Below are 144,179 nucleotides of genomic sequence, written 5' to 3' on the forward strand. Positions count from 1 at the left end.
ATAAGCAAGTACCTAGATGGCATAAATGACTCTGACTGTGATGCACTCACCTTTTGGTCAAAAAGCAAAGAGCGTTTCCCCAGTCTACACAGTGTTGCCTTGAAGGTCCTCTCTGTCCCTGCCTCTTCTGCCCCAGTTGAGAGGGTTTTTAGTAGAGGAGGCATTCTAATGAGACCCCACCGTGCACGGCTAGGCTATAAGATGTTGCAATCTTTAGTTTTCTTGAAGTGCAATCAATCACTGTTTTAAAATGTGAACTGTTTTCTCTCACTCCTCTCTGAAAATATGCTGTTTGTTCATTATATATTTGTTCATAAGATATTTGTTATTTGTTCATAATGTCTGTGTTCTATTGTTCCTGCCCTACTGAACAACAGGCTTGATTTCATTGGCAGTGTGTTGTAATCTCATGCCACTGAAGACATCAAGATGCCAGAATCTTTTAAGCACTTGTTCTTATTCTTATTAATGCACAATTTGTATTGGTATGTAATATTTGTAAGTTTGCATCTCATTCATGTGAGGTGTGCACATGTCTTTATATTGTTTGATTACAGAATTTTACTTAAAATGGTGTTGTTTGACTAAATAAATGTGACCATTGACTTTTAAATAACATCTGCATATCACTTTGTGTTGACAGGCCTTATCCATTTTAGGGAAGTTGGTATCATACAGTGTAATTTGGCTAGTACTACTACAATAGGACATGATGCAATTTCAAGTTTATAATCTTCAGTTTGATGTTAAAATATTATCTATATATAAAGTATAACTGAAACCAGTTACATATTTCATATTTTAGTTGTTGGAGGTGATCGCTGTTTTGTCAGATGACTTTGGGGCCAGTCAGTACCATCATGTCAGCCCTCAAAAGCACACAAAAGTTAGTCTTTTTTTGTCCCGGTCTTGGTCTCGGTCTTGGTCTCGTCTCGACTTGGTCTTGGTCTCGGTCTTGGTCTCGATACCCTCTGGTCTTGGTCTCGGTCTTAGTCTCGATACCCTCTGGTCTTGGTCTTGTCTTGGTCTCGATACCCTCTGTTCTTGGTCTTGTCTTGGTCTCGATACCCTCTGGTCTTGGTCTTGTCTTGGTCTCGGATTAGGCAATCTTGACTACAAGTCTAGCGTGACGTGAAAAAAGGCACATACTTTTGACGTTGCGTGATGAACTATGTATTCCTCGTCCACACAAAAACGCAAAAAAGGAGTTTTAAAAAAAATCTCTGTTTTCGGTGAATCGAAACGCCGTTTACGTGTGGACGAAACAGCTGCGTTTTCAAAAATACCCGTGTAGGTGTGGACATAGCGTAAAAGAGTTAGTAGTTTATTTTATTACTACCTGTAATTTATTGCAGATTACTTGTATTTGCTTAATTGTTTACTAAATGTTTGAGGTGTGAAATAAACTGCAATGGAGCAAAATATGGCTGTGTGGTTGGAGGATGTGTTTGTGCGTGTGCACCCGCGCGAACATTTTTCTTGTAAAACAAGGGGGGCCCAGCAAAAAAAGTTTGGGAACCACTGAGCTAATCCATGCAGGTGAATGAAGTTACCCTGACTAAAGAAATCAAGCGAAACGCCCCGGGTTGCTCAGTCACTAATTACCGTTACTGTACTTTTATTACCACTATTGTACTTTAAATGCAACAGGATGCACTCTGCTTCAGCTCCTGTGCAGAACTGATTATTAAATATCTTCAAAGAGCAGCATGTTTTCAGTCTCTTGCCAAATCTTTAAAGACAGTAACACCATTTTTTTAACCCTCTGGGGTCCAGAGTATAATTGGCCGTTTTTGACTACTTTTGATTTTACCTCTATATTTCCCCTTTAAAATATGTTTTTCTTGCCTTGTTTGGTATCATTATTTTCAGCACAACCTCAAATATCTGAAATTTGAGTTCTTTTTGAATTTTGGTATACTATATTAGCACAGTTGATCTAAATTCAGAAAAAAAAAATCAAAATCTGAGTAGAAAAAAGTAATATTTTTTACTGTAAAACCCACAAACATGTTTAATGAATCATTTCCATAACTTGAAATGCAAATAGAAATTGTACATTTCTAAAAATTATGCACAAGTTTTGCAAACAACAATGTTATATGGTACTATTTACCTAAAAATGCAGCCATAACCATTTTACAGTGGGGCAAAAAAGTGTTTAGTCAGCCACCGATTGTGCAAGTTCCCCCACCTAAAATGATGACAGAGGTCAGTAATTTCCATCAGAGGTACACTTCAACTGTGAGAGACAGAATGTGAAAAAAAAAATCCATGAATCCACATGGTAGGATTTGTAAAGAATTTATTCGTAAATCAGGGTGGAAAATAAGTATTTGGTCAATAACAAAAATACAACTCAATACTTTGTAACATAACCTTTGTTGGCAATAACAGAGGTCAAACGTTTACTATAGGTCTTTACCAGGTTTGCACACACAGTAGCTGGTATTTTGGCCCTTTCCTCCATGCAGATCTTCTCGAGAGCAGTGATGTTTTGGGGCTGTCGCCGAGCAACACGGACTTTCAACTCCCGCCACAGATTTTCTATGGGGTTGAGGTCTGGAGACTGGCTAGGCCACTCCAGGACTTTCAAATGCTTCTTACGGAGCCACTCCTTTGTTGCCCGGGCGGTGTGTTTTGGATCATTGTCATGTTGGAAGACCCAGCCTCGTTTCATCTTCAAAGTTCTCACTGATGGAAGGAGGTTTTGGCTCAAAATCTCACGATACATGGCCCCATTCATTCTGTCCTTAACACGGATCAGTCGTCCTGTCCCCTTGGCAGAAAAACAGCCCCATAGCATGATGTTTCCACCCCCATGCTTCACAGTAGGTATGGTGTTCTTGGGATGCAACTCAGTATTCTTCTTCCTCCAAACACGACGAGTTGAGTTTATACCAAAAAGTTCTACTTTGGTTTCATCTGACCACATGACATTCTCCCAATCCTCTGCTGTATCATCCATGTGCTCTCTGGCAAACTTCAGACGGGCCTGGACATGCACTGGCTTCAGCAGCGGAACACGTCTGGCACTGCGGGATTTGATTCCCTGCCGTTGTAGTGTGTTACTGATGGTGACCTTTGTTACTTTGGTCCCAGCTCTCTGCAGGTCATTCACCAGGTCCCCCCGTGTGGTTCTGGGATCTTTGCTCACCGTTCTCATGATCATTTTGACCCCACGGGATGAGATCTTGCGTGGAGCCCCAGATCGAGGGAGATTATCAGTGGTCTTGTATGTCTTCCATTTTCTGATGATTGCTCCCACAGTTGATTTTTTCACACCAAGCTGCTTGCCTATTGTAGATTCACTCTTCCCAGTCTGGTGCAGGTCTACAATACTTTTCCTGGTGTCCTTCGAAAGCTCTTTGGTCTTGGCCATGGCGGAGTTTGGAGTCTGACTGTTTGAGGCTGTGGACAGTGTCTTTGCCGCTGTGTCTTTCATACAGATGATGAGTTCAAACAGGTGCCATTCATACAGGTAACGAGTGGGGGACAGAAAAGCTTCTTACAGAAGACGTTACAGGTCTGTGAGAGCCAGAGATTTTCCTTGTTTGAGGTGACCAAATACTTATTTTCCACCCTGATTTACGAATAAATTCTTTACAAATCCTACCATGTGAATTCATGGATTTTTTTTTTCACATTCTGTCTCTCACAGTTGAAGTGTACCTCTGGTGCAAATTACTGACCTCTGTCATCATTTTAAGTGGGGGAACTTGCACAATCGGTGGCTGACTAAATACTTTTTTGCCCCACTGTATATAACCATTTAAATCTATTTACAGAACAATCAGGTGTGCTGCATCAAATAAAAAGGCACACAAATTATTTGTGCCAGTCCAAAAAATGTAGTTTGTGTTCAGTATATGACAGAGGAGAACAGCACAGGCTTAAACCCTGCAGGTCTGACAGCAGCAAAAACTTTGCTAAATTACTAATGGAAAACATTGACCAGGCAGCTGTGATTGAGAAGCAATGTCCATCCAGCTCTTTTCATGGTTGTTGTAGTCGTGATAATTTTGTGAGGCCACATTGAAAAGCCTTGGATATGGAAGCGTAGAGCTGCCACCCAGGCAAAAGAAAAATAGAAAAGTATGTTGTTCTAACAATATACCTTTCACGTTTGAACAATATAATATCACGTTATTACAATACACAGAATTATCACGTTCGTACAATATAAATCCATCACCGTCTTTCTTGTCTTTTCCCAGAGTAACAGCGAAACAGCAGGATTTATTGGCTAGCACTGCTTAGCCTTGCATGCGTTCTTATTTTAAACTTAATCTGGAATTCATTGCAAACTGTTTGTGCGGGATATGAATGACAAGATTTTGTTTTTCTACAAGAGTTAGTAAAAAAACATCTCCAGTGTGATCACATCTTCTTGCCAAACATCCGCAGCTTTGCAGTGTATACAGCACTATAATGACCAGACCTAATTCTTTTGAAAACCACACATCTTTCCACAGGTCTCAACTTCATCAGACATCACATAGAGACAGAGCTGGATGATGCCAGCGCAAACAGCAGCCTAACCGACTAAGATGCTGGATCCATGGGGTCAGGAAAGCCAGAAGCAGGGCTGGAGAGGTACCTTTCATGGCCATTCACTGGAGGTGTGGATCTATTGCATGACATTCCTCACATCAAGAAGCTGTTGATCAAAATCAATACAGCTCTTCCTGCATCTGGAGCTTGTGAAGGACTTCTTAGTCATGTAGGACTCCTGTTCACTGCTAAACAGTCACAGCTTCACAGAAAGAACCTTGAGAGCAAACTGCTGCTGAAGCTTAACCATCACCTCACTGAGTGAAGAAATAGCACATTTTTGCTAAATATGCAAAAATAGATGCACACCCATACAACTTATGGTAAACTGAGCTCATATGTATGTACATACATATGTATGTATGTACATATGATGAAGATGCCTCGTTTTGTTTTCTCTGAGGCTGCTATTTAGTTTTGTTTGTCTGATAGCAATTATTTATAAAATAAATTGGACATTTCAAACAGTTCGTTGCTACTTGAGTAGTCTTTTCACCAAGTACTTTTTTACTCTTTCTCGAGTAACTTTTTTGACGACTACTTTTCACTTTTACTTGAGTAATAATATTCAGTGTTGGGGAGTAACGGAATACATGTACCACTGTTACGTATTTAAAATACAAAATATGAGTAACTGTATTCTGTTACAGTACCGTTTAAAAAGGTGGTATTTAGAATACAGTTACGTTGTTGAAATAAATGGATTACACGGCGGTATTTTCCTGTTTCATATTGTCACGAGTCAGGACTGTTTGCGTTTTGTTTGACAGCTACGTTCTGTTGTTCCAGGCGGTAGCGCTCTCTCTGCCACAGTGTGTTTCCTGGGTGAGAGAGTGCCTTGTTGTTGTTGTTGTTACGCTAAGCTAATAGGCAGATCGTTACAGGCATAGCCCTAAAGAATGTAGCCTCATGGGCAGTGTAATCAGTACTGCAGGGAGAATGGACTGCCGTTATGTCTCTGTGAGCGCGAGGAGGGCGTAAAAGGAAATGTACGAGCTGTCATCGAGCAGAAACGGGAGCTGGAAGCATGTAAATATAATAATAACCACTTCAGCCAAGAAGAGTGCCTGACGAGCCCAGCTGTTAGTAAGCTATTAAGACTCGACTGTACGCTGTGTTCCTGTTTTCCTCTGAAACAATAAGTTCGGTTGGAGCAGCCTTTCAACGCCTCTCTCTGTCTCTCGCTGGCAAAGTTGACCCAGACAACAAAGTAAAGCTAGTTTTAGGCTACGAGCCCAACACGGAATCCGACATAATAGCCAGAGGTCCCTTTACTATGGTTCGGAGCCGTAGACCTTCAGTAATAGTAATAAATCACATGTATGTAGTTGTAAACAGTACGATGATATATTAAGTAATCCAAAGTATTCAGAATACGTTACTCTCATTGAGTAACGTAACGGAATACGTTACAAAATACATTTTGGGGCATGTATTCTGTAATCTGTAGTAGAATACATTTTAAAAGTAACCTTCCCAACACTGATAATATTTTAAAGTAATGCTACTCTTACTTGAGTACAATTTTTGGATACTCGACCCACCTCTGCTAATTACTGATTACTTCCCCCCAAAAGTAATCCCATTACTTTACTGATTACTTATTTCCAAAAGTAATTAATTACTTAGTTACTTTTTAAAAACATGATTTACAACCTGAATAGGTAATGTGGGAATTATATAATTTTTATATTATGTTTATTCTTTTATATCCTTTTTATTAAGCTTTGAGCAGTGGCAGTTGATGAAAACATTTATTCAATTAATTAAACATATAATCATGTTATTACACATTGCACATGTGCTCATGATAGAGTTAAGCACTCAGTCCTGTTAAGGTCGGAAGCTTCGTTCAGCGTGATGGTCTGAATTGATATATTGAAGAAATGACTTGGAGTGCTGTGAATGAATGCACAACATGCTTACATACACACAGACATTAAGTACAATTTCTAGGGTAAAGGTGAAAAAAGTCTTGCTTTGTCTCTACTTAGCAACTAGTGATGCGGGAGGGGCTATAGATAAGCATGCCATGAATAAGTCTACAGGAATCATCCGGAGAAGCCAGACAACCATATAGGACAAAATGCTGTTGAACACGGAAACTTGTTTAACTGTCACTAATTATAATCTATGCATGTGATATTCTTTCCGACGCGAGAAGGGGCGTGAACCCTGACATAATAAAACTATTCTGAAAGTATGTTTTGACGGGAGATCCGTGTTGAGCTGTGCATCTTCCCACACATGTGTTTAATAAAATCATTGTTTTGACGCCCTTGGACCAGTCGTTTGTCTCACACCTCAATCACGAATTGGGACAGTAATAAAGAAGTAGATCATTCAGCCCAATTCAACTTTTTTTGCATAATCTATCATACAAAATATAATCAATTGGAAAAGTCTCTTTTTAATACTTGTTTTATTAGTTTTAATCTTTTAACTTTATGCATCAAGCAAAAATTTAATTATATGCAACATTCTCTGACTGGAAGAAATTTGTTTAACATTTAAACCTATTTTCTGCACATTCCAGCACATAAAATTATTTTTTTTGTGTGTTTACACTCAGTCTTTCAAATTGATGCAAGTAAAACACAGCAGAAAATAAATAAAATCAAAGACTCAGCGGTCCTGTTGCTCTGTTTCACCTGTAAAGTAGGAGTGGGGTAGGCGGAGGTTTGCCCTGGTGCAGGTGTGCCGCAGCAGTCAGTGGAAGAATCCACGAGTTTCTCTGTAAATTTCCCATTAAGTGGTAGCGCACTCAGTGCTTGCTCGGAAGTTTGGGGTTTTTTTCGCTGTAAAAAGAAGCTTTCTTCCCACGAACAACGGACGCTAATGTTTTTGTCACTTTTTATGGAATCAAACACAAAGTAAGGTCAGTACTTCCATGCTTTAAATGCTGCACGCTCATACTCTCTCCCGCACTCGATATATTATCCATTGTTGATCTGCACACAGCTGTTGTCATGAATGTTGCACTCGCTTACGTCATTTTCATGAGACGTTCTCGCACAAAAAATCATGGTTTTAGTAACGCAGTAACGTAGATGCTTACGGGAAAGTAACAGTAATCTAATTACCTTTTTTTGGCAATAGTAATCCCTTATTTTGCTCGTTCCTTGAAAGAAGTAATCAGATTACAGTAACGCATTACTGCCCAACTCTGGTGAAAGAAGGATCAGCTTTATTTCAGATTTGAATTTCAGTTTGTGATAATTCTGTTCTGTTTGTGATTACAGGAGCTGCCCTCAGATTCTGACCTCAGCACCACCCAGTGATAGCAGACAGATCATCCATCATGTTCACATGTTAACAGCAAAATTAACTGATGAAAACAGTACAAAGGTTAAAGTACCACATGTGCTGTCAGTGAAAGCTGCAGCTGTTTTATTGATAAAGTTAAAGACAAAGAATTCATCATCCATGTCACTTTGTCACTATATATCAGCATTAACAGGATCTCAGTTTGGTTTTTCACAAAGCTGCTGATCTCAGACCTGCACAGCTTCTGTTTTAAACACTTGATGTACTCAGCTGCATGAAGAGCACAAGCTGATTTTCTCTGACACAGTTAAATAAAATCTGATGAAGGTCAAAGGTCGTCATTTGTATGTCGAACTACAAACTTGTGATCTGGAATTCTTTCACAGTTTTTGCAGATAGTCTGTTATTTACCATAAAGTGATTAAGAGGTATTTGTATCAGAGTAACCAGAGAGGATCATATATTTTTAAATATATAACTTTCTACAGGACTGAATATAATATCTGTATGTAAAAGTCCGGAGCCTCTGGGGAGTATCTAAGTATTTATAGCATTACACAGACCAAAGGTATCATCACAGTGTTCATGAAATGCTGGGTTTATCCATCTCCTGGGAGTGCTGAAGATTTCCCTGTGAGGGAGCTGCTGGTGAAGATCATGAGTCCTGCTTGATCCATGCGATGAGCTTCAGTCTTCCTGGTGTTTCTTAAATAAAGCCTCTCTCAGTGGGTCAACAGAACATCTGGCACAGGACAGCTGTGATGAAAGAAAGGGAAGAAGTTTCTCCGAACCTCTGGACCCAGGAAACCCAGCTTAGTCCTCATGGTCTCCCTCACTAGTTTCTCCCCAGCGTGAATGTAGCTATTGATATAATATGGACTCTATTATTAAATGAAAAGAACAAATTAGACTACACCACTGAAACCTGCTGCTGTTTTTAAAGTTTCCATGTTACCAGGACGTAGAGGGCTCTGAAGATTTAAACAGCTTTAGATCCTTTACACTCACAGTCTTAAATGTTAAAATCTCAAAGGACAGCATTACATCGCTACACATCTGCATCTTGCATCGCTAACTAGCTAGCAACAAGGCTCCAACCCATTGCGTATGCTAGTGGCTAATCTAGCAAACAAATTAATAACAGAGTGATTTTAGATGTTTTAGAACTATGAGATGATAAGTTGCGTGCCTTTTTCATAACAGTTACATGGTTGTATTTACCTTAATTGAACGAGTCGTCAGTCGCGGTAAACCCATCAGCAAATAAACTGGAGCAGCCGGGCTACGTAAAAAGTGTAGGGGGGGGGGCGTATGTGCGGTCACGTCAAGACACTACTGCGCAGACTCTGGCTCCAAAAATGCAAGATGGCAGCCTCCACAAGCAGGATATTTTGGCTTCATTTTTGCACAATGGGAGGAGGTGTTGTTAATGTTTGCTACAGTCATAGGGACAGACCAGAGGCGGCCGCCGGTCCGCTTCTTACTGAACTTCAGGTAAGAAGTTATGACCTGCAGTCGATCTGGGTCAGATATAAACCAAGTTTAGGTGTAGTTTATTTTTGTTGTGCTGACTTTTTATAGTTACAATAACGTGTCCTGTGTACTAGCTAGCATGACGGAGTTTGTATACGGATGGGCGGGTTCTATGATGTTACTGATAGTGAACTTTATTTTATTCATAAGGCTAGTTAGTAAAGTTGCCAACTGTCCCGTAAAAAACGTAATTGTCTCGTATTCAGAGAAAATATTACGTGTTTTGTATTGAGGCGAAAAGGAACAGTTTGTCCCGGACTTCAGTTAGAATGGAAAAAGACACAAAGCTGGAGTTATTCTGCATCTTTATGCCGTCAGCTGCCTCTTCTTCTCTCATTCTCTCCCCTCGGCTTTTCTCTCTTATTCATTTATCGTCCACTTTGCGCTAGAAAGAGGACACCAGCAGATGTCGCGCTAAACAACAGCAGCACGTTTAAGCAGCTTGATCAGCTGATGTTTGCTGGAGCCACAGCTGTAAAAGCTGCTGTTGATGATATTGGTTTGATATGTGGTGAGAAGGAAACGTGAAGATGGAACCAGGAGATGTCCTTATTGAATCATCAGAGCTGAACAGGTTTCTGAGAGACAAATAACACCAGGATCCTTTTCTACGTAGCTGACAGCTGGTAACTGTGCAGGGGCGGATCTAGCAAAGTTTTGCCAGGGGGCCAGGTAGGGCATTAACAGGGAAAGGGGGCACAAAGAAATACTTTTCTTTCTTGTTCTCTTTTAAAATGTGTAACTTTTAATAAATAATTATCTGAACCAAAGTTTTATCTGATGTAAAATGTATAGAAATCATACATATACCAAGAAGACAGTGTAAATCACTGTCACAGCTGTGTTTGTTTTCATTCAAAGGCTTTATGGCTTTAATACCTGGTGGGCCGATATCCAGTCAAAATGCCCAGGGTAATTTTTTGTCACAGTCCAGACCTGACTGCAGTGATTGTTTTTGGTACTGTGATGGCTGCACTTACAGCCACACAGTGGTAATACCCACCATGTTAGTGTAGAGGCTTATAAGTAACATTGCATTCACATTTCTTTCTTTAAATATAGGAATTAATTTACAGGACAATAAATAACTGGTTTTGGTTTAGTTAATTCATATATCCACATAACGCTGCATTCTAAAATAAGTGCGCACATTTTAGTTTACACTGTTATGTATGATTAATCTTTTGTTTTCTGAGTTACCTTAGCTGCAGCTGTTCCAGTCCCTTGATTAAGGAGCCAAGAGGTGGAAAAGGGGCGGAGCGAGCTTTAAAGGAAGGCTACAAATTGGTTCACGCCATAACTCAGGACCATGGGGGGGGGAGGGGGGGGGAATTGGAGTTCATTATGTTTGGTTTAGTTAGGTTTTGTGTGTTTTACCCCTTTTCCTGTTTTTGTGGGCTGATCAGCCACTATTTAAGTTTCCCCTTTGTCTCGTTAAGTGAGGTCAGTTTGTTTGAGTTATCAGTTGTGTTGTCAACTTTGAGTAGAGTTTTGTTAGTTTGACCTCTTTTATGGGCCCAAGATTTTGATTCTTTTTGCATGAGCTAACCAATTATGTTTTTTGGGTTAAATAAAAAATCATTTTTTGGACTTTAACCTGTGCCTAAGTTTCCTTCACTGCTCGGTCCATCACAAGTGGTGTCAGGAGTGGGATCAGCAGTTGAAGGCACAGGATTTTTTTTTCTCTTTTTTCCCCTCTTCACTCATCAAGCCATGCACAGAATGGGAAGGAGTGGCAGAGGAGCAAAAGGAGATTGTCAAAACCAGCCAGTTGGAGTGGTAGAGCAAGTAGAAGGAGGAGAGGAAAATGGAGCCTCTGGAGGGGTGGATAGTACTGAGAGCCAAGGTAAGGAGCCGACAATGTCAGAACTGGTTTCCATGCGTCATTCTCATATGGGTCAGCAGGAGGCCCAGGAAGCAAGAAGAAGGGAGGAGTTTACCCGCCAGGAACAGCACTTTAGAGCACTGCAACATCAGTTTCAGCTGTTGCAGGTAGAAGTGCAAGCTCGTACCTCCCCGGTCCCTGAGCCTCAAATGGAGGTCTCTGAGCCTCAAATGGAGGAACCTGAACAACCAGAGTCAGAGTCCTTTGAAGAGGAGGATCCTCCCTGTGCTGGCTCCAGTAATGAGCAAATACATCCTCAATCAGGTCAGTCTCGCTTTTATGAACCCAGGCTGGAAAAATTGACAGAGGAGGATGATATTGAACATTTTTTAACAACATTTGAACGCATGGCTGTAGTTTGCCGGTGGCAAAAAAATGGAATGGGTTTTTCATCTGATTCCTTTACTCACTGGCAAAGCAAGAGGTGCGTATGTTCATATGGATATGGATGACTCTCTAGACTATGACAAAGTTAAAGCAGCTATTCTTCAAAAATATGACATTAATCCTGAGACATATAGACTGAGATTCCGTTCACTGGAGGTAAAACCTGATGAGAATCCAAAAGAACTATATGCAAGATTGAAAGAGTTACATGAGAAGTGGGTGAAGCCAAAGGGAAAAACGGTGTATGAGGTTAGTGAAATATTAATTTTAGAACAATACTTGAGAATGCTGTCTCCTGAGTTACAGATATGGATTAAAGAACGCAATCTAAACTCTGCAGCGGCGGCTGCAGAGCTGGCTGATGTGTTTGTGGCAGCACAGAAAAAAGGACAGTCATGGAGCCTAAAGTGGAGTTTGAGAATGGTTTCAAAATGACCTTAGTTGAGGTTGATGGGAAACCATTAAAGGCCCTTGTTGACTCAGAAAGTACTCAGACTCTTGTGCACCGAGACTTTGTACCCGCAAATAAAGTTAATGTGGAGACAATTCCTGTTCGCTGCATTCATGGAGATGAGAGGTCATATCCAACAGCAGATCTGTACATCAAGGTACAAGGACAAACGTATATTCTAAATATTGGTGTTGCAGAGAATCTGCCATTCCCAGTAGTGCTGGGTCGAGATCTGCCTGTGTTGTTTGACTTGCTGAATCCTAGTCATACATGCAATGTTGCAGTAACAAGAGCTCAAGCTAAGAAGAAAGAGGAGTCCCTACACCCACTCCGTGCCTTGCCCTTCTATGATGCGGATATAGAGACTGCACCCGGGAAGTCTCGTAAGTCACGTGGACAGAGAAGGCAAGAGAAGTTTCTACATACTGCTGTTCGAGAAGCTCCTAGCACAGAGCCTGAGTTACCTTTGGGTTTCAAAATCCCTGTTAATATTATTGAAATGCAACATGACGATCCATCTCTAACATCTCTGTTCCAGAAAGCTGCAGAGAGGAGCCAAGGGACTGAGCAAGAATTGAACAGCAAGGGGGAGTTTCTGCTGGAAGATGGCATTCTGTATCGTCAGCAGGGTTCAGCATTGCAGTTGGTGGTTCCTAGAGCAGTCCAGAAGGTGGTGCTCTCCTTAGGACACTCCATTCCATGGGCTGGCCACTTGGGAAAGCACAAAACCATGGCCCGCATTAGAAAATATTTTTATTGGCCTGGTGTGCGCTCGGATGTAACACTGTTCTGTAAAAGCTGCCCTCAGTGCCAGAAGTCTTCTCTTAAAATCCCCTCCAGAGCTCCTCTCCAGTCTCTACCAATTATCAGCACTCCATTTGAACGGCTAGGAATGGACATTGTTGGTCCTCTAGAAAGGAGCAAGGCAGGCAACCGTTACATGCTGGTTGTGACAGATCACGCTACAAAGTATCCAGAGGTCTTTCCTTTGAGATCAATAAAAGCCAAAGCAGTCGCCCTCTGTCTCATACAGTTCTTCTCAAGGGTTGGTTTTCCTCGTGAGATTCTTACTGACCGTGGCACTAACTTTATGTCCACTTTGTTGAAGCAGGTGTACCAGCTCCTTGGGATTAAGAGCCTGAGGACAACGCCATACCACCCTCAGACAGATGGCCTAACAGAGCGCTTCAATCAGATTCTGAAACAAATGTTACGCAAATTTGTCAATGAAACTGGTACAGACTGGGATCAGTGGCTCCCCTACCTCCTCTTTGCATATAGAGAAGTACCCCAGGCTTCTACAGGTTTTTCACCTTTCGAACTATTGTATGGCCATGAGGTACGAGGCCCCTTGTCTCTTCTAAGGGAGACTTGGGAGGGTGACCAAGAAAGATCACAGGCTGTCAATGTTGTCTCTTATGTTGTCCAGATGCGGGAACGGTTGGAGAAGATGACGGAGCTGGCCCAAGCCCACAAAGCGGAAGCACAGCAGCACCAGAAGGCCTGGTACGACCAGTCAGCTCGGCAAAGTCCTGGTGAGAAGGTGCTGGTGCTTCTTCCAAGTGATGACAGTAAGCTGTTAGCAAAGTGGCAAGGGCCATATGAGGTCCAAAAGAAACTTGGACAAACAACCTATAAGGTCGCTATTCCAGATCAGCCCCGCTCCAGCAGAGTACTGCACATTAACCTGCTTAAGGAATGGGTGGAGAGACCAAAAGCAGATGTCTTTCTGATCCGGGAGGTTTCAGAGGAGGAGGAAGTGGATGATCAGTATCTGCCAAAACCCACTCCTCAGGACCTGGATCTAAACCATCTTCCTGAGGAAAGACAGGCTCAGGTGAGAAACCTGTGTAAATTAGATGTGTTCAGTGAAAATCCTGGTAGAACGGACATTGTGGAACATGACATTGTGTTGAAAGATGGAGCTTCTGTGAGGAGAATGAGTTACAGGATACCTGAGCGTCTATTGATCCCGTTGAAAGAGGAGATCGACCTGATGTTGTCACTAGGAATCATTGAAGCCTCGAAGAGCGAGTGGTGCCACCCGGTGGTCCTGGTGCCAAAGAAGGATGGCAGTATCCGTTTCTGCATAGACTTCAGGTACCTGAATGCAATATCACAATTTGATTCATATCCAACTCCCCGCATTGATGACATGGTTGAGCGCCTTGGGAAGGCCAGATACCTGACAACAATAGACCTCTGCAAGGATTATTGGCAGGTACCACTGACTAAGCGCTCAAAAGAGCTGACCGCTTTCTGGACCCCGTGGGGCTTGTTCCAGTTTAAAGTCATGCCCTTTGGACTGCATGGTATTGGGGCGTCTTCAGTCTGCAGGGTTGACTGTTAATCCAGCTAAGTGTGCCATTGCTAAGGCTGAAACCGAGTACCTTGGGTTTGTGATTGGACATGGAGTAATAAAACCTCAAGTCAATAAGGTCACTGCCATAGAATCCTGTCCCTTGCCAGAGACCAGAAAAAAGCTGAGATCATTTTTAGGTATGGCAGGATTCTATCATCGGTTTATCCCTCATTTCTCCGCCAGGGCAGCTCTTCTGATGGATCTGACTGGTGCCCGAAGTCCCAATAAGATCACCTGGACAGAGGAGGCTAAGATGGCTTTTCAGGACCTACGACAATCTCTGAGTAAGAGCCCAGTCTTGCACAGCCCTGATTTTGAGAGAAATTTCATTCTTCAGACTGATGCCTCAGAGAGAGGATTGGGAGCTGTTCTGTTACAGGGACCGCCTGGAGAGCGTCATCCAGTGGCCTTCATCAGCCGCAAGCTGTTTCCGAGGGAAGTGCGGTACTCAACCATCGAGAAGGAGGGACTTGCCATCAAATGGGCCCTGGACTCCTTTAGGTATTATTTTCTCGGACGGGAGTTCATATTGGAAACAGACCACAAAGCTCTTCAATGGATAGAGAGAATGAAGGACACAAATGGAAGGATCACGCGATGGTACCTTGCAATCCAGCCATTCCGGTTCACCATCAACCACATCCCTGGCAAAGATAACTGCACTGCAGACTGTCTCTCTCGCTGTCCCAGGGAGAGATCTGAAGAGGGGGAGTGTGTGATGGCTGCACTTACAGCCACACAGTGGTAATACCCACCATGTTAGTGTAGAGGCTTATAAGTAACATTGCATTCACATTTCTTTCTTTAAATATAGGAATTAATTTACAGGACAATAAATAACTGGTTTTGGTTTAGTTAATTCATATATCCACATAACGCTGCATTCTAAAATAAGTGCGCACATTTTAGTTTACACTGTTATGTATGATTAATCTTTTGTTTTCTGAGTTACCTTAGTTGCAGCTGTTCCAGTCCCTTGATTAAGGAGCCAAGAGGTGGAAAAGGGGCGGAGCGAGCTTTAAAGGAAGGCTACAAATTGGTTCACGCCATAACTCAGGACCATGGGGGGGAATTGGAGTTCATTATGTTTGGTTTAGTTAGGTTTTGTGTGTTTTACCCCTTTTCCTGTTTTTGTGGGCTGATCAGCCACTATTTAAGTTTCCCCTTTGTCTCGTTAAGTGAGGTCAGTTTGTTTGAGTTATAAGTTGTGTTGTCAACTTTGACTAGAGTTTTGTTAGTTTGACCTCTTTTATGGGCCCAAGATTTTGATTCTTTTTGCATGAGCTAACCAATTATGTTTTTTGGGTTAAATAAAAAATCATTTTTTGGACTTTAACCTGTGCCTAAGTTTCCTTCACTGCTCAGTCCATCACAGGTACCCCAAAATGTGTATTTAGATACCAGGTGATCACCTGTTTGGGAGTCTACCCAGGACTGAGTGTAAACGTAGAGGAGATAGTGCTTTTGCTGTAGCAGCTCCAAAACTGTGGAACAATCTGCCTTTAGAGATAAGACAGGCCACTTCTGTTTTTTTTTTTTCTTTGTTTTGTTTTTATTTAATTATTCTGTACTGTTTTATCTTGTTTTAAATATAAGGCTATTTTCATTTTTATGTATTATGTGCTTTTTTTTTTACTGTTTTCTTTTATTCTATTGTTCTTAACTCATTTATTGTACAGCACTTTGGTCCTGTGCTGGGTATTTTAAAGTCCTTTATAAATAAAGATGGTTTGGATTGGATGAAATTAAATACATCTTGTTTTCTTAGAATTCACTGTTGTGATCCATTGGAACTCTTTTCCTCCTCCCTTGTTGTTCAAACCAAGTATTGATTTGATTTAGATGCATCTTTTGTTCATTCACTGCATTTTGTTGATTGATGAAAATATTGTGATTTTCAGCTAGCAGGGCTCAAATTAGAACAGAGGTCAGTCGTATTTGTAGGTTATTGCCAATAACCTTTAACTATTTAAATACATTTTGTTAAAGTGACTTTAATGTCTCCTGTTTTAGAACAAAATAAGAGAAAACAGATAACTGCTGTTGTGATACCCTTTATCTCTCGCCTGGGTTTGTTGGTTTTGTCAGGTCAAGTAATACAAAGAAGGACTGGCTTTGTTGAGCTTCCTCAGTAAAAACACTCACACAGGTAAACACTTATATTTTCTGTAGTAAATTTACATTCTGGAAACTTAAGCTCACCATCTGCAAACTTAACATGTGAAGTTCAAGGTTACAGAAAACAAACTGAAGCAGAATTAAGAGCTAAAAGTATATATTTGGTTTTGGGTTTTTTTATCAGTACCCGTGAGAACACTGTTTATACTGTGTTGTTGTCTCTGCAAAGGTTTCTATCAATACATCTCAGAAAGACACAGCAAACATTGATGGGAATAACGGTGTTACAAGTAACGGCGTTACTAACGGCAGGCAGCAGCCTACGGCTCATCAGAAGAGGCCGAGGTGATGACTAAGTTTAACAACGATATTGCCAAAGAGTGCCAAAGCACTTTAACCACAAGCATTTGTGAACTAACTTATCTTTCTTGTAGAATTGTGCTCCAAATACACAACTTTGTGCTGACAAAATCGTTAGTTATTCATTTACAAATCAATATTGTCTGTAAGGAGGGCAATCCCCCTGTCTACAGCCCTGCATGTGTGAGTCCTGTGGAGCAACAGTTTGACAACCCTCGGAGTATGTGGCAGGGACTAAACACGATCGCAGACTTTAGAGGGAAAACCAGCACACCGCAGACCACGGCCTCTCTGTGTGAGGATCTAAACGTATTCTACGCTAGATTCGACACAGCGAACACCATGAGACCGGACAGTGTGCGCACCGCGGATGACGTCAGTGCGCACACTGTGTCTGAGGAGGATGTGCGGAAGTGCTTCAGGAAGGTGAACGCGCGCAAAGCCCTGACACTACACACTGCCCTGTCACACCTGGAGAAGAGAGACACGTATGTGAGAATGCTGTTTGTAGATTACAGCTCAGCATTCAATACCATCGTTCCCTTGAAGCTGGACAGGAAACTGCAGGATCTAGGACTGAGTAGCTCCCTCTTTTTTTTTTTCTTTTTTTTTTTTTGCCTGTCCCGTTTGGCTCTTTTGCCATCAGAATTGTTGTCTAAAGGCAAAGAAAGATGCCCAACGGATTTACTTTACCAAATTGACCATCCCAGCCTTGCCGTAATGGTCCATTTGATTCACCTTTTATTGTTTATTTTATTTTCACTTACTGAATACGGGACAGACTTGACTGGGGGAAAGAAGGGGAGAAAGAAAGAGGGAAAGAGAAACAGCTGAGAAGAGGGACAGGGGAGAAGGGCAAAAGACAAAAACCAACAGAATGAGCAGAAAAAAAAAGAAAAAATGCATATATCAATCACCTGGATCACCTGCTGAGAAAGAAAAAAGAAAACAAGCAGAAGAGAACAAGAGTAATAAAATAAACAACATCACAATGATATATGGAAATATGACAGAAAATACTAAATATTAAACATTATTGTGCAGCACATAAGATCAACAGAACACAGTGTGCTTTGAGGTAGGAGCCAAAAAGGGTGTAGTTTGTGGGTGTGATCACCCGTGTGTACACCTGTGAGCATGGACGCGCTTGTTTTTTTGTTTTTTTTTAAAAGGTTCCTTCATGTAATGATCTGCTAGAGGGTGTGGGGGGGCCACAGCCCCGTCCTCCAGGGCATGAAGCAGGTATGGAGGAGATCAAAACTCCAGACATCCAGAGGCCCCCAGAACACAAGAGACCAAGGAAGACCAACAGAGGGGCAGCCGCGCCACTGTCCCAGTAAGAACTGAGGAGAGTCCCAGATGAGGGTTCACTCAGCAGCCGCGGAGCAGAAGCCAGGGGGAGTTGCAGTGACGCGCCCGTGAGCTCCACCGGCAGCCAGCCGTGCCTGAGTGACCGAGCCCCAGGCCGAGAGGCCGGGGGCACCCCACCTCCGAAGTGGCCCGAGCGAGCCCCAGGCTCCAGGCCCCGATAAGCGGCCGCCAAGGAGTGAGCCGGTGTGTACCTGGACGCCCATCCCCGGACACAAAGAACCACCAACGCACCGATGTCTGAGGGAGTCCGCCACTGGCAGGGGAAGTGGTGGTAGGGGGTGATAGGCCTCCAAACTTTGGAGGGCCTGAGATGTCCCCAGAGAGGTGGCGCCTGACACCCAACCTGACATATAGACACAGACATACAGGCACACACATATACAAACATCCATTCCCACCCTCATACTCTCATATGCACTTACTCCACACTCAACCAACGTGGAGACAGACATAAAGAGACGCTGTACACACGATCACACTCCCCAAGCGTACTCTACAAACCGGGTCTAGGTACCCTTGCCCCTGGAGGGGGGAACTGCACCCAGACCCCAGGTGGTGTTACCCTTTTCCCTGCGGTGGGGGGAGGCAGACCGCCCCGACTCCGCAGCAGCAGGGAGGCCCCACACTCCAGACCGCAGTCGGACGGCCAACTCCTCCTCCTAGCCCCCCCCCCCCCCCCCCCCCGCTCCAGCAGGTCGCAGAGAATGGGGGTGAGAGAAGACTCCGAACCTCCCTCCACCCGCTCATTGTAGTGTTGATGCATGTGTGTTCTAAGGTGCATTTAAAACCCAGGAGGGCATGGAGCTACCTGCCAGAGAGCAGCAGGTAAGCGCATGGTCCCTCCTGCTGGCCCTCAATGTCTACGTGTATTTAACATTGAGAGGTGGGCAACGACGCCAGGGGTGGGGTGTACACCCTGATGGTACTTTGGATTCCGTGTATCGTGCCCACCCCCAAGATCCTATATGTATGTGTAATGAGAGTGTGAGTAATGTGAATGTCTAAGTTGTGGGATAAAATTGAGGCAGAGGCAGCCAGAAGGGGACGGGGGGGGGGGGGGGGGGGTAGCCTCCTGCACCCTGGTGACATACCCCTACTCCAAGGTCCTGCATGTGTGGGTGGTTGTGGTGGAGCGGGAAGAGGGAGGCAGCTGGAGATGGGGAGGGAAGGAAGGGAGGGGCACGTGACCCCTCCCTGGGGCCAGCTCCCCCGCTGACCCCAGTAGGCACCCCCATACTCCGCGACCCGCCAGGGAAAGGGGGCCCAGGCCCATCCAGACCGGGGCCCAGCGCAGCAGCGCCTCCCGGCCCCACAGAGCCCGGGACAGTCCACCCAACCCCACCACAGGGAAAACTGCACCCACCCCACCATCCACTCATCTTCCAGACTACATAAGACAATAAACACCCAGGCTGAGATCTTCCTCCACCTCTCCTGTATCTCCCCCTCCTGCAGAGAGAGCCCCTGAGGAGAGGAAAGCTCCTGCAAGATGTGACAATCTTCCCCACCAGTTGAAGAGCTTTATATTGTGCATCAAATAAAAGAACATTTCACAACTCTGAGTCAACAGAAACAGGTAACAGAAATGTCTCTAATGTAGACATGTACAGTGTAGTGTAAGCATTAAAAGATCATAAAGGAAACACTAACATTTATGTGAAACTAATTGTAATAAAAAAAATGAGCAGGTGCTTTATAGATTTAAAAGAAAGAATCTGAAAACAACACTTTTTTGGTCTAAGTGATCAAAGTAGAAAACAGAACTGATGTTCAAGAACAAACCGTAGCTGCACTAATATTACACATCTCTATTGTTGTGGTGAACAGACATGTTGCTTTTAAAACCACATGCAGTGTGTGACCGTGACTGTTCACTGAGACCATGAACGCCACTTCGCTGGAGCCTTCTTCTTCTTCTAAATTGGAAGCAGAAGGAGCACGAGCTGCTTTGATCTACTGAAAGGAAAAAGAAGAACATCTGAGCTGAAACCAGTCAGCTGAAATCATTAAGACAGGAACAAATTCAATGCAGTGTCTCAGGTGGCTTAGCCTGTTACAACTGTTGATACAAGCTAAATACGGTTAACACACAGTGTCAGGGAGCTCCAGTGTGGGAACTAGTGGCTTTAGGTTTGTAGTCATTTAACTTTCATCCATTCATTCATTTAATTCAGGAGGAAGAAATGTCAGGTTGGTGCAGGCTGGTTACATGCATTTAGTCCCATGCTGTCTTTAACTAAATGACTTGGTTCACTTTATGGCTGGGCTGTATGTGGGGTTATATCATGTTATTTGGGCAGGAGTTCCTGTCCTCTGTTAGACTTAGAAAGTTTCTCCATAAGTAGAGTTTCTAACTCTTATAGCACATCTGTGGCTGACAGCTTTTTGGTGGCTCTTTTTACCCCACACTGGTTGTGAGTGTGTAAATAGCCCCACTAGTTCTTTTGGGTTGCAGTTAACTTGGGAGGAAAAGGTAGGTCTGCCATGACTAGATGAATAACAATTATCTGGGATACATACATTTCATAATGCATGCATATATCTCTATAAACCTGCCTGAGGGCTGCCATTTTTTACATTCAGTTATTTCTTTGTTGAATCTAAATAATGAATGTGTTACAGTTAAACTGACACTGGTCAGTGTAAATGGCTCATTGGGACACAGAAACCTTTAAATTAAACCCTATCACCTGATTTCGAGTGTCAAACAATATCAAAGCTGTAAAAGCTGTTTACAGTCAGAATTTATAAAACTATGCTTGTAAATAAATTCAAACAAGTGAGCTTTTCTCTTTGTGCTGAACATCAACACTGTGATTTCTTAGACTGTAAGCTTTACTTTAGCACAACCAGTTGTAGAAGCTGCCACTCCAAATGTCTTTTGATAACAAGAAAAAAATACCTTTTCAGTACACGGCCTGAAGTTCTTCTCTGACATCTTCTGCAATCGGCTTTATCTGCTGGTTTGAAGACAATAAACCACAAAAAAGATGATTTAGTCACTTTGTCTGCGTCATGCAGCTCGAATGTGTCGTGTAACGATGTTGAATAGCCGTCGTTATCCCTCTGCTGCGTCAGTAGGGTTGTACTGTACAGCATCTCATTGATATGTGAGGAATGCTAATGTAACACGATAACAGACTTACATCATTAAAACATAAAGGGCAGGAGATATTTAGATATTTTTATATTTATATTACATTTTATAGCTGACGGATATTACTAAATAGATAGAATTTACTAAATAGCTGGGTGAACATGAAAAATATGTCTATAATAACAAATGACCATGAGAGCCAGTAGAATTAATTCAACTGGACACTCGAAAGACGTCCTTAAATGCTCTTTAAGTGGCAGAACAAATGAACAAACAGTTAATCGCTTACTTGAGATGAAATCTGCTCAGCTACTTTGAAAACAGCTTCTAACTGGTTCCTCCTTTAACAGGATGACTGCTCAGGGGTAAGGCCATCATGCAGTCCAGCAACCTTTATGGTTCTGCTTTGATTCACCAGGAACTATTAGGGAAACCTTCCAGCGCCTCCTGTGAAAGACACAGGGATAAACACACAAACATTTATTAACATGTTCCACAGTCTTCCAATTTGATTTTCTCATCCTGTGGACAACAACGTACATGGATGCAGGTTTATTGTTAACTTTTGTAAGGTTTATTTAGTGAACATATCCAGCTGCAGCTCCACTGTGATCCTGAACTGGATAAGCACTTAAGAAAATGTGTCAATGAATGGACAAACATCAACTTACTATATTTATCCAAACAGATCCAAACCACAGATTTATCCAAACAATAATGCTTCACTGAGTCAGAGACTTTAATGTCTCTTCTATGTAAGAATGCAGGTATATCAGCACGAGACAAACTTGACAACAAAGGTTTTTCAGACTGCATGTAGCTGTCCTCTATGTCAGCTCACACATTTACATTTATGTCACACTTATTTCTGCTTTCCCATTTTATAATTATTACTTACCTTTTGATTAGATACCTTGAGTTTGTAAATGATCAGATTACATAATTGGAATACAATGTATCCAATTCAGGGTTGCGGGAGGATGAAGCCTATCCCAGTTGATACAGGACAAAGACAGGCTGCCAGTTTATTGCAGGGCTAACACGATATGTGTAACAGAAAATCCACTTAAATGTTTGATATTTCTTATAATAATCATAATTATGACTATTATTTAAAGGTTTCTTTATAAATACATTTTGATTTTTTATAACCTCTAAAATATAAACCTGAGCTGTTTCAGATTCTGACCTCTGACCTCACTGCAGCTCCCTCTTGGAAGTACGTCTGCTTCTTGTCCCCAGTGTTGACCGCCTGCCCTTGATATCACGTACTGTACCTGAGGAACAAAAAAGGACAAACACTTGCCTTCATTTAAGAAGTACATTCATACAGAGGTAATCTATGGAAACACACTAGTCCACCCTTTGGGAGAAATCAGTTCCTGTGAAACATTTCTGTAAATGAACATCATGTGGAGAATGAATGAAATGAGTTCTTCAGGTGACTCAGCAGTCCCACACTGACAAATGAAATCTAGTTAAACTATTAAGCATCTTTGCTCTTCTGAAATCTGTGTTAAACAACAACAAACATAAATTAGTAACAAAAATACAGCTGAGTAGAGGCTTTACAAACCACCAGCAGCCATAATGCTAAATTTTAATCTTCAAATGTTTCTGAGCCGTCTTCAACCTGCTTTTAACACATTAAAGTCCCACAGTCAATGCAGCCTGACTCAATCCTAGATGTTCAGCACACAGAGACACAGAGGTACCGTTTAAAGTTTAGTGTTAACCTGAGTCACTGATCATTTGCAGTATTACAGAGTCTGGCAGTCTTTGCATGATGTCCACGTCACTGTAAGTTTCTAGCTGACTCTCAGGTGTGACAGGTGTGCCAGCAGGAAAGAGTAATAATAACCTGCATCCTGAGGTTTGTCATGCAGGATTAAAGGAGCCAGGCTTTGTTCACACAGGTATGTGTGTTTTTAAAGGGATGTCAAATGCTGTCATTTTTCTGTAAAGCAAATTTACCTTGCCTTTAGGTATAAATAAAGTTACCTTACCTTACCTTACCTTACCTTACAGCTAGGATTGTATTTTACACTGACCCTGGGTCAGTATAAGTATCATACAGTTTAAATGAAGCACTGAATCTTGCACATATTTATTATAGATGCACTGAAGCTAATCGAGATATTTGCTGTCAACCTGTGGCTGCGATTAATCACTTTACTGAAAACTTTATTAACTAGTAACGTCATCAGTCATGACAGAAGCTAATATTTCTGTGCTAACATCGTTTAAACAGTAACAGCTTTACTCCAATATAATCCAATCCAATCCAATTTTATTTATAAAGCACTTTAAAATACCCAGCACAGGAACAAAGTGCTGTACAGAAAATAAGTTAAAACAATAGAATAACAAAAAACAGCAAATTAAATAAATAAAACACATAAGACATAAAATTAAAACAGCCCTATGTTAAAGCAAAAACAAGATAAAACAGCATCGAATCACCTAAAAACAACTAAAATAAAAATAAAAAACCAACATCTCACGTGGTGTCAAAGGCCAAGGTAAAGAGGTGGGTTTTCAAGAGTGACTTAAAAACAGATAAAGAAGTGGCCTGTCTAATCTCTAAAGGAAGCTCGTTCCACCGTTTGGGAGCTGCTACAGCAAAAGCACGATCTCCTCTAAGTTTACGCCCAGTCCTGGGTATCTTCAGGAGCAGCTGATCAGCTGACCTGAGAGAGCGGGTGGGTGTATAAGGCTGTAGCAGCTCAGAGAGATAAGATGGAGCTAGGCCATGGAGAGCTTTAAAAAGTAAATAAAAGAATTTTAAAATGAATCCTAAAAGAAATGGGCAGCCAGTGAAGTGAAGCTAAAACAGGGGAAATGTGCTCAAACTTTCGAGTGCCAGTTAAAAGACGAGCTGCGGCATTTTGCACCCTCTGTAGATGACTAATATATAATGCACTGACCCCTATATAAAGTGCATTACAGTAATCCAGCCGAGTGCTAACAAAGGCGTGGATCACTGTCTCAAAGTGCTGCCGTGAAAGAATTGGCTTTATTTTTGCCAGCTGCCTGAGGTGAAAGAAGCTAGATTTTACCACGGCCTTAATTTGATTATCAAACTTTAGATCACAGTCCACTTTGACCCCCAGGTTTGTGACAGTTGGCTTAACATACTGTGCCAGGGAATCTACATACACATTGGGGGTCTCAGTGGGGCTACCAAAAACCATCACCTCTGTCTTTTTATCATTGAATTTTAAAAAGTTAACAGACATCCAAGCCTTAATGTCATCGAGACACTGAAGTAATGGCTGTGTAAGGTATCTGCCTTTTTTCTTTAGAGGGACATAGATCTGACAGTCATCAGCATAAAAGTGGAAAGCAATGCCGTGCTTTCTCAGTACAGAACCAAGAGGAAGCAGATATAAAGAGAAGAGGAGGGGGCCTAGAACTGAGCCCTGTGGGACACCACACAAGAGGGGAGCGGAGGACGACGCATAGTCACCAAGGCTGACACAAAAAGTTCGCCCCGTCAAGTAGGACCTGAACCACTCCAGTGCTGTGCCCCTAATGCCCACCCAGTGCTCCAAACGAGAGAATAAAATGGCATGATCCACGGTATCAAACGCAGCTGTCAAATCTAAAAGCACAAGAACAACACAGTCCCCAGCATCAGTCGCTAAAAATATGTCATTAAAAACTTTTAAAAGGGCTGATTCAGTGCTATGAAAGGGTTTAAAACCAGATTGGAAAACCTCTAAAACATTTTGCTTTTCCAGGAAGGTCATTATTTTGTTGTAAACTACCTTTTCAAGAATTTTGGAAAGAAAAGGTAGTTTGGAGATAGGCCTGTAATTTGCAAGAACCATAGGATCAAGAGCAGGTTTTTTAATCAGGGGTTTGACTACTGCATGTTTAAAATCTTTAGGGACAACACCTGACATCAGACTATGGTTTACCAGCTCAAGCACCAAAGGACCAACTGTAGGTAACACCTCTTTTAAAAGTCGAGGAGGGACAGCATCATTTGGAGACCCTGCAGGCTTAAGATGACCAACAGTCTCCTTTAAAAAGGATAGAGTCACAGGCTCAAACCTGTCAAAGACAGCAGAGCAGGAAACAGAGACTGAGAGGTCGTGAGCATGAGGAGAGATTTGAGCCCTTGTGGAGGAGACCTTCTCGATAAAAAAGTGTAAAAAATTTTCACAGGCTTCTGATGAGGGCTCAATACAGTCAGTATATGGTGCATTAAGAACAGAGTTAATAGTATTAAATAAAACACGTGGGTTGTGGCAGTTTGACAAAATAATGTCAGATAAGTGTTTTCTTTTGGCATCTTTTACAGTTCTTTGATATCGACGCCAACAGTCCTTCAGCATCTGGAATGACACTTGTAGTTTGTCCTTTTTCCACTTGCGCTCAGCTCGACGGCAGTCGCGTCTGACAGCTCGGGTCAAGTCGTTCAGCCAGGGCTCAGATTTAGTTTTAGGCAGTCTGGATTTTAATGGAGCCACAGTGTCCAAAGCAGTCCGACAGGTAGAATAAAACCATGAGCTCAGTTCCTCAGTGTGGCTGCATAAAAAATCCGGGATCTTACAGATCTGGTCAAAGACTGTTGAAAAGTGTTCAGCAGTGGAGGAGTTAAAAACACGACAGCGCTGAGCAGCAGCGCGAGTTTTAACTGAGGCACAGGCAAGAGGAACTTCAAACAACACAGGACTGTGGTCAGAAAACACAGCATCACAAATCTCTATGTTAAAAACAGAAAAACCATGAGATAAAATATAAGGTAACGTTTACACCGTAACTTTAAGCTAGCACCATAAAGACGGTAAAACACGTAATAATATCTACAAATGCATCTTAAAGCTGTTATATTAGCACTCGGTGTATTACTAACATAACCACATTAACATTACTGACACTCGCTGACTTTTAATAGTCATTCTATAAATGCTGTCCGTTTAAACGGTCTTACCTGTACACACTGCATATCCACCGGATTGCAGCCAGAGTGGATTCTGGAGTCTTCCACGCTCCTGTTAGTGATCCTCCATCTGGATGGATGAGAACAACCTTCTGAACAATCTAGCAGGAGATGGCCCATATCTATGGGACTGATTTGTGCTAATAACTGTCACGGCTGGGGCGGCAGTCGTGTGGAGGGTGAGAAAGGAGGATCCAATAGCAGACAATGGCGGAGGTGCAAGTGGGTTTATTTACAGTGCACAAAACCAAGGTGTGAGCAGAACCGAACATAAACCTAAACTGGGAAAACTAATGCAAAAGGGAGGACATGAAACGAGGAGCAGAGAGACACTAAGAAACATGGAATAATGCAGACTACATGGAATTAAACAGACGACGCGACAGAGAGCACAGGAAAACACAGGGCTTAAATACACGGGGAGTAATCAGGGAATGGGCCACAGGAGGGAGACACAGCTGGGAGCAATCAGGCTAACGAGACAGGGGAGAGGTAAAACTGAACACACTGACATGAGACAAGAACTTTCAGAATAAAACAGGAAACTAACAGACACAGAGAACCAGACAGGACACTGAACTTGACAGGCAGACTCATGAGCAGACACAATAACACCATGGACAGACAGAGGGAACACAGAGAAGTGGGAGCAGGAAGGCAAAGAACAGAAACCTAACAAATGGCAAAATCACAACAGAATACACACTCAAAATGAACAAAAGCATAAGGAAACAAAACACTGAGTCCTCAGACTCAGGACCATGACAGCACCCCCCCCCCCTCAAGGGCTGGCTCCAGACAGCCCAACAGAAACACAAAAACTGCCCAAACCGCCCCCCCAAAACCAAAAAACAGAAAACGACCTGACCAGGGCGGGCGGTGGGGATCCAGGAGGGAGGGACATAGTCCAAAAAGGCCCAGACAGACAGGTCAGGGGGCAGACCCGGAGGCCGACAGCGCCGGAGGCCAAAACAGTTCAGTTCCGGGGGCCGACCGTGTGAAAGGCAGCGGCAGTGGGGCAGGTCCGGAGGCCGACCGTGCGGACGGCAACAGCGGCGTGAAAGCAGTCCTGGGGGCCGACCGTGCTCACGACAGCGGTGGCGACAATCCAAGTCCACAGGCCGGCCACGGTGGCGACGATGCCCAACATGCGGCCTGGCAGATGACCGACGATGTTGAGGCGGCAGCTCGGGACCAGAAGGCTGCGTGGCCCCTGCAGCATCAGGTGACGCGGAGGCTGGGCCAGGCGAGGCTGAAGACGCAGAGGCTGGACCAGGCGAAGCAGACGAGGCTGAAGACGCGGAGGCTGGACCAGGCGAAGCAGACGAGGCTGAAGACGCGGAGGCTGGACCAGACGAGGCGGAAGCTGAGGCTGGACCAGGCGAAGCTGATGAGGAGGCGGAAGCTGAGGCTGGACCAGGCGATGAGGATGCTGAAGCGGATGCTGGACCAGGCGATGAGGATGCTGAAGCAGACGCTGGACCAGGCGATGAGTATGCTGAAGCAGACGCTGGACCAGGCGATGAGGATGCTGAAGCAGAGGCTGGACCAGACGAAGCTGATAAGGATGCGGAGGCTGGACCAGGCGACGTTGAAGCGGATGCGGAGGCCAGACCAGGCGGAGGCGACGCTGAAGCCGGACCAGGCGACGGCGTGGGTGAAGCTGAAGCCAGACCAGGCGACGGCGTGGGTGAAGCTGAAGCCGGACCAGGCGACGGCGTGGGTGGAGCTGAAGCCGGACCAGGCGAAGCTAAGGCAGAGGCTGATGAGGAGGCTGCTGCGAGCGAGGATGATGAGACTGCAGCTGGCGAGGATGATGAGTCTTGGGGCTGGACGGGCTCCTCGGGCCCTCCAGCTGACGAGGCAGCAAGCTGGCTAGGTTCTCCTGAACCTCCAGCTGACGAGTCTTGAGGCTGGACGGGCTCCTCGGGCCCTCCAGCTGACGAGGCAGGAAGCTGGACGGGCTCCTCGGGCCCCCCAGGGAAGACAGTCTCAGAACCAGTGGGCACCGGAGCCCCTGGCACACACAGGACAGAACCAGCAGGTGCGGAGACCTCTGGCAGAGACAGAACAGAACCAGCAGGCACACGGGCCTCTGGCAGGGACGGAACAGACTGCAGCTGCACGGAGCACCGACCCTGCTCAGGCAGCGACAGCCGGGTGCAGTTCTCAGCTGGGTTCTTAGCCTCCAGGGGTCCAGAGTCAGCTGAGGGCTGTAACTTAACCTCTGGTGAGGCCCTGGAGCAAGTAGCAGTCTCTAAACTAGCCAGCTGTTGAGGAACGATTGCATTTTTAACGTGTTTGTCTCTCTGCAAATAATACGTACTAGAAAAAGACTCAAAAATGGGAGGCACAGGTGCAGCCTCCCATTCACAGGGAGTCGGTGAAGACAGAGACGGCATAGATGACTGGGCTAGCGGGGATACCGGAGACCGAGTTGAATGCTGCTGTGCAGCTAAACGAGGTAAAGACAGCTGAGCAGGAGAATGAACGGGCAACAAACAGTTCTCCTTGTCATCTGCTGCACCAAACAAAGCCCCTGAATAAACTGTCCCACAGTCCAAAACAGAAAAAGAGTCCTTCTCACTCACCACAGTCGGCAGTTCTGAAGTCCTAATATCCGGCTGCGGGGTGACGCACCGACGGCGCGATCGTCGCTTCCTCTCTGCTGACGGATCCAACGGGCCGGGCAAAATCACATCCGGCGGGCCGGGCAAAATCACCTCCGGCGGGCCGGGCAAAATCACCGCCAGGAGAAGCTCACATGACTGCTCTGGGGTGGCCGTAGTCCGCTGCTGCTGGACAAAGTCTGTGGTTTCCCGAGCTTGCACTACCCCCCGGGCTTTATGCAGGGTGCAAAGGAAGGCGGAAACTCCCTTAAGCTGGCAGAGGTAGGGATTTCCCTCCAGGATTGCCTCGATGGCATTTAACCCCACCACTTTTGCCCTTGTGTTGGTGGTGTGAGTTACCCAGTCCATCAGGCGTTGGATGCGTGTGAGGTCGCTCTCTACGGACAAAGCTGCTGGATCCATCTCGTGGTCGCGTCGTACTGTCACGGCTGGGGCGGCAGTCGTGTGGAGGGTGAGAAAGGAGGATCCAATAGCAGACAATGGCGGAGGTGCAAGTGGGTTTATTTACAGTGCACAAAACCAAGGTGTGAGCAGAACCGAACATAAACCTAAACTGGGAAAACTAATGCAAAAGGGAGGACATGAAACGAGGAGCAGAGAGACACTAAGAAACATGGAATAATGCAGACTACATGGAATTAAACAGACGACGCGACAGAGAGCACAGGAAAACACAGGGCTTAAATACACAGGGAGTAATCAGGGAATGGGCCACAGGAGGGAGACACAGCTGGGAGCAATTAGGCTAACGAGGCAGGGGAGAGGTAAAACTGAACACACTGACATGAGACAAGAACTTTCAGAATAAAACAGGAAACTAACAGACACAGAGAACCAGACAGGACACTGAACTTGACAGGCAGACTCATGAGCAGACACAATAACACCATGGACAGACAGAGGGAACACAGAGAAGTGGGAGCAGGAAGGCAAAGAACAGAAACCTAACAAATGGCAAAATCACAACAGAATACACACTCAAAATGAACAAAAGCATAAGGAAACAAAACACTGAGTCCTCAGACTCAGGACCATGACAATAACGCCCATTGTATGGACTGATAACAGCCGAAGCGGGTGAATAAAGTCACCCAGTAGCTAGCTGTGCCATTACCCAGCATACATCACTCCCTCCGTAAATGCAATAAACCATACAAAAGTATCGTTCTACCTGTTTTTTTCAGGTAGTTGTTTACATTATATAATTTATTGTGTACTTTGACAAAAGTGCAGCTGGGATAACCACATTTACTCAGGGCCTTTTTGATGTGCCGTTCTTCTGCCTCCCTGGCCCCTGTGTCAGTGGGGATGGTGTTCGCTGTGTGTTGTAGCGTCGTAATGACACCCAGTTTGTGCTCCAGTGGATGATGAGAGTCAAACCTTAAATATTGATCCGTATAGGTAGGTTTATGTTACTGTTACGGATTCAAATATTGGGGATGGATACAAGAGGAAAAACCAAAATAACAACACTGGTCCGGCCGGGTTGAGTCAAACAATGATTTTAATGATCACACGCGTGGGAGATGGACACCGTACGCAGACAGCCTCAGATCTCAAAATGGTGGAGCATTGATCAAACTCTTATAGCCTCTAGTGGCCCCCACCTAATCATAAAAGCCTAAACATTCACATGCTTTTCTCTCACACAGCGCCTAAGCTACACAGCAAAATCTCCAGTGTTAAATTAACACTCTGAGTGTTAAATACAACACTGTTGAGTGTTAAATTAACACTTTTTACAGTGTTATATGTTTAAAAGTAACCTAGTCAGTTTTGAAGATTAACAATGGCTAACACTGAGCAGTGCTGATTTTCTAACACTGGAAAATAACTCAAAATGTTAGAAATATTCCAGTGTTAGAAAATCAGCACTGCTCAGTGTTTTGTTTGGTTTTTTGTTTTTTTCTTTCTTCCCCCCCTTCTCACCGTCTCTTCTCCCCTTTGGTTTTCTTTCTCTCCCTCTCTTTCTTTCATTCTTTCTCCCTGTCCTATCCCCCAGTCATGTCTGTCCCGTTTGTAGCAACTGAAAATAAAATAAATTCATAATTATAATAAAGGTCAATCAAATGGACCAATATGGCAAGGCCATGATGATCCACTTGGTAAAATAAATCCGCTTGGCATCTTTCTTGGCCTTAAGACAACAATTCTGATGGCTAAAGATCCAAACGGGACACAAAAAAAAGGAAAAAAAAAAAGAAACAAAACCTGTAATAATATGAACTTCACTTCAATATGGATCTGTTGACTCTTGACACAGCAAAGGAACATGCTCTCCTTCTCAAGGACAGGCACTGACTCCCACTTATCTCCTGGAGCCAACTGTCCCTTATGGAGACACAACATTGCCGCTACAAGGTTTTGCAGATTGTTAAGTTGATATGTGTGTAATGCTCTGAATCAGGTATGTAATATTAAATGAATGTTGTTTAATCAACTGCCACTACTTAAAACTTAGCAAAAGATATAACTGAATAAAAGATCACAAAGAAAAACATGATATCAGTGTTATGTAAGTACGTGCGGCCTTCTATGCTCGAAGACACTCCAGTCCATAGATCAGCCAAACATCTGACCTCAGTTACTCCTCCTGTCTCTGGCACGCCCTTTTTGCTGCCCGATCATCCGTATTGGTCCGTCACTGTCCTGCACAGTTTTAATGCAGAGTTGTTAAGGTCAGCACTCTTTTGCTCTGCCTCACTTTTCATCTGGGCTTAATGGGCGTCTCGTCACAGCTCTGTCAGCTGAAGCTGTCTGGAAATCTCCCCCGTGTAGTGAAACGGGCCTTGGATTTAACGCTCTCCGCCTCCACTGCATGAGATCATTTTCCTGCAACAGTGTTGACATTTTCAGGTTGTTGTTGTGGGTCCAGCTGCTGTAGCATTTGGTCAGGGTCACATCAAAGATGGTAGAGGAGAGAGCAAAGATGGTAGAGGGGAGAGCAGGAGTCCAGGTCAGCCTCGGCTTTCCTTTAATTAAGGGTCTAACATGGCATAAAATAATATTATAATCCCACAGTACACATCAGCTTTTAGATGTCCCCCACTACTGATGGAAATCTCAGTCTAAGAAGGCTAACCTGCCACTTTTCATATCCTCCCTGGTGAATTTGATGTGTTGGTCCACTGAGTTAATGGGATCTGTGAATTGTGGTACGTCCTGGTTTCATCTGCCTCTGTAATGACATCTCTCACCTTCTCAACAAAATCCAGGGTGTTCTGGATGTGGTGTTCAGAGCTGCCCACCAGTGGGTTGAGGATCAAAGCCAGAAATTTGGAGACAGAGTTGATCGTGCAGACAATCGGTCTTAAAGGTGCACCCTGTTTATGTATTTTCGGTAAACCACACAGACTTGGTGTAGACTCCCCTGGGTATAGCCTTTGGTATGAGGTCCAGTCAATAGCCTTGTCTTGTTCTAACTGTTTCAGACAGTCTATCACCTTCTTCCTGTAGACACTTCCTGGGTCTCGTTTCAGGGGCTCATAAGTATTTTCATCACTGAGTAGTGACAAAATTTTCTCATGATAGTCTTTCTGGTTTAGCAATACTGTGCACCTACCATTGTGTGCCAGAAGGATGATAATGTTATTGTCATCACTAAGTGATGTGAGTCCCTTCCTCTCTTCCATGGTGATGTTGGATGCTGGGGGCCTTGCATTGCTGAGACAGGCCGAAACCTTCGTCCGTAGTTGCTCTGCTTCCACTTTGTCTTGGTGTGACAGCAAAACCCTTTAGCAACTACGTTTTTCTCTGTTTGGGTGAGCTGTCTGTCAGACAAATTACTCACCCACTTTTCCACAACCTCAGTGTCGCGTCCTTCTCTCTTCTGGCTGCTGAGGACACTCTCCACATTTTACGGTAGTTTCCGATGTACAACAAGTTCTCAGTAAAGTCAAACACCTTTTTAAGAGTATTCTCATCTTAAAGCATTGTCAGTCTCCGTCGGATCCGCTCCTCTTGAGATTTTAGCACGTCGATAGTAAAAAATTTTTGCCTCACTCGTTCATTAACCCTTTAATGCCGGTCGGAGCGGGCATGCTCAGTTTTGCGTAACTATTTTTAAATCCCGGTAGAACTGCAACCACGTAAGCTAGCGCAATCATTTTGTTTGCATATGAAACTGGAGGAGTTGTACTTACATCTTATGCCATCAGCTTGTCCAAGGTCACAGTTTCCTTCCACATATAGCTTTGCAAAAAAATTGCATAAAACCACTTGCAGCAACAAAAACAAAATATTCCAGAAACACGCTTTGCCGATCCGATCAGCTGTTCGTAACACTTCCTACGTTGGAATAGATCATCAGCGCAAACTATCACATGCCCACCATTACCTGCCCGAAACCAGAAGTGGCGTCATTTTGAAACTGTAGTTTTTTACCTTCAGGGCCTCATCAACCTAATCTGATGTTTTTAAAAGTTATGTTTGACTTTATGACTTTCTGAATAGTTTCTGGGATGGTTAGAACTCAAATTGCAATGCTGGAAAAGGCTTATTTTAGTTCACATTATATTGCACATTTTGCAAATTTGCATTATAATATTTATTTTCGTTTTTCCTGCAGTATATAAAAATTGGTGTATTTCAAAAATAAAACTATGAAGACACTCAAAATAAATTTCCTGTGGTGGGAAACTATTTTATGCAACTTTTTTGTATTTACAGTTTTGAGGGATAAACCTCTTAAATTTCTTTTTTGAAATTTCTGAAATTACTATGCACTTAATGCATATATATTACTAAAATGTGGGCTATAATGGTTGTATTGATGTATAGCAACTTGGAATGCTCCCAAAATTGGCACTACAGCATGTAAAGATGTAATATAAGATCTGGCGGACTTGGTTCTGTGGTAAGTCTTAAAGGGTAACTGATGTTGTGCCTTCTGGAGGACTTCTGTTGCTCGTAAGCCTTTAACTGAAGAGCTCATTTGCAGACTTTTAAGAGTAATCCTGTTTTGTTGGCATCTGAGGCTGAATCTCAGGTGGTTCCTGTAGTCCGCCATCTTATGTGCTGTTTGCTCATACTGGCATACAAGTTTTAGGCATTCGTTGCCAAAGTGGGTTAAAACGTCTTGATGCATTCTCAATCATCCAGGAAAGTAAATCTCCAAAAGTTCATTCTGTCATTCATCTGGACGTAGCGTTTTGTGGGAGAAACGTTTTGTCACTCATCCAAGTGACTTTTTCAGTCTCAGCTGACTGCAGGTTTCCCCAATCTTATAAACAGTACACTGCATAATGACTGAAACGAGCCCACTGAAGGAACAATGGGCTGGGAGGTCAGTTCCTTAATCTTAATTATGCAAATTGTCATTACCATCTACTTTGTAGAATGGGATAGGATCCTCTCAAGATTTATATGGGCGGGTAAAAAGCCAAGAGTTAAGTTCAAAACACTTCAGCTTCCCAAGGATAAAGGAGGATTAGGCCTCCCTTGCCTACAGGACTACTACAGGGCAACACAAATAAGAAATCTGGTGGGCTGGTGTAAACCTGGATACTGTTCAAGATGGAAGGAAGTGGAATTGTCCTTGGGAGGTAATTTCCCTGTCAGGGCACTGATAGGAGATCCTTCAGAGTTACAACTCCTGGGATACCCGGGCAACCCTTAGATAGTAAGTTCAATAAAGATATGGGAAAGAGTACTTAAAAAGTATCAATTAATCCAGAGGGCTGGATTCCTTAAATGGTTTGCATATGACCCAGAATTTTTGCCTAGTAAGTTCGACTCGACATTCAAAACATGGGCAAATAAAGGTCTCACCACATACAGTAACTTGTTGAAAAATGGAAAAGTGATGAGTTTCCAGGACCTTAAGAAAAAGTTTGGGTTGCAAAATCAAGATTTTTTTAGATACTTGCAATGGAGTATTTTCCTGAATAAAAAGCTAAAAAATCCTCAGTTATCGACTGGGAATGAAGATATTATATACAGGGAGTGCAGAATTATTAGGTAAGTTGTATTTTTGAGGAATAATGTTATTATTGAACAACAACCATGTTCTCAATGAACCCAAAAAACTCATTAATATCAAAGCTGAATGTTTTTGGAAGTAGTTTTTAGTTTGTTTTTAGTTTTAGCTATTTTAGGGGGGTATCTGTGTGTGCAGGTGACTATTACTGTGCACAATTATTAGGCAACTTAACAAAAAACAAATATATACTCATTTCAATTATTTATTTTTACCAGTGAAACCAATATAACATCTCCACATTCACAAATATACATTTCTGACATTCAAAAACAAAACAAAAACAAATCAGCGACCAATATAGCCACCTTTCTTTGCAAGGACACTCAAAAGCCTGCCATCCATGGATTCTGTCAGTGTTTTGATCTGTTCACCATCAACATTGCGTGCAGCAGCAACCACAGCCTCCCAGACACTGTTCAGAGAGGTGTACTGTTTTCCCTCCTTGTAAATCTCACATTTGATGATGGACCACAGGTTCTCAATGGGGTTCAGATCAGGTGAACAAGGTGGCCATGTCATTAGTTTTTCTTCTTTTATACCCTTTCTTGCCAGCCACGCTGTGGAGTACTTGGACGCGTGTGATGGAGCATTGTCCTGCATGAAAATCATGTTTTTCTTGAAGGATGCAGACTTCTTCCTGTACCACTGCTTGAAGAAGGTGTCTTCCAGAAACTGGCAGTAGGACTGGGAGTTGAGCTTGACTCCATCCTCAACCCGAAAAGGCCCCACAAGCTCATCTTTGATGATACCAGCCCAAACCAGTACTCCACCTCCACCTTGCTGGCGTCTGAGTCGGACTGGAGCTCTCTGCCCTTTACCAATCCAGCCACGGGCCCATCCATCTGGCCCATCAAGACTCACTCTCATTTCATCAGTCCATAAAACCTTAGAAAAATCAGTCTTGAGATATTTCTTGGCCCAGTCTTGACGTTTCAGCTTGTGTGTCTTGTTCAGTGGTGGTCGTCTTTCAGCCTTTCTTACCTTGGCCATGTCTCTGAGTATTGCACACCTTGTGCTTTTGGGCACTCCAGTGATGTTGCAGCTCTGAAATATGGCCAAACTGGTGGCAAGTGGCATCTTGGCAGCTGCACACTTGACTTTTCTCAGTTCATGGGCAGTTATTTTGCGCCTTGGTTTTTCTACACGCTTCTTGCGACCCTGTTGACTATTTTGAATGAAACGCTTGATTGTTTGATGATCACGCTTCAGAAGCTTTGCAATTTTGAGACTGCTGCATCCCTCTGCAAGATATCTCACTATTTTTGACTTTTCTGAGCATGTCAAGTCCTTCTTTTGAACCATTTTGCCAACTGAAAGGAAGTTGCCTAATAATTATGCACACCTGATATAGGGTGTTGATGTCATTAGACCACACCCCTTCTCATTACAGAGATGCACATCACCTAATATGCTTAATTGGTAGTAGGCTTTCGAGCCTATACAGCTTGGAGTAAGACAACATGCATGAAGAGGATGATGTGGACAAAATACTCATTTGCCTAATAATTCTGCACTCCCTGTATATATATTCGAGAATGCATATAGAGATGGACCCTATCAAAGAATTATTTCCAAATTATATTGTTCACTGATCAATCTACGAGGTCATGATACAAGATATGTTAAAGTAAGATGGGAAACAGAGAGCAATCTATCCCTAACAGGAGAGGAATGGGATGGGATCTGTAGGCAGCAGTGGTCAGTAACAAGCTCCCCCTCGTGGAGGGAATTCATTTGGAAGAATGTAATTAGTTATTTTATTACCCCAGCTCAAAAATCCAATTATCCTCAGAATACAACATGCTGGAGGAGTTGTGGACATGCAACAGCAAATCATTTCCACATTTTTTGGGAATGTCCCCGTGTGGTTCCATTTTTGAAGGAAATACACAAGGTCATGGGAACAATCTTCCAAAAGAAAATACAATTTCGTTTTGCATTATTGTACCTAGGCAACCTAAAGACTCTTGATCTATGCAAACCGGATAAATATTTGTTCAGTGTGCTGTCGGTAGCTTCCAAAAAGGCCATAACTCGCCTTTGTCTTAAAGAGGATACTCCTACTATAGATGAATGGATTGATGTGATATATACTATTTTTGGAAAAATAACCTTTAGGCTAAAGTGGCAGGCGGACTCATTTGAAGAATATTGGTTGAAATGGTTGAAATATGTACAAAATGGGAGGCCCGATTTTGTATAATGTCATTGTATTTCTTGGTTTATTTGTTTTTGTGTTTTGTTTGGTTTGGTCTGTTTGTCTCTTTTGATGTTGATTTGCTTTTCTTTGCTTTCCCCCCCACGGTGAATAGTTTGAATTTGTTGTACATGTTGTATAAATAAGAAAACTAATAAAACATAAATTAAAAAAAAAAAAAGGAAACGGGAGGAAGTTTTAGGAGTGAGGGCTGTGTTTTGAGATGTGAGAGATTTGCGACATTTAGCGCAAATCTTGTGTAGTTAGTGTGTAGTGTAGTCAATAGTTTTGTTGTGTGTGTCAGAACAACGAGGCAACTGCTGAATGTTACAGGAGTAATACATCCCCTGTTGTCAGTGCTCCAGGTATCAGGCTTTTGATGTCCTCCTTTATCTCATAGTGGACAGAAATGATTTCTTTTGGAGTGGCACAAATAATTTGTGTGGCATCAGATTTGATGCAGAACACCTGATTGTTCTCTAAATAGTTTGTTTAAAAAAATGTATTGGCTGCATTTTTAGGTAAACAGCTGCAAAAACATTGTTCTTTGCAAAACTCAGTAACTTTATATAACTATATAATTAATTGCCCAGCATTGGTCTTTGCATACTGTATTTTGCAGACAGAGTTACAGGACTCTCTCCCAGACCACAGAGTTATTATACAGGTCAGAGCTTTATTAAAAAAAAAAAAAAAAAAAAAAAAAAGCTGTCCTTTTAAAATTGGAGTTAAAGTTATTTTTACTTCCAATAGCATTAACATATTACACAAGTCATGAATAAGATTATTTTTTCATTTTCATTGTAAGTGGGCTAAAGCAGATAATTAAAAGTAGTCTAACATAATTGTAAATGCTGTAATATGATTATTTTAATAAACCATGTAACTTGGATGGATTCGAAACTGGTGTGAACATGTCTGCTGTTGCTCACAGTGGTCCAAGGGATTCCTCAGGGAGTTTGTGCGTTCGCTCAACACATGAAAAATTACAGGGAACATTGATCATCACAGTACTGTATAAAACCATGCGCTCACTTCTTAATTACCTGGAAGCACCTTAAGGACAACCAGCCCCTCTCAACAGCTGGGACCAATCAGCTGGCAAATAGATAGGCATAGGAGACCAAACACTGAGGAACAAATCCTCATTTCCTCCTAAGGCAACAGCATTTTCTCCATTTCAGCCAATTACTTTTGCACAATTTACCTCTTGTGCTCAGGCAACATGTAGGGCCATAAACATACTTTCACGCCAGGCCGCGTTTCAAAGTGGTGCTCCATGAGAGTCCTGCAGACAGGGAGGAGGGAGAATACATCTGCAAACCACTGTTGCAATGCAGGAACATCTGATTTATTGGAATGTGTGAGATGTTAACCACAATAACTCTTAAACACACTGTCTGAAAACTTCATGCCCACAGCATGTTTTTGAGAAAAATCAAAAAAAAAAAAAAAAAATCAAAAGCCCAGTCTCCTCCTGTGATAAACCTCCACATGTAAAGCACTGATAGTTAATTTAACTGAAAACAGTTAAATTACTTTGAATCTGAAATCATGGGTCACACTACTTGTTGTGAGACCATTTCTTCATTTTTCACAACAAACTGTTTAATAAGATAAACTTTACACAGAGTTCATCAAATATAACTAACGCTTTAACATTATCAGGATTTCATAATACAAACTTCAAATCAACAAGAAAACAGCTGCAAAACAAGATGTGGACTTCAAGGACACAGTAAATACTCAAAAGTTAAAGGAGGAGCCAAAAATAGAGGTTTAATAGAATTTGAATGAACTAAAAGTAGTCACCTGTGATCTTTAAAATGGTCCAGATTGTGCTGCTGTTTTGTTTCAACATTTCTGTGCTGCCACTGTGAATAAGAATGTGTTCTTTGCCTAATTAAAGAAAGGTTACACTGACTCACACCTCCATCTTCTGGTACAAACTGGTATTACATGGAAGTACAGGCCAAAACCAGTTTAGCTTACGTCTCTTGTTTCTGAACATAAAGTCATAGCAGGGGTTGTTTCAAAGCAGGTTGACAGATTTAGTTCATTTTGGAAGTTTTGAGAGAGACTGCTGTGAAATTATTTGCAGTTTTGGGAGAAAAGGATTTAAGAGAAGGGATTATCACAGCAACAACTTAAATATGAATGAAGGATTTAAATTTAACCGAGGTTAAATGAATGAAGAAAAAATTTGGAAAGACTAAGAAAGTTAAAAAAAAAAAGAAATTGATATCCATATCCATATCTGTAATTTTGATACAATATTAGTTTTGTATAAAAAAAGAAAGAAGAAGACATTCCTATAACTTTAATAATACAGTAACAAGTACAACTACGAAACACTACTGTGTCCTATGGAAACAAAGATTAAAATGTAACAGGGATAACATTTTAGAGAATTAAACCCCCTCAAAGGACAAAGCATAAACTTGATATACAGGGTGGGCCATTTATATGGATACACCATAATAACATGGGAATGGTTGGTGATATTAAAGTCCTGTTTGTGGCACATTAGTATATGTGAGGGGGCAAACTCCTCAAGATGGGTGGTGACCATGGTGGCCATTTAGAAGTTGGCCATCTTGGATACAACTTTTGTTTTTTCAATAGGAAGAGGGCCAGGTGACACATCAAACTTATTGGTAATGTCACAAGTCTCTTTCGACTCCCTTGTCCATGTGAGTCGGAAGAGACTCTGCAGGGATGCTTTGAGTCAACTGACTGGGATGTTCTTTGTGATTCCAATCAGGACAATATTGACAATCTGACAGGCTGTGTAACAGATTATATCAACTTCTGTGTGGACACTGTGGTCCCCAAAAAAACCATTCTGTGCTTCCCCAACAATAAACCCTGGGTTACCAAAAACATCAAAGCAACCTTAAACAAGAAAAAAAGAGCTTTCAGAAATGGTGACAGAGATCAGCTGAAACTGGTGCAGAAGGAGCTGAAAGCCAAGATTGCAGAGGGTAAAGAGTCCTACAGACGGAGGCTGGAAAACAAACTGCAGGAAAACAACACCAGGGAGGTGTGGAATGGAATGCGGACTATCACGGACCTGAGACAAAAGAGAGGTGTTGGGATGGATGGGGACGTCAAAAGTGCTAACAACCTTAATCTGCACTTCAATAGGTTTGACTGCCCTGCGTCTCCTGTCTCCACACCCAGCTATTCCCATCTTGTCCTTTCGCCTCCCCCCTCTCCTGCCCCCTCAGACTGTCTCACCCTGTCCCTCTCAGCAGATGACATCAAAAGAGAATTGGGCAGACTCCACTCCAGCAAAGCTGCTGGCCCTGATGGTGTCAGTCCCAGGGCCCTCAGGTGCTGTGCTTCCCAGCTGTCTGGAGTTCTACAACGGATCTTCAACATGAGTCTGGAAATGCACATAGTCCCATCACTCTGGAAGACATCCTGCCTGGTTCCTGTCCCTAAAAAGATGAACCCGTCCACCCTCGGTGACTACAGGCCAGTGGCTCTGACCTCACATGTCATGAAGACGCTGGAGAGACTCATCCTGAAACATCTGCGTCTGCTGGTGGAGCCTTGGCCGGACCCCCTGCAGTTTGCTTATCAACCTCGTATGGCTTGGAGGATGCCATCATCTACCTGCTGGACCAGGCTTATTCTCACCTGGACATTGTTGGGAGCACTGTGAGGGTCATGTTCTTTGAATTCTCCAGTGCTTTTAACACAATCAGACCATCACTGCTGGGGAATAAGCTCACAGAAATGCAGGTGGATGCCCCAGTGGTTGGTTGGATTACGGACTATTTAACAAGTCGACCACAGCATGTCCGACTGAAGAGCTCCCGCTAAGATAACATCTTGAGCAGCACGGGGGCGCCGCAGGGGACAGTCCTATCCCCCTTCCTCTTCACTCTCTACACATCTGACTTCAGGTACAAGTCTCAGTCATGTCATCTGCAGAAATTCTCAGATGACTCTACCACTGTGGGCTCTGGGATGGACACGAGGAGGAGTACAGGAGTGTGGTCGACAGCTTTGTCGAGTGGTGTGAGCTAAACCACCTACAACTTAACATCACAAAGACAAAGGCACTGATTATGGATTTTAGGAAGCAGGCTCCTCCTCCTAACCCTGTCACCATCAGTGGGGCTGATGTGGAGATAGTTGAGGACTACTGGTACTGGGTACTGGTACTGGTACACTTGGTACACTTGGACTGTAAACTGGACTGGACCAAGAACACCAATGCTATCTTCAAAAAAGGGCAGAGTCTGCTTTTCCTACTGAGGCGACTTAGATCCTTCAATGTTGGTAGGAATATGCTGACCATGTTCTATCACTCGGTGTTGGAGAGCGTCGTGTTCTTTGCAGCTGTGTGCTGGGGAAGTGGGGTGAAGACAGCTGATGCCAAAAGGCTGAACAAACTGATTAGAAAGGCTAGTTCTGTCCTGGGTGTCAGACTTGAGAACCTGGAGGTGGTGTCTGAAAGGAGAATGCTAAAAAAGCTTGTTTCTATCATGGACAACCCCTCCCACCCCATGCATGCCCCCATGATGGACCATCAGAGCAAACACAGCAAAAGACTCATTGCCCCGAAATGCAGAGATCGCCACAGTAAATCCTTTGTGCCGGTGGCAATAAGACTGTATAACTCTTCCTCACTCTGTAGATAATTTTCCTGAGACGATTACCAATGTTATTCTGTTCCCTTTCAGACCGTGTAATATTACCCAACAGTACCTTATTGAATATTTGTTTCATCCCCCCATCATACGCTGCTACTCCCTTTATTCTATTGCACAATACTTTGTCACTTTCTAGAATCGCCTGCACTGATAGTTAAGTTATTTATTCACCAGGATAGTTATATATATTACTTCGTTAGTTATCTGATACTATGTCTTGCACTATCCTACGGTATATTACTGTACACTACTATTCTTATTGTATATATTGTATATCTTATATCTTATTCATCTGTTCCTCTGTCTCTCCTGCTGCTTTGAGCATGTACATGACAAAAGAATTTCCCTCGGGATAAATAAAGTTCTTCTTATTCTTATCTATACATGCAGCTTCCTAAATGTAACATTCAGGATTATTCACTGCAGGTCCAGAAATCAGAGCTACCTCATCAGATCCAAGAGTGACATCAGCTGACACTCTTTACAGGAGATTCCATCTGAACTCTGTGGAGCCTGATCAAGGTTTTTAAGTCCAACCCTGAAACCAGAAGAGGATCTTTCTCTCTCTTCAGATTCATTGTGATCCAGTGATTTCAGTCCTGCATGATCAGGCTGATGTTTGCACAGAGCAGATAATGAAGTGAATGCACATTGGTAACAGTGAAACAGTTAATGTACAGCTTGGGGTCACAGCTGAAGTTCACTTCCATGTGTGTACATTCATGTTTGTTACGATGACCTGATTGTGAGAAGCTTTTGTCACAGTGTCTGCAGTTGTATGGTGTCTCTTCTTTGTGGATTCACTTATTGCTTTTTCTTTAAGCTCACGTGCAGTGGTGAAGGATAACCCTCACCGGTCACAGATGTACTTTTTGACCCCGCTGTGGAAGAGTTCATGCATTTTTAATGTACTTGGTGTGTGGAAGCCTCTCCCACATTCTTTGCAGTAGTTCATTTTGTCTCCAGTGTGTCTACGTTGATGTGGTTTAAAGTCCCGTTGATGATTGGAGGTTTTTCCACAAAAGCCACAGAGAAACTCTTTCCCACCACCACAGTGACGACAGGGCTGAGAACTGGATCCATCTTTATCACTCTGCTTCTATGCAAAGACAGTATAAGTCAACTCTGCCAATATCCAATTACATTTCACTGTTTACATTATAACACTCAGCTTACTGGGTGAAAATGCCTCTTCATTTTTCCAAACAGTTAATTCAGTATAATTCCATAAGTTTACTGATCAGACTTGTTCCAAACACTCGGGTTACAATTACAAGATAAAAATAAATACATATCTCACAGTAACTGCACTTGTAGAGTTAATTTCTGGTGTGGATCTGTTGGTGTTTTTTCAGGTGATGTGGAGCTTTAAAAGTCTTCTCACACAGGTCACATTTGTAAGGTCTCTCCTCAGTGTGGCTAAACATGTGTTGTTGTAACTGTGCATCTGTTGTAAATGGTTTCCCACACTGATCACAGCAGCAAACATCATTTCCAGTGTGAATCCGTAGGTGAATATTTCGGTACTTTTTTTCACTGAACCTTTTTCCACAAAAGTCGCAGCTGTAGGCCTTAATTCCAGAGTGGGTAACTAGATGCCTCTGTAAGTCGCTATTTTGAGCAAAAGTCTTACCACACAACTCACAGCTGTGTGCTTTAACTCCACTGTGGATGATATGGTGTGATTTTAGGCCTTGACGATGGGTAAAAGACTTTCCACACAAGTTGCAGCTGAATGCTTTAACTCCACTGTGGATGAGTTGGTGTGTTTTTAAGCTATCAGCCAGGGCAAAAGACTTTCCACACAAGTCACACCTGTGAGGTTTAACTCCACTGTGGATGAGTTGGTGTGTTTTTAAGTTTTGGGCTTGATTAAAAGACTTTCCACACAAGTGACAGTAGTGTGCTTTAACTCCACTGTGGATGAGTTGGTGTGTTTTTAAGTTTTGAGCCAGAGTAAAAGACTTTCCACACAAGTCACAAATGTACGGTCTAACTCCACTGTGGATGAGTCTGTGTGTTTTTAAGCATCTAGCCCGGGTAAAAGACTTTCCACACAACTCACAGCTGTAAGGTTTAACTCCACTGTGGATGAGTTGGTGTATTTTTAAACCTCCAGCCTGAGTAAAAGACTTTCCACACAAGTCACAGCTGTAAGGTTTAACTTCACTGTGGATGACTTTGTGTTTTTTTAGACCTCCAGCCAGAGTAAAAGACTTTCCACACAAGTCACAGCTATATGCTTTAACTCCACTGTGGATGAGTCGGTGTGTTTTTAAGTTTTGAGCCAGGGTAAAAGACTTTCCACACAAGTCACAGCTGTACGGTTTCACTCCACTGTGGATGAGTTTGTGTGTCTTTAAGCTTTGAGCCAGGGTAAAAGACTTGCCACACAAGTCACAGCTGTACGCTTTAACTCCACTATGGAAGAGTTGGTGTCTTTTTAATTCTCCAGCCCGGGTAAAATCCTTCCCACACTCATCACAGCTGTATGTTTTCTCTCCTTTTCTTCTGTGAGGTTTGTCGGCCTCCTGAGAGCGCTGACTTTTCGCCTCATGTTGGTCCTGCAGTGACAGAGATACAAACAGAGGCAGTGAGTGAAATGCAGTAATGGAACAAACTGAAACTCCCTCCATTAGTGGAATTTAATGTGACAACAAACACATTGTTGGTGTGTTTCCACCACCTTGTGGTGATAGTATCACATTACAATGATGTGCTACAATGGGAGTTGTAATGAAAATGACATTATTGAAGAAATATTGATCAGCGGAGAAAATATTTTACTCATAAAAAATTGTGAGTTTAACTGATGATATTGTTGTTTCAATGTGTGCTGATAAAATATCATGTTTGTATTTTCTTGTAACTGCTGTGGTTTTTGATTGTGAATGCTGAGTAACAGGAGCAGAAGAGTATGGTGGAGCAGCGGTTGGTTTTTAAAAACCCGTTAACAGCAGCATTATCTTTTCCATCCAGGGCTCCTCCATATATATATATAATATATATATATATATAATATATATATATATATATATATATATATATATATATATATATATATATATATATATATATATATATATATATATATATATATATATATATATATATATATATATATATATATATATATATATATATATATATATATATATATGGAGGAGCCCTGGATGGAAAAGATAATGCTGCTGTTAACGGGTTTTTAAAAACCAACCAGCTGTGCACACTGTTTCAATAACAGTGTAACTGTGATATTTTTCTCACCTTTTGTGTTGAAGTCATTGTTTCCTCTGTAGTGGCTGAGCTGAGTCCAAATGGCTGAAATTGTCCTTCCGCTGCTCCACCATACTCTTCTGCTCCTGTTACTCAGCTGGGACACAAAAAGTATATACACACATCCCTGACAAAAAGAAACAGAGCAAATAAACATTACTACGCTCCTCATTGACAACAATACCTATGAAGCTTCAAGGTGAAACCTCAGATAGAAAGTAATCAGTTGCCTACAACAATCTAAAAGGGAAAAAGCCACTGACTGCCCTACATATCACTGCCTAAGAGTCACGGAAATGGCTTATGTATAAAGAAGGTTAATAGTTGGTTCGAGCAGTTAAAATGTTCTTGCTTGTACATTTCTTTGGACAATATTATGTACAGTAGGTGCATTCTATCTTATGTAGGAGACATGTTTATCGTGACACAAAGAACATCTTTTTGTTGCACTGCTATTATCGCAAGGTTTGGGCGTGATCATATAGGCTGTGAGGCGTTTAATAATCACGCTTAGTTCAGTGAGCTATCCTACAGAAGCCTGGTTTGTCTCTACTAACTGGTATTTTCTTGCAATTGTATTGCAACATTGTGAAAATTTGTAATGTATGGTGTTCTAATTATTTTATGTTTTAATTTAGAATACACAAGACTGTAAAGTAATTCTTCTAGGACAGTGGTTCTTAACCTTTTTGGAGGTACTGAACCACACCAGTTTCATATACGCAATACGATTTTTTTCGAATTCAAGACATACATTTTTTTTTTTACTGGGCCGTGTATGTCACAGCGGAGGTTCTGCCGAACCCCTGAGACCGACTCACCGACCCCCTAGGGTTTGATCGAACGCAGGTTAAGAACCACTGTTCTAGGACCTCCGAAGTGACAGGTGGCCACAGGTGATTTTTTTTTTTGTTAACCCTTTAAGACCTACCAAAGAACCAAGTCCGCCAGAGCTTATATTATATTTTTACCTGCTGTAGTGCCATTTTTGGGAGCATTTCAAGTTGATATACATCAATACAACCATTATAGCCCAAATTTTAATAATATGTATGCATTAAGTGCATAGTAATTACATAAATTGCAAAAAAGTGCAATAAATTACAAAAAAAATAATTGTTTTTTTAACATATATTTCTAGTTAGAGAAATTAAAGAGGCTTATCCCTCAAAACTGTAAATACAAAAAAGTTGCATAAAATAGTTTCCCACCACAGGAAATTTATTTTGAGTGTCTTCATAGTTTTATTTTTGAAATACACCAATTTTTATATACTGCAGGAAAAACTAAAATCAATATAATGCAAATTTGCAAAAAGAAAATAGCATATGCATCAAAATAAACCATTTCCAGCAGTGCAATATGAGGCCTAAGCATCCCAGAAACGACACAGAAAGTAATAAAGTCAAACATAACTTTAAAAAAACCCCAGTACAGGCTCATAAGGCCCTGATGGCGAAAAAACTACAACTACTGCAAAATGACGTCACTTCCGGTTTCGGGCAGGTAATGGCGGACATGCAATAGTTCGCGCTGATGGACGTAGGAGGTGTTACGAACAGCTGATGGGATCAGCAAAGCGTGTTTCTGGAATATTATGCTTTTGTTGCTGCAAGTGCTTTTTATGCAATTTTTGCAAAGCTACATGTGGAAGGAAACTGTGACCTAGGACAAGCTGATGGCATAAGATGTAAGTACAACTCCTCCGGTTTCATATGCAAAAAGAATTATTGCGCTAGCTTATGTGGTTGCAGTGCTACCGGGATTTAAAAGTAGTTACGCAAAACGGAGCTCCAACCGGCTTTAAAGAGTTAAAGTACAAGTGTTACTTTTAACAGACTGAAGCACTTAAAGCCTTTGTATTCTATGTTTGTAGCTTTCATGACATTCAATAAATGCCGCAAAGTGCCCGTCTTGAAGAACCCGTGCCTGTGTTGGCATTTCTGAGCTACAGTGAAAACTCGCCCTAGCCAGTGCTGTTGAGAAGCTCATTAAGAAGACGGCAGCTGCAGAGAGTGACGGTGAAGTGGAGCGACACAAGAGGGCGCCATTGCATAAGCCTACTGTTCACAAGCAGCCAAGCACAGTAGAAGCAACGTTATAGAGTTTGACAGACGACGTGACTTTTGAGCATTGCATGCCGGGTACTAGTGGCAAAACAATCCAAGCAATGCATCAAATGCAAGCATTTGCAGCACCGCAAAACGTTCATTCTCCGGTTCCAATACCTTCTTGCTTTGTCTTTGCCCTCCAAAACAGGTATGTACAAAACGAAGGAGAACAATGCCGGTCCATACAAAGACAGACTTGATGAAAAGTTAAAGAAAAGATACAAGAAAAAAAATCAAACGAGTGAAAGGGTTAGACCCTTACGAGCACACAGAGTGGACAAAAGACGTTAACGTGCTGCCCAACTTTCACCACGCTCAGATTTATAATTATACGGTTCTTAGAGTGAGTGCATACACTCATGAACGGATGGGTACAGGACCTTGAAATGCACCGTGTAGAACGAAAGACCATCGTACGAACAAAGGTAAGTTTACCAGTCTCACAAATCGTCTTCATAAATACACATTTGTTAACCGTTTATTAATAGGACCTTTGAGCTCAACGGTAATTAATTAGTAATAATTTCTGGTACGCATTACAGAAATGTAGCAGTGACAATAATATCGTATGCTGTAATCATACTGGGCAATTAGTGATACAAAAAAAATGTTTTATGCTGTTTATCCTGTGAATAAAAGTATATGTTTTTGTCAATGTACCATGGTAATAACAGAAGTGAAACGCAATATTGTGTCAGGACAATTCACTATTTATGCACAATAAACAAAGGAGCATAGCGCCACAATTTCTGTTCAGCGCCAGACTTACTTGTAACCTATATCACCAATTATGTTATGAAAAATGACATATTAACTACTACAAAACACTGACCTTTGTGGGAATGCTTGGAGCAGACAAACATGTGAGCTGGAGTGTTGCTCCAGAGTGTTGCTCCGGCTCTTTGTTACTTTGGAAACATGGCTTGAACAATTTCTCTTCAACGACGTAATCCGATAAAAACCGATCTCTTTACCCGTCGGCTTCCCGTGGCTGTCATGCAACCGACTATTGCAGTTAATAATACAACAGCTTCTTTAATATCACCAACCATTCCCATGTTATTGCAGTGTATCCATATAAATGGCCCACACTGTAGTTGTATAGAGATTGAACATGTGACGTCATTAAGGGGTAAAACCGCAAAAGATTCTGGGAACTCGTGGCAAGCGGTACTAGCGCACGCAGGCTTTCAATTGAAATCAGTTAGTCAGGCATAAAAAGAAACACAAAAAATGGCAAGAGGCTGTTGTATTATTATTATTATTATTTGTTGCATCATATTGCTGTAATTGTTTTATATATATATATATATATATATATATATATATATATATATATATATATATATATATATATATATATATATATATATATATATATATATATATATATATATATAAATAAAAGAAGGCATCGGTGGGCAAGAGACGAAAAACAGGGCGTTGTTGGAATGCTACTATGCAAGTAACCCCGGCGGAAGGGGCTACATGAATAGGATGAGGGACCTATGGATTCTTCGATACCCAACATCCACAATGACGGCGAAACAACTAGTAGCTCAGTGTTCCAACATTCGAAAGAAGGGACTGCTCTCACAAGTTGAACAGCGACAAGGGGCAGTACCTTCCATGGAGAAGGAGGCTAGAGGGCAAGATCAAAGTAGCACGGAGGGAGGTTAGCCAACTAACGGAGTTGCAGAAAGGTGCGACAAATAAGGTGCCTAAGAAATACAGCAAGCTGTCCATACCTGAGGCCTTGGAAACTGCCAAGCAAAGACTCACAGCCTTGGCCAGCCGCTTGAGGAGGTACACCAGAGAGATAGAAGGCAGGAGAATAAACCAGCTGTTCTCCACAGAACCAGCAAAGGTGTACTCTCAGTGGCAAGGGAACAATAAGAGAACAGCACCACCAAGGCTGGAGACGGAGCAATACTGGAAGAGCATATGGGAGAAGGATGCAACCCATAACGGCAATGCTCAGTGGCTAGAGGATCTGAGGGCTGACCACAGCGACCTCCCTGAACAGGGTCCAGTAACCATCACAGTGGCAGATATCCAAGAAAGGGTCTCCAGTATGAAGAGTTGGACAGCACCAGGGCCCGACATGGTTCACGCCTACTGGCTGAAGAAGCTGACTGCACTCCACGAGCGTCTGGCAGCACAAATGAACCAGCTGCTAGTTAACGAGAGACACCCGGAATGGCTAACTGAAGGCCGGACGGTCCTGATCCCCAAGGACCCCAAGAAGGGACCGGTCCCCTCCAACTACCGACCAATAACCTGCCTCAGTACTACATGGAAGCTCCTGTCAGGCATCATATCGGCTAAGATGAACAGGCACATGGGTCAATACATGAGCGGGACACAGAAAGGAATTGGCAAGAATACCAGAGGCGCAAAACACCAGCTACTGGTAGACAGAACAATCAGCCGAGACTGCAAGACCAGACTGACCAACCTGTGCACTGCCTGAATTGGTTACAAGAAGGCCTATGACTCAATGCCCCACAGCTGGATACTGGAATGCCTAGAATTGTACAAGATCAATGGGACCCTAAGAGCCTTCATCAGGAACTCAATGGGGATGTGGCGTACAACACTAGAGGCCAACTCCAAGCCCATAGCACAAGTCACCATCAAGTGCGGGATCTACCAAGGAGATGCTCTGTCCCCACTGCGGTTCTGCATAGGCCTGAACCCCCTCAGTGAGATCATTAACAAGACTGGCTACGGATACAGACTACAGAACGGAGCAGTTGTCAGCCACCTCCTGTACATGGATGACATCAAGCTGTATGCCAAGAGTGAACGAGACATCGATTCACTGATCCACACTACCAGGCTATACAGCAATGACATTGGAATGTCGTTCGGACTGGAGAAGTGTAGTCGGATGGTAACAAAGAGAGGGAAGGTAGTCAGAACTGAGGAGATTGAACTACCAGAAGGCAACATTGCAGACATAGAGGACAGTTACAAGTACTTGGGGATCCCACAGGCGAATGGGAACCAAGTCCTGAGGAGTCAGCTGAGGAGTCAGCTGAATGGTAAGAACAAGATCCGGGCCATCAACACGTACGCCCTGCCCATGATCAGGTACCCTGCTGGGGTAATAGGCTGGCCAAAGGAGGAGATAGAAGCCACTGACATCAAGACAAGAAAGCTCCTTACCATGCATGGAGGGTTTCACCCCAAATCCAGCACCCTGAGGCTGTACGCTAAGCGGAAGGAAGGGGGCCGGGGACTGGTGAGTGTCAGCACCACAGTCCAGGATGAGACAACGAACATCCAAGAATACATTAGGAAGATGGCCCCAACTGACCGAGTGCTCAGTGAATACCTCAGGCAGCAGAAACCCAAGAAAGAGGAGGGAGACGAGGAACCATCATGGAAGGACAGCCCCCTGCACGGTATGTACCACCGGCAGATAGAGGAGGTGGCTGATATCCAGAAATCCTACCAGTGGCTGGACAAAGCTGGACTGAAAGACAGCACAGAGGCACTAATCATGGCAGCACAAGAACAAGCTCTGAGCACAAGATCCATAGAGGCTGGGGTCTATCACACCAGGCAAGACCCCAGGTGCAGGCTGTGTAAAGATGCCCCAGAGACAATCCAGCACATAACAGCAGGGTGCAAGATGCTAGCAGGCAAGGCATACATGGAACGCCATAACCAAGTGGCCGGCATAGTGTACAGGAACATCTGTGCCGAGTATAACCTGGAAGTCCCGAGGTCAAAATGGGAGATGCCCCCAAGGGTGGTGGAGAATGACCGAGCTAAGATCCTGTGGGACTTCCAGATACAGACGGACAAAATGGTGGTGGCTAACCAACCGGACATAGTGGTGGTAGACAAACAGAAGAAGACGGCCGTAGTGATCGATGTAGCGGTTCCGAATGACAGCAATATCAGGAAGAAGGAACACGAGAAGCTGGAGAAATACCAAGGGCTCAGAGAAGAGCTCGAGAGGATGTGGAGGGTGAAGGTAACGGTGGTCCCCGTGGTAATCGGAGCACTAGGTGCGGTGACTCCCAAGCTAGGCGAGTGGCTCCAGCAGATCCCAGGAACAACATCGGAGATCTCTGTCCAGAAGAGCGCAGTCCTGGGAACAGCTAAGATACTGCGCAGGACCCTCAAGCTCCCAGGCCTCTGGTAGAGGACCCGAGCTTGAAGGATAAACCGCCCGCAGGGGCGTGCTGGGTGTTATAATATATATATATATATATATATATATATGTGTGTATATATATATATATATGTATATATATATATATATATATATATATATACACACACACACATATATATATATATATATATATATATATATATATATATATATATATATATATATACACTGTCAAAGATACTTGTCTGTCAGTGAAGATATAAAGTTATAATAAACAAAGATCAATGCAACTTATTTGACACAGAGTTTAAGTTCACTGCTGTAATAACTAATAATGATTAATATAGAAATAACTTTATATTTACATTACCAAAGTGAGATGACTTTAGTCTCCTGAACAACATTAGCTAATTGTTATTTACTAGCTCATCTTAAAATGACTGTTCAGTAGAAAAATGAAGCCCAACAATCATGTTTTTACAGTCTCACGGTCTCAGCATCAGATACTCAAAAAAATCAAACAAAGATAAAATTAAAACAAATAGATGAAGAAGAAAAAATTCTCCTTCATTTCTGTCAAACAATGCTGCATGAAACCTTTCCAGCAGTTAGTATCATAAGCTGTCCAGGTTTGTGTGTCTATCAAAACACTTTTTACAAATCCTGCTGGAATTTGTCAGGTTACAGCTGCAGTCAAAGCACGATGGAAATAAGTGAACAAGCAAGCAAACGCTCAGCTTCTCATGCTGAGCTAATGATTAGTTGGTGTTGGTTTCCTCTCACTCTTCTTTTAATGTGTTCACAATTAGGGCTGGGCTATATCATACCATTCACGGTAATACCGTGAATGGTAATACCGTAATACCGTGAATGGGCAACGATAGGAAAATGACATATCGCAATAGAATATGGATAAAACGCGCATGCGCAGTGCCTTTGTTTACATACGTACATGGCTGCGACGCAGAATGAGAAGAGCGAAAGTAGATCATTAAATGAAACAGATGAACCAGAATTGGTTTGTAAAAATGCTGCAACTTCAGTGGTGTGGAACTGGTTTGGCTTTCGTCCATCAGATACACAACAAAGCACTATTTTTGGTAGAGCATGCTAGCGGCCGTCGTTATTACCGTGTTGTTTGGAAAATACGCCACACTTAAAATCAATCCTTTGATTTTTCTGAAAATCGACAGTGCCCTTTATAATCCCGTGTGCCTTATGTATGAATTCTGGTTGTGTTTACTGACCTCGAAACGATTTTATGTGGTACACGGTGTTCGAAAATCTGTCAAATGTTTAGTACGACTTTGCTAAGCTACGAAGCCGCACTGCTTGATGGATTGTGGGAACATTATGGCTATCGTAGGAAGGAGCCTCGCGGAGTGATACGTACTGTGCTTCAACATAATATTACCGTATTGTGTGTGTATAACCTCTTTTTAAGTTTTGTGGATATTATACATGGTTATGCTGAGGATATGTCAGCCAATTTCCAATGGAAATGTCTTTTGGTTAAACTGTCAGCAAGGAATTTGCACTGTTACATTTTTATATAACTTAAATGCACATAAAAAAACAGCTGCTTGTTTAAGTGAAAATACATTGATGGGGGTTTTTGCACTAATAAAGTTGTGGAGTTGTAAAGTATTTTGTCTAGTGTCAATTATATCGTTATCGCAAATTTTCAAATGTATATCGTGATAAATATTTTTGGTCATATCGCCCTGCTCTATTCACAATAAACCCCTAACGGACCGAGAAGAGCAACAGAAGAGCTCATTCAGGAGCTGTTGAAGTTCTTCACGGATTTTTGATGGGAGCGACCAGGCGGATAATTTTATTTCCAAAATCAGACATCTTTATTAGCGCTGGAAGAAAATGAAATACAGATGCATCTGTAGATCATCCTATGAAGTCCTATTCTAAAGGCTGATTTCCCTCTCCCAGGCTTGTACCTGTGGCTTCATGTCCTGGGGGTTGGTTGTTCTCCTGCCCTGCACCCCATCCTTTTGTTCTTACCCTCTAGCAACCGTCATATTCTAACGTTGCAAGCAATCACAAACTCTACAGTCTGTCTAACTCCAATGTATACGAAGCAATCTATTATTCTCAACAGAGATAAACTCAGCATAAACTGAACCCACATTAAAGTTAGCTCCGTGCTTACCTTTAGATGAGCTCACAAACCGAGAGAGACTCCGTGATGAAGCTTAAAGTCTTTCCAAACAGGAAACAGATCAGGTAGCAGAGACCCACGTGGTTCACGCTGATCCCAGCTAGGATCCAGGAGACAAGGGTGTGCAGATCGATGCAGATATCGAGCCAAACGTTGGTAGTGGTATATGTTCCTGTACGTTTACTACTTTACTCCCGTTTCATGAAAAAGCAGCTCTCTCTGCTCGACTCCTCTCCTGCACACACACTTTGCTCCGCCCCCTTTATTTGGCTCCGCTGTGATTTGTTGCTGTGCGATCACGTGACTCAGCTAAACAACGTAACCACGTGGGGTATTTCAAAATTAGGGCCTATCTCCTTTTCCTAAACTCTTTTCCGTGGCTCGAGGAAAACGTCATCGTGGGAAGGAGAATTGCTAAGGACTCAGGGAAAGAGAGGAGCGGTGCTGAGAATTGGAACAGCCTTACACTCGTCTCTCTGTAACAACGTGACACCGGATGTCCGCCTGTTGAAACTACAGAAGATGGCAAGGGCGTAGGCTGTGTCCCAATTCAGGGTCTGCACGCTTGAAGTACGCGCTCTACGCGCACTACGTACGGCGCGTACTATAAGTACGAGAAGTGCGGAAGTGAGAGGCTTGTGAAATGGGCTTTGTCGCGCTGTTAGGGTTGCCTAGCAACCATGATACTAACCGCGAGACACGTTACATACAGCATTGTTTGATAGAAATGAAGGAGAAAAATGTTTTGTTGGTCATTCATTTTTGTCATGACATCACTTTGATTAATTGAGTATCTGAGGCTGAGACCACGGGACTGTAAAACATGATTGTTGGGCTTCATTTCTGTGCTGAACAGTCATTTAAGATTAGTTAGTAAATAACAATTAGTTAATGTTGTTCATGAGACTAAAGTCATCTCACTGTGGCAATGTAAATATAATATGGCCAATATTATAGTATTGTCAGTTTATTATGATATATATCTATATCTACACATATATCTATATATATATATATATATATATATCTATATAAATAAATAAATAAATATATATATATATATATATATATATATATATATATATATATATATATATATATATATATATACACACACACATATACATATATCACTGACTTTCAGCTTGTTGTGTTTGTGGATATATAACTGACTTTAATTATTAAACATTCGCACATAAATAAGTGACATCATATTCAGTACTTTTGACAGTTCACTCTTCGGCCGCTCCATCTTATTAGGGAAATTCCAAATACATAAATGTAAATTTCAAAACTCAACCCCATCATTTAATTTGTTTTTGATTGAAATTGAATATTACTTAAAATCTCTTAAATTAACTTCCAATAAAAAAGGTTTATCATTGATTGAAATTCATTCAGAAATGTTTAACGAATGAGCTGTCACAACTTTCAAGTACAAAGTTGTTATGAAGTCTGTCACATCCCCCCCCCCTTTTTTTCTTTTTTTTTCCTTTTTTCTCCTTTATTTATTTATCCTTCTTATTTCATTGTACTGTATATTGTTACTCTTATTTGCCTTGTATGTCTACTGTACAAACTAAACTGGAATGACTGACTGTTCGCTTTATGATTTCAATAAAGTTTGGAAAAAAAAAACCTCTTCGGCCGCTCCTTTCTGCCGTATTTTGCGGCAAAATTATCCACACCCACCGCCGCGCTATGAATTGTGGGATATATGGGACCACGAAACATGCACCGGACCACGCTTGATATTTGGGGAAATCGACGGCGCATTTGGAGTATGCATTTGAAGTATGCATTTGAAGTACACTTCGAATTGGGACAGCCGTCGTCGCATGGCGATGACGTAATCGCACTTAAAATGCGTACTTCAAGCGTGCAGACCCTGAATTGGGACACAGCCGTAGATTTGGTTTTGGCATTGGTGGGGACGGATGATTCAACCACCAATCCCTGCACTATTTCTTTTTTTTCTTTTTCCCCCCTTTTTGTCTTTGCTTCTTGATAAAAAAAAAAGGAGAAATATACTTGCCTACATATGCTATTCTACATGCTTTTAAACCATTTAAAATTACAATTCATATATTTTACATTTGAATTATCCCATATGGAAAAGAAATAGTAAAAACTTATATGTGATTACTCATGAAAGTGGCCACTTTCATGAGTAAATCATATAAGGCTGGACTTCTTTAAGTTACTTTCAAGTAACTTAAAGAAGTCCAGACGCTTTTCTTTGCAAGCTCCTTTGACTGTAAGATTTATGAGTTTCATGCTTTCATAGTGGTCCTTGGGAGAGCTTGACATTTTTTATCAGGTGGTCCACACTGTAAAAAGTTTGAGAAACACTGATAAGCGTATGTGTGCTTTTGGAAAACATTTAAAGCTGCAGTACAGAATCTTTGAAACAAGCTTAAAACATTTTTAGAATATCAACAGAGTACTCTGGTTCTCTCTACAGCTCCTCACTCCACCAGGGCTGTTTGGCACTTTCTGATAGTGTGCAAATGTGATGTACGTACTGCGGCAGTCATACAGACACCTGGACGGTCCAAAAGTTGGCCTACCTATTACTGGCTGAGGTTTTAGTAGAGTTGTGGCTGAACCACATAAAAATATATCATTAATTTTAATCTCCCCAATCAATTATAATGTTATACGAGTATGAGTAAATCTGTTTTTTTTTCCTCTTTGTCAGTTTAACAGTTTCTGTTTTGCCTGTCACTGTTCCCTGTCCGTTTTCTTACCTGGTTCTTCCTGACCTTGCAGTTTCTCCTCACGTTCCCCTCTTTCCTCTCTCCTTCTTCAGACTGACAATCATACACAAATAGATTGTATTCAATTAGATGAAAAATTAAATTAATATAAAAAATACTATTAAGATCATGTTACAAGTTCAAAATTGGGGATGGAGACAAGAGAAAAAAACCACAATAACAACACTGGTCCGGCCGGGTTAAGTCAAACGATGATTTTAATAGTCACACACGTGGCAGATGGACACTGTATGCAGACAGCCTCAGATCTCGAAATGGTGGAGCATTGATCAAACTCTTATAGCCTCTGGTGCCCCCACCTTATCATAAAAGCCCAAACATTCACATGCTTTTCTCTCACACGGCGCCTAAGCTACGACCTTGGCTCCCTGTTTATCTGCTCCTGCTGAGATGGGGCAGAAAACTCCAGCATGTTCTGTTCTCTTCTAATCAGACAAATAAGGCGATGACTTTCTGCAAACAGTATTTCTTATAACATCATAAAACAATATCATTCATCCACAATAAATCAGCAGTCTAATGTAATGCGAATCAGTTTAACTAACGCAATAGTTATCAGCTTCTTCTAATTCAGGAGAATAATGCAAACTAAAACTACATAATAATTCACAATCTTTAATTAGGGGTATAACATGGCATAAAATAATATTATAATTTAACAATCACTAACAAATATAAAAATATAGTCCAAACAGGTAAGGTGTAATTGTATTATCAGCCATAGTGCTTGGTCTGTTTGTCCGATGTAAATCAATTGCAGTTAGAGGCTACATTAATTTCCCCACTGTAAGCACTTATTGAAATTATCTGAGCATTACAAGTACATATTTGCTTACTCTGTATGCTCAAATGTGACCCGTTATAGCCAACAGAAAAAAAGCGGAGGCCCGAAAAACAGGTGGGGGTCCTCCACCACCACCACTCACAGAGGCTGAGCAGTTGGCTTCCACATTTGTGATAATGTTGGCAGCATCACATATGATCTTCACAGTGCAGAGAACACAAATTAGCATCCATTACTATAATGAAATAATTTGTTAGTTTGAAATGCTACAGGGAACTATGTACCTGTACATTAATGCTGTGGAAAGACTTCCTGTTCACATAGTCTCCTTCATTTACTGAAGGAGCAATGACTGGAATGTGAGTGCCATCTATACACCCAATCACGCCTGGGAACCGTGAGAATAAATGTAAAATTTAAGTAGTAGTTCAAATATCACCACATCATGAATTAAGTTTCGTTCATCCTGATACCTGCAATTTTGTGGAATCCCTCTTTGATAAATCTTGTGGGTCTATGACCGGGGAACACCACAAACGAGTACAGGAGACGTTTCAGTGCAACTGTAACATTCCTGACTGCCCGACAGACGGTAGCCTTGGAAACGTGCTCAGCGTCACCAATATTATACAGAAAGCTCCCGTTTGCAAAAAATCGAAGTGCAATACAAATAATATGTACAGAACTGAGAGAATGTCTGCGATGTGTCACATGAGCAATATTAGGCCTGAGGATGTTATTCAAATAAATTATAGATTGTGCTGAAAAACGGTAACGTTCACACAGGAGATCATCAGGAAATGATAAAATGTCCGAACGCGCTCTAATCACTCTCTCCCGGCGGAGAGCTCTGCGGAGAATTTGGGCTTCAACATCTACTGGCTCTTCAAGGAAGTGGCACGCCATGTCTGACACTTCCTACAGTCAGGTTTCTGACAAAGAGGCGGAGAAGGTCAGGGTTAGTTGAAGTAAACCTGCTAGGGGCAGTGGCGTGTCCAGCGGGGTGGCCTGGGGGGGCACAGGCCACCCCCCCAACCAGACCGGCCACCCCAGGTGCCACCCCAAAGGCAAAACAATAAAATTCAATCAAATATCAAATGTCCGATTATGTTTTCACGGTGAAGCTCAGATATCCGAGTGTAAGTGAATGCAGCATCGGCTTCTGTGCTATGTGCATCACGTTAGCAAAGGTAGGAGAGCCAAGCACGAAAGACGGCACTGCAGGAAACAATTTTTCGGTGAAAGAAAATGAGGACAGAATAAATGTCCCGGTAAGTAATATTAAGTTTGCTGAGTTTAGTAAACTTCGGTGAAATTAGAATACCAAGGAAAAAATAACACTTAAAGAATTATTGCAGCCATGGAATATATCAGACAGTATGCTACTGAGGGCAGCTAACATAAGAGTTATGAGTTATAAGATATAATCTAAGTCGTAACATTGCTGTATGGAGTTGCAGGTTAACATAACTGGACTGGCCATCGGGCATACCGGGCATATGCCCGGTGACTTATTTTTTATTTATTTTTGTAAGGGCATGAACAATGAGAGGTGGTGGATTGGCCAGATGCAGGTCGATGTGTAAAAATAACTCAGGTGTTTGGTGGTGGCTATGGCGGGGCTTCCACAGAGGCCAGCAGGTGGATGAGGGAAGGGGAGGCAGGAGAAGAGACCCGAGGCAGCCGCCGGTCCTAGTGTCAGGTGAACTGAACTTCAGGTAAGAAGTTATGACCTGCAGTCTATCTGGGTCAGATATAAACCAAGTTTAGGTGGAGTTTATTTTCGTTGTGCTGACTTTTTACCGTCAGTTGCAATAACTCATACTGCGTTCTAGCCAGCTTGACGGAGTTTTTATACAGCTGGGTGGGTGCTATGATGTTACTGATAGTGAACTTTATTTTATTCATAAGGTTAGTTAGTAGAGTTGCCAACGGCTCCTTAAAAAATGGAATGGTCCCTCAATCAGAGAAAATATTACACGTTTCGTATTGAGCTGAGAAGAGACGCAGTTTGTCCCGGACTTTAGCTAGAATGGAAAAAGACACAAAGCTGGAGTTATTCTGTGTTTACGCTGCACAGCTGTCTCTTCTTCTCTCATTCTCCCCCCTCCCTCTCCTGTTTCTACTTCAATCATGAAACTGATCAATGATCAGCTGATCGGCTTTTCTCTCTTGTTTATTTATCGCCCACTTTGCACCAGAAAGAGAAAACCAGCGGATGTCGCGCTAAACAACAGCAGCACGTTTAAGCTTGATCAGCTGTTGTTAGAATTTATTTAATATTAATTTTTAATATCAGCTGATGTTTGCTGGAGCCACAGCTGTAAAGCTGCTGGTCATGATGTCAGTTTGGATATGTGGTGAGAGGGAAACATGAAGATGAAACCAGGAGATGTCCTTACTGAATCATCAGAGCTGTGATGGAGAAACAGGTTTACCTTTTAGGTGACATGAATGAGTTGAAGGGAAGTTATGAACTGTTTCTGAGAGAAAAATAACACCAGGATCCTTTTCTAAGTAGCTGACAGCTGGTAACTGTGCAGGGGCGGGTCTAGCAAAGTGTTGCCAGGGGGGCAGGTAGGGCATTAACAGGGAGAGGTGGGGCACAAAGAAATACTTTTCTTTCTTATTCTCATTTAAAATATCTAGCTTTTATTAAATAATTATCTAAATCTTACAACCAAAGTTTTTATCTGACATAAATGTATAGAAATCATACATATACCAACAAGACGGTGTACATATGGAAAAGATATATATAAATTTTATAAAGTTTGTAAATGTCTTGTGTGAAACTTGTATGAAAAGCATACAAGAGTAAAAACAGATATAAGATCCCTTGAAAGATTATATAATGAATCTTGTATGTTTTGGATACTTACTAAAACAATATATGAAAGTAATGAGAAAGTGGCCACTTTCATGAGTTAAGTCATATAAGTTTTTACTATTTCTTTTCCATATGGGACTGTCACAACAGCATTTGTTTTCATTCAAAGTCTTTATGGCTTTACTACCTGGTGGGCCGGTCTGTAGTCAAAATGCCAGATTTTCTGTCCCAGTCCAGCCCTGCAGGTTAATACTGGCAGCGTCACCATGCCAGCTGACTGTATTTCATCATCAGCCAGTGTTGTTCTTGATCAATATTACCAAAGTTTACCATAAGGCAGCATAGAAAGTATTTACTTGCTTTCAGGTTTTATTCAAATGTTAGTCTTTTCATTTGTTTCCCCACTTTTTTCCTGTTTCAAAATCAAACACCAGTTTGTGAGAAGATTATCTTCTTTTTTTAATAGGCAGATAAAGTTTTGCATTGGAACTGGCTAATTTGTCAATTGTTTGTTACAAATGTTCGTATTTTAATATTCAAAAATGTTTTTGCCCAAAACATATGTGCACTATATGTCAGTAAAAATACTATGCAAATATTGCTGTCCTTGACTGCTGAATAAACACTGACTGATTGTATCTCTTGTACTTTATCAACACAGTATCTAAAAACTTTGCACCGTAGTGGTTAAAATCTCATTCTAATAAGAGTTAAAAGCGCATTCGGTTATTAGGTTTATAGGATTATTGAATTATGGTTAACGGTTGGTAGAATTTTTTTTAAACATTATCTGCCAATTACATCTGCCACCCTTCTCCAAATCTGTGCCCCTACCTGGCCCCCCCAACAAAAATTTTCTAGACACGCCACTGGCTAGGGGGCAGGTTAGCTTCACGGAGTGTGTCGTCATAGTAACTCACTCAGAATTAATTTAAACTCGCTTTGTGAAACCGGAAACCCAGAGTTTTCGTTCACTCAGGGTATACTTACTCAGAGTTTGCACTAAACCGGCTTCCTGAAATAGGGCCCAGGACGGATTGTAGGGTAGCAAACATCGTCGGAAAACATGTTTTCAACACTGCAGGTTACCTGGTGTGTAATGTTCTTATTCCTCTATGAATAAAACATCAAGAATTGCTCCTGGTGCTAGCTTCAGCTAGCTGTTTATTATTCTTTCTACCACGATCACTTCTTCTTCTATTCTGTATATCTTATTGATTCCAGAGCGCCCCCTGTGGGTAGCTTCAACAATAGCAACTATCATTACATGGTGTAATGCTTTTCAGCTAAAAAGAAACATGATCTGACTCCTACCTAACTATATAAAGAGTAACTGAAGGTTAAATGCAGCCAACATGTCCTGTTTTCAGCCAGGCACTTACACCTCCGCTCAGCTGCGTCTCAGCCACCATCGCTCTGACAGCCAGGATGCTAGAGCCAGAGAGGCGAGCTGGAACAAACCATTTTGGGAGGGGGGGAGGTTATCTATACTTTTGTTGCTAAAGTGTTACGTCTCAACCAAGTACTGTATGCTTGTTATATTTTTAGTAGTGTGTCACACAAACAGCAAATATTGTCAAAAAAGTAAGAAATCTTTGCGGGTGATTTGATTCATTTTGGGGGTGCTGAATGAGACGCAGACCTTCACAATAAAACAGGAAACAAGAGATCCCTCTAGGTCGCAGACTAGACACAGAACTAAATACAAATACAGGCCATTTACCACTATAAATACATTTTACTTACTAACTATAAAAGAACAAACTGAGAAAATATTCAACTACTACTAGAGAATTATCTTGATTTTTTATAACAAGTTGAACAAATAAAAACACTTTTTCACCATGTCAGTGGCTGCTGGTTTGTTTCCAAACACAAACATCCTGCACTGAAGGTCAGACACTGAATGATGTGCCAGCTGTTATCAGGCTGAGGTTGTGGTTTAATCTTTATTTTCATGTCAATTCAATAACCAAACCACAACAAAATAAAATTTCTGTCCCACGCCTTCATCCTGTACATCAATGATATATGTAAAAAATCTGAGATTTTACAGTTTACACTTTATTTGTGGATGATATAATATTTTCTGTACTGGAGAGAATTTACAGCAGCTTTTGGGAATTGTCATAAGTACTGCATAGGTACAGAATTGCCTATGAAAAAAAATGTTGACACCAGTTGACATGATAGTCAGTCACATTAAAATGTAAATAAAAAGTAGAAAAATAATCCTAAAAATGGTAAATGGCCTGTATTTGTATAGCGCTTTAGTACTCCCTAAGGCTTTACACATTCAGTCATCCACACATTCACACACAGGTGATGGCAAGCTACAATGTAGCCACAGCTGCCCTGGGGCGCACTGACAGAGTTCCTAAAAGCAGATGGCACCACATCACATTTACTGTCACTCATCTGAGAAAGAAAGTGTAACAACACTCAAAAGTATATGAAACACACAAGTTACAACTGAGCAAGATTTCAATTTTAGATAAAGAAGCAAAAATACAATTTAATGTTGTAACTTTGATGTTCACCTTCATTCTAACCTCATAAGAGGAAAAGGAAGAGAAAATGTATCACATTTGACATTAACACCATCCTCCCTCATGGTTTACATATGGCCACTAGAGGGAAATGTTGTGCTTTAAACACTAACATGGTTACAAACAGATCATCAGTGTTGTGTCATTTCTCCCACTGTGACCCAAAAATCAGGGTCAGTAGGCCATGTTGTATTATGTATTAGAAACACATGTGCAGGACAGAGAAGAGAGGAGGATGCACAGGTGATCCTTTCCAGAAGCTTCTTTAATGTATCAAAGAGGTGTGACACACAGGTACAGCATACAACCTTGGAGGGAGAAAGGAAGACTCTTTAAACAGCGTGTCAAACTGTCTGTCTTTCAAGGTCTGTAACTTTGGTTCATACTGTCAATTTAAAGTGAGCATAAAATCAAATGTGAAGAACACTGTAACACTGTTTCCTTCACTCCTCTCCTTTCCTTACATCTCCAGTTAGTGGTTCCCGAACCTTTTTTTTTTTTTCTTGGCCCCCTTTATTTTACAAGAAAAAATGCCTCTCTGTGCTAAATGGGTTTAAAAACATAAAAAACTGTAGGATACTGTTTGTCATTGATTTGAACCGGGGGAACAAATTGTGGCAGGATCAGCCTGATATTATTTGTATCCCACTGTAACTTTACTGTATAAAGAGCTAACATCTCCAAAATGTCAGGAGTAGTTAGTCATTACAACAAGTGTTTGTGAACTAAAAATCAAGAATGTGGGATACTGTTTGTCTGTGATTTGGATAGCCCAGCATGTGCTCCCGACGAAGGGAAAACCAATTCTACAGGGGAGACCTACCTTGGCACTTGTGCAGGTGATCCAGGAGAGACAAACAACTGCTGTCTAAGCGAAAACCTGTAGTGATCCTGTATGTGTCAGAAGTATCAGAACATTTGAGACATTTTTTTCTAAACACTTTGTCTCTGTGGGTTTTAACCCCAAAACATGCTGCACCAAAAATTGGTCTTTTTGTCTCTGTCACAGCTGAATTACAGATGTAAGTCCACACAGACTCCAGCCAGCCTAGTGTCTCCTTCACACACACTGAAACAATATGAAAATGGTTTTGTTAGTAACATGTAAAGCAGAGTTGTTTATTCGTCTTTATCTCAGAGACAGTTTAGTTTCTAACAATTAAATGTTACAAGAAACACGAAAAAAAACAACAAACATCAAAGTGGAGCAGAGTGACACTGTTACAGCAGAGATAAAGGTTCTGTAGTTCTGCTGATCTGACTCTTATTTTGTCATAAAATGTTTTTGTTATTTTCAGTGAATAACAGAATCTGAGTTTCAAACTTGACTCAATGGGATTTAAATAAAGTTTCCAGTAAAGCTGAAAATGACAGATGATGGTAACAGATCTTGCCGACCCTCCAAATGCGCAACACCAAAAAGAGATGATTAAAAGTGTTTCTATACGCTGCTGTTCTTTAACCAGCTCCATGGAATAAAATCAAGTCCTGATAACTGAATTTATTATTCAGAATATACAAGAGAAGGACTTTATTAGACTCTGAGTGACCCCACCCAGTCTCTACACACGGGGAAACTGAACCAGTATGAAAGAAACTCTGCTGCAAACTGTTTGTCTCACAGGAATCGCCCATGGTAAGCAGAAGCTTGTAAAACGTTGCTTATGTAATCAGCCTAGAACTAGACTTGTAGTCAAGACCGCCTAATCCGAGACCAAGACAAGACCAAGACCAAGTTGAGATGAGACTGAGACCAAGACCGAGACAATGCTGCTATGTTTACGGGTGTCAGGTATATTTATGTGTTTTTGCTTTCGCACAGCCCTCCTCACCGCTGTTTACTGTGTCACTCACTTACTGAGAGGACAGACAGATGCTCCACTTGACTGTCGCGTCTCTCACCCTCTCGGTTTTTCACATAATGATATTATCCTATATCCTCGCATGTGATTGGCCACAATATGGTGGGATTGGAGCCCAACTGAGCCACTGTATGAGAGCTGAGCATCAAAAGGAAATTAAGTGAGGGTAGAAATGACTGAAAGATTATTAGGCTCTGTTTTGAGTTTTGTTCAAAAAAGAATGACTTCATATAGGAAAAAATAAATATCACCTTAAACTAGTTTTTAATCAAGCAGCAAGGCAGAACAAAGTCGGGCTGTATCAAGACACAGTGACTAAACTCCAATTCAACCAGACCCAGAACTGATCCGGAATTAAAACAGGACTACACCAGTTCAAAATCAGGACTACTTAGAACTTAACCAAAACCCAACCAGAATCAAAACTAGATGATAGTAGCACTAAAAATCATCATAGACCTGCACTACACTTATTTTTTAATTATACCAAAGTCCACTATTTAGATTGAGAAAAGTTTATATAATTATTTAGCCTTGTTGTGCAAACAAGCCTGCAGAACTTAATAAATATAGAATTTGAAAAGTAACAAATGGTATCTAAAAAGAAACACTAGGTACTGGATACATGTTCTGATGAGTTTTGGCAAACAACCATTTGACTAACATGTGTGTCTCACCTGCTCTTGTTCCATCTCTGTTCTTTCCTCATTCTCCATCTCCCTCTCTGCTCCTCTCTCTCCCTCTTTGTGCTGACAATCAAGCCAAACACCAACATCATCAAATATACAGTTGAAACCAGATATTTACACACTCTTCAGATAAAAACACAAACATTGTAACATCAAATCAGACTAAATGTTTATTTTTTTAGATTGATAAAAAACATTTTTTAACTTTTGTATTTTGTATTCAAAATTGAGCCACACTTATGGAGCTCCACAATCCTTTTCCTGGTGTTTTGGTTGACATCTCTTGATTTTCCCATGTCACAGAAACAGGCTCTGTGTTTTGCCTTATATGCATCCACAGGTGTGCCACCAATTTACTCACGTGGACTCTACTAACCTATCAGAAGCTTCTTCAGCTCAGAATGGAATCGTCTGGAGTTTTCTTATTAATTAACAATAAACTTAGTGTACATGTACTCCTAAATTTGATGAAAGTGATTAAAATAGACCGCTCCCTCTTTTTATTTTGACATTTAACTAATTCAAAAGATATTTCAACATTTATTTATCTAAAACAAAACAGGTTTACTCTAAATTCATGTTTAACAGTGAATTTTTTTTAAAATGTTTTCTCCATAAAGTATATGTAAACATCAGTATATTCACTGGTTTATAAAACATCAGTATATTCACTGGTTTATAAAACATCAGTATATTCACTGGTTTCAACTGTGAATATACTGCTGTGTATTGAAATTCCTCTTGTTTTGCATAGACTGAACAACATACAAAGCATAATATATAAAATAACATCTACCTGAGTTTTTTCTTTGAAAGAAGCTCCTTATGTCCATTTTTGTGTACATCAGTACACCATTGAAACCGATTTAGAGTTTGTTTAGCCGTGGAAATGTAAGCTAAGACTCTAAAAAATCAGCATTGTCGTTCGTCTTTTTATTTATCCATTTGTTGATTCACTTGAAGAGCAAGTAACGCAACCAAGTGATCAGTTTGATATCAATCTTTTGTGATACACCGTCATACGAATTCGTCAATACGAATGATTTGCTTTGGTACCTGGTCAAACTTAAGCTCTCCTCTGTAAACTCGCAGGCAGCAACTTCTCTCCCCTCACTCACATGTGTAAGTGCTGTTCTCAGTCGGCCCAAAATTCTGACTCTGCAGGAAATCCTTCTACCCTCTCCAATCTTAGAAGAGGTTTACAAGTTTGTGGACAAGGCTCAGCGGGCCCAACACTCTAAAGGAAAAGAAAGACAACGCAGAAAATTTCACACCTTGCTTTCAAAAACACATACTCCTCGTTCTGAACCTACACAACTCAGAGAAGAAAACACACCTGAAGACAGTCAGGAGAAATGGGTAAAGAACTTTTCAGACCGGAGTCTCACTGAACCTGAAAAGAGAGTTTTAGCCAAAGCAAGGGGGTAAATTTGGCATGGACGGAAGGGACATGTCCCCACCAATAATTTGATCTCTTTGAGTAAAGAAATCAAACCTGATAGAAGGAAAAAAATGATCTGTCAGCGTCTCATTCACCCAGCGGTGCAGAAACAGTTAAATTACGTTCTCTACTGGAGTCCTACCTCATGTGACAAATATGGCCTATGTGATTGGCTGTGCCTTTCAGGGAGCTCTGTTTAGCTTTAGCAGCGGCAAGCCTGCGCTGCGAGGACCTGCGAGGAGGAGAGGAGGATGGCAGCAAAAAGGAAGAACCTGGATATAAGAAAGTATTTTTCAAAGAAACCTGTAAGTCACTTAAAGTCAAGTTCACTCATAAGATGTGTCCGTCATAATAACGTTACAGGCTATGCTAGGCCTTGGCCCACATCAGTCTAAAAGTGTATGTAACCATGAATAACGTATTTTGGACTAACTGCACAACAGGCAGCACTATTAGTTATCTCAGTCTCAGAGTAGCATTTCTAATTTTGATTGAAACTTTCAGAGAAAACGGCTGCTTTGAGCAAGCCAGGATATTAGTTTACAGAGGCTGTACCATGTACACCAGGTGAGACTGGACAATATAGATGTATGCCAGCAGTTTATCTCAGTTAACGAGAGGAGAAGGCATGTGTTTGGCTCCTTCACATAGTGAACATACAGTTGTTGTGTCCATGTCTGTTGCTGTAACAGTAGTTCATGTTTAGAATAAAAAAATGCCAGCTCACTGATTTGATAGTGTGTCTAAAATGTTGCATAATTTTGCTGAGAGATCTTTTACTTTGTGGTAATCTTAGATGAGTAGTTTTATTGACAAAAACCACCAGATCATTCAGTTTTCCATTAGTGCTAATGTATAAGACATGTTTGTGTACTATAACTGAAGTAATGTTGTTAAACCCTTAAAGTCATATTCTTTTATTGTCGTGACTGTATTTGAAGTTATTTTTTATTTTTGTGCGATACCTGTTTTATATGGAATATGGCTGAAGTAAACTGAAGTCTAAAATACTTAGTCATTTGTTTAACAGTAATTTAACATTATATAATTCACAAATAAAACTATTAATTGTAATTTTAAATGGTTTAAAAGCATGTAGAATAACATATGTAGGCAAGTACAGTGGGGCAAAAAAGTATTTAGTCAGCCACCGATTGTGCAAGTTCCCCCACTTAAAATGATGACAGAGGTCAGTAATTTGCACCAGAGGTACACTTCAACTGTGAGAGACAGAATGTGAAAAAAAAAAAATCCATGAATTCACATGGTAGGATTTGTAAAGAATTTATTCGTAAATCAGGGTGGAAAATAAGTATTTGGTCACCTCAAACAAGGAAAATCTCTGGCTCTCACAGACCTGTAACGTCTTCTGTAAGAAGCTTTTCTGTCCCCCACTCGTTACCTGTATGAATGGCACCTGTTTGAACTCATCATCTGTATAAAAGACACCTGTCCACAGCCTCAAACAGTCAGACTCCAAACTCCGCCATGGCCAAGACCAAAGAGCTTTCGAAGGACACCAGGAAAAGTATTGTAGACCTGCACCAGACTGGGAAGAGTGAATCTACAATAGGCAAGCAGCTTGGTGTGAAAAAATCAACTGTGGGAGCAATCATCAGAAAATGGAAGACATACAAGACCACTGATAATCTCCCTCGATCTGGGGCTCCACGCAAGATCTCATCCCGTGGGGTCAAAATGATCATGAGAACGGTGAGCAAAGATCCCAGAACCACACGGGGGGACCTGGTGAATGACCTGCAGAGAGCTGGGACCAAAGTAACAAAGGTCACCATCAGTAACACACTACAACGGCAGGGAATCAAATCCCGCAGTGCCAGACGTGTTCCGCTGCTGAAGCCAGTGCATGTCCAGGCCCGTCTGAAGTTTGCCAGAGAGCACATGGATGATACAGCAGAGGATTGGGAGAATGTCATGTGGTCAGATGAAACCAAAGTAGAACTTTTTGGTATAAACTCAACTCGTCGTGTTTGGAGGAAGAAGAATACTGAGTTGCATCCCAAGAACACCATACCTACTGTGAAGCATGGGGGTGGAAACATCATGCTATGGGGCTGTTTTTCTGCCAAGGGGACAGGACGACTGATCCGTGTTAAGGACAGAATGAATGGGGCCATGTATCGTGAGATTTTGAGCCAAAACCTCCTTCCATCAGTGAGAACTTTGAAGATGAAACGAGGCTGGGTCTTCCAACATGACAATGATCCAAAACACACCGCCCGGGCAACAAAGGAGTGGCTCCGTAAGAAGCATTTGAAAGTCCTGGAGTGGCCTAGCCAGTCTCCAGACCTCAACCCCATAGAAAATCTGTGGCGGGAGTTGAAAGTCCGTGTTGCTCGGCGACAGCCCCAAAACATCACTGCTCTCGAGAAGATCTGCATGGAGGAATGGGCCAAAATACCAGCTACTGTGTGTGCAAACCTGGTAAAGACCTATAGTAAACGTTTGACCTCTGTTATTGCCAACAAAGGTTATGTTACAAAGTATTGAGTTGTATTTTTGTTATTGACCAAATACTTATTTTCCACCCTGATTTACGAATAAATTCTTTACAAATCCTACCATGTGGATTCATGGATTTATTTTTCACATTCTGTCTCTCACAGTTGAAGTGTACCTCTGGTGCAAATTACTGACCTCTGTCATCATTTTAGGTGGGGGAACATGCACAATCGGTGGCTGACTAAATACTTTTTTGCCCCACTGTATATTTCTCCTTTTATCACGAAGCCAAGGAAAAAATAGAAGAAAATAAAAGAAAAAGGGCAGGGTTTGGTGGTTGAATTATCCGTCCCCACCAATGCCAAAACTAAATCTACGACCTTGAGCCAAAGGACTCAATTTTGCCATTTCTCCACAACAGTTGCCCATAGTGGATGTCATCAGAGCCACAGAAACCACCATATGGATTAATAAATTATCACAGACAGAAGCAGAGCAAATCAGGATGAATGTCTCAGCCACTCTCTCAAGTGCCAAAGTCCCTCCGTCCAACCTCACAATACAGGAAAAGAAGGCCGTCACTTCCCCGAGCAAAGACCACATCATCACTATTTTACCAGCTGATAAGGGAGGATGCACCGTGGTCCTAAACACTACAATTACCACACAAAGATCACTACTCTCCTCAGTGACAACAATACCTATGGAGCCTTAAACCGAGACCCCACAAGCAGCTACAAAAAGAAAGTTATAGCTTGCCTCTACCTTGAAAAGGACAAAATGATTGACCGCCTTACATATCACCGCCTTTATCCAGGGGATGCTATTAACCCCGATTCTTTTGTCCCCATGATAGAACAGAGGACCTACGATCCGTTGATTCATTGATTACTTTTAAAAAACAGCTAAAAACTTACCTTTTTAAAATTGCTTTTTGTTAACTTTGTTTGTTTTTTGTCTTTTAATCTGTTATATCTGTAAAGCACTTTGTGATGTCTATCTAGAAATGTGCTATATAAATAAAATTTTACTTTACTTACTAGAGAAATCAGACTCATAGCGTGTTAAAACATTTATATTTCTTTTTATTTAATCATCTTCCGGAAGACAGAGACCCCTGCACAGCCCAAACACCAGTTGCAGGATCTCTAACATTAGAATCATAAACTGTGTTATTTTGGTACTTTATACGTCAGTTTCGATACAAACATTGTTTATATGGCAAAGTTTCTCTATTCTGTCTGGCTTCCTGTATTTATTAATATGCTGTACAGCTCTACACTTCCTGTTTGCAGTCTGGCTGAGCACTTAGTTTATGAGTCAAAAGTGGCCTTGCTTTACAAACCTTCATGATTAAAGTGAATAAAACAATATAATGAGAAAATAAGGATACTAAGGATAATAATTACATGACAATGCGATACCCTGCATTTACGGACTTCCTAAAATCCACAAGGAAGGTGTCCAACTCAGACCTATAAGTCAGCAGCATAAACTCTGCCACTTCAAATCTCCCATTTTTAAGTAAGATCATTGAAAAAGCAGTTTCTCAACAGCTCAGTTACTTCTTAAAACAGAATAATTGCTACAATGCCTTCCAGTCAGGTTTTAGACAGAACCACAGCACTGAAACTGCTCTGACCAAAGTGTTTAATGACATATGTCTGAATACAGACAGTGGAAAAATGTCAGTCTTAGTTTTACTGGATCTCAGTGCAGCATTTGATACAGTTGACCACAACATATTACTCAAACGACTGGAGAACTGGACAGGTCTTTCAGGAACTGTACTAAACTGGTTCAAAACATACTTAGAAAACAGGAAATACTTTGTATCAATAGGTAACTTCACATCTGAGCAGACAAGTATCACATGTGGAGTTCCCCAAGGTTCCATCTTGGGACCCCTTCTGTTTAACATTTACATGCTCTCACTGGCACAGATTATAAAGAACAACAAAATAAACTACCACAGCTATGCAGATGACACACACATATATATCACAATGTCATCAGGAGACAGAGGCCCTGTACAGGCTCTTGGTAAATGCATTGAGGAAATTAATGACTGGTTGTGCCACAATTTTCTCCAGCTAAACAAAAACAAAACTGAGGTAATAGTCTTTGGCACCAAAGAAAAACGATTACAGGTCACCAGAGAACTTCAATCTATACACCTAAAAACCACAAACCAGGCGAGAAATTTGGGTGTAATGATGGATGCAGACCTAAACTTAGAAAAACACATTAAGACAATAACAAAGTCAGCTTACTATCACCTCAAGAATATATCAAGGATAAAAGATCTGATGTCTCACCAGGACCTGGAAAAACTAGTCCATGCATTCATCTTTAGTAGGCTTGATTACTTGTATGGTGTCTCTACTGTGTGGATTTGCTTATTCTTGTTCTTTAAGCTCATGTGCAGTGGTGACGGATGACCCACACTGGTCACAGATGTGCTTTTTGAACACACTGTGGAATAGTTCATGTATTTTTAATGCACTTGGTGTGTGGAAACCTCTCCCACATTCTTTGCAGTAGTTCATTTTGTCTCCAGTGTGTCTACGTTGATGTGGTTTTAGGTCCCGTTGATGATTGGAGGTTTTTCCACAAAAGTAACAGAGAAACGTTTTCCCACCACCACAGTGACAATAGGGTTGAGAACTGGATCCATCTGTGTTGCTCTGCTTCTAAACAATGACAGCGTAAGTGATCTCTACCAATGTCCAATTACGTTTTACTGTTTACATTAAAACACTCAGCATACCGAGCGAAAATGATTCTTCATTTTCCAAAACAGTTCATTCAGAATAACTCCATAGGTTTACTGATCAGACTTGTTCCAAACAATCAGGTTAAAATTACAAGATAAAAAATCAATACTTCCTCACAGTAACTGCACTTGTAGAGTTACTTTCTGGTGTGGATCTGTTGATGTTTTTTCAGGTAATGTGGAGATTTAAAAGTCTTCTCACACCGGTCACATTTATAAGGTCTCTCCTCAGTGTGGGTAAACATGTGTATTTGTAATTGTGCATCGGTTGTAAACAGTTTCCCACACTGATCACAGTAGGAAAGATCATTTCCAGTGTGAATGCGTAGGTGAATATTTCGGTACTTTTTTTCACTGAAAGTTTTTCCACAAAAGTCGCAGCTGTACGCCTTAATTCCAGAGTGGGTAACTAGATGCTTCTGTAAGTTTCGACTTTGACCAAAAGCTTTACCACACAAGTCACAGCTGTAAGGTTTAACTCCACTGTGGATGAGTTGGTGTTTTTTTAAGTCTCCAGCCCGGGTAAAAGACTTTCCACACAACTCACAGCTGTAAGGTTTAAATCCACTGTGGATGAGTTGGTGTTTTTTTAAGTCTCCAGCCCAGGCAAAAGACTTTCCACACAACTCACAGCTGTAAGGTTTAAATCCACTGTGGATGAGTTGGTGTTTTTCTAAGTCTCTGGCCCAGGTAAAAGATTTTCCACACATGTCACAGCTGTAAGGTTTAACTCCACTGTGGATGACTTGGTGTTTTTTTAAGCCTTCAGCCCGGGTAAAAGACTTTCCACACAAGTCACAGCTGTAAGATTTAACTCCACTGTGGATGAGTTGGTGACTTTTTAAGGATCCAGCCTGGGTAAAAGACTTTCCACACAAGTCGCAGCTGTAAGGTTTAACTCCATTGTGGATGAGTTGGTGTATTTTTATGGATCCAGCCTGGGTAAAAGACTTTCCACACAACTCACAGCTGTAAGGTTTAAATCCACTGTGGATGATTCTGTGGATTTTTAAGTTTCCAGCCTGCAGAAAAGATTTTCCACACAAGTCACAGCTGTAAGGTTTAAATCCACTGTGGATGCCTTGGTGTGTTTTTAAGTTTTGAGCCAGAGTAAAAGACTTTCCACACAAGTCACAGTTGTAAGGTTTAAATCCACTGTGGATGATTCTGTGTTTTTTTAAGTGTGCAGCCTGCACAAAAGATTTTCCACACAAGTCACAGCTGTAAGGTTTAACTCCACTGTGGATGACTTGGTGAGTTTTTAAGCTTCCAGCCTGGGTAAAAGACTTTCCACACAAGTCACAGCTGTAAGGTTTAACTCCACTGTGGATGACTTGGTGAGTTTTTAAGCTTCCAGCCTGGGTAAAAGACCTTCCACACTCATCACAGCTGTAGGTTTTCTCTCCCTTTCTTCTGTGAGGTTTGTCGGCCTCCTGAGAGCGCTGACTTCTTGCTCCATGTTGGTCCTGCAGTGAAAGAGATACAAACAGAGGCAGTGAGTGAAATGCAGTCCTGGGGCCCGTTCTTCGTACGTCACTTACTACATCCAAGATCAAATGACACATCCAAGACCAAATCATCGTGCTAACTCTGAGCTCGCTAATCCGGTTCTCCGAACACACCTGCTGTTGACGATTAGTACAGCTGGATGGCTGGCACAGCTGCCCTGGGGCAGACTGACAGAAGCCAGGCTGCCATATCGCGCCATCGGCCCCTCTGGCCAACACCAGTAGGCGGTAGGGTAGATTTATCATATCACACTATATTACCCAATATTATATTACATTATATTATATTATAATATGTTATATTATATCCCCTTTCACATTAGAGCCACAACAGGACCCACTAGAACATGGGGAACAAGTAAAAGTGAAATATAAGAATATTCTACAGAATGGTAATATTTATCACTTATATTGCTTTTCGTCTCTTGGAAAGAGACCCTGAAATAATCTGTTTGTTTGTTCATAACAGCAACCAAGAAAAGGGCAGAGCAAAAAAAGACAGGTGGTGGTCCTGCACCCCCTCGTCAACAAGTTGGTTAAGTAAATAATACCCTCACGGGAATATCGATATCTCTCTATGAGCACACTGTCGCGCTGAGCTAAAGGATCCTGTCTATCCCGCAATATACGCTGAATTCTGAGGACTCTCCTCATCAATCTTGCACCTTCCGCAATGGGTTGCTCGCGTAAACGAACAGGACATGGCTGCGACAGACTTCCCAAATCCACCTTCGCTTTTATAGCCGTGGTCTCTCATCTTGATTACACGAAGTAATTTGCAATTACTACTCTGAAATATGAATTACATCTGTAATAATCACATACATGTAATAGAATGTTAATAGTACATTTCCCTTTTTTAGGAAATGACCTGTATGTATCTGTGTGACATCAATAAAAGGATCAAGTGCTGCATTATCTTTAGTTACATTGATGTTATTTATTTATGGTGAAACAGTGGTGGAATATCGCTGTTGCTTTCGTATACATGAAGCGGACATGCTTGCGTGGCCGCGATCTAATCCTGTTTACATAAAGTAAACCTGCTCCTGAGCAGGTTTACGCTTACGGCTCTGTTGCTATGACAGCAAGTCCCGGATGAGCTTCGGGGAACCGAACTATCCAAGCTCACGCGAAATCGTCAACAATCAAATCCAGCTAACTTACTTAGCGAGGTATGAAGAACGGGCCCCTGGAACAAACTGAAACTCCCTCCATTGGTGGAATCAAACATGTCAACAAACACCTTGTTTGTGTGTTACCATCACCTTCTGGTGATGGTGTCACATTACAATGATGTGGCACAATGAGAGGTACAGTTAAAATGACATTAGGAAATATTGATCAGCAGAGAAAATCTTTTATGTCATAAAAATTTTTTGAGTTCAACTGATGATATTGTTGTTTCAATGTGTGTAGATAAAATATGATCTTTGTATTTTCTTGTGACTTCTGTGGTTTCTGATTTTGAATGTAAATTTGGTATATATGGAGGAGCCCAGGATGGAAGCTCTTAACAGAAAACTCTAATACTTTTCTCACCTTTTGTGTTGAAGACATTGTTTCCACTGTAGTGGCTGAGCTGAGTCCAAATGGCTGAAATTGTTCCTCTCCTGCACCACCAGACTCGTCTCCTGTTAATCAGCAAAAAAAGAAGTGTATATATACACACACATGTACATACACATATACACACACATATATACACACATACACATATATACATATATATACATATACATACATATACATACTAGGGGTGCAACGATATTCGTATCGATATTGAACCGTTCGATATAGTGCTTTCGGTTCGGTACGCATATGTATCGAACAATACAACATTTGTAATTTATTTTATCAATTTTCCTTCTAACGATGCTGTCTGTGTTGAGCGCTCAGTGAATCTGTGTTCGACTACTCCGCCTAGGCTGCACTGTCCAGCGCAGATCCACTGAGCGCTCAACACAGACAGCATAGTCAGAAGGAAGAGCGCAGGGCAAGCTAGCGAGACAGAAGTTAAGCTCTCCTTTTAACATGGACCTCCACCACTCTCATTCAGATCTGGCGTTTGGAATTATTTTGGTTTTCATGTGACGTATGACCCTGAAGGTAAGCGAGTCATGGACTAAAGTAAAACAGTATGTTGGATGTGCCGTGCAATGCTCAATTACATTGGTGTGAACTAGTGTGTTAGCGCAGTTAGCTCGTTAACGTGTTGGCCGTCTAGCCCCATGCACGGGGCGATCGGCGGTAGCTCGTTAACGGAGATTTGCCGTGTTGTGGCGTTAAGGTCATTTCAACGAGATTAACCTGAAAGCACTAGTGGGAACACAACGAATATGACTGCACATTTACGCAGACATCATCCTAGTGCAAAGACAAGTGGAAGCAGACAAAAAAAAGCAAGCATGCTACTAACTTTAGCCGAGTCATTTAGACAGCTGTTAGCACATGATTCTCCTTATGCTGCTGAGAATATAGCCCAGAAAAAGCGGATAGTATAGCTTTTATTTTGGAAAGAGACATTTCTCTGTAATAAACTCTCTTTTCCAAAGATGAGTGATTCCTCAATCAGATACAGGGCTCGCAATATCGCTAGCCCGACGTCCCGGGGCTATCTCTGCCCTGCCTGTCGGGCTGTTGTAGGAAGGAAAAATATATGTCAATGCTTTTGCATTCTTTCAGAAATGTAGCTGGGTAATTATGTCATTGGCATCGGTGAGCCACTGTCAATATGTGACATATTGAAATCGTGTTTGAATTTGCGCTTGTTTTTTGCTTTCACTTTGCAATCGCGCGAACTGTGTATAGAGAGCGACAGCACTGATCTGTGAGTGATGATAATTTGTGCACCAATTCCTCTGACATCGTCTTATTAATTGTTAGCTTACTATGCAAACATGACAAGTGAAATCTCCCGCAGCTTAAAGATGTGAGAGGTTGATCGCGCAGAGAATCGCTGAGCTTATGTGAGTGCGGCAGGATATATATTTGACTACGATGACCTGGATGATTGAGAACCTTCACAGACAGATATATATTTTAGTTCTGCTGAGCCAAATAAGACAGGTCAGGGTGAAGAAGTGACAGCCAAAGAAAAGCTTACCACAAAACGGAGAAGTTATGACAAATCAGACTATAAGGCAAAAAGAAAGTGCAGCTTTATGGTTTCATGGACAAAAGAATTTCTGTGGCTGCAATATGACGAGCTAAAAAACAACACGCACAAGGGTTAGGGTTAAATTTAAAAACTGTACTTTTGAGTTTAAAATATATATTTATAATTTTAATAAATGACAAATTAAAAAAGCACAAACATTTTTTTTTGTATCGAAAAAACATCGAACCCTGACACCAAAGTATCAAACCGAACTATGAATTTTGTGTATCGTTGCACCCCTAGTATGTGTGTGTGTGTGTGTGTGTGTGTGTGTATATATATATATATACACACACACACACACACACACACACACACACACACACACACACACACACACTAGGGGTGCAACGATACACAAAATTCATAGTTCGGTTTGATACTTTGGTGTCAGGGTTCGATGTTTTTTCGATACAAAAAAAAAATGTTTGTGCTTTTTTTAATTTGTCATTTATTAAAATTATAAATATATATTTTAAACTCAAAAGTACAGTTTTTAAATTTAATGTTGCTGAAACAATAAAGTAATAAAAAAAATAAATCTGATTGAGAAATCCCTCATCTTTGGAAAAGAGAGTTTATTACAGAGAAATGGCTCTTTCCAAAATAAAAGCTATACTATACGCTTCTTCTGGGCTATATTCTCAGCAGCATATTAAACATATCAGGTCCCCATAAGGAGAATCATGTGCTAACGGCTGTCTAAATGACTCGGGTAAAGTTTGTAGCATGCGTGCTTGTTGTTTTTGTCTGCTTTCACTTGTCTTTGCACTAGGATGATGTCGGCGTCAATGTGCAGTCATATTCGTTGTGTTCCCACTAGTGCTGTCAGCGTAAATCTGAAATGACGTTAACGCCACAACAAGGCAAATCTCCGTTAACGAGCTACCGCGGATCGCCCCGTGCGTGGGGCTGGACGGCAAACACGTTAACGAGCAAACTGCACTAACACACTAGCTCCCACCCATGTAATTGAGCATTGCGTGGCAGATCCGACATACTGTTTTACTTTTGTCCATGACGCGCATACCTTCAGAGTCATATGTCACATGAAGACCAAAATAGTTCCAACGTCCAGATCTGAATGAGGGTGGGGAAGGTTCAATTTGCTATGTTGCAACCAATGACTGTATAAAAGATGGACGACGCGACACCGCCTCCTCCCATTGTGCAAAAATGAAGCCAAAATATCCCGTTTGTGGAGGCTGCCATCTTGCAAATTTGGAGCCAGAGTCTGCGCAGTAATGACTTGAGGTGGAGCGACTGTGTAACACTCCCGCCCACACACCCGCTGGACATGACCGCAAACACGCCCCCTACACTTTTTACGTAGCACCTGTGGCTCGAGTTTTTTGCTGGTTTACCGCGACTGACGACTCGTTTAATTAAGGTAAATACAACCATGTCACTGTTATAAGAAAAGACACACAGCTTAACATCTTATAGTTCTAAAATCGCTCTGTTGTTAATTCGTTTGCTCCTTAGTTTTTTTAACCATTTTTAGACAGCGATGAGATCATCTGCACACTCTACAGAGGCCCAGAGTTACTGTTAATATCAAAAATATAATGCTGTCCTTTGAGATTTTAACATTTAAGACTGAGTGTAATCGATCTGAAACTGTTTAAATCTCTAGTCTACAGCCTGGTAACATGGAAACTTTAAAAACAGCAGCCGAAGGTTTCAGTAGTGTAGTCTAATGTGTTTTTTTTTCATTTAATAATAATCCGTATTATGTATAACAGCTACATTCACCCTGGAGAGAAACTAGTGAGGGAGACCATCAGGACCAAGCTGGGTTTCCTGGGTCCAGAGGTTTGGAGAAACTTCTTCCCTTTCTTTCATCACAGCTGTCCTGTGCCAGAAGTCCTGTTGACCCACTGAAAGAGGCTTCATTTAAGAAACACCAGGAACACTGAAGCTCATCGCATTGATCAAGCAGGACTCATGATCTTCACCAGCAGCTCCCTCACAGGGAAACCTTGAGAGCTCCTCTGTAGGCCCGCCCCAGAAGATGGATAAACCCAGCGTTTCATGAACACTGTGATGGAGACCTTTGGTTTGTGTAATGTTATAAATACTCAGATACTCCCCAGAGGCTCCGGACTTTTACATAAAGATATTATATTTAGTCCTGTAGAAAGTTATATATTTAAAAATATATGATCCTCTCTGGTTACTCTGGTATGAATAACTCTGCATCACTTTATGGTAAATAACACACTATGTGCAAAAAACTGTTTGTAGCTCAACAAACAAGTGACGACCTTTGACCTTCATCAGGTTTTATTTAATTGTGTTAGAGAAACTCAAACGTGCTCTTCGTGCAGCTGAGTACATCAAGCGTTTAAAACGGAAGCTGTGCAGGTCTGAGATCAGCAGCTTTGTGAAACACCAAACTGAGGTCCTGTTAATGCTGATATATAGTGACACAGTTACATGAGTGATTAATCCTTTAGGTTTTTTATCTTTAACTTTATCAATAAAACAGCTGCAGCTTTCACTACAGCACATGTGGTACTTTAACCTTTGTACTGTTTTGATCAGTTCATTTTGCAGTTAACATGTTGGATGATCTGTCTGCTGTCACTGGGTGGTGCTAAGGTCTGAATCTAAGGGCAGCTCCTGTAATCACAAAGACAACAGAACCATCAAACTCAAATATAAATTTTATCCCTCAAAATTGAAATAAAGCTGATTCTTCTGTCCTCACACACTCAGGATCTGAAGTTGTTCTCTTACATTTTTTCCAGTATTACAGTACACTACAGTACTTTAATCCATAGTTCCTGAGTAATGAGGAGCTTCAAGGTACAAGTAGAGCTGGGCGATATGAGATTTTTTCATATCACGATATGTTTTTTTCATTTCAGGCGATAACGATATCTATCACGATATGAGCCAAATAACTATATTTGTAAGATTTAAATGTGCCGTTGCTCACAAGTAAAATGTGAAATAATCAGCAGCTTGTTTTTATTTAAATATTTGTTTCCCATAATAAGTTCAACAGGGTAGATGTACTTAAGGAACATGAGACTTTTTCAGATAAATAAAGGCAAATATTACAAACTACACAAAAGGCAGCCGCTAAAGCGTTTAAGTTTCAAAATAGAACAAACGAAACAGACTACTAAATTGTCAATTCCACTTAGAAACAAAATATTAATTCTAAAAATAAATCTTAGTCAATTTTGTCTGTTCTTCTGTAAAACAAACTAACTTTTGTCAATATCAAATAAACTGAGAACTAAAAGGAAATTCTCAATCTCTCCTTGTTATATAGCTTAGCTTTTCAAACAGTTTTAACAGTTACTTTAGTCTGACAAAAGCCAAATGACGAATTAGCGCTTCCAGTCAGAGACTGAGGCTACGTCCACACGTATTTTTGAAAACGGAGATTTTCCGTTTTCGTTTTAAAAAATAATCCCGTCCACACATAAAGGCAGAAATGAAGGAAAATGCTGCTATGAACATGCCAAAGCAGCAGGTGGCGCTAGATTCCTAACCGTGCAGAAATGTTGGCCAATCAGAAGTATAGAAGCCTCGGTGGGAAAAAGTAAACAAAGCTGGGGCATAGAAGCAGAACTGAGTCGTATGTGTGGAGGGACAGTAACTGTGTGTATATGTAAGCATTTAAACACTGCAGAGAGTAGAATTAACAGTATTGTAGAAATTCATTTCACCGAAACAATAACGTGGCGCACAGTGTGACGTCAAAAAATGCGCACACCTTTGACGCTGCGTTTTCTCCGTTTTTCTAGTCCACACGTAAATGCAAAAACTGAGTTTTCAAAAATCTTTCAAAAAGTTTTCAGTGACCAAAAACGCTGTTTACGTGTGGACGAAAGGTGCAAACGCATAGAAAAATCTGCGTTTTCAAAAATACCCGGGTACGTGTGGATGTAGCGCATGCACCAGTTTATTGTATTTCCAGACTTGCTTTCGGCACAATTTACAGTGCACGCTACTCTGTTTTTTGTCAGACTTGAAATAGCCGAAATACCTTCACACTACGGAACTTCTATGGCTCTTCCGTTCGACAATCTCTCCGGCATTGGAACCTTCATCTGTTTTCTTTTCGGTAACCTTCGGTCACGCTCGATTGATTTTTCTAGTCGGCACACTCATTTCCTCCATTACCCGGGCGGTACGGTGGCTGGCTGCTTCCCAAACAAACACACATGTGCGGCTTGGCACTTGTGCTGTACGTAACAAGTCACGTGACGTGACGCTGCGGCTGTGATTGGTTCGGCTCTGCGCTACTTAATTTGGATTGGCTGACCTCTTTTTTTTTTTTTTTTTTTAAAGAGGACAAGAGCGGCGAGGTCTATCGCGATAGTTTAATTTTTCTATCGAGAAAAAGTTATATCGCGATACATATCGTTATCGTTCTATCGCCCAGCTCTAGGTACAAGCTTTTTTTTTTTTTTCAAAAAAAGTTACTGTCTTTACAGATGTGGCAAGAAACTGAAAACATGCTGTTGTTTGCACATATTTAATAATCAGCTCGGCACAGGAGCTGAAGCAGGATGCAGCCTGTTGCTTTTACAGTATAATACTTGTAATAAAAGTACAGTAACAGTAATTAGTGACTGAGCAGCCCGGAGCGTTTCTCTTGATTTCTTTAGTCAGGGTAAATTCATTCACCTGCATGGGTTAGCTAAACGAACCCTGACAGCCGAGTCCTCATCTTAGCTAGCTAGGTCTCAGGACCGAGCTAAGGACGGTAGTTACGGATTAGCTTACAAACACGTTTAACTTACCGAAAAAGTGCAGCAGGGCCTCGGGTCCTTCTGTCGGGTAGTCCAGTTTACTGAAGAACACCTCAGGCTGTCAGGTTAAAACACTCGGTCATGTTTTCGTAGCGTAAACGCTGGCCCTCCTCTCAGAGCCTTCGCTCTATCTGCTATTCCCGAACAGAGATACGCAAGTTTCTCCGTGACTGCAGCTGCCAGTCAAAGCTGTAATGATGACGTTTCACCCCAATTTAACATCACTGCGGTAGGAATTAGAATCAGACTTATGGGAGAGGAGACCCCTTGGACATCAATCAGCGTGATGAGAACTATTGAAAACAAAAGAAAGAATCTTTGGAAAAAAATTATCTGAGGAGAATAAATTTATTATAGTCTGACCCCAGTCCCATCCGCTAACATGGAGGAGGCGGGGTTTATGACCTATACTGCAGCCAGACACCAGGGGTCGGTAGAGACATTTTGGCTTCGTTTTTGGGGAGCTGTCGTGTCGTCCCATGTTTTATACAGTCTGTCACTACCCGATCCGTACCGGAAACCCGATCGGTGCCCCGCATGCGCGAAAGGTTTCTACTTCCGGTCGTAGCGTTTTACGATAGTTATGGGTCAGAGTATCTGTTAAGATGTTAAGACTCTCCGATCCTTACTGCGCATGTGTAAAGTCTGACCGTACAAATCGGGTCTACCCGATCCGTACCGCGCATGTGCAGATGTTTTCTTCTTCTTCTGTTCGTTTAATGGCAGTTTACTCCCCAGTGTACGAGGATACCGCCACCTGCTGACCGAGCGAAAAAACCCTATCATAAACTGAATTATCGTCATTACAAACGTGTGTTAAATCTGATTTAGCGATAGTCGAGTGTGTTTATGCTTGTCTGTGAGGAGAGAATTGTTGGAATAGTGATGATGATGTGCGCTATCACTGTCAATTGTCAGTAAACACTTCATCTGGCTGATGAATCTCTACACGTGAGATATTACAAAGTCTGCATTATTAACTCTGTAATTAGGCGCCATTCTTCTTATTTTACGGTGCTGTTGCTCAATCGGGGGACGCTCTCTGTTGAGGAGAAAAGCATGAATTTCTTTGTATACGGATTATCCATTGTTTAAATGTCCCGGGCAGTCGAAAAGAAGGCAGAGCTGTTGAGAAATGCTAGGAGCTAACTGGGCGCTAACCGCATCATTCAAATATATTGAATGTCGCAAAGAGAGGAAGTGACGTAAGATTTGCGCATGCGAGGTACCGATTAGTGATGGGATTTCCGGCTCTTTTTAGAGATCTGGATCTTTCGGTTTGGCTCACTACAAAGAGCCGGGTCTTTCGGCTCCGAACCGGCTCTTCAGGTTGTTTTGTTGCTTTAATTTATTTATTATTAACAATAATATAAAATTATGCACAAAAGGAATTACTAACGTAAAAAAAAGTGGTTTTATTTATATATGTTTATATATAAATATATGCGGTGGCCCCTAGAGACAAAACGCGTACAAACTCCAAAACACATTTCTAGCATGAACTGAACTTCCAAAGCAGAGCTACTAGATCACTTAAATTACACAATTGAAAGCATGAAAGCATATGTGTATTGCTTGTGTATTTATACACAGGCACTCATATATATTCAAATAATTTAAAAACAATGTTCATTTACCTGTTACTACCACACACCAAATCCGGTCGTTGGTACTTGCTGGCTTGTGTAGCCACTAGGTAACAAAAGCTCAACACTGCACCTAGCATCCTGGAGCACTTCTGTTGTCTTTTGTACGTGTTTTGAGTTTTTATGTGCTTCGGAGTTTTTACGTGCTTCGGAGTTTGTACGTGTTTTTACGTGTTTTGGAGTTTGTACGTGCTTCAGAGTTCGTACGTGATTTGAAGTTTGTACGTGCTTTGTCTCTAGGGGCCACCGTAAATATACTTTTATTTATTCACTCCACATAAAATGTAATAAATAAATCATATAATACAAAAATCAACTATTCACATTTCAACTTTTAACTAATTAAATTTTCAGCTTTTTCCTTTTACAAATTTAAAGTAAAACAACACAAAACACTGCAAACCACAACACAATTAAATATAAATTAAAATATGAAAACTAAAAGAACATGCACATTCTCTGTCATATGGACCTGCATGAATAAACTTTCTGAATCCTTTATCATCTGCAACTGAAAATAGTTGTGGATGATTACTATACCTTTCTAATGTGACGTTGTTGTCCCTGGCTCTCTTTCTCTCCCTCTGGCTCTGTTCCTGTGCTGAGTGTAACTACCGCCCCTCCCCCCTCTTCCCAGCGTAAAGCACACAGCTCGCGTGCGGAGTGAAGCGAAAAAAAGTGCTAGAGAGAGGTTGAGAGAAAGGAAAAAAAAAACCATGTGACGACTCGCGATAAGGAGCCGGCTCGCGTCGTTCACGTCAAAGAGGCGGTTCTAAGAGCCATTTCGTTCACGAACGACCCATCACTAGTACCGATCGGGTTTCCGGTACGGATCGGGTAGTGACACAGTCATTGGTTGCAACAAGCTTAGCTTCTGTCTTGCTAGCGTGTGCTGCGCTCAGTGGATCGACAGTGCAGCATAGGCGGAGTAGTCGAACTCAGATCCACTGAGCTCTCAACAAGACGAGAAGAGACAGACAGCATTGTCAGAAGAAAAGCTGATTACCCTCCCCCTGGCTCTACCCGTGGCTTCATGTCCTGGGGTGGGGGTTGGCTGTTCTCTTGCCCTGCACTCCATTCTTTTGTTCATATTCCAAGATAATTTTTTCTATATGTACTCTTACCCTCTAGCAACCGCCATATTAGAATATTGCAAGCAATCACAAACGCGACAGTCTCTCTAACTTCAATGTATAGTAAGCAATCTATTATTCTCACTAGAGAAAAACTCAACATAAACTAAAACCACATCAAAGTTAGCTCCGTGCTTACCTTTAGATGAGCTCACAAACGAGAGAACTCTGTGATTAAGCTACAATCCAAGAGACAACGGTGGGCAGATCGATGCAGGTATCGATTGAAAAGTAGGTAGTTGTATATGTTCCTGTAAGTTTACTACTTTACTCCCGTTTCACGAAAAAGCAGCTGTCTCTGCTCGACTCCTCTCCTGCACACGCACTTTGCTCCGCCCCCTTTACCCAGCTCTGTAGCGATTTTTTTGCTGTGCGGCCACGTGACTAAGCTGCGCAACGTAATCACGTGGTGCGTTATTTCAAAATTAGCGCTCCTATGGGATCAGAACATTTGCTGTGTCTGAATTCAGGGGAAGGATGCTCATAAGGACACTACCCACCTAAGTCACAAGGTAATGTCCTTAGACAAACTGGTAGTCAGAAAGTGAGCGGCTGTGGATCGCCCCCTTTTTTCAAGAGCGTCTGGCTGCAACCACCGGGAAGCGTCATATTGCGACTTCCACAGTAACCGGAAACACGTAACTTCAGTTAAATCGACTTTGACAGCTAAAACGAAATTGTGTTTTTTTATTATTCATGCAGCTGATAAATAAATTTGGTTCTAAGTGGGGTTTTTTTAACAATATGGGTTTATTAAAAAAATCCATCTCTTCAGCTTGTTTGTGGAAAAAGTGTCCATGTGTTATGTTTTTATTTCTTTGCTACTTTTTCTGCATAAAGGTTTTTTCATAAATATAAACTAGTCATTACTTTTTACATTTTTAATCCTTCAAACACCTTTTTCTAGTACAATGCACGTGTTTGAAGACAACCTCAAAACTCACCATTTTATATATCAGCAGTGCTACTGTAAATTATTGTACAGTGGTCCCTATATATATGTTCTGGAAACTATATATCCATAAAGTTAATGTCAAACAGGAACTTTTGATATTGCTTTGTAGATGCTGGTGTTGCATGTTGACTGGTTTAAAAAGTCAAGAGTTTTTGTCTGGGATCATTTTCTTATGTGCTACTAAAAAGTTCAAAAATCTCTGTTTTCTTTGTTATACTTAAGGATGACATTGATGCTCGAAGGGAGGCCCTCATCAAAGTGCTCCACATCTGTGTGAAAGACAATTGCAACATCTTGGTGCAGGAGTTCATGGTGAGTGTTTTATGAGTAGATTGTGGCTTTGCAACATTTAAAAATGCATTTAGTTATCCACTTGATCCTCATTGGACTGGTTAGGACCAGTAGTCGTCTTTAATAATTTGAAGTTCACATGAGGCCTGGTAGTGAAGTCAGCCACCGGCCCTTGAGGCCCCACCCCCACCCTGTATTAGGGGTCACATCAGTGTGAAAAAACTTTAAATTTGTCATTCTAGTGAACAAAGGAAAATCCCACCAATATTTACATTAGCTTTTGTTTGAAAAAAAAATGACCAACTGACCAACAGCTAACCAAATTGTGAGGCTGAAAGTCTAAATTCTAACATCTTCTGAGTGACATAACCTGGATTTCTGATGGGCCGGTGTCTTTCTAACAAAAACTAATGTAAAGCATTTTAAATTATTATGTTTTTCACTCTCTCTTAGAAACTCTGTTAGACCATGAATGGCAGCATGGCAGGCCACTCTTTGGCTATAGCTATTTACTATGTTGCTTGCATTGGTTTAGAGAGTTTAAAAAGGAATCTTAAAGAAATGTTTTGTGTTTAACCAGGACTTGACTGTGGCCACTGCACAGATTGAGAAAACCACAATGAACATCTGTCTCCAGAGGATGCGCCAGGCAATGACTTTTATGATGTTGGCATCATCATCGAGGGTATAGTAGTTCTTCAAGATCTGGATAACGTGACAGGGCTGGGGGTTTTTTTTGTTGTTGTTGTTTGTTTTTCCTGTTGCTCTGTACAAGTTCTCTGTTTGTCTGTTTGGCAGCATTTTTCAATTTCTGTTTGTATTTTTTTTTTCTTTTACTAGTGAAGAGATGTAGCGTGAACAGTTATACAGTCTAAATATCCCATATGTGGATATGGTATTTTCAGTTTCATTCGGTTGAAGTAAAGAACGTTGAATATTTCTAAGTTTGCTGTTTTGAACCAAGATGTCACAGTATGATCAGTGCTGTAATTTTTGACAGTCACTGTATCAATGTTATTTTTGCGTCTCTTGAATAAAGGTTTTGACCTGCAAGTGCTAAATTCTTTAGTTATTGGGGTAAAATGGGTAATGTTAATAGGAAGGTGTTTGCCAATTCAGTAACCTAATTCAATGTTAATAGAAACTAACATTACCTCAAATTGTTTAGTTATAATTGTTGTTTAACTGAATCTTGATGTCACAGGCCTTAAATAGAATGTTTTGTATTGCTCTTTCCCAAGATGGTTAACTGCAGAGATGGGCAGTAACACGTTACTTGTAACGCGTTACTGTAATCTGATTACTTTTTTCAAGTAACTAGTAAAGTAAGGGATTACTATTACAAAAACGGTAATTAGATTACCGTTACTTTCCCGTAGGAACGCTGCGTTACTGCGTTACTAAAACCGTAATTTTTTCGCGAGAATGTCTCACGACAGTGACGTAAGCAAGTGCGACGTTCATGACAACAGCTGTGTGCAGATCAACAGTGGATCATATAGCAGTGTGGGAGAGGGTATGAGCGTGCAGCGTTTAAAGTGTGGAAGTACTGACCTTATTTTAAGTTTGATTCCATAAAAAGTGACAAAAACATTAGTGTCCGTTGTGCGTGGGAAGTGTTACGGATTCAAATATTGGGGATGGATACAAGAGGAAAAACCACAATAACAACACTGGTCCGGCTGGGTTGAGTCAAACGATGATTTTAATGATCACACGCGTGGGAGATGGACACTGTACGCAGACAGCATCAGATCTCGAAATGGTGGAGCATTGATCAAACTCTTATAGCCTCTAGTGGCCCCCACCTAATCATAAAAGCCTAAACATTCACATTCTTTCTCTCACACAGCGCCTAAGCTACGACCTTGGCTCCCTGCTTATCTGCTCCTGCTGAGATGGGGCAGAAAACTCCAGCATGTTCTGTTCTCTTCTACTCAGACAAATAAGGCGATGACTTTCTGCAAACAGTATTTCTTATAACTCAGCAGTATAATGCATCATAAAGCAATATCATTCATTCACAATAAATCAGCAGTCTAATGTAATGCAAATCAGTTTAACAAATGCAATAGTTACCACCTTCTTCTAATTCAGGAGAATAATGCAAACTAAAACTACATAATAATTCACAATCTTTAATTAGGGGTATAACATGGCATAAAATAATATTATAATCCCACAGAAGAAAACTTCTTTTTCAGCGAAAAAAAACCCTAAACTTCCGAGCAAGCACTGAGTGCGCTACCACTTAATGGGAAATTCACAGAGAAACTCGCGGATTCTTCCACTGACCGCTGCGGTACACCTGCACCAGGATAAACCTCCGCCTACCCCACTCCTGCTTTACAGGTGAAAATAGAGCAACAGGACCGCTAGTCTTTGACTTTATTTATTTTCTGCTGTGTTTTACTTGCATCTATTTGAAAGACTGAGTGTAAACACAAAAAAAAGATTTTATTTTATGTGCTGGAATGTGCAGGAAATAGGTTTAAATATTAAACAAATTTCTTCCAGTCAGAGAATGTTGCATATAATTAAATTTTTGCTTGATGCATAAAGTTAAAAGGTTAAAACTAATAAAACAAGTTTTAAAAAGAGACTTTTCCATTTGATTACATTTTGTATGATGGATTATGCAGAAAAAGTAGAATTGGGCTGAAAGATCTATCGCTTTATCGTTGTAGTCTCTGCTCGTTAGCACATTTAAAAAGATCTCCATGTCCTCTGCAAACTGAAAAACAAAGAAAAAGAAGTCCCTCTACAAAAAAACACAGCAGATGACAGGCCAGGCAAACATCTATTGACCTGTTTGAATGCCTCCTCCTCATGTGAGCCTTGAAGTTTTTTTGTAAGAAGACTAAGACCACAGTGAGGGCGTTTAATTTCCATGGACTTTCCACAAGCCGCAGTTTCATTTAGCACAGAGGGTAGAGCACATGTATGTTCTACCGAATATTCAGAAAATGGTTTAGATGCTGGAGACAAGACATCGAGAGGGAGACCAGGCTCCACGGAGAGTTCAGCAGGAGCAGTCCTGAATGCTGACATGACAATAATTGACTTGCTATATCCCCACGCTGTATGACTGTCATGTTGCAGACAGGGCAGTGAAAGTACACCGGCATATCATTTTGTCTGTAAGAGAGAAAATAAACAAAGAAAAACAACAACATGTAATTTAAATGTAGTTATATAGGGCTTTGGAGCGTGATGCCACAGGGGTGTGCGTGGAAAGGATTTTGGCCCGATCCACCATTTTGGGGGTCTAGCGCAAGTGAAAAGGGAGCACGACCGGCAAGAGAATAAGGTTGAAAATGGTTTTCATTCTTTCCCAACCTGGAAGCAACATGAGGCAGCTCGTGTATCAATGTTACCAAACGAAGGTGTCTAGCCTGTAATAATGTGAATTATTGTTTGCAAGATGTTTTGTTCCACAATAGATTGTGTTGCTGCACGGACGTTTTAGAGTGTCACACAAGTAAGGATTGTTAGGCTGTATGTTGCTGTTGTACATGGCAGAGGACCAATCTGAGTCACATGACTTGTTAATAAAACTTACTACCCCGTTGGGTAGGAAATAGATATTCTGGAGTCTGTCGTGAATGAGACCAGAATATAACATAGCCTGGATAGCAGCTGTGAGACGAGCTGACGTGCAGTTCTCTTCCATCTCCAAATATCTGTTGGTGCTCCAGACATTTTCATTCCGGTAAGTTCTAAATATGTTCATATCACTCTTTATAGCCTATTAGTTTTATTTTCGATGCGCTCTGAGGTCATAACAAATTAGAACAAACATCCAACTGAGTGATTTTGCAGAACTACCTTCTATTTATAGAGTTGCTAATTATTTGGCATTATTGCAGCAAACCAGCCTATGAAATGTATGAAACATCATGACTGGGTTCCAGCGCTACACAAGGGACCTGCTTCAAACATACCACCATGCCAATCAGATTACTTCTTCCATGTGAGAGTGAAGAGGTGACCCTTCTGGATAAGATGGTGAAGGTTTGCTGCGTTTTGGTGAACAGTGTGGTAATAAAAACAGGGAAAAATGAAACCTGCTCCTGTTAAATATTCTTAAGTATTGTGCTGTTAAAATTGCTGTATTTTTTCAAAAGATACAGTAAATAAAGTAATGATAGTAGTGGGTGATATCATGTAAACACTCATGATTTTGTGTAAACATTTTGTCATTTGTAAACTATAAATGACATGGATTCTACATTGTAACTGATGTGATGTTCTATAAGGTGGCTTCAATAAAAAAAAAAGAGGCAAAAATTAGTTTGTTTCTTTATTCAACTTTTGAACAGTGGTACTCAGTCAGTACATATTCAGTAAATGCAAATTATTTACACGGCAGTGCACTACAGGCATAAATCTAGACCCCTAGATAAAACATTATGGGTCATTCCCCCTGAGTGGATCCGGGGCAGGCGTGGGAGGTTTGGGGTTCGGGGGTGCTTCGCCTCCGTGCTGGGGCTCTGGCTGGGTCTTGGGGTTTCGGTCCTTGTCGGTGTGTCACCGAGGTTGTGAGCGGGTGGGTGCACGGGGGCTCAGCCCTGGCGCAAGGGGCCTCTTGTGCATCAGACTAACTGGGGGGCTCTTCAACTGGCGGGGAGGTTGTTCCATTCTTGCAGGAGTCCACTCTGCAGGTGGGGGAGAGACATAGGAGAGGTGGAGAATAAACTTAACCTGGGTGTCTGTTGTCTTGTCAAATCAAATCAAATTAAATCAAATCACTTTTAATGTCACATCACATGTGCAGGTACATTGGTACAGTACATGTGAGTGAAATTCTTGTGTGCGAGCTTCACAAGCAACAGAGTTGTGCAAAATACAATAATGTAAACAAGCAAAATACAAGAATGGCTACATCTGAACTAATAAATATATGTAGAATATATAATAGTATATGCATTTCTGGATGTGTATACTAAATATTTTTCTACGTGTGTGTGTGTGTGTGTGTGTGTGTACACATATTTTACAAATTAAATAGAGTAAACAATAAATAAAATATATAAAAAATATACAGAGTTGAGACATGTGCAAAACAGTGGCATTACTGTACAGTATGGAGTGCATAATGTTGAAGTTCCAGTAGTGAAGCTGAGTGTCTATGACGTGTTCAGCAGTCTGATGGCCTGATGGAAGAAGCTGTCTCTCAGTCTGCTGGTACGGGACCGGATGCTGCAGAACCTCCTTCCTGATGGAAGTAGTCTGAACAGTTTATGGCTGGGGTGACTGGAGTCCTTGATGATCCTCCCCGCTTTCCTCAGGCAGCGCTTCCTGTAGATGTCTTGGAGGGAGGGAAGCTCACCTCCAATTATTCGTTCAGAGCGCCGCACTACTCGCTGGAGAACTTTGCAGTTGTAGGTGGTGCTGTTGCCATACCAGGTGGTGATGCATCCAGTGAGGATGCTCTCAATGGCACAGTGATAGAAGGTCCTGAGGATGCGGGGGCTCATGCCGAATCTTTTCAGTCTCCTGAGAAAGAAGAGGCGCTGCTGCGCCTTCTTCACTGTTTTGTTTGTGTGTACTGACCACGTAAGATCCTCAGCCAGATGTACACCAAGGAACCGGAAGCTGCTCACTCTCTCCACAGCAGCGCCGTTGATGGTGATGGGGGTGTGTACTTCTCTGCACCTCCGGAAGTCCACTATCAACTCCTTTGTCTTTGCGACGTTGAGGGTGAGATGGTTGTCTTGACACCAGTGGGTCAGGGCGCTGACCTCCTCCCTGTAAGCCGTCTCATCACCATTGGTGATAAGACCCACCACTGTAGTGTCGTCCGCAAACTTCACAATGATGTTGGAGTTGTTAGTGGCCGTGCAGTCGTAGGTGTAGAGTGAGTATAGGAGAGGGCTCAGTACACACCCCTGTGGAGCACCAGTGTTCAGTGTGATGGGGGATGAGGTGATGCTGCCCAGTCTGACCACTTGGCGTCTGTCAGACAGGAAGCTAAGGATCCAGCTGCAGAGGGAGCTGCTCAGTCCTAGATCCTGCAGTTTCCTGTCCATGTTCGAGGGAACGATGGTATTGAATGCTGAGCTGTAATCTACAAACAGCATTCTCACATACGTGTCTCTCTTCTCCAGGTGTGACAGGGCAGTATGTAGTGTCAGGGCTATGGCATCATCAGTGGACCTGTTGTGGCGGTATGCGAACTGTAGAGGGTCCAGTGAGTCGGGTAGTGCAGAGCAGATGAAGTCCCTGACCAGCTTCTCGAAGCATTTGCTCACGATGGGGGTCAGCGCTACAGGTCGCCAGTCGTTCAATGAGGAGATGGTGGAGGATTTGGGTACAGGGACGATGGTGGCCATTTTGAAGCAGGCTGGGACTACAGACAGAGAGAGGGAAAGGTTGAAGATGTGCGTGAACACTCCAGCCAGCTGAGCCGCGCATGACTTGAGGACGCGGCCGGGAATCCCATCCGGACCAGTAGCTTTGCGTGCGTACACCTTCCTGAAGCACTTCCGCACATCCTCCTCAGACACAGTGTGCGCACTGACGTCATCCGCGGTGCGCACACTGTCCGGTCTCATGGTGTTCGCTGTGTCGAATCTAGCGTAGAATATGTTTAGATCCTCACACAGAGAGGCCGTGGTCTGCGGTGTGCTGGGTTTCCCTCTAAAGTCTGCGATCGTGTTTAGTCCCTGCCACATACTCCGAGGGTTGTCAAACTGTTGCTCCACCCTGTCCCTGTACTCACGTTTGGCTGCTTTGATCGTCTTCCGGAGTTGGTAATGTGCGTGTTTGTAGTCCGATGTGTTCGCGGAGGCAAAGGCGGTGTTCCGTGCCGCGCGAACATCTCCGTTAATCCAGGGTTTTTGATTTGGGAAGGATTTGACTGTTCTGGATGGGACGACATCTTCCACGCATTTCCTGATAAATCCGCAGACTGAGTCTGTGTACTCATCAATGTTCCTAGCAGCCACGTGAAACATTTCCCAGTCCGCGTGATCAAAACAGTCCCGCAGCGCAGACTCCGATTGGTCCGTCCAACAGTGCACCGCCCTCCGGGTTGGAGCTTCCTGTTTCAGCTTCTGCCTGTAGGAGGGCAGGAGCAGAATGGAGCGGTGATCTGATTGGCCGAATGGGGCGCGGGGGAGGGCTTTGTACGCATCCCGGAAAGAGGTGTAGCAGTGGTCGAGAAGCCGGTCTCCACGAGTGTTGAAGTGGATGTGTTGGTGGAGTTTGGGTGAAACTTTCTTCAGGTTTCCCTTATTAAAGTCCCCGGCTGTGATAAACGCTGCCTCTGGGTGTGCGGTTTCCTCGCTGCTGATCGCGCTGTACAGTTCCCTGAGTGCTCGGTCAGTGTCGGCTTGTGGGGGAATGTAAACAGCCGTAATAATCACTGCTGTAAATTCCCTCGGTAGCCAGAATGGCCGGCACTTAATCATCAGGTACTCCAGGTCCAGTGAGCAGAAGGATTTGACCGGGTGCACGTTCGCATAATCACACCAGCTGTTGTTGATCATGAAACATACACCACCGCCTCTGCTTTTCCCAGTAAGATCCTGTGACCTGTCCGCGCGATGCACGGAGAACCCCGGTAGTTGTATTGCGGAGTCCGGTACCTTGTCCGATAGCCAGGTTTCTGTGAGGCAGATCACGCAGCAGTCCCGCATCTCTCACTGGAATGAGATCCGTGCCCGAAGCTCGCACAGCTTGTTCTCCAGAGACTGCACATTAGCCAGTAATAAACTGGGTAACGGTGGTCTGTTAGTGCGCCGTCTCAGTTGAACCAGAACGCCAGATCTTCTCCCTCTGTGTCGGTGTTTGCGGCCTCCAGGGCCAGAGAACAAAGGCGTCTCAGGTGAGATGAATGGGGGGTCTGCGAACGGAGGGTCCGTGTTGCAAAACTTGAACTCCAGAAAGTTATAAGAAAGACCGTCTTTTATGTCCAGTAAGGTTTGTCGGTCGTACACAAGGAGACATGTGCTACTCGCGAAAAAATGAAGGGAAAGTAAAATTAAACACAGAAAAAAGCTGTTGCTTGGGGGAGCTCGCGACGAGGCTGCCATACTCGGCGCCATCTTGGGTAAACATCTTGTGTAGTCTGGGAGACGATTGAATGTTGGGGTGGGTACAGTTTCCTCTGCGGTGGGGTAGGGTGGGCTGCCCCGGGTCCTGTGGGGCTTGGCAGTGCTACCGTAGGCCCCGGGCTGGATGGACCTGGGCTCCCTTGCCTTGGTGGGTACCAGAGGACGGGGGTGCCTACTGGGGTCAGCGGGGGAGCTAGCCCTAAGGAGGCGCATCCTCCCCTCCCTCCTTTTCCTCCCCATCCCCGGCTACCTCCCTCTTCCCGCTCCACCACACTCACCCACACAGGTAGGGCCTTGGGGTGCGGGTGTGTCACGAGGGTGCAGGGGAGACATTCCCCCCCCTCTGTCCCCTTCTGGCCACCTGTGCCTCAATTTTATCTCACAACTTAGACATCCACATTACTTACACTCTCACAACACACACATATATATAGGGCCTTGAGGGTGGGCACGTTAACGGCGTCCAGTGGATGGTCTGTGTACTCCAACCTACCTCTGGCGCTGGTGCCCACCTCTCAATTTTAAATCCATGTAGACATTGAGGGTTCTCGGGAGGGGCCGTGCTAACACCTGCTGCTCTCTGGCATGCTCTCCCTTGTTTTAAATGCACTTAATACAGGGGTGTCAAACTGAAATACACAGTGGGCCAAAATTCAAAACTGGATCAAAGTCGCGGGCTAACATTAATATTTATTGAAAAAAAAATCTTCCTCCAAATATAACAAGGAATCTTTTCTTATGGACTCGAACAAGTTTTGCTGAAAAACTGAGTATGGAACAAGCAAAGCTTAATACTAAACAATACATATAACTTATATAAACGTATATATAACTTAATATTGCACACATGCAAAATCGAAATTCCAATTAAATAACACATCAGTGGAATTCATTTCTTAAATAAAAATTGTATTTGCAGCCAAAACACCAACAGAGCATTCTGGGAATTGTAATATTAGCAGTACATGAACTGTATAATACCAGCAGGCCAGCTCTAATAGTAATTTTGTATGGCTTCGCGGGCCAAATGTAATTAGGCTACGGGCCAAATTTGGCCCGCGGGCCAGAGTTTGACACGTATGCTTTAGAACAACACGCAGCAACACTACACATGAGCGGGAGGAGGGAGGTATGGGGTCTTCACACACCCCCGTTCTCTGCTAGCCGTCGGGGCGGGGGGGCTGGGAGGAGATGTTGGCTGTCCGATTGGCCTCCCTGCTGCTGCGGAGCCTGGGACGGTCTGCTTGCCTCCACCCTGGGGGGAAGGGTAACATCTCTTGGGTCTGGGTTCTGTTTCCCCCTCTGGGGGCGAGGGTACCTGGGCCCGGGGTGTAGAGTATGTTTGGGGAGTGTGATTGTGTGTACATGTCCATTTATGTCAGTCCTTACGTTGGGTGAGTGCTGAGTGTTTGTGTCAGAATGCATGTTTGTGTCTGTGTGTGCCTGTTTGTCTGTGTCTATATGTCAGGTCAGGTCTTAGACTCCACCTCTCTGGGAACTCCCAGGCCCTCCAAGGCCTATCTCCCCTCACCACACTCCCTGCCGGTGACTGATGCTCTCAGGGGTCGTACGTTGGTGGTTCTTGGTGTCCGGGGCTGGGCGCTCAGGTATGTACCAGCTCACTCCTGGGGGCTACTTGGCGGGGCCTGGCACCTGTTGCTCGGTCAGGCCTCCTCCGGGGTGCGGGGGGCCCTCGGGCCTCCGGCTTCTGGGCCTGCAGCTCGGTTCACTCTGGCACAGCTGGCTACCGGCAGAGCCGGCGGGCACGCCGGTGCAACCCCTCTAGCTTCTGCTCGGTGGCTACTGGGTGACGCCTCGTCTGGGGATCCTCAGCCCTTCCCATGAAGGTGGCACGGATGACCCTCCGGTGGTCCTCCTTGGGCTCTCGTGCTCTGGGGCCTCTGGATGTCTGGGGCCTGGATCTCCTCCATGCCTGCTTCATGCCCTGGGGGACGGGGCTATGGCTCGCTACATCCTCTTGCAGACCATTACATGTGGAAACCATTTGAATACAAGCGCGCTGATCCACACAGGTATGCACACGGATGTTCACTGCTCGTAGACTTAAATTACACCTTTCTTGGCTGCTACTTCAAAGCACATTGTGCGCTGTCTGTCCTGCGTGCTGCACAACAACATTGAATATTTAGTATTTACTGCTGTTTACACTTAGCTAGATTAATGCGATGGTGTTGTGTTTAGTATGTTGCTTTGTTTTGTTTTTTTTTGTTTTTTTTTCTTGTTTTCTATTCTTCTTCTCTCAACAGGTGATCCAGGAGATTTTTTTTTCTCCCCTCCTTTCTCACTGTCCCTCTCCCCTTCTGTTTTTCCTTTCCTTCCTCTTTCTCTCTCCCTTTCCTATCCCTCACTCATGTCTGTCCCGTCTGTAACAACTGAAAATAAAACAAAATAAATAATAAAAACAAAGGTCGATCAAATGGACCAATACGGCAATGCCACGATGATCCATTTGGCAAAGTAAATCCACTGGGTATCCTTGTTGGTCTCTAGACAACAATTCTGATGGCTAAAGAACCAAATGGGACAGGCAAAAAAAAAAAAAAAGGAATAGAGAGTATTAGTATTTATAAAAGTATAAATCTCTTTGTGACAAACTTTACAATGTTGATGCAGGTGAAATGAGAGACATGAATAAAGCACAATATGCAGTAAATGGAACAATGTGCATTGATGTCAGATAGTGAAAAGCAGTGAAGTGAATTTGTTCAATAACAAGCAAAAATCAAATATGTTTGAAAGGGACCACTAAATGCTAGTCAGAGGTGTAAAAAGTGCACACATTCCTTACTTAAGTTTAGATACCTCGGGGGTATGACCCATATGGAAAAGACACATATAAATCTTAAAAAGTTTGTATCTGTCTTGTGTGGAACTTGAGTGAAAACACATATAAGATCCCTTGAAAAATTATATAATGAAACTTGTATGTTTTGGATACTTACTAAAACAATATATGAAAGTAATGAGAAAGTGGCCACTTTCATGAGTAAATCATGTAAGTTTTTACTATTTCTTTTCCATATGGGGACTGTTGTTGTAACACTAACAAAGTGCCAGTGCCAGCGGTCCATTGCAGAGGGATTCCAGGAGCTCTGGAACTTTCTTCTCTGCTGTGGAGCTCTGGATGGGAAGCACGTCCAGACAAAAGCACCCCATATATCATATAGAGATTGAGAATGTGACGTCATTCAGGGGTAAAACTGCAAAGGATTATGGGAACTCATGGCAAGAGGTACTAGCGCACGCAGGCTTTCAATTTAAATCATTTACACAGCGATAAAAAGGTACACAAAAAATGGCAAGAAGCTGTTGTATTATTAACTGCAATAGCCGAGAGGAACAGAAGACTGCCCTTAACAGCCCTATAACTAAGACCGAAGTGTTTAAGGCTATTAAATCACTACGAAGTGGAAAGTCACCAGGGCCTGATGGCTTCTGTTGTGAATTTTATAAACAGTTTCGGGATATTATTGTGGAACCGCTTCTTGATATGTTCAACCACTCCTTCATTACGGGTGAATTCCCACAGACACTGAAGGAAGCCAACATTTCCCTAATTCTAAAGAAAGGGAAGTGTCCTGATTTGTGCGGATCCTATAGACCTATAGCCCTCTTGAATGTGGATAGGAAACTGCTTTCTAAAATTCTGGCCTCCCGCTTAGAATTTTTTTTACCTGTGCTGATAAGGGAGGACCAGACAGGCTTCATAAAGGGTCGAAACTCAGCCACCAATGTTAGACGCTTACTGAACGCTATTGTAGCTTTCAAGCAAAAATCTATTGACGGCCTGGTGCTTTCTCTCGATGCGGAGAAAGCATTTGACAGAATTGAGTGGTCTTATTTGTTGTATACTCTGGGCAAATTCAGCTTAGGGGAGAATTTTATAAAATGGGTCAAAGTTATCTACAATAATCCACATGCAGCAGTCCTGACTAATGGACTTAGGTCTGATTACTTCAACACTCATAGGGGAGTTATGCAGGGCTGCCCCTTATCGCCCCTTCTATTCGTTCTGGCCATAGAGCCTCTTGCTGAGGCCATAAGGGCGACGCCCACAATACGTAGTTTAGAGATTGGACAGCTGTGTCATAAAATAACCTTATACGCGGACGACATCTTGATTCTTTTGACTAACCCTGTAACATCCGTACCCAGTCTCATTGAGGTGATTGACAGGTTTAGCCATTTCTCTGGCTATAGAATCAATTTGGCTAAGTCAGAGGCCATGCCTCTCGGTACTCTTTTCACAATGCCGGCTACTGTTCCTTCTTTTCCTTTTAAATGGTCTCCTAATGGATTTGTGTATTTGGAGATCTTTATTACCCCATCTCTCGACCAATTGTACAAAGCCAACTTCACACCCTTATTTGGCAAACTCAAACAGGACCTAGAGCGGTGGGCGTCACTTCCTGTCTCCTGGCTAGGACGCATTGCCCTGATCAAAATGAATATGCTGCCCAGGCTATTGTATCCTATCCAAATGATCCCCGTCTTGTTCTCTAAGAGAGTACTGAAGGACATAAATGGTTGGCTTACCTCTTTCATCTGGAACAAGAGCAGACCCAGACTCAAGATGGCAGTGTTGCATCTGCCAAGCTCCAGGGGCGGCTTGGATCTACCTAATATTAGATTGTATCAGCTTTCTGCCCATTTAAGATTTGTGAGCGACTGGGTTAGGGGTAAAACCTCAATCTGGTCGGATATTGAGACAGCTCTGTCACAATGCAAACTGAGCGATCTATTATTTTGTAATGATTTTAACGGAATTAAGGCCCTTTGTACAAATCCTGTAACAATCAACACCCTAAAAGCGTGGCGAATTGTCCGCCGTCTTGAGGGAAGATCGAGAATAACATCAACCTTTACCCCTATAATGAATAACCCTGCTTTCCCTCCGGGTTCCTTGGACCCCGGCTTTCAACGATGGTCTGATAAGAATATTAAGTCTCTTGGTGACCTTTTCTCGGGTGGTGAACTCATGTCGTTTGAACAACTTACCAACAGTTACGGCTTGCCTAGACAGGTTTTCTTTCGTTTTTTGCAAATACGACACTATATCACTCACAGTACAACCCTTGCTGAGCACCCTGAAGTATCTGATGTTGAGAAGGTTTTGTTTAGGCAACAGCTGAAGGTGTCTCTGAGTTCATTTTATCATGTGCTTAATGCTTTGACTACCACTGATGCGCAGGGGATTAGAGGTGTGTGGGAGAGGGAACTGTCAGTAACCATAGATGAAGATAAGTGGGATACCGTTTGGTCTCTCGCAAAAAGGATTTCAATTTGTACTCGGACAAGAGCAATCCAATTTAAGATTTTACACAGATTACACGTATCCCCTCACCGCAGACACCTCTTCAACCGCTCTCTTTCCCCTGTGTGTCTTAAGTGCAAAACTGATGTAGGGACTTTAACTCACTGTTTTTGGTCCTGTTACAAGCTTCAAGAATACTGGGCTGACATTACAGGTGAACTGGGGAAAATCTTCCACGTTGATATAGAGATGGACCCTTTATCCCTGATTCTAGGTCTTCCAAGTGACCGCCTAAAAGCGGCGGCCAACAAAAGATTGTATAACACTCTAACATTTGCAGCCAGGAAAAATATCCTCTTACAATGGATCAACGATAGGACTCCCACTGTCTGTGGCTGGCGCAAAATAATTTTTGAACTGATTCCTCTGGAATACCTCACACACGTTATACACCACAGTGTGGGTCAGTTCTATGGGATGTGGCACCCCTTTTTGGACTATATTGGACCGGACCTTTCCGCTATCTTATTCAAAGGACTACTATGCACATGATCACCACCCGGGCGCTGTAAGACTGACTCACCACCTCTTGTATGTTATTTTTTGTATTTTGTATCTTGTATTATGCCTTATTTAAGAGCTGTTGTGTACGTTTTGTGTTTGTACTGTTTTGTTGTTCTGTGTCTAATATCAAGACACTGTCGTGTTAAAGGAAAATCTGCAATAAAAACAATGATGAAAAAAAAAACTGCAATAGCCGGTGGCATGACAGCCACAGGAAGCCGACGGATAAAGAGTTCGGTTGTTATCGGATTACGTCGTTGAAGAGAAATTGTTCGAGCCATGTTTCCGAAGTAACAAAGAGCCACGGATGGCCTGGATTGCAGGCGTTCGAAGACCAAATATAACGTCCCAGACCACTCCAGCTCACATGTTAGTCTGCTCCAAGCATTTCCACAGAGGTCAGTCTGCTGTTGTAGTTAATGCGTCATTTTTCTTAACATAATTGGTGATATTGTTTACAAGCAAGTCTGGCGCTGAACAGAAATTGTCGCGCTTTGCTCCTTTGTTTATTGCGCGTAAATAGTGAATTTCCTGACACAAAATTGCGTTTCACTTCTGTTATTACCATGGTACACTGACAAAAACATATACTTTTATTCACAGGATAAAACAGGGTTTTTTTTGTATCATTAATTGCCCAGTACGATTACAGCATACAATATTATTGTCACTGCTACATTTCTGTAACACGTACTGTTAGAGTGAATTGTTAAATGTTGTCATTTCTATGCTTGCCAATGTAGCCGGTCTGGCCTTAAACTCTTATTGCTGTTAGTTCTCTGCGTTGTGTTGTGCGAATGACCAGAGGAGTCAGCTCTCACTTTGCCAGCTGGGTGGATTTATTCTCCCAGAACTGTTTAAAATAAAAACAAAACAGTACAGCAACTTCACTTTACTGGACTTCTGCATGAACACCTCTCCTCAGCGGGGCCTCTCGACGACTGAGGTGCAACATTACAACAAATCCAATTACCAAATAATACTGCTAAAATGTATTTATATTCATATATAACAAACAAAAATGCACTGCATCGTGAACATATAGTGACAATTACCTCATCAACAAAATTATACTTTAGGGAGACTTCATTTACCAGTGGCAATTTTACATATTTACAGTAAGTTGAAACAGTGAACATGAATCACAAACAAGCAGAAGATATAACCAGTTCACATGACACAAAAATAAAAGAGGGAGCTCACATACCTGTTTAAAATAAAAACAAAACAGTACAGCAACTTCACTTTACTGGACTTCTGCATGAACACCTTCAAGGGAGAGAGAAGGATAGCGGACCACATGAGAAGCCACGTGCATGCTCCTATGCTCTCATCTGAGACATGCTAACTAGCATGTTACAATAAAGTGCTGTACTCGACAGACAAACAATAATTCACGCTAAAACATCAAACAGAACTATGAGACAAAATGCACAAAGGGAACGAGCAGTGTTTGAATTACTTTTAGTTACTTTAACTGTGTTTATTCGCTCTGTAACTGAGAACACTAGCGTACGCTCACCTCTCCTCAGCGGGGCCTCTAGGCGACTGAGGAAAATAGCGCGCAGCTACAGGAAGTGACTTCGTGGGAAGTCAAAGGTCACACAAACAAAATAAAAGCTCCCAAAATATAAATACAGAAAATAAACATATATAAATAAACACATATACATAACCAATACTGACAAAGCGAGATAACACTGCAGGATGGATCTTTGGTGAAATATAAATTATTTTTTAATACACCCGTTACACCAACTCTGATGAAAGGAATTCCACTGTCCTTCCCCCCAGATTCTCGAGGTTCTGGGTGGGGGGCTGTAGTGTTTTATTGCAGATACATCCTATCTGGAAGATCTGCTTCTTGTGATGTTGCTCCTGCTTTTATGACCACACGCACACTGTTTTGAGTTTTGTTCAAAAAAGAATTACTTCATATAGGGAAAAATATATATCACATATGCAGGACACCTTAAACTAGTTTTTTAATTAAGCAGCAAGGCGGAACAAAGTTGGGGCTGCATCAAGACACGAGGACTAAACCCCAATTCAACCAGACCCAGAACTGATCCGGAATTAAAACAGGACTACAACAGTTCGAAATCAGGACCACTTAGGATTTAACCAAGACAGAACCAGAATCAGAACTAGATGATAATGGATTGGATTGATATAGTGCTTTTCAAGGCACCCAAAGCGCTTTACAATGCCACTATTCATTCACTCTCACATTCACACACTGGTGGAGGCAGCTACAGTTGTAGCCACAGCTGCCCTGGGGTAGACTGACAGAAGCGAGGCTGCCATATCGCGCCATCGGCCCCTCTGGCCAACACCAGTAGGCAAGTAGGTTAAAGTGTCTTGCCCAAGGACACAACGACCAGGACAGAGAGCCCAGGGATAGAACCGGAGACCTTCCGGTTACAGATGCGATTCCCAAACCCCTGAGCCACGGTCGCCCCAAATGATGATAGTAGCACAAAAAATCATCATAGACCTGCACTTCACTTATTTTTTTAATTCTACCAAAGTCCACTATTTAGATTGAGAAAAGTTTATATAATTATTTACCCTTGTTGTGCAAACAAGCCCCCCCCCCCAACCCCCCCAAAATAAATAAATAAATAAATAAATAAAATAAAAACATCCCACATGCATACTACCTTTAGGGCTAAGCCCCGGGTGTTTCAAATGTCTGGCTCTGCCTCTGATACAAAATATGAGTAAATGTATCCGTTACAGTTACCGCTCAATAAGTGATATTGAGAATGCATTTACTTTGTTGAAATAAATGGATTACATGGCGGTATTTTCCTGTTTCATATGTTAGGCTATGGCCTCTCTATTTTTGGTAATTCCACACCGGTTGAAACCCAAACAAAACACGCAATAAGAGCCTCTAAAAATTATTATATAAAAGTGATTTAATATGAAGGCAATAGCAGAGTGTTACAGGCATCGCCCTAAACAATGTAGCCTCATGGGCAGTGTAGTCCGTGCTGCAGGGAGAATGGACTGCCATACACGTTATGTGTCTGTGAGCGAGGGAGGGAGAAAAAGGAAAAGTATGAGCTGTCACGGAGCAGAAACGGGAGCTGGAAGCATGTAAATATAATAATAACCACTAAAGCCAAGAAGAGTGCCTGACGAGCCCAGCTGTAAGTAAGCTGTTAAGATTCGACTGTACACCGTGTTCATGTTTTCCTCCGAAACAATAAGCAGCCTTTCAATGCCTCTCTCTGTCTCTCGCTAGCTAACTTGACCCAGACAACAAAGTAAAGCTAGTTTTCAGCTACGAGCCCGACACGAACCCGACGTATTAGCCAGAGGTCCCTTTACGGTTTGGAGCCGCGGACCTGTTTTATATACGCGCTGAATAGTTTTCTACACGAGATCGCTGCAAAAAGTGCAGCCTTACCTAATGTCCACCTACTGTTACTCATTTATATTAAGATTTTAACATCTAGTTGGTATTGGTATGGCGAGTAGCCTTCAGTAATAGTAATAAATCACACAGCAATAGGACATTCATGTAGTTGTAAAGTATTCAGAATACATTACTTCTATAATCTTTGGTGGAATACATTTTAAAATTAACCTTCCCAACACTGTCAACAGGTTAGCACCTCATACCACAGTGCATCAAAGCAGTCTCATGAGCGCTGGGAAGGACGAGCCCAGAGCCCAAAACAGACAGTGCAGGAGATGACAAGGTTAGTAATTGAATGGTGAAAATTATACTTTGTTATCTTGATTGGCAAAAGAAAAGTAAATACAAAATCTGCTTCTCACATTTAGGGCATTTCCAAGATTTTTTTTTCAAAACTTCTTCAACTTCTTTCATTACAGCTGTCCTGTGCCAGAAGTTCTGTTGACCCACAGTGAGAGGCATCATTTCAGAAACACCAGGAAGACTGAAACTCATCACCAGGATCAAGCAGGGCTCGTGATCTTCACCAGCAGCTCCCTCACAAGAAGGATAAACCCAGCATTTCATGAACACTGATGGAGACCATTGCTTTGTGTAATGTTAGAAGTACTCAGATAATCCTCAGAGGGTCTGGACTTTTACATAATATAATAGCTTTAAGTCCTGTAGAAAGTTAAATATATGTTTCCTTCTGGTTACTCTGGTATTTATGACTCTGAATTACTTACTAAATAACAAACTATTGTCAAAAAACAGCTTTGTGAAACACCAAACTGAGATACTGTTAATGCTGATGTATAGTGACACAGTTACAGGGGTGATTAATCCTTTTGTCTTTAAATTTATCAATAAAACAGCTGCAGCTTTCACTGACAGCACATGTGGTACTTTAACCTTTGTACTGTTTTCTTCAGTTAATTTTGGAGTTACTACAAAGATTGAAGATATAGGATGATCTGTCTGCTGTCACTGGGTGGTGCTGAGGTCTGAATCTGAGGACAGCTCCTGTAATCACAAACAGAACAGAATCATCACAAACTGAAATATAAAGTTTATCTATCAAAACTGAAATAGAGCTGATCCTTCTCTGTCCTCACACACTTGGGATCTGAAGTTGTTCAGTCCTATAGTTCTGCCAACAGCTGTTTATTTTTTTATTTGTTTTAAAGGCTTTACTAACACATTTTCTAATATCATGTTTACCTTTGAGTTGTTGATGCTTTATAAATGGACATCTGCAAAGATGAGATGATGGAGCAGGTTTCAGCCGAGGTTCAGTCTGCTGCTGCATCCTGGTCACAACATACAGAGGTGTTATCAGCAGTGGTATTGAACAAGAAATATTAATGTTTCAAATTATTTGTCCTAAAGGATGCAAGCTGTACAGAATACTGCACATGTGACTTTGTGAACATAATTCATTAAAAGTAATTTGGACAGTTTTTTAACCTGAATATTTGTAACAAACTCAGTAAAAAAAAAAAAAAAAAAAAAAAGCTGAAAAAAATAATCAGGGGAAAAATGTAACATTTTAACTTAAGCTGACAAGCGGAAGTAGTTGGTTTCAGAGGGGAATTTAAAAGTTGGCGTTAATGTCCTTGCACATGTGGAAAGCGACAGAAAACATGCTGCTGTTTGCACATATTTAATAATCAGCTCTGCACAGGAGCAGAAGCAGAGTCCAGCCTGTTGCTCTTACAGTATAATAAAAGTACAGTAACAGTGGTTAGTCACTAAGCAGCCCGGTGCGTTTCTCTTGACTTCTTTAGTCAGGGTAAATTCATTCCCCTGCACGGGTTAGCTAAACGAACTTTACAAAACATGTTTCCCCTACAGCCAAGTGCTCATCTTATCTTCCAGCGCCGCTCTGAGCTGGCAACCAGCAGCTCCAACCTGACCGAGTCCTTTTTTCTCTTTAATATATGTTTCTCTGTTGTTTTGTGTTTTTGTTTTTCTATTGTGGACTGCTTTCTCCCACAATGGAGCTCAGAATTCTATGGACAATGGTATTCTTAATTACATTTTTTACGGCGTCTTTGTCCGGAGAGCGCGTGGAGGTCCGATCTCCCAGATCACAATCTGGTTCATCTCCAGCCTGTGTATAAACCTCTAGTACACAGAGAACCAGTTGTGAAACGCACAGTAAGGAAATGGTCGGCAGAGACTGAAGAGGCCCTGAGGGACATTTTCTGTTCTACTGTGTGGGACAACCTCTGCAGCCCCCTGGAGGATGACCTCAATAGCATCACAGACTGCATTACGGATTACATGAACTTCTGTGTGGACAACACCGTAACCATCAAAAAGGTATGTTGTTTTTCTAACAACAAGCCATGGATAAATCCTAAAATTAAGGCTCTCCTCAAGCAGAAGAAGAGAGTCTTTAGATCTGGAGACAAACAGGAGCTGAGAGTTGTTCAGAAGAAGCTGAAATGGAAGATAAGGCAAGGAAAGGATAACTATAGGAGGAAGATGGAAGAGCAGCTGCAACAGGACAACATCAGAGGGGTTTGGAACAGCCTGAAGACAATCTCAGGACAAAAACCAACCCCCCAGGCTGCAGGAGACTTGGGGTGGGTGAATGACCTAAATAAATATTTTAATAGGTTTGATCAAACACCCACCCCTTCCACAGCACCGTCCCCCCCTGCTGCAATCTCCTTCATCTTCAGGTACTGCCTGTCCTTCATCTCAGGACTTCACACCTCCCAGCTCCTAGTCATTACACCCACCCCCGGCTTCTGTGGACTCCAACATACACACCCCTCCCCCAAAATCCACTGTTTCTATCTCAGCACTTCAAGTGAGGAACGAGCTTCGCAAGATCAAGGTGCGGAAGGCTGCAGGTCCAGATGGTGTCAGCTCCAGACTCCTGAGATGCTGCGCAGATGACCTGTGTGGCATCCTAGGTTATCTGTTCGACCTGAGCCTGTCACTGGGGAAAGTACCACAGCTGTGGAAGACCTCCTGTGTGGTACTGGTACCAAAGACCCCCCATCCCAAGGACCTCAGCATCTGATGAAGACCCTCGAGAGGTTGGTTCTAAACCATCTGCGCCCCCTGGTAGGTCTTCATTGGATCCGCTGCAGTTTGCTTACCAGCCTGGCATTGGGGTGGAGGACGGCATCATCTACCTCCTGCACCGAGCTCTGACTCACCTGGAGAAGCCTGGAAGCACTGTGTGGATCATGTTCTTTGATTTCTCCAGTGCTTTTAACACCATCCAGCCACGACTTCTGAGAGACAAGCTGGAGCTATCAGGAGTGGACCACCACATGTCCCAGTGGATACTGGACTACCTCACAGAACGTCCACAGTATGTGAGGTCACAGGATTGTGTCTCTGACAAGCTGGTCTGCAGTACGGGGGCCCCACAGGGAACTGTGCTGGCACCGTTCCTCTTCACCCTCTACACTGCAGACTTCTCCATCAACTCCCCACGCTGCCACCTACAGAAGTTCTCTGACGACTCTGCCATAGTCGGCCTCATCACAGGTGAGGACGACTCAGAGTACAGACAGTGGACTCTGGACTTTGTTGACTGGTGTCAGCAGAACCACCTGCTGATCAGCGCCGGGAAAACGAAGGAGTTGGTGGTGGACTTCCGGAGACACAGACCCACCACACTGACACCGGTGAACATCCAGGGAGTGGACATTGAGATAGTGGACTCTTATAGGTACCTGGGTGTTCACCTGAATAATAAACTGGACTGGAGCCACAACACTGATGCTTTACAGGGAGGGTCAGAGCAGACTCTACCTGCTGAGGCGGCTGAGGTCATTTGGAGTCCAGGGAGCGCTTTTAAAGACCTTCTATGACTCTGTGGTGGCATCTGTCATTTTTTTACAGTGTTGTATGTTGGAGCAGCAGTTTATCGGCAGCTGAGAGGAAGAGGTTGGATAAACTCATCAGGAAGGCCAGCTCTGTTCTGGGATGCACCCTGGACCCAGTGCAGGTGGTGGGAGACAGAAGGACTCTGGCCAAAATAACATCTCTGATGGACAGAGTCTCCCACCCCATGCCGCAGAGCTCCTTCAGTGACAGACTGCTGCATCCTAGATGCATGATTAGTCACACATTTCCACAGGTCCTTCCTCCCTGCAGCTGTCAGACTGTACAATCTGAACTGCTCCCAACAAACATAGATGTTTACATCAATGCTGTAACGGCAATAAGTTAGTTAACCAATTCACACTACAACCTGGTTTGCCTCTTAGCTGTAATTATTTTTATTTAATTTAATAACTATAGAGTAGGCTACTCTCTGTTTATAGTAACCATTGTCCTTAATGTAAATATGTAAGAAAAATTGTGTATGTTTCTGTTCCGTGTCCTGTGTACTGTTTGTTTGTATATTTGTCTTTTTGGCTGCTGTTACAACCAAATTTCCCCTTGTGGGATAATTAAAGGACTATTCTATTCTATTCTATTCTATCTTAGCTAGCTGGGTAGCTAGAGGACCTTAATTACGGATTATCTTGTGAATGTGAAAAAAGTAACACCCCTGCTTGTGTCAAAATTTGATTGATGACCCTAGCCTTGACCTTTTGACCCTACTGGAAGTACTCCGGAAGTGTCTAATCGATTCCATATGTGTGACTAATCGCATCCAGTGGGAATCGCGGAAATGCGAGGCAGCTGCTGAGTTTGGGCAGGCTGGGCTGATTATAGTTTATCATTTTAATGAATTATAGTTGATATAGAGGAGTCCGCGGGAAACAGCTTCATCACATCATCACTGGAGACGTTCTTACCATGGGAACATCGGACGTACAGCTCACCTGTGAGAAGCTGTGGTGGATTTTTTGTCGAGCTTGTCCAAGAAGTTTGTGCTTTGGTTTTGTGAAGTGCACTTGAGGCTGCAGCTGGAGTGCAACTTAACCCTGAAAAAAGACCGGGCTCCTCCACCAGCCTGAGAGGCTAGCTGCAAGGCCAGGCCGGGCTCCACCACCAGCCAGAGCAGCTAGCTGCCAGGCCAGGGCAGGCTCCACCACCACCAGCCAGAGAGGCTAGCTGCCAGGACCCGCCAGGTTCCACCATCAATAGGTGAGGCCAGCTGTCAGAACATGTCAGCCATGAGCACCAGCCAGTGAGGATAATCGCCTAACCCTACCAAGCTCAACCACCAAACAAAGCTCAGAGGCAGGCTGGGCCACGCACCACCAACAGCCAGTGAGGCAAACTACCAGGACAGGCCCGGCTTAGGCAAGCCACAAGGGTGCTTCTCAACTAATAGGCCTTAACACCGAAAAGATGGAGCAAAGTCAACAAGGAGGAACTGGAGGACATAAAGAAATCCCCCATTGAAGCTTCTCGGATGAGAGGTGAAATGTCTTCAAGCAACTTAAAGAAGTCCAGACGCTTTTCTTTCCAAGCTATTTGGAGGACATAAAGAAATCCCTAAACTTTATGTCAGAAGAACAACATTTTAAAACAACAAAAACTGATACTTAATTTAATGGAGGACATTAAAGAACTAAGAAGGCAGACTGAGGAAAAAGACAAGAAGATTGCTATGCTGGAAGGAAGGGTGTCAGATCTGGAACAATATTCAAGAGTAAATGATGTGATACTGACTGGACTAATTAATTAAAATGTGAAATAAATAAATAATCATAAATATTTATGTAATTAATTATTTCCAATTTTAATTTATTATTGCCATATTTAATTAATTATTTAATGGTGTATTTAACTAATTCATTATGGCAGTCCTGCCGTTCCATAATATTGTGGTGGGGCTTGTTTATTTGTTTTGTTTATTTATTTGTTTGTTTGTTTTGTCTTTGTTTTACTTTTCCTTTATATGTTGTTTGTTTAATTTAAGGTTAAAAGAAAATAAAATCAATGAGAGGTAAAATTTGAGGGGTAGTGACTAATAAGTGTATACTTCTGCCTACTCCTTTTCAAACAAAAGAATGGAACTATATTTGTAATGATTGTGAATGCACATGTTTGAAATAAAAATGAATTGAACTGAACTGAACTGAAAAAAGGAGGGGTTGTTCCTGGGGGGGATGATTCTGATCAGAGAGGGAGGGGTTCCTGGGGCATGGAGCATTCGGAGGGGTGACGCAGCAGATTTCTGTTGAGTCAGTCTGTCAAAAAGACAGAGCAGCAGTTAGTTTTTCCACAGACAAACTCATAGTTTGATTTCTGTTAAAATGTTTCAGTATTATGACAATGATCTTGATATCCTTTTTTTCGGTAAAGAGCTATTTCTTTTTTCAATAGAAATAGCTTTATTTCAATAGCTTTATTTTGCTTTCTTATATTAACCTTATTACAGACGCAATAAAATAAAACCTTTAAGATTATCCGACTAGTAACGGATTGCATTAATATAACGCTTTGTGGAGGCAAGCTACATCCTTGTATGTGTTAAAACAATAATATCCCTTAGTGAAAAGAGCACCGCGCACATATTCAGAACACTGTCCTACTTGAACAATTAAAACACCCTGATGAGGTATTTTGGTTTTGTGCAGACACTCCTTCCCAGACCAAAGTAAAGAGTTTTTCTTCATTTTTGAGCTACTTTTACAACAGGGTTTCTCAATAGAAAGAAAAACAGAAACCCTAAAAGAAAATGACATCAAGATGTCAGACGACCGTCGGTTCATCCCAGTCAATTACCTCCGAGTCCTCAGGATGCTTCAACTTCCTCCATAGGATACCATAAGCACATAAGAAAAAATCCCCAGAAAAATTATTATTTTTCAAGACACACAGAGAGAGAGAGAATCAAGCAAACTTTTCCACAACACGTTATACCACTCCGGGTCAGGAGGGGCGATATAGCACAGACCACTCAGACGACTACGCCAGATGGAAGCATAACCGGAAGCGTCCCGAGGACTGTCCTTTTGATCCTGCTCCATGATAAGCCGTTAAATGTTTCCTCAAAATTGCTGTAATGTAACAACAAAGTTAGTTTTTTAAGAACAGACAGGGTTACAGTCCCAAAACATTCCTTACACATTCCCACAGTCACCTAATTAGCATCTGTGAGACAAATAAGCTTCAGGGACTGACTTTTTTTTTAGAACCGACCTTAAGAGGCCTTTGACACATGGATGCTGGCTTAATTTTTCCCCAAAGAGAAATTTGACCCCAATGAAAAAAAAAAAAACCCTCGATACTGTGGTAACCACTTACCTCAACTTTGATGGATTTTTTTCACAGCTATTTATTTTGAAAAAAAGTGAACATGTTACAAGGACACAATGCACATTGCAGAGTACATGAATAGGATGTAGGAATTCCTCCTCTCTGTACTTACACTCCTCCCTAACAATTGCCAAGTCATCATTTCTATATTGTGTGTCCCACTCTTCAAGTTTCATTGGAGTATACTCAAGTGCACAAGATGTAAAAACAATGTATTAGTTTTTTAAGTCATTCACCAAGTCCCTGTCAAGATGCTATTCATTTAAGAGACTAATAATTTTTTGAATTTAAATTGTGCCAAATTCAACGCAGTAACATTAAAAATAAAAAAATATCAGAACCCATTTTTGTTGGACACAAGAACAACTCAAGCATCTTTTTCATTTGTGAATTTACTAATTTGTTTTTTAACTGCAGTTTTCACAAACTGCAGATGATGAAATCCTCTGTATTGTAGAAAATATCTTTAAACTATCGCTCTTCCTACTTACTCAGTTTCTGAGCTACTTCTTTACTATGTGAATAAACAATTTGAACAAGAAAGGATTTAAAGACACATCTGAATTGAAGCAAAGGCAAAAAAATTGTAATGAAATTTATGTGACCATTCTTCTGAAATCCGGCAGAGAGTGAAAGTCCAAGAGCTGCTGCAATCCCCTGCATTAATGATCTTTCTGTTTCTCTCCTTCTGCGTGTGTGTGTGTGTGTGCGCGCGCTCTCACAGAGGGGAGGTCACGGCAGGAGTTCCCTGAGTATGAACCATAAAGTCAGTTTGGACTGAGGAGCATTTGGTAAACTAAATTTAGTGTATACAAAATTACTTTTTTATCCAAAGCATGCACAAGACGGTGGAAAAAAGATGTATGTCTCTAAGGAAGCTCTTAAGACTAGCTGGAAAGTCTATCAGAGAGCAGTAAATTCTGCCAAGCACTCCTATTTTTCCCAAAGTATTGCTGCCAGCTCGCATAACCCTCGTGGTCTATATAACACTATAAATTCTGTACTTAATCCGGAAGGCTATATTCTTTTGCACTCTTCTGCGGTTATGTGCAATAAGTTTCTTACTTATTTTGTGGACAAGGTTGCTAGTTTGAGACATCCGACTCTATCTATTGCCGACCCAGCCATGCATGGTTCTTGCTCAAGTTTGTTCTCTGCCTTTCTACTAATTGTTTTATCTGATTTAGAGAAACTTGTGTTGAATGCTAAACCGTGTGGCTCTCCAAATGACGTTGTTCCTCCCCGTTTTCTTAAAAAGGTATTTCCTATCATCGGACCACACATTCTGAACATTATTAATACTAATCTTTTGTCTGGTCAAGTAATTTAAGCATGCAGTCATACATCATTTACTTAAGAAACCGGGCTTAGACAGTTCAGTCATATCAAATTTGTTGAAGCCCCATGTCCCCACTCGTTCCCTTCGGTCAGCTGAGCAGTTGCTGCTTTCGGTGCCAAAGTCACGGCTGAAACTTAGAGGAGATCGAGCGTTCTCTGTTGCAGCACCGATGCTTTGGAACAACCTTCCTCTCCATGTTAGACAGGCTACATCAGTGCCAGTTTTTTTAAAAACTGGCACTGATGTAAAAACCTATTTTTATTCTCTGGCTTTTAACTCTGTGGGTAACTGATATATATATATATATATATTTTATTGCTATGTTTATCGCTATGTCTGTTTTTTATTACTATGTGCATATTAGTATTGTACAACACTTTGGTCCACCATGTGTGTTTTTTAAAGTGCTACATAAATAAATAATGATGATGATGATGATGATGATGATGATGATGACAAGAGTCCAAATCTCTGTATCACAATGATTTCAATAAAGCCTTATTATTTTATGGGGGAAATATCACAAATTACCGTAGTTCATTAATAGGGAACAGAAAAGGAGGATCACATCAGCAATGGGAGACAGAAGTCTTGACACGTGTTTATAACTTAAAACACAAAAAAACCCAGTTACACCTGGTAAGATTTATGGTATAAAGCAGACTTTCACAGTCTGCATCTTTACAGGGGGTTTTCTGCTTTTGTTCACTCCTGGTGTGATTAACAAACAACAACCACAAACACAGAGCCCGCTAACTATTAGCCGTTTTCTCCCCTAAACAGTCAGTTGACTGAGAGAAATGCAATCCATTATTCTGAACGCTGAAGGAGATGTGCTCCATAGTCAAACTTATATTTCCTTCTTGTTATATTTATTATCATCACAGTACCGTATAAAACCGTGCGCTCACTTCTTAATTACCTGGAAGCACCTTAAAGACAACCAGCCCCTCTCAACAGCTGGGACAAATCATCTGGCAAACAGATAAGCATAGGAGACCAAACACTGAGGAACAAATCCTCATTACATCCTATGATAACAGCATTTTCACCATTTCAGCCAATTCCTTTCGCACAATTTGTCTCTTCTGCTCTGGCAACTTGTAGGGCCATGAACGCACTTTCACACCAGGCTGGGTTTCAAATTGGTGCTGCATGAGAGTCATGCAGACACGCAGGGGGGACAACACATCTGCAAATGGCTCTTGCAATGCATGACCTTTTTGTCCTTGAAGATCATTTCAGAGTTTTTAATGAGCTGCAGGAACCGTGTTCACTGTGAGTGGAGAACAGCCAAGTCTCCTCCTCTGATAAAGCTCCACATGTACCACTGAAAACAGTTAAATTAGTTTGAATCTGAAATCATGGCTCAAACTACTTGTTGTGAGATCATTTCTTTATTTTTCACACCAAACTGTTTAATAAGACAAACTATACACCGAGTTCATCAAATATAAGTAACACTTTAATATTATCAGGATTTCATTATAAAAACTTCAAATCAACAGGAAAACAGCTGCAGAACATGTGGATCAAAATGAATTCATTAAAAACAACACGTGGACTTCAAAAACACAGTAAATATACTAAAGTGAAAGGAGGAGTCAAAAATAGAGCTTTAATAGAATTTGAATTAACTAAGAGTAGTCATCTGTGATCTTTAAAATGGTCCTGATGTGTGCTGCTGTTTTTAACTTTTAACAGTTCTTTGCTGCCACTGTGAATAAGGTGTTTTTTTTCACTAATTAAACAAAGGTTACACAGCCTCACTGCTCCATCTTCTGGTACAAACTGGTATTACATGGAAATACAGCCCCAAACCAATTTAGCTTTTGTGGACATGAAGTCACAGCAGGTGTTGTTTCAAAGATGGTGGACAGATTTAGTTCATTTTAGAAGTTTTAATTGCAACTGCTGTGTAATTATTTGCAGTTTTTGGAGAAAAGGATTTAAGAGAAGATTTTACCACAGCAAAAGTTTAAATATGAATGAAGGATTGAAATTTAACTTAGGTGAAACATAAAATGAATACATACAAAAAGAAGTTAATTTGGAAAAAATAAGAATGTTCAAATAAAAGAAATTGACATACATATCCATATCTGCAATTTTGATACAGTATCAGTTTGGTAAACAAGACATACCTATAACTTTAATAATACAGTAAGTACAACTACAAAAAACTACTGTGTCCTAAGGGAACAAAGATTAAACTGTAATAGGGATAAAATTTTAGAGAATTAAAATCCCTCAAAGGAAAAACCATAAACTCGATATACATATCTATACATGCAGGTAGGGCTGGGCTATATCATACCATTCACGGTAATACTGGTGTAATGTTGGGCAACAATAAGAAAATGAAATATCGTAATAGAATATGGGTAAAACGCGCATGCGCAGTGTCTTTGTTTACATACACACATGGCGGCGACGCAGAATGAGAAGAGTGAAAGCGGATCGTTGAATGAAACGGATGAACTAGAATTGGTTTGTAAAAATGCTGCAACTTCAGTGGTGTGGAACTGGTTTAGCTTTCGTCCCTCAGATACACAACAAAATACTATTTTTGGTAGAGCATGCTAGCGGGCCATCATTATTACAGTGTTTTTTGGAAAATACGGCACACTTAAAATCAATCCTTTGATTTTTCTGAAAATCGACAGTGCCCCTTATAATCCTGTGTGCCTTATGTATGAATTCTGGTTGTGTTTACTGACCTCGAAACGATTTTATGTACACGGCGCTCGAAAATCTGTCAAATGTTTCAGTACGACTCTGCTAAGCTACGAAGCCGCACTGCTTGATGGATTGTCGGAGCATTACGGCTATCGTAGGCAGGAGCCTCGCGGAGTGATACGTACTGTGCTTCAACATACCGTATTTTCACAACCATAAGGCGCACTTAAAAGTCTTAGATTTTCTTCAAAAAGTACGGCGCGCCCTATAGCGCAGTGCGCCCTGTGTGTTGTAATGAGGACGTAGTAGAGAACACCATGAGAACGCTAAAGGGTGAAGTGCGTGCGTTGACTTCATCGCACATACCTGTATAAAAGAACAGGTATGTGCGTTATGCAGGACATCGTTGTTTTAACAACCCTGAAAATGGCAAAGAGACACGCTTATGAAGCACAGTTTAAACTGAAGGCCATCAGCTATGCGGAGGAACATGGAAATCGAGCAGCGGCGAGAGAATTTAAGATTAACGAATCGATGGTTCGCAAATGGAGGAAGCTAGAAAACAAGCTCCGGCAGGTCAAGAAAACGCAGCTGAGTTTCCGCGGACATAAGGCAAGGTGGCCCGAGTTGGAGGAAAGACTCGAGCGGTGGATCATCGAGCAAAGAACGAGCGGGAGAAGCGTTTCGACGGTCATCATTCGGCTAAAAGCAGTTTCACTAGCTGAAGAGATGAACATTGAACATTTCCAAGGAGGTCCGTCTTGGTGCTTTCGTTTTATGAAACGGTGCCATTTTTCCATCCGGACCAGGACTACGGTAGCGCAGCAACTTCCAGCGCATTATAAGGAAAAGCTGGCCATCTTCTGCTCCTACTGCAGCAAACACATCGGCACAAAAACATCCAGCCCAGCCACATCACAAACATGGACGAGGTCCCGCTCACTTTTGACATCCCAGTGAGTCACACTGTGGAGAAGAAGGGGACCAGCACGGTAGCGATACACACAACGGGGTATGAAAAGTCTTCTTTCACTGTTGTGCTTGGCTGCCATGCTAATGGACAGAAACTGCCGCCTATGGTGATTTTTAAGCGAAAGACTTTGCCTAAAGAGAAGTTTCCAGCAGGAATCATCATTAAGGCAAATGAAAAGGGCTGGATGGATGAGGAAATGATGAAAGAGTGGCTGAGGGAGGTGTATGTAAGGAGACCAGGTGGTTTTTTTCCACGCATCACCATCGCTCTTAATCTGTGACTCTATGCGTGCCCATCTCACAGCCGATGTGAAAAAACTAATGAAACAAATGAACTGTGAGCTTGCTGTCATTCTGGGAGGCCTGACAAAGGAACTCCAACCGCTGGACATCGGTGTGAACCGCCCGTTCAAAGTAAGGCTGCGAGCGGCCTGGGAGCGATGGATGACCGATGGAGACCACAGTTTCACCAAGAGTGGAAGGCAGCACCGGGCGAGTTACGCCACAATTTGCCAATGGATTGTAGATGCTTGGGCTAACATGTCTGCTGGCACTGTTGTTCGAGCTTTTGCAAAAGCCGGCATCATTTCCGAGGAGCCGCACGGCACGGAAAGTGACTCTGACAGTGACGAAAGTGAACCTGGCATGTTTGATGGAGATTTAGCGCAGCTGTTCAATTCAGACACAGAGGATGAGGACTTCGATGGGTTTGATTGATGATAAAAATGTGAGTACCAAACTTTGTTTTGCTCCTGCTTAATTTTTAAATACGCACATTTGTATGCTTGTGTGTTGTTGATGATGGCGATTACCGGTAATAGAAATGTGAGTAAAGTACCGAACTCAGGATTGCTCCCGCTTTATTTTTAAATACGCATACGGTACTTGTATGCGCCCTATAATCCAGTGCGCCTTATGTGTGTGTTAAATACAGTAATGGCACACATAACTGAGACTGCGCCTTTTAGTACAGTGCGTCTTATGGTCGTGAAAATACGGTAATATTACCGTATTGTGTGTGTGAATAACCTCTTTTTAAGTTTTGTGGATATTATACATGGTTATGCTGAGGATATGTCAGCCAGTTTCCACTTGAAATGCCTTTTGGTTAAACTGTCAGCAAGGAATTTGTGTTTGCACTGTTAATTTTTATATAATTTTAATGCAGATAAAAAAAAACAGCTGCTTGTTTAAGTGAAAATACATTGATGGGGTTTTTACAATACCACTATTCATTCACTCTCACATTCATACACTGGTGGAGGCAGCTACGGTTGTAGCCACAGCTGCCCTGGGGCAGACTGACAGAAGCGAGGCTGCCATATCGCGCCATCGGCCCCTCTGGCCAACACCAGTAGGCAAGTAGGGTAAAGTGTCTTGCCCAAGGACACAACGACCAGGACAGAGAGCCCAGGGATCGAACCGGCGACCTTCCGGTTACAGATGCGATTCCCAACCCCCTGAGCCACGGTCGTCCCACTAATCACAGATGTGCTTCATCACCACACTGTGGAAGAATTTGTGTATTTTAATGTACTTGGTGTGTGGAAGCCTCTGCCACATTCTTTGTAATTGTTCATTTTGTCTCCAGTGTGTCTACATTGATGTGGTTTTAGGTCCCATAATTGATTGGACGGTTTTCCACAAAGCTTACAAAGAAACTCTTTCCCACCACCACAGTGACGACAGGGTTGAGAACTGGATCCATCTGTGTTGCTCTGCTTCTAATCAATATATTATAACACTGAGCTTACCGGGCGAAAATGACTCTTCATGTTTCCAAACAGTTCATTCAGTATAACAGTTCATTCTGTATAACTCCATAAGTTTACTGATCAGACTTGTTCCAAACAATCAGGTTAAAATAACAAGATAAAAAAAAAAAATCCATACCTCACAGTAACTGCACTTGTAGAGTTACTTTCAGGAGTGGATCTGTTGGTGTTTGTTCAGCTGATGTGGAGCTTTAAACGTCTTCTCACACAGGTCACATTTATAAGGTCTCTCCTCAGTGTGGGTAAACATGTGTTGTTGTAACTGTGCATCTGTTGCAAACAGTTTCCCACACTGATCACAGAAGTAAACATCATTTCCAGTGTGAATCCGTAGGTGAATATTTCGGTACCGTTTGTCGCTGAAACTTTTGCCACAAAAGTCACAGCTGTACGCCTTAATTCCAGAGTGGGTAACTAGATGCCTCTGTAAGTTTCTATTTCGAGCAAAAGACTTTCCACACAACTTACAGCTGTAAGGTTTAACTCCACTGTGGATGAGTTGGTGTATTTTTAAGTCTCCAGCCTTGGTAAAAGACTTTCCACACAAGTCACAGCTGTAAGGTTTAAATCCACTATGGATTAAGTGGTGTGTTTTTAAGCTTCCAGCCTGGGTAAAATAATTTCCACACAAGTCGCAGCTGTAAGGTTTAACTCCACTGTGGAGGAGTTGGTGTCTTTTTAAGCTTCCAGCCTGGGTAAAAGACTTTCTACACAAGTCACAGCTGTAAGGTTTAACTCCACTGTGGATGAGTTTATGTTTTTTTAAGTCTCCAGCCTGGGTAAAATACTTTCCACACAAATCACAGCTGTAAGGTTTAACTCCACTGTGGATGAGTTGGTGATTTTTTAAGTGTCCAGCCTGGGTAAAAGACTTTCCACACAAGTCACAGCTGTAAGGTTTAAATCCACTGTGGATGAATTGGTGTGCTTTTAAGCTTCCAGCCTGGGTAAAAGACTTTCCACACAAGTCGCAGCTGTAAGGTTTAACTCCACTGTGGATGAGTTGATGTTTTTTAAAGTTTCCAGCCCGGGTAAAAGACTTTCCACACTCATCACAGCTGTAGGTTTTCTCTCCCTTTCTTCTGTGAGGTTTGTCGGCCTCCTGAGAGCGCTGACTTCTTGCTGCATGTTGGTCCTGCAGTGACAGAGATACAAACAGAGGCAGTGAGTGAAATGCAGTCGTGGAACAAACTGAAACTCCCTCCGTTGGTGGATTCAAACATGTCAACAAACACATTGATTGTGTGTTACCACCACCTTCTGGTCATAGTATCACATTACAATGATGTGCTTCAATGAGAGTTGAAAATGACATTATTGAAGAAATATTGATCAGTCGAGAAAATCTTTCAATTCATAAATAATTGTGAGTTGAACTGATGATATTTTTTTATTTGTGTGCTGATAAAATATGACCTTTGTATGTTCTTTTAACTTCTGCGGTTTTTGGTTGAGAATGTAGATTCAGTATAGAGATTGAAAATACGACATAAAATGGGAATCCGACGAGTAAAGAGATCGGTTTTTATCAGATTACATCATGGAAGAGAAATTGTTTAAGCCATGTTTCCGAAGAAACAAAGAGCTGACGGGTGGCCTTGATTGCAGACCAAATATAACGTTTCAGAACACTCTAGCTCACATGTTAGTCTGCTCCAAGCATTTCCACAAAGGTAAGTCTTCTGTTGTAGTTATTACGTAATTTATAATAACATAATTGTTGATGTAGGTTACAAATAAGTCTTATATTGATTTGAATTGAATTTGTTGCGCTCTGCTGCTTTGTTCACTGTGGCTTTGCGGGCTAAAGTTTGTTGTGTTTTGTTGGAAAACCAGCCTACAAAGTGCAGGAATGTACAAATCACCAAAGTAAACTGGACTTGGGCTTGTTGCAGGGATCTGAAGTTACTAAACATTTTGTGAGTGTATGCACTCACACTTAGGACTATATAATAATAAATATGTGCGTGATGAAAGTTGGGCAGCACAGTAACATCCTTATTCCACTCTGTATGCTTGTATGGGTCTAACCCTTTCATTCAGATATTTTCCTTGTACTTTTTTTTATGCCTTTTCGTCAACTCTGTCTTTGTACAGACCTGCCGTGTTCACCATCGTTTTGTACATAACTGTTTTTGAGGCTAATAAAATGCAAGTTGGGATTAAAAGCACAAAATTTATGATTACAGGTGCTGGAAATGCTAGTGCTTGATGCGGTGTATTGATTTTATTGCCACTCGTACCCACAATGAAATGCGCAAAAGTCACATGGTCTGTCAATCTCTATATATGGATGAGCCCAGGATGGAAATATAAAGCTGGTGTTAAAGGGTTTTTAAAAACCAACCAGCTGTGCACACAGTTTCGATAACAATGTAACTGTGATATTTTTCTCACCTTTTGTGTTGAAGTCATTGTTTCCTCTGTAGTGGCTGAGCTGAGTCCAAATGGCTGAAATTGTTCCTCTGCTGCTCCACCAGACTCTTCTGCTGTTACTCAGCTGGGGCACAAAAAAGTATATATATTTATTTTATTCCTGATAAAAAAGAAGCAGAGCAAATAAACATTACTACACTCCTTAGTGACAACAATACCTATGAAACTTCAAGGTGAAAGCCCAGAAGCAGCTATAAAAAGAAAGTCATTGTAGGCAATTGATGACTTTTTCTTGATGACTTTTTCCTTTTCAGGTGCTTGTAGGCCCTACAAGCACCTGAAAGGATAAAAGCCACTGACTGTCCTGTATGTCACCGCCTTTACCCAGGGGATGCTACACCCTGTATATACGGACTTCCATAGTTCCACAAAGGAGTCCCGCTCAGAAACATTGGTAGCAGTATAAACTCAGCCACCTACAACATTTCCAAGCACCTCATAAAACATTTCAAAAATCTCTTTGCTAATGTGGAATTCAAAAATGACTTTACAAATGCAGAATTTATTCTACAATTCATTATTTAAGCACAGAATTCTGTTTTTGAAGTGTGTGGCTATTGTATTCCTCCATATAGGGGGAGCAAAAATCAGATAGGAAGTGGCACACATCATGAGGGGGTACCTGTTAACAACAAACAGTGTGGTTGGCTAAGTTAACTCGCAAACAGGAGTTAGCTGTGCCTGACTACGATAGAGACTTCTTTCTTTTTTAATGTTAATGAAACAACAAGCTAGCAGTAGAAACTTAATTCGAAATAAGAAGTTCTGCTATCAGCAATAAAGATATAGAGACTGACTGGACTGATAATGGGGACAAATGTTTGACTGACTTTACACTGATATGCAAGATTGCAACTTCTCCACCCACACAAGGAAAAGGGTGGATGTATGCATGTTTTTCAGGAGCAGGAAGATGACAGCAACATCCTAGGGTCGCATGAGCTTGTGGGCCATGCAGACTTAATCTTGTAGTTGTTCATTTCTGTCTGTATTTACCAGCGGTATGTTATTCACGGGGCGATCGTGGCTCAAGAGTTGGGAGTTCGTCTTGTAATCGGAAGGTTGCCGGTTCGAGCCCTGGCTTGGACAGTCTCGGTCGTTGTGTCCTTGGGCAAGACACTTCACCCGTTGCCTACTGGTGGTGGTCAGAGGGCCCGGTGGCGCCAGTGTCCGGCAGCCTCGCCTCTGTCAGTGCGCCCCAGGGTGGCTGTGGCTACAATGTAGCTTGCCATCACCAGTGTGTGAATGGGTGGATGACTGGATATGTAAAGCGCTTTGGGGTCCTTAGGGACTAGTAAAGCACTATATAAATACAGGCCATTTACCATTCATGATGTGGTGGCAGATTTCTTTTCTTATGTATTAATCAATTTTCACATTAGTAATAGTGCTATTATTTCCTCACTTTAGTGTTCACCAGTTGTATTCATGCATGTATAATGCTATCACAAGTGGACCCCTTGTTATTGCACCTTCACGGTGGACCCATTGTAGACTGGAAGATCTCCAGACATCCTGCTTTAAGTGAGGTTACGGGTGGTCATAACCTTTCTAAGAGATGGAGAAGGTCAAGGATGAGCTGGACTGAAAAACCCATCTCCATAGAGACTGTGTCAGCTCCCAAAAAGACAAAAAACAAACTAAAAACCAGCAATAAACAACTTAAACATAAACAATTACAAAGAAAGAACAATACAGTATCCACATCTGAACCAAAGAGTAAAACAGTGAAAAGTGGATTATTAAATATTAGGTCTCTCTCCTCCAAGTCTCTGTTAGTACATGACTTAATAATTGATCAACAAATCGATTTACTCTGCCTTACAGAAACCTGGTTGCAGCAGGATGATTATGTTAGTTTAAATGAATCAACACCCCCGAGTCATTCTAACTACCAGAAATCTCGAAGCACAGGCCGGGGGGGGGGGGGGGGTGTGGCAGCAATTTTTCACACCAGCCTATTAATTAATGAAAGACCAAGACAGACTTTTAATTCATTTGAAAGCCTGATGCTTAGCCTCGTCCACCCCAGCTGTAAAACTCAGAAACCAGTCTTACTTGTTATCATCTATCGACCACCTGGGCCTTACACAGAGTTTCTGTCTGATTTCTCAGACTTTTTATCTGATTTAGTTCTCAGCTCAGATAAAATAATTATTGTGGGTGATTTTAACATCCATGTAGATGCTAAAAATGACAGCCTCAACATGGCATTTAATCTGTTATTAGACTCAATTGGTTTCTCTCAAAATGTAAAAGAACCCACCCACCACTTTAATCACACTCTAGATCTTGTTTTAACATATGGCATAGAAACTGAACATTTAACAGTGTTTCCTGAAAACCCTCTCCTGTCTGATCATTTCCTGATAACATTTACATTTACAATAATTGATTACACAGCGGTGGAGAGTAGACTTTATCACAGTAGATGTCTTTCTGAAAGCGCTGTAACTAAGTTTAAGAATATAATCCACCCACTGTTATCATCTTCAATGCCCTGTACCAACATAGAGCAGAGCAGCTATCTGAACGCTACCCCAACAGAAGTCGATTATCTTGTTAATAATTTCACCTCCTCACTACGTACGACTCTGGATACTGTAGCTCCTGTGAAAACTAAGGTCTCTAATCAGAAGTACCTGACTCCGTGGTATAATTCTCAAACACGTACCCTAAAGCAGATGACTCGTAATCTGGAGAGGAAATGGCGTGTCACAAATTTAGAGGATCATCATTTAGCCTGGAGAAATAGTTTGCTACTTTATAAGAAAGCCCTCCGCAAAGCCAGAACATCTTACTATTCATCACTGATTGAAGTAAATAAGAACAACCCCAGGTTTCTCTTCAGCACTGTAGCCAGGCTGACAAAAAGTCAGAGCTCTTTTGAGCCAACCATCCCTTTAACGTTAACTAGTAATGACTTCATGAACTCATCCCACAGATGTAATATTATCTACAGCTACTCTTAGTACCATTGATGTTAAGTTAGACTCTTTTTCTCTAATTGATCTTTCTGAGTTAACTTCAATAACTACTTCCTCCAAGCCATCAACGTGTCTTTTAGACCCCATTCCTACAAAACTGCTCAAAGAAGTCCTGCCATTAATTAATTCTTCGATCTTAAATATGATCAACCTATCTCTAATGATCGGCTATGTACCACAGGCCTTCAAGCTAGCTGTAGTTAAACCTTTACTCAAAAAGCCATCTCTAGACCCAGCAGTCTTAGCTAATTATAGGCCAATCTCCAACCTTCCTTTCATATCAAAAATCCTTGAAAGAGTAGTTGTCAAACAGCTAACAGATCATCTGCAGAGGAATGGTTTATTTGAAGAGTTTCAGTCAGGTTTCAGAGCTCATCACAGCACAGAAACAGCTTTAGTGAAGGTTACAAATGATCTTCTTATGGCCTCTGACAGTGGACTCATCTCTGTGCTTGTCCTGCTAGACCTTAGTGCAGCATTCGATACTGTCGACCATAATATCCTATTAGAGCGATTAGAACATGCTGTAGGTATTACAGGTACTGCACTGCAGTGGTTTGTATCATATCTATCTAATAGACTCCAGTTTGTTCATGTAAATGGAGAGTCCTCTTCACACACTGAGGTTAATTATGGAGTTCCACAGGGTTCAGTGCTAGGACCAATTCTGTTTACATTATACATGCTTCCCTTAGGCAGTATCATTAGAAGACATAGCATACATTTTCACTGCTATGCAGATGACACCCAGCTCTATCTTTCCATGAAGCCAGATAACGCACACCAATTAGTTAAACTGCAGGAATGTCTTAAAGACATAAAGACCTGGATGGCCGCTAACTTTCTGCTTCTTAATTCAGATGAAACTGAGGTTATTGTACTCGGCCCTGAAAAGCCTAGAAATATGGTATCTAACCAGATACTTACTCTGGATGGCATTACCTTGGCCTCCAGTAACACTGTGAGGAACCTTGGAGTCATTTTTGACCAGGACATGTCCTTGAACACACATATTAAACAAATATGTAAGACTGCTTTCTTCCATTTGCGCAACATCTCTAAAATTAGAAATATCCTGTCTCTTAGTGACGCTGAAAAACTAGTTCATGCATTTATTACTTCCAGGCTGGACTACTAGAATTCATTATTATCAGGATGTCCAAAAAACTCACTGAAAAGCCTTCAGCTAATCCAAAATGCTGCAGCAAGAGTACTGACAGGGACTAGAAAGAGAGAGCATATTTCTCCTGTTTTGGCTTCCCTTCATTGGCTTCCTGTTAAATCCAGAATTGAATTCAAAATCCTGCTCCTCACATACAAGGTCTTAAATAATCAGGCCCCATCTTATCTCAATGACCTTGTAGTACCATATCACCCTATTAGAGCACTTCGCTCTTGCTCTGCAGGCCTACTTGTTGTTCCTAGAGTATTTAAAAGTAGAATGGGAGGGAGAGCCTTCAGTTTTCAGGCCCCTCTTCTGTGGAACCAGCTTCCAGTTTGGATTCGGGAGACAGACACTATCTCTACTTTCAAGATTAGGCTTAAAACTTTCCTTCTTGCTAAAGCATATAGTTAGGGCTGGACCAGGTGACCCTGAATCCTCCGTTAGTTATGCTGCAGTAGACATAGGCTGCCGGGGGATTTCCATGATGCATTGAGTTTTTCCTTTCCAGTCACCTTTCTCACTCACTATGTATTAACAGACCTCTCTGCATTGAATCATATCTGTTATTAACCTCTGTCTCTCTTCCACAGCATGTCTTTTATCCTGTCTTCCTTCTCTCACCCCAACCGGTCACAGCAGATGGCCGCCCCTCCCTGAGCCTGGTTCTGCCGGAGGTTTCTTCCTGTTAAAAGGGAGTTTTTCCTTCCCACTGTTGCCAAAGTGCTTGCTCATAGGGGGTCATATGATTGTTGGTTTTTTTTCTCTGTATCTATGAAGCGCCTTGAGGCGACTTATGTTGTGATTTGGCGCTATACAAATAAAATTGAATTGAATTGAAGTAACTGAGAACAAAACACAGAAAAACATGAAGGAGACTGGCCTGACTTTCTATAGCAGATAACCGTACATTCTGCAATCTTCTGCATAATTTTAAAAAGTTTAAATTTGTTCAGTATTGAACAGCAGAAAAATTAGGCTTTCTTGTCCGAGGCCATTTAAGTGAAAAAAAGAAAAGAAAAAGACAGTGGCTGACAGCGCTGTAAACAACGGTAGACTGGTGGGTGATAAGCGAATGAATAATGCAGAAAACAGAGATTTGAGATGGGAAACTGTTCTTGAAGTACAGAGAGAGAGAGAGCTGTGCATGAAGTGTGATTTTTACCGTGGTGGAAAAAAACTCAGAGGCAAAACTCATGACGACATTGATCAAATGTCAAGCGCAGTTTGCTGCTTCTTTTGCTGCTGGCTTGGTGAATTTTGGTTGGAGAGAGACAAAACCTGCAGTTCAGAATCTGTGTGGAATCCGTGTACCTCATTTGCGGTGTGGTGGTTGTAGTTCATTTGCTCATTTGCTGTGTGGTGGTTGTTGAAATAGTTCTGTGAGCTTTAACCTGAGAATCTGGTGTTTCTGGTAAAACACAGTTATATTTAAAAGTCAATTCAGGATTTAATGAATCGATATCACTTTATTCAAACTACTCACCTGCACTTTCAACTGGACCACGGCCAATCAGAGAGGTTCCGCCCCTGACCCTCTCTGATTGGTTTATGCCACAATAGGGGAATAATGTGTGTCTGTTGTTGACCACACGGAGAGTTGCAGAGATTTTTTATTTATTTTTATTGTTTTTACCCGAACAGTTGGTCGCACCGGTGCAACCAAATATTTTTTTTAGTTGCACCACAAAAAAATTTGGTCACACTCTAGAGCCCTGTATATATATGTATTTTATCCCTGACAAAAAGAAGCAGAGCAGATAAACTACACTCCTCAGTGACAACACTACCTGAAGCTTCAAGGTGAAACCTCAGTACCAACTACAAAAAGAAAGTCATCAGGTGTATTCAAGAACTTGAAAGGGAAGAAGCCACTGACTGCCCTGCACATCACCGCCTCTACCCAGGGGATGTTACGCCCTGTATATATGGACTTCCATAGTTCCACAAAGGAGTCCCGCTCAGACTCATTGGTAGCAATATAAACTCAGCCACCTACAACATTTCCAAGCACCTCATTACCATCCTAATGAGGTTTTTAAAAAAACATTTCAAAAATCACTTTGTTAATGTGGAATTCAAAAATGACTTTACAAATGCAGAATTTATTCTACAATTCATTATCTAAGCACAAAATTCTGTTTTTTGAAGTCTGTGGCTATTGTATTCCTCCATATAGGGGGAGAAAAAATCAGATAGGAAGTGGCACACATCATGAGGGGGTACCTGTTAACAACACACAGTGTGGTTGGCTAGGTCAACTTGCATGAATTTAGTTGTGCCTGACTATGATAGAGATTTTCTTTTTTAGATGTTTCTAAAACAAGAAAGTGTAGAAAACAGTTTTGTTTGGGTAAAAAAAGGGGGGGGTAATTAAAATTACATACATGAGCACAAAACGTATCAATCCTACTAACACATACACACATGCAATGAAGCTCATGAAGACCAGATGATTTTAAGCATGTTTTTCTAAATTTAATCATCTTGCTCGGTTCACTTAGTGCAGGGGTCTCAAACTCAAATGAGCCATGGTCCACTTCTAGCTTAATTGGAGGACCACTTTAGTGTCCAAGTAGTACAACAAACAAACAAACACGAAAACACCCACAAAATGTACCACCCATTCCTAAAATGTAGTGTTTTGTTTGTTTTATTTAATTCCAAATATTGTGTAACAAGACAAAATTGCAAACATGAGCACAATTTTTTTCTCACTCTTAACTATCTGAAGCCTTTAAGTTTCATTTGTCATATGCAAGTTAGCACAGGGTAGGGCTGGGCGATATGGCCTAAAATTCAAATCGCGATATAATTTGAAGCATGTGCGGTAACGATATATATCACGATATATTCTTTTCTTCTTTATAACGTATTTTCCACACTATAAGGCACACTTAAAATCCTTTAATTTTCTCAAAAATCGAGAGTGTGCCTTATGTATGAATTCTTGTTGTGCTTACTGACCTCGAACCGATTTTGGCTGCAGAAATCTGTTAAAAATGTTTTAGTACAACTTTGGTAAGCCCCACCGCTTGATGGATTGTCAGAGCATTATGGCTGCCGTAGTGAGGAGCTTCGCAGAGTAATCTGGGTCCAAAACTCCGTCCAATTTAGGTCCCAAAGTCAAACGAACACTAAGAGTTAAAAACAGTCTAAATTATTTCATCTTTAATTAAATCATCAGCGTTGCTGCTTTATCGAGTGTAACAATTAAGTTAGCACAGTGAAGCTGGAGGATGAACGCCAACTTTTTTTCCACTCGATAAAAGTTAACGTGACGGATTCTGGTGGTTAGGGACAAATGATATCACATAGCAGGATGCTGTACATGGGCCAAACTGCAGTCAGGAGAACAACTGAAATTATTCATCCACAATATGAGGTTAGTTATTAATATACTGCAACAACATGGGAATAGAACAGCTGTGAGAGAATTCAACATTAATGAATCAATGTTACGGAAGTGGAGGAAGCGCAGTTTTTGGCTTTCCCCATATTTCAAAAGTGCTTCATGTCTTTGCTACGACTGTTGCCCGGCATAATTTGCAGATGATAATGGTTGTAGCTGCTGCGATGCTTTCGACCAAAACAAGCGCAGCGTCAACATGCGCTATCGCGATAGAGCAATATAGTCAAAATCTCTATCGTTGGCCAAATTTATATAGTTTCTATCGTATATCGTTTATATCACCCACCCCTAGCACAGGGTCAACATTGCAATGAAATGTATTTGGCGAGCAGATGACAGTCACTCAGCAGTGCAGTACAGTAATTTCATTGAACTACCAAATAAACAACTCTTTCTGGCCAGACATGCGGCAGCACTTTTGCTACAATTTTGTTTGTATTTAACAAAATAAAACTGCAGGGATAAGCGTACACATTAGTTTTCAACTGTAAGTGAAAGCTGTTTTCTTTCCAAAAAAACTCTCAATGAACTAACACAGCCAATCCCTCAACATGTTTGCACTCTCTTGTTACCTCGGCCAGGTCTGCGGCTCCTAACTGTGGTAAGGAGATCTCGGGCTAATACGTTTGGTTCCGTGTCGGGCTCGTAGCCGGGAACTAACTTTATTGTCTGGGGCTGTGTTCAAATTAAGAGATCGCACGCTTGAAGCACGCATTTTCAGCCCTGTTAATTCACAGCGACACAACGACGGCTGTCCCAATCTGAGGTGTATACCAAATGCGTACTCAAAATGAACCGTTGATTTTCCCCAAATATCAATATTGTGGTCCGGCGCACGCTTTGTGGTCCCATACTTCCCGCAAATCATAGCGTGGCCGTGAGTGTGGATAATTTTGCCGCAAAATAGAGATTGAAAATGTGACGTCATTCAGGGGTAAAACCGCACAGGATTCTGGGAATGAGTGGCAAGCGGTACTAGCGCAAGGAGGCTTTCACATGAAAACAGTCACACAGCGATAAAAAGAAACACAAAAAATGGCAAGAAGCTGTTGTATTGTTAACTGCAATAGCCGGTCGCATGACAGACACGGGAAGCCGACAAGTAAAGAGATCGGTTGTTATCGGATTACGTCGTGGAAGAGAAATTGTTTAAGCCATGTTTCCGAAGTAACAAAGAGCTGATGGATGGCCTTGATTGCAGACACTCCAGCTCACATGTTAGTCTGCTCCAAGCATTTCCACAAAGGTAAGTCTTCTGTTGTAGTTATTACGTAATTTATAATAACATAATTGTTGATGTAGGTTACAAATAAGTCTTATATTGATTTGAATTGAATTTGTTGCACTCTGCTGCTTTATGGGCTAATGTTTGTTGGGTTTTGTAGGAAAACCAGCGTACAAAATGCAGGAATGCGATCCAGGCTGGACACCCTCTATCAAGCTGGGTCATACAGAGTTTAAAGCTGCTACCACAGTGAGATTTGATCGGTTAAGAGAGAGCGCAATATCAACACAGCCACGAAACGTCCCGCATATATGTGCCCAAGTGTTGTATTGAATCAATCAAGTGATGAATAACTATTTTCCAGTATGTTGTTTTGATAGGTTTTTTTGGCATTGTTGATTCGTCTTTTTAACCAATGTAGCTAATAAAGCACAATGGAATACAATTTTGTCTCTTTCTTGTAAGATTCTATAATAGAATGAAATAATAATGGCAGTTATAAATAAAGACCATAAATTGAATGAATTATGAAACACTTATTTTATTTCTATTAGATCTGAAAATTTTGTGTAATACTACAACCTGAAACGACAAATAGATAAAGAAAAAAAAATTAACAACAGCTGTGAAGTGGAATAGTCCAAATCACCAAAGTAAACTGGACCTGGGCTTGTTGCAGGGATCTTAAGTTACTAAACATTTTGTGAGTGTATGCACTCACACTTAGGACTATATAAGAATAAATATGTGCGTGATGAAAGTTGGGCAGCACGCTAATGTCCTTATTCCACTCTGTATGCTTGTATGGGTCTAACCCTTTCACTCAGATATTTTCCTTGTACTTTTTTTATGCCTTTTCGTCAACTCTGTCTTTGTACGGACCTGCCGTATTCTCCATTGTTTTGTACATAACTGTCTTTGGGGCAAATAAAATGCAAGTAGGGATTAAAACTGCAGAATTAATGATTACCGGTGCTGGAAATACTAGCGCTTGATGAAGTGTTTTGATTTTGTTGCCACAGGTACCCACAAAGTTTTGCGCGAAAGTCATGTGGTCTGTCAGTCTCTATACGAGAAGGATCTTGTCACTACCCAATCCGGAGATGAGATGAGATTTATTTGTCAGTTGCAGTTGGCCGCAACTGAGATGACAATACACAAACATCATATTGGGGAGACAGGTCAGGCTAGGTAGCAAGGGGAAAAAAAACATCGAAATGTGTAACACAAAAGGATAATACAGGAATGCCCAGATATCAACACACCATAGCACAATAAACACAGACAAGCAACATGGGAGGGTATTCCAGTGTGTACAGGTGATCTGGGACCGCTGCAATCTTTGATTGCGCCTCCACCTGATCCGGTGTCCAGATCGGATGGAAGGTAAGCATGGGAGGAGGAGTTGGATCCGGGGTAGGGAGCGTGATAGTGAGGGTGTATTAGTGTACGTGTTTCGTGCGTGTGCATGTGGAGGGGGGATGAGTGAGTGCTTATTCAATTAAATTCAATTTTATTTATATAGCGCCAAATCCCAACAAAAGGTTGCCTCAAGGCGCCTCATAGATACAGAGAAAAACCCAACAATCATATGACCCCCTATGAGTAAGTACTTTGGCGACAGTAAGAAGGAAAAACTCCCTTTTAACAGTGTCAATAGGAAATTGTACTTAGTAGTCAGTATAATATTTTAATGATATAAGTTTGCATATGGTAGAATACTGCATGTAATCATTTGTGTTTAGAAGCATATAGTTGGTGACATATTGAAAGAATGTCTCATCCTAGGGGGCCTGAAACATTCTAAGGTGTTCTAGCGTCCACCCCCACATCCTGGGAGCATGGGAAGAGGTCGTACCTTGTCTTATTGTTTTACGGTAGGATTAACGTAGCTATGTCAGTTTTAGTCTAAGTGCTTTTTTACATATACAGGGAGTGCAGAATTATTAGGCAAGTTGTATTTTTGAGGACTAATTTTATTATTGAACAACAACCATGTTCTCAATGAACCCAAAAAACTCATTAATATCAAAGCTGAATGTTTTTGGAAGTAGTTTTTAGTTTGTTTTTAGTTTTAGCTATTTTAGGGGGATATCTGTGTGTGCAGGTGACTATTACTGTGCATAATTATTAGGCAACTTAACAAAAAACAAATATATACCCATTTCAATTATTTATTTTTACCAGTGAAACCAATATAACATCTCCACATTCACAAATATACATTTCTGACATTCAAAAACAAAACAAAAACAAATAAGCGACCAATATAGCCACCTTTCTTTGCAAGGACACTCAAAAGCCTGCCATCCATGGATTCTGTCAGTGTTTTGATCTGTTCACCATCAACATTGCGTGCAGCAGCAGACAGAAAGAAGGACAGACGCAACAACATTTTCTGATACACCGGCTACATAGGGGATGACAAACTCAGGAGGGTTTTCTCCAAGCAAGACATCCCGGTGCATTTCAGACCCAGCAACACGCTCAGACAAAAACTGGTTCACCCGAAAGACAAAACGCCAAAACACAAACTTAACAACGTGGTGTATGCTGTACAGTGCAGCGAGGAATGCCCAGACCTCTACATTGGAGAGACCAAACAGCCACTTCACAAGCGCATGGCACAACACAGAAGAGCCACCTCCACAGGACAAGACTCAGCTGTCCATCTGCATCTTAAGGATAAAGGACACTCTTTCGAGGATGCCAATGTTCACATTTTGGACAGAGAGGACAGATGGTTTGAAAGAGGAGTGAAAGAAGCCATTTATGTCCACTGTGAGCGACCATCTTTGAACAGAGGCGGTGGTTTACGACACTAACTTTCTTCCATTTATAATTCAGTTTTGAAATCCCTTCCCAGACGCCCACTCACATCCTGGGCCATCTGATCTCAGGAATTTGCATGATAAGGTGGGGCCAGGTTTCACAATGAACTCACCCAAAACTGTGGCTGATTGGGACCCACACCCAGTTTCACACCTTGGCTCCGGCGATTAGAGGATCATCAGGGGGGTCCTTTTGTCCCTCTGTGGGGGGATACTCCCACTAGGTTTATATCTGGGACTCTCCACCATTTGACCTTAGAATTGAAGAAGCTTCTCGGATGAGAGGTGAAACGTCTTCAAGTAACTTAAAGAAGTCCAGACGCATTTCTTTGCAAGCTCCTTTGACTACGATGACCTGGATGACTGAGAACCTTCACAGACAACGCATTCTGTACTGTACAGCAGCGGTGTCCAACCTTTTTTGCACCACGGACCAGTTTAATATCAGAAAATATTTTCACGGATGGGCCTTTAAGGTGTTGCGGATAAATACAACAAAATAAAATGATACAGACAAAGACAAAAACTGTGGTATTTTGTAAATATAATGAACGCAAATTCAGCTGTGTAATTGGGCAACTTTATTAGCATTGTTCTCCTGAAATGCACCAACAGCATCGAGAGTAACATCCTCCTCTCTGCTTCTTGACGCTCTCTAGTCACTATAGTAATGCGTAAATAGTTCTTTCAAAATAAGATACACAACTACAACACGGGAAAAGACCCAGGGAACCAGACTTAACGATTAAAAACCCTGAAAACCATACACTTCACACCCGAGCCTCAACTCTCGCGACCCGGTACCAAAGGAGCCCGGATGTTGCGGACCGCTGCTGTACAGGAGACATGGCACTAGATTGATTGACAATGGTCTACAGCAATCAGAATGCACAACACAATGTGCTGTAAAATCCAGTTAATCTAAGCGCCAGTTAATCTGGAACACCAGTGTTCCAGATCTACTGCCGTTTAGATCGACTGGCGTTGGTCGAACAGATGTGTGGCAGACTTGCGTTTCAGGAGCTGCTACCGACAAATCAGCAAAAAAAAAAACAAAAAACGCCAAATGTGTCATCTGTGACACTTGTGAGGTTATCTCAAACACACTCTGTCAGTCTTGATGCTGTTGAACAACACAATGTTTAAAAATGTGGCGACTTTACCTGCTAATATCCTCATGCGCGACACAATCACGAAAACAGCAAACAATTAACACCACGCCGATGTTGTTCACAGGACAGCAGGAGTAAACGAGCGGGAAACTCTTGTCGTCGTAATCGTCCCCCTCGCACGTTTTATTTCTCCGGTTTCAGCGTTTTTGCTTCACAACTAAAGCGAGCAGTTTACTTTGTGCACTAATATGGACTCGAGTCAACCAGCGCCACCTCTGGCCAAGTGCCACAGCCTACAGCCAGAACAACTTGTGACACACATCTGCAGCACGTTTGAATTCGTTTCTTGCACAACACATTTGATTGCCTATATTTCTCTGGAAATGAATATTTCCAGCCAATATAGGCAATCCTTCAACATGGCTGGAGAGTTGGTAGTTATATACAGTCTGTGGTTAATCTAATGAACATTTGTAAGGAGATGGCAGTTACTGTGAATTCACAGCAGTTACACAGTGATTAGTACTAAACAGCCAGAAGAAGAAAGAAGAAGAAGAAAGAAGTGTACTTTATTGGTCCCCGTGGGGAAAATCCCTCTCTGCATTTAACCCATTCACTCAGTGAAACAGTGGGCAGCCATTGGGCGCCCGGGGAGCAGTGTGTAGGGACGGTACCTTGCTCAGGGGTACCTCAGGGTAGCTGTTCAGGGGAATCGAACCCCCGACCTTCCGATCATGGGGCCGCCACTCTACCCACTGAGCTATCCCTGCCCTACAGTGAGGGTGAGTGGATATAAGAAAGTCAGTGACTCAGGTGTGTCGCTTGGTTTGTCATCTGTTTGTGAGACTGGAGGAGACGTAGAAATCTTTTGTTTTAAATCTTAGGAAAGTTCCTGTTTTAAAACAAGCACTTTTTGTGAGAAATGCAAGAAGTACATCTACAGAAAGCACACAGTTACATTCTGTCCATCATGTCGACAAAACTGAAAATGTTGAACATTGAAAAACTGAGAACGTTGGGCAAGTTCAAAAGAAATGTGTTTGTAAGAACGAAAAACCAAATTGTTCCTAAAATAGTTATGGAAAGTCTAACTGTTGTATGTCTTTGTTCTACATGTTTATCTCATGGGAAATAAAGTTGCTATTGTTTCAGTGCAGTTTTTTGACAATTCTGAGTGGATTGACACAGTACAGGTCAAAATGACCCGCAACAAAATCAATGTCACTTTTTTGTTCTTCAACATAATACAAGGGTTAACCCTGGTACATCCAAATCTACCCACAAACATGTTGAAAGATGCAATCCCAGCAATGTGGATTGTCAACACTAAAAACAATCAGTAAGCAAAGACAACAGGGATCAATTTTCTCTGTTTATTTAGCACCCACAACATTTGTAGTTGCCTTCTGCACAAGGGAAGTCCACACACACTGTGTGGTACCACTTTACGCAGAAGGTGCAATCTGCAAGATTGAATGAGATTGTCAGAGTCATTGTCTGACTGTTTATTACTAATCACCTGCTGTACATTCACAGTAACTGTCATCTCCTTACAAATGTTTATTAGATTAACCACACTTATACAGACTGTATATAACAACCAGCTCTAAAATGTTTGTTCGCAGAGAAAAGACACAGACAGACTGCGCTAACAGCATGTGATGTTACAAAACTAGTGAAATATTAGTGTCATTTTCAAAGGTTTATTTGCATGACGCACAAACAGACACAATTGAAAGGTACAAATGTGCATGAAACGAATTCAAACGTGGTGCAGATGTGTGTCACAGGTTGATCTGGCTGTAGGCTGTGGCACTTGGCCAGAGGTGGCGCTGGTTGACTCGAGTCCATGTTAATGCACAAAGTAAACTGCACGCTTTAGTTGTGAAGCAAAAACGCTGAAACCGGAGAAATAAAACGTGCGAGGGGGACGATTACGACGACAAGAGTCTCCCGCTCGTTTACTCCTGCTGTCCTGTGAACAACATCGGCGTGGTGTTAATTGTTTGCCGTTTTCGCGATTGCGTCGCGCATGAGGATATCACCAGGTAAACTCGCCACATTTTTAAACATTTTGTTGTTCAACAGCATCAAGACTGACGGAGTGTGTTTGAATTAACGTCACACATGTCACAGATGACACATTTGGCGTTTTTTTGCTGATTTGTCGGTAGCAGCTCCTGAAACGCAAGTCTGCCAAACATCTGTTCAACCAACGCCAGTTGATCTAAACGCCAGTAGATCTGGAACACCGGGTCTAAAGTAGCCTGCGTTTAATATGGCTTTTGTGCTGTTAACATGTTTAATGTTATGTAGGAACACGGGCCGATTTTTTAGTTTGTTTTTTGTTAAGTCCTATTCTAAAGGCTGATTGCCCTCCCCCACGCTTGTACCTGTGGCTTTCTGTCCTGGGGGTGGGGGCTGGTTGTTCTCCTGCCCTGCACCCAATCCTTTTGTTCATATTCAAAGACTGTTTTTCTGTATGTATTCTTACCCCCTAAAAGCCATTATAATGTTGCAAGCAATCACAAACTCTACAGTCTAACTCCAGTGTATACCAAGCAATCTATTATCCTCAACAGAGCTAAACTCAACATAAACTGCACCCACATTAAAGTTAGCTCGGTGCTTACCTTTAGATGAGCCCACAAACCGAGAGAAACTTCGTGATGAAGCTGGAAGTTTTTCCAAACACAGGGAGCAGAGACCCACGTGATTCACGCTGATCTCAGCTACGATCCAGGAGACAAGGGTGTGCAGATCGATGCAGATATCGATCCAAACGTTGCTAGTGGTATATGTTCCTGTAAGTTCACTACTTTACTCCCGTTTCATGAAAAAGCAGCTCTCTCTGCTCGACTCCTCCGCCTCCTTTCTTCTTCTTCTGTGTGTTTAACGGCGGTTGGCAACCAACGTAAAGGAGCATTACCGCCTCCTACTGTTGGGTCAGACCAATGGCTGTATCCCAATTCAGGGTCTGCAGCCTTAAAGTACGCAGCCCCAACGATCCTCAAGGGCCGCGTACTTAAAGACCGCTAAGGCCGGAAGTCCGAGCCTTGTGAAATGGGACGGTCTCCGTTGCGCTGCCCAGGTTGCCTAGCAACCATGATACTAACAGCTGGAAACGTGTCATACAGCTTTGTTTGACAGAAATGAAGGAGAAAATCTTTTGTTCATTTGTTTGTTTGTTTCTACATGAGCTTTGATCATTCTCTGTAGGATTAAGCTCAGCTATTGAACGGCGTGTTAGGTTTTGTATTGTTGATTGTCATTTATGCTTAGAAATATTTAACCATATATGCTTAGAGGTGTATAATCAATTGTGTAGTGATAGGACTGTAATCTTTAGCAGGCTGCAAAGGCTTGGTGTGCATTCTAGAGTGGAATGCACACCCACATCCTAGGAGCATAAGAGAGGTCCTATCTTCTCTTTGTTGATATAGCAAACACACGTATATCTCTCTAAATATAAGAGCCTTTTGTTCAGATGGACCCGCTAGACTCCTGGCACCAGCTTTGGGGAGTCTTCACAGGGTCACATCTTGACCTCACACAAATCACTTACACACACACACACACACACACACATACACAGTATTCTTTCTTCACATGTATACCTATGTAAGATGTTATATGTTAATGACCCTATGCATATTCATGTGACCACAATAAAAGGAGTGCTATGGGGAACCTGGCTGAGAGTCTGACGGAGGTCAAGTGGTGGAACGACACTTGGCTCCAGGCAGGTCTCCCTCATGCATGAGTAACATGAAGATCTTTGCCTACTTCGGGTCTTGCTTGCTGTGTAATTATATTGTCCTCAACGTTCCAGCGAATAGGTTCAAGCTACAAACCTATCACGGCGTATATTTTAAAGTAAAGGCTTTAAAACCAAGTTACCGTATTTTCACGACCATAAGACGCACCGTACTAAAAGGCGCAGTCTCAGTTATGTGTGCCATTACTGTATTTAACACACACATAAGGCGCACTGGATTATAGGGTGCATACAAGTACCGTATGCGTATTTAAAAATAAAGCAGGAGCAAAACTGAGTTTGGTACTCACATTTTTATTACCAGTAATCGTCATCATCAACAACACACAAGCATACAAGTGTGCGTATTTAAAAATAAAGCAGGAGCAAAACAAAGTTTGGTACTCACATTTTTATCATCAAACCCATCGAAGTCCTCATCCTCTGTGTCTGAATTGAACAGCTGCGCTAAATCTCCATCAAACATGCCAAGTTCACTTTCTTCACCGTCAGAGTCACTTTCCGTGCCGTGCGGCTCCTCGGAAATGATGCCGGCTTTTGCGAAAGCTCGAACAACAGTGCCAGCAGACATGTTAGCCCAAGCATCTACAATCCATTTGCAAATTGTGGCGTAACTCGCCCGGCGCTGCCTTCCACTCTTGGTGAAACCGTGGTCTCCATCGGTCATCCATCGCTCCCAGGCCGCTCGCAGCCTTACTTTGAACGGGCGGTTCACACCGATGTCCAGCGGTTGGAGTTCCTTTGTCAGGCCTCCCGGAATGACAGCAAGCTCACAGTTCATTTGCTTCACAAGTTTTTTCACATCGGCTGTGAGATGGGCACGCATAGAGTCACAGATTAAGAGCGATGGTGATGCGTGGAAAAAACCACCTGGTCTCCTTACATACACCTCCCTCATCCATCCAGCCCTTTTCATTTGCCTTAATGATGATTTCTGCTGGAAACTTCTCTTTAGGCAAAGTCTTTCGCTTAAAAATCACCATAGGCGGCAGTTTCTGTCCATTAGCATGGCAGCCAAGCACAACAGTAAAAGAAGACTTTTCATACCCCGTTGTGCGTATCGCTACCGTGCTGGTCCCCTTCTTCTCCACAGTGTGACTCACCGGGATGTCAAAAGTGAGCGGGACCTCGTCCATGTTTGTGATGTGGCTGGGCTGGATGTTTTTGTCGCCGATGTGTTTGCTGCAGTAGGAGCGGAAGATGGCCAGTTTTTCCTTATAATCCGCTGGAAGTTGCTGCGCTACCGTAGTCCTGGTCCGGATGGAAAAATGGCACCATTTCATAAAACGAAAGCACCAAGACGGACCTCCTTGGAAATGTTCAATGTTCATCTCTTCAGCTAGTGAAACTGCTTTTAGCCGAATGGTGACCGTCGAAACGCTTCTCCCGCTCGTTCTTTGCTCGATGATCCACCGCTCGAGTCTTTCCTCCAACTCGGGCCACCTTGCCTTATGTCCGCGGAAACTCAGCTGCGTTTTCTTGACCTGCCGGAGCTTGTTTTCTAGCTTCCTCCATTTGCGAACCATCGATTCGTTAATCTTAAATTCTCTCGCGGCTGCTCGATTTCCATGTTCCTCCGCGTAGCTGATGGCCTTCAGTTTAAACTGTGCTTCATAAGCGTGTCTCTTTGCCATTTTCAGGGTTGTTAAAACAACGATGTTCCACATAATGCACATACCTGCCCTTTTAGACAGGTATGTGCGATTGTCCGGTATATACGATCAACGCCCACACTTCACCCTTTAGCGTTCTCATGGTGTTCTCTACTACGTCCTCCTTACAACACACAGGGCGCACTGCGCTATAGGGCACGCCGTACTTTTTGAAGAAAATCTAAGACTTTTAAGTGCGCCTTATGGTCGTGAAAATACGGTAGTACAAACGTCACTAATGTCACATAACTTTGCCGACATGTGGCCAACAGTAATGTTTTAATGTTCTTCGTTATTAAACATTTGCACATAAATAAGTGACATAATATTCAGTACTTTGTAACACTGATGTAGCGCTAATGAGTTAATACAGGCTAGGGATTGAGTGTGATTATTATTAATCAGAAGATTTAGGAATGCTACTGGAGCTGATGGGCAGTAATTAAATACACACAACACAAAATGCTTTTGCAGGTACCATGTATTTAACCGAAAGCAAAGAAAATTAAGAAAAGAAAATGAAAGCTTAAATAATCATTCCTGCTGTAGCTATTTAATTAATAGAAAAACCCAGTGGGGGTGCACAAAAACAACTAAGCAAATTCTTCTGGCTTATACCAAGCAATATAGATTCTCAAAAAAAGTTCCCCATAAATAACACATGTTAACATCGAAAACACTGATCCACACTGAAGTCCATGAGTTTTATCTGAATATCCATGAGAGATGTCCAAGCGCTATTGTCCATAAACGGGGGAACTGGTGTGTATGATTGTGGAAATCAGTGTATTCGGAAATTACGGGACAGAGCGTCGCCTTTGATAGCTTCCTACCAGTCCAGTGGAAGCTTCAATGCAGAATGAGTCCTGCTCCTAGTGTAACCGGTGTGATTCTGCGTTGTGTCTGATAAAAAAAGGTAAAAGAAAGAAAGACCTCCAAGTAAATAATTTGCCCACTCCAGCTCCTCTCCCACAGGGGAATTGTAGAAAAAGGGCTGGCATTTATTTTTTACATTAAACATAAAATATGCATTTACACGTAACATATTTGACATAAGATAAAACAAAAACAACATGAAATCTGACATACCTGATAAAAAAAGGTAAAAGAAAGAAAGACCTCCAAGTAAATAATTTGCCCACTCCAGCTCCTACGACCAAATACAGACAGTGGGGAAGAGGATTAGCTCAACCCACCACAGCTCCCAAGCTAGCAAGGAATACATATTCATGCTATCATTTATGGCGCCTAAAACACATTTATGACACACACATACTACACACTTATAACATCTTACAAAAACAGGCTCAATAATGACAATAACTGAATTAAAATCGCAATCATAAACATCAGGGTGGTTAAATATGAATTATGTGTGCTTTAAGGTGCTGGAAAGAAATGACACCCACCTCTCCCACAGGGGAATTGTAGAAAAAGGGGAGAGGCAAAAGGGGTACACTGTATTTATAGTATTGCACCAAAGAAGAAGAAAAGAATGAGGAGGGGCTCTAACTGATAATGAACACAACTACAGGCTTGGAGGTCCTAAAAGTCAGGTATAAAAGGAGAAGTTTGGGGGTTTAGAACACATTTTGTGTAATTATAACAATGTTATTTATGACTCTGTTACACTAGCCGTTCATTGGCTCGCCATCCTTTTCCATACCCAAAAAAGGTTCACCTGGCCTGCATTAAATAAACAAGGCCAATAAGAAATCACAAGAATAACATACAAAAATGTCAGCCAATTAAGCTAAATACATTAAGTTATTCTTGTTCCTGTGTACACAATTTATAAAAATAAACAAACAATATATTGGTTAAATATAATATTTCTAACCAATAAGGATTTAACTGAAAACATTTCAACTGCTACATACATACATACTATGTAGCTCCACAACATTTGTTATTCAACAACTATCAGTCAAATCAAAATCAAATTGTTTGGACCGGCAGCAGCCGATTAGGGTCAGCTGGTAGCAATACAAACAGTCAATTAAAAGTTCAAACTCACCAATTCCGTTCTGTTCAGTGCACAACAACATTATGGCTCTGGCTCACAGTAATCAGCATCTAAGTTGCATAAGTTAGTTGGTGTTAAAAAAAATGCATTAAAACGGGAAAAGCAAATGTTTGCCAATACACACCTGCAACAGCTCTGTCACCTGGCTTGCCTCCACGCATCTGACGGGAGGAAGCCGGGACAGGCTTACTATGACCTACATGCCATTCGATTGGCTGAGCAAAGTCATGTGGTTGGAGTCATGCATTTGTGATGCGTTCAATGGCAGGAAATTACTCTGGGTTACACCCTCCCCCCTTGAGTACATGCACGTCCCGTTGCATGACAACACTACACAATATGTACGACCGAAGGGTTAGAACTGGTGGTTGCGGTGGTCAAAGCATCTGATATCAATGGATTGCCTAAGCGGGCATACTGCAGTCGCCTAGGTGGTGATCTGTGACGCGTTGACCGCCTCAGAGGGGGGTCAATAACCGAATCTGAGCAATTAAGAGTTGGTAATGTCACAGGACTAGGCTCGGCCGCTAAGTTGTCAGAGACTCCAGGATCGGACAAGTCTGTAGACACGGTTTCAAGAATGGGTTCGGGTAAGATTTCAAGCAAATCTTCCCCCGATGTCTCATCAGCGTCAAACTCCAATGGGTCTTCCCTCTGGGATCCTGACAGAGCTTCTCCAGCTGATTCCATTTCAGGTGTAGATGTTGGAGGAAGTCTTTCCTCCTCACCACTGGGAAAAGACTGTAGGGGGTTGAGAGACTTCTCCACTCTAAACTCCATTGGGAGCGGGGCAAGGTGGACAAAGGTCGGTTCAAATACATTCTCTTCAACAAAGTACTCAGGAGATTCCTGTTGTTTCTTGGCCTGTTGACGAGTTAAAGAGGGTGTGATTGGAATAGTCTCATCTGATGGTCCTGACTCTGTTGCAGGAAGAAACCCACACGGAAGAAGGAGATCTCTGTGCAATGTGCGAATTGGGGCGTCTTTGCATTCTGGTTTTACAGTGTAGACGGGGAGATCTTTGGCACATTTCAGCACTACAAAGACATCTGGTTCCCATTTGTCAGCAAGTTTATGTTTGCCCCTCAGCCTCATGTTCCGTACCAAAACTCTGCTTCCAACTTCTAGCTTGGACGGTATAATACATTGGTCAAATCGAGTCTTGTTCCTCTCAGCGTTCTTTGCAGCATTCTTTGAAGATAGCAGATAACTTTCTTTCAACCTAGCTTTTAAGTCTTGTACATACTGTGAATGTGTCTGTTGTTTTTTCTCACGTACAGGAAGATTAAAAGCGAGGTCAATGGGGAGACGAGGACAACGTCCAAACATTAGTTCGTATGGGGTGTAGCCAGTGACTTCATTTTTGGTACAGTTGTAGGCATGGACAAGTGGTTTCACAAACTGTTTCCATTTGGATTTCTGTTTGAATTCAAGAGTTCCCAACATGGCCAGTAGAGTGCGATTAAACCTCTCTACTGGGTTTCCTCTTGGATGGTACGGTGTTGTGTGACACTTTTGGACTCCCAACAGGGCGCATAACTCCTTTATCAATTTCGACTCAAAGTCTGGCCCTTGATCTGTATGGAGTCTTTCTGGAATTCCATAATAAACTATGAAGTTTTCCCAAAGACAGTTAGCCACAGTTTTTGCCTTTTGGTTTGGTGTTGGAATGGCAAGGGCATATTTGGTAAAATGATCTGTCAGTACCAGGATGTCTTTGGTGTTGCTGGTATCGGGCTCGAGACTGAGGAAATCCATACAAATGAGTTCAAGCGGACGTGATGTCCGAATGTTAACCAGAGGAGCAGCTCTCTCCGGCAAGCTTTTCCGGCGAATACACCGGCCACAGGTTTTTACTTTATTTTCCACATCCACTGCCATGCTTGGCCAATAGAACCGAGTCCTGGCAAGGTCAAGGGTCCGTTCCACTCCCAGGTGGCCCATATCATTGTGGAGGCTGTGGAGAACAGTTTGCCGCAGTTCTGTCGGAAGGACCAGTTGGTATGATGGTTGTTCATTTTCATATCTTATCCTATAAAGGATACCATCAATCAGCTCCAATTTGTTCAGTTCGCGAAGGAGAAGAGGAATTTCAGGAAGCTCTTTCCTGGCTGTCAGAGGAACTTTTTCTCCTGACTCCAACTGGTGAATAACCTCCTGAAGAGTTGGATCAGTTCTCTGTTTTTCATAAAGCTCAGAATGGGATATGGTGGAAATAACAGGAAGTCCATGTGAATCTTCTGAGTAATTCTCAGGAAGCACTGCTGTGTTGATGGACAGGGATTCAACCAAACTATTCTCAGCTTGGGTCCTGACAACACCACTTTGGCAAATCGCATCGACAACTTCAGCTGATATTTCACCATCACTGCTGCTTGAGAGATGTTGTTGAGTAAACTGATTAATTAGCTCCTCATCTTTTTGAGCAGGTTCCCCAGAGGAAGTACCATCATGGGGCAGACGGGAAAGTGCATCTGCATCCAGGTTTTGCTTGCCTGCTCGATACTGTATCTTGAACGAGAATGTAGAAAGAGCAGCCAGCCAACGATGGCCGGTAGCATCCAACTTTGCTGATGTCAAGATATAGGTAAGTGGGTTGTTATCCGTGACCACTGTAAAGCTTGCTCCATACAAGTAATCATGAAATTTTTCTGTCACGCTCCACTTCAGTGCCAAGAATTCAAGCTTGTGAGCTGGGTAACGACTTTCACTGGATGACAACCCCCTACTAGCATAGGCTATCACCCTAAGTCTCCCCTCTTGCTCTTGGTAAAGGGCAGCGCCCAATCCGTTGGTGCTGGCATCTGTGTGGAGAATGTAAGGCAGTGCCGGATCAGCAAAACCTAGAACTGGTGCAGTGGTAAGTTTGTCAATGAGGGTATCAAAAGCCAACTGACATTCAGGACTCCACCTGGAACCAAAGGAGTGCTTGGGATCAAACTGTGAGCTCTTAGAAGTCTCATTTTTGGAGCTTTTGTGTGTGGATGGGTATCCACGTGTGAGGTTGTTGAGTGGCTTGGCGATCATGGCATATCCCTTAATAAAACGCCTATAGTAGCCAGCGAATCCCAGAAAAGATTTCAAGGTCTTCAGGTTGGTTGGAATTGGCCAGGATTTCAAGGTGGCAACCTTTTCTGGGTCTGTCTCAACACCATTTTCTGAAACAATGTGGCCCAAGTATCGGACGGATGTCTGAAAGAATTTGCATTTTTCTGGAGAAAGTTTTAACCCAAATTCTCTCAAGCGATTCAACACCCTCAGCAAACGGTCTTCGTGCTCCTCAAGAGTGTTGGAGAATATGATCAAATCATCCAAAAACACGAGGACCTCTTTCAAGTGCAAGTCTCCCATGCACCTCTCCATGAGTCTTTGGAACGTTGAAGGTGCATTAGTAACTCCTTGAGGCATTCGGTTGAACTCCCAAAACCCAATTGGCGTTACAAAAGCGGTTTTGGCTTTATCAGCTTCATCCATCTCTATCTGATAATAACCAGATTTGAGATCAAGCACAGAGAACCATTTCGATCCAGTGAGTGCTGTAAACGATTCCTCCAAGTTGGGCAATGCGTACACATCCTTAATCGTTTGCAGGTTGAGTTTGCGGTAGTCAATACATAGTCGAATGTCTCCATTTTTCTTCTTGACAACCACTATTGGTGATGAAAATGATGACTCCGACTCCCTGATAACACCAGCATCTAGAAGCTCTCGAAGATGTTTACGAACAGCTTCTATGTCCTGGGGATGAATAGGTCTTGCTTTGTGTTTAAAAGGGGTATTGTCATGGAGCTTGATGTGATGCTTCACTTCCTTAGTGCAACCAAAATCCAAGTCATGATGTGAAAAAACTTCAGACATGGCATTTAGTTTTGTTGTGATCCGTTCTCTCCATTCTGCTGGTATTGGTGACTCGCCAAATTTGAAAGTGAGTGGTGTTGACACCATCTCCCGATCTGGGGGGTTGGTCACACTGTGCTCAGAGACTATGCAGTCATAGGCTCCCAGCTCTGCAATGACACTCAAAGCTGGTATGTAGATGTCTTGCTCTGTTCTGTTTGACACAACAACTGGAACCTGAGTATGTGTACCACCTTTAAGAGCGACTAGACAATTACTGACACACAAACCACCCGGCAGGCCTGAACCCGGGTGCTGAATGACAACACATTGACTAGCTGGGCTGAGAAGCTTGGCAGAACCCTCGACCACAACTGTGCAGCCAGCTGGAATTAGCACAGGAGATTTACTAAGGGTCGTCACAACACCAAGATGATCAATCCAATTCTGTTGGTATGTCACTTGGAGAGTTTGCAGAACTGCTCTGTACCCGTAAGAGGTAGGCTGGAATGATGAACAGTTACTAGAAGAGAATTGTTCATAAAGAATTTCAAGTGTATTCATGCCAACAAGTACTGAGGTTGGATAATCAGGTCTCACATCAGGAACAACAAGTGCAAGCGTTTGAACTGGGAAGTCACTCCCAAGAAAGTCTTTTGGAAATGTCATGGCAACCTCAACATACCCAAGGTATGGAACACATTGACCAGCAGCCCCCTCCACATGAAGAAGCTCATTCAATGGGTGGACTGGCTGATCGGAGAGATGCTCATTATAGAATGAAACTGGAATTGTGGTAACCTGGGAACCAGTATCCAGTAGACACGGGCAGTTGCAACCTGCAATGTTGACTTCTGCTGTACATCTGGATCCAACTAATCCTGGTGGTAATCTAGTGTGGATCTTTGTCTGCGACTTTGCACACTTGGCATGCTTTTTGTTCTCAGCGGGACAAGGTTGGTCCAGCTCAGCTCCTGTTTGCCCCTCAACAGGAACTGGAACTAGTTTAAATCCTCAGAAGCAGAGGACTTTCGCTTCTGCCACTTTTGTTTGCTGTCAAATTGCTTCCGCTTGGCACTCACCAATGCTGAATTGGGTGCATTTTCACATTGTGGCTTAATGTGACCATCTTCTCCACAGCGGAAGCAAAACCCTGGTTTAGGGCTGGAGACGCTAGGTTTTGGATTCTTACCAACCTTCTTTGGCCCATAGAGCTTTGGAGCTGGGCAGGCAGCAACCGGTGGTTTGACATTACACTGCTGTGCTGTCAAAGCTGAAAGCTGCTGTTGTATAGCTGCCATCTGTTG

General features: G+C 42.0%; 1 protein-coding gene and 1 pseudogene across 1 annotated transcript; one reads left to right on the forward strand and one right to left on the reverse strand.

Moving 5' to 3' along the window:
• The window catches only part of LOC146635097 (uncharacterized), a 6,898-nt pseudogene extending 6,649 nt beyond the window's left edge, over positions 1 to 249 (forward strand).
• Positions 250 to 41,075: 40,826 nt separating this feature from the next.
• Positions 41,076 to 118,891, reverse strand: LOC146635098 (uncharacterized). Its single transcript, XM_085350024.1, has 8 exons — positions 118,812 to 118,891; positions 116,867 to 117,549; positions 72,126 to 73,050; positions 43,626 to 44,278; positions 43,353 to 43,457; positions 41,453 to 41,607; positions 41,256 to 41,353; positions 41,076 to 41,177 (listed from the first exon to the last, which is right to left on the reverse strand). Exons 1-8 carry the CDS (start codon positions 118,827 to 118,829, stop codon positions 41,076 to 41,078), a joined length of 2,739 nt encoding a protein of 912 aa, XP_085206150.1. The 5' UTR covers positions 118,830 to 118,891.
• Positions 118,892 to 144,179: the final 25,288 nt, after the last annotated feature.

Source organism: Diplotaxodon limnothrissa, linkage group LG3 (assembly GCF_057381915.1).
Source record: "Diplotaxodon limnothrissa isolate DT_005_m linkage group LG3, D_limnothrissa_male_GT1.1, whole genome shotgun sequence".
In the NCBI taxonomy this organism is placed as follows: domain Eukaryota; kingdom Metazoa; phylum Chordata; class Actinopteri; order Cichliformes; family Cichlidae; genus Diplotaxodon; species Diplotaxodon limnothrissa.

Bases quoted from the DNA above. Each gene is read 5' to 3' on its own strand.
- LOC146635098 (XM_085350024.1), bottom strand. The intron at 73,051-116,866 runs GTCTTTTGCTCG...TGAGTGTGGAAG, and splicing joins AGCTGTAAGTTGTGTGGAAA to GTCTTTTACCCAGGCTGGAA. The intron at 41,608-43,352 runs GTTCAGTGAAAA...TTCTCCTTTCAG, and splicing joins TGCGACTTTTGTGGAAAAAG to ACACCACCTCCAGGTTCTCA.